General features: G+C 39.7%; 1 protein-coding gene across 11 annotated transcripts; it reads right to left on the bottom strand.

Annotated features, from left to right (window-relative positions):
- Positions 1 to 41,667: 41,667 nt before the first annotated feature.
- TMEM260 (transmembrane protein 260) lies at positions 41,668 to 105,358 on the bottom strand. Of its 11 annotated transcripts, none has more exons than XM_073011015.1 (18): positions 105,057 to 105,358; positions 100,159 to 100,190; positions 99,277 to 99,428; positions 81,941 to 82,118; positions 80,263 to 80,376; positions 76,345 to 76,524; positions 73,382 to 73,422; positions 69,655 to 69,738; positions 68,372 to 68,486; positions 66,897 to 67,066; positions 65,457 to 65,645; positions 63,920 to 64,091; positions 60,104 to 60,252; positions 52,214 to 52,390; positions 49,858 to 49,911; positions 48,317 to 48,407; positions 45,347 to 45,434; positions 43,834 to 43,945 (listed from the first exon to the last, which is right to left on the bottom strand). In XM_073011015.1, the coding sequence occupies exons 1-18, from the start codon at positions 105,214 to 105,216 to the stop codon at positions 43,938 to 43,940; spliced, it is 2,154 nt and encodes a 717-aa protein (XP_072867116.1). In that variant the 5' UTR covers positions 105,217 to 105,358; the 3' UTR covers positions 43,834 to 43,937. The 11 variants fall into 11 exon arrangements, with proteins under 11 accessions (XP_072867113.1, XP_072867122.1, XP_072867114.1 ...); XM_073011017.1 differs by having other exon boundaries at positions 43,838 to 43,945; positions 45,347 to 45,396; XM_073011014.1 differs by having other exon boundaries at positions 43,846 to 43,945; positions 45,308 to 45,434.
- Positions 105,359 to 144,179: the final 38,821 nt, after the last annotated feature.

Below are 144,179 nucleotides of genomic sequence, written 5' to 3'. Positions count from 1 at the left end.
CTCCCAAAAACGGCAGTCTGAGACCAGGGCCTGTGTGTCAGTGGTTTATTTTAATAAGCCATCCTAGGGGTCTGGTGTGAGGGAATCAAGAAGAATCAAACAAAGGCTGGGCTTGGTGACTTACGCCTGTAATCCCAGCACTTTGGGAGGCTGAGGTGGGCGGATTACCTGAGGTCAGGAGTTCAAGACCAGCCTGGCCAACATGGTGAAACTCCATCTCTACTATTAATAAAAATATAAAAACTATCAGGGCATGGTGGTGCCCACCTGTCACCCCAGCTACTTGGGGGGCTGAGGCATGAGAACCACTTGAACTCAGGAGGCAGGGGTTGCAGTGAGCTGAGACTGCTCCACTGCACTCCAGCCTGGGCAACAGAGCAAGAGTCCATCTCAAAAAAAAAAAAAAAAAAAAAGGAAGGAAAAGCCAACTTAGGGGTGCACTACAGAGCTACAGAGCTGGTTACTCCCATGGACAAGTGGGACAAGTGTCCCAGGGAGGCTTTCTGGGGAACCACTGAAAGGCATGGGAGAGGGGAGGTTTTCTCCATTGGCTCTTCCATCCTTTGGTCAAAGTTTGCTCTGGAGTGTTGGCGCCCCGTTTCCGGGGTTTTGTGTGCATGCACCAGAGCTGTGGAGAGACAGAAGCCTGGGCGTGGGAGCAGGAGAAAGGAAGGACAGCCGAGGAAGGGCTGTCAAGCTCCAACTGCACAGGAGGCTGCTGCCGCAACAGCAGGAGCTCACGGTGGCCTGAGTCAAGGGAAGAAAGGGCATCAAAGGTACCTGGCTTAAAGGAAATGTTATCGGAGGAGAAGTTACCATTCCACTAGGCTAGTGCCAGCTACTGAGTATGTGTATTCAATTCTGATCAAGCATTTATTGGGCTTTCCACTCCAGGGCCAGGTTTGCTCCCTCAGGGTCCTCCCGAGGAAAGGGACCAGAGGACAGGCAAATTCCAATAAGTCAGTGGGAGAAGAACCCTTTGGGGGCAGTGAGAGTTGGTGGAAGGGGGAAAACAGGGCAAGCCCGTGAGACTGACTCAGATCACCAACTGCTCGAGGAGAGTGTGAAGGAAGCTTGAGAGGTCCTCTGTGGAAAGGAGGAGAGAAGCGCCTGTGGCAAAGTTCTCCAGCCATACTCAGGAGGAGTCCCTCTAGGAGAAACTCAAATGAAGATGCTTAAAGACAGCAGGGCACTCAAGGTTTCACAGAGAGGGAGACTGACACATTTTTGAGAAGTCTGAAAAGCCTTCATCCTTAGCATATTTTCTGAACTAAGGCCACATTGCAAACCCACGCCATTACACATGCTTGAAACATAAGACACATTTCCCCAGAAGGCGAGGCCAGTTTCTATAAAGATTGGTCACAATGAATAGCCTTCTCATTGCTCCACCAAACTTGGGTTTCACTGGAATTGGATTACGCTGTTGCTGCTTTGAACATACAATCCTACTCAGCTGGGAGCTGAGACACTGCCTCTGTGGCGGTAACTCTGCACTCTAATAGAATAACTGTCAGAACCACTAGCCATCAATTCTGGCTCCTCTTTCCTTATTGGTATTGGAAAACACCTTCGATATGTTTAAAACTAAATGCCCAAGTGCTTTATTCCAGAAGACCAAACACAGCCTGGAATTCCTCAAGTGACCCAGGCCACCACATATCCCACTTGGTTTATTTTTTGCATGTGCAAACCTAGAGTTCCAAAGACCCACATGCATGGGCTGTAATTCCCAAATAAGGAGAGGAAAAAACAGAGAAAATTATCCAGAAAGAAACAGGGTTTCAAATCTCTAAGTCAGAAATTTATTAATTAGAGCTACCATTTCTTGAGTGCTTACTTTGCCAGGTCCTGCCCAAGATAGAGTTATCTCATTTGATCCTCACAACAGTGTGAAGTAGGTGCTAGTTTCCCCATTTTATAAGCAAGGAAACTTGATCAAATAACATGCCCATGGCTGGACGCAGTGGCTCAGGCCTATAATCCCAGCACTTTGGGAGGCTGAAGCGGAAGAATCATGAGGTCAGGAGTTCTAGACCAGCCTGACCAACATGGTGAAATCCTATCTCTACTAAAAATACAAAATTAGCCAAGCATGGTGGTGCATGCCTATAATCCCAGCAACTTGGGAGGGTGAGGCAGGAGAATCGCTTGAACCCAGGAGGCAGAGGTGGCAGTGAGCCAAGATTGCACCACTGCACTCCAGCCTGGGCAACAAGAGCGAAACTTCGTCTCAAAAAAACAAACAAAAAGAAACAAAAAAAAACATGCCCATGATCACACAGTTTGAAGGGCAAGAGCCAGAACTCAAAGCAGTTCTGATTCTGAAGGCCTGGCTTTAGGTATTGAGTAGGGGGAAAAAATTATAAACAAGAATAAAAATATCCCCTATGAAAACATCTTCTCCCCAAAAGGATGAGTTGAGATATTTCTAACGATCTGTTATCACTGCTTTGGTTCTTGGCTTTAGGAGCAGAAATATTACCTTTTCTCCTCATTGACTTCTCTTTTGCAAAACCAGGCCGCCCAATCACCCCATCCCCAAAACCACAACCAATTATTCTTACACACTCCTGCTAATTACTATGAGTTATGCAGGTCCTTTCAGAGACAGAGGGAGTGATGAGGCCAGTTAGCCATAAAACATCCTCCTTCCACAAATATTCCTCACTGGGGCTAAAGGCTTTAGCTACCCAGATCTTGCAACATAGTAATATTTCTAAGCAAAAAGACTTTTTTTCCTCCTTTTTGACTCTGGATTGCATCCCATCGTGCTAAAAGAAAATGGACTGGGTAGATTAGGCATTAATTTTGACTCTCCTCTATAGGTAGGGCATGGAATGATTGATTCGCCTCTCTTTATTATGGAGACTTCCTCCTTCACACACATGGATGCCCACTGAAACCTTCTGAGGCCACTTGCCAAGTAAAATGAGGCACTTGAAAACAAGTGAATGAACAACCTCCTCTTTTAAAAATTTTAATCGATTGTTTCATCTTGCCGTTGCTCTTGGTGGGTGACTTTTGCACTTGAAACACTCACCTTTTCTCCATTATGCCCTCTTACCTGCCCAGGGTGGTTTTCCCCCTCCTTGTGGAGTGCAATCGATATTCTGTTATTCTCTGTCATTTGGATGTTACTCTGTGCAAACAGTAGTTTAAAAAAAAAAAAAAATCAGGAGCTCTGCTGTCTACACAAATCAACAACAATGAGAAACAAGAAGTGGATTACTACGGAACGAAATCCTTTTTGTTCTAAACTGTAATCAACTATATTGGATGCGAGGTTTGTCCATTTTAAAAATTTAATAATGGGTTTTGGTCCTCTTGTTTCTATAAAAAGGGCATTTATAAATATTAATATGGAATACCAGGGAAAGAACAATACATAACAATAATGAGAATCACAAAATCCCATCACATTTGACACTGTCATATCACCAGCTTAAGGATTAGCAGGTTAACCTTAGAGTTAAAAATATTGCTTTATGATTAAAAAAAAATCTCAAAATAAAAAAAGCTCCTTGTTGCATTATATATTCGTTGTGGCTTCCTCATTTTTCTTCAGGTGATGGGATCACTGCTTCAATTAACATTTTTGGGGAGAGGAGGCTTATAAGAAGGTGGTAGGTTGACTTAGCTGCGTTCTTTCTTGTTCAAGTCATGCTGAGCTTGTCTTTTGTCTAATTCTAACCCCTGACACTGCTTGAGTCAAAGGCCTGGCAACTAATACCCCCATTTTAGCTGGGGGGTTTTATCCACTTGGAGCTCCGTTTTAAATGATAAAGTTACCCAAGGTGTCAGTTTTCACCAGTATTTCTAAATACATCTAGTAAAAATGCAGCAATTTCATAGAAATCCAAGCTATTGAGATCTAATCACTGCTTAAGCTGTGGCTTTATTCAAATCTGGATCACCAATATGGCTTAAGATGTAAATGAAGTGCAGAGAGAAATAAAGCAAGAAAATCTCTGATGGCCTTTCTCTCTGCTATTTGATGCCTGGGCCCTTATCAGTCAATTAATGCAGCTAAACTTCAGTGGCAGCATCAGTGTAACGGTACCAATGGCTGCTGTCCTCCTCCAGCCTCAGCCAAACAAAACACACTTTCGGTAGCCTTAATATGAAATGGGAAAAGGTCAAAATAAACAGCTTTGCCAAATAAATCCTGAAGATCCATTCTAATTTCCACCCAAGGATCTTTTAAGTCGTCCTGGATGCTCTTTATGATACGTTGATCCACACTTAGTTTCATTAAAACTGTGTGACTTGGTATTTTTCAACCTGATAGCTTCACTAAACTAGTTCTCAAAGTGTTCACTAAGCCGCTATGCATAAAACTACTTTGCTGTCATGGTGGCTTCTAATATCACCTCAATGCAGGCAGCAGCAGTTCTGGAAATGAACCTGATCTACGTGCATTCCATCTGAGCTTGGGAATTACTTTCCTTTGGCTTTCACTGGATGTCTTCTGAGGAAGAGGTGCCGTCCTTTGCAGCCCCCACCCTAAACCCTCCTGAAACTGAATGCTGAATTATCTACCACCCTGTATTTGTTCTGGAAGCAATCTACACAGAACACGACTTTTATCTGCTGAGGTTTCCAGCTGGGATTAACAGATGCTGAAACATTTGGGGAAGAGGGAGGGGCCCACAGAAAAGAAAAGAATTAAAATTAAGGTCTCTTCCAACAATAGCACGGCAAATACAGAGATTCAGACCAAGCTTAAAAAAGCAAGAGGTTTCTCAGAGAGGCACATGGAGAACCTAGCTTTACTAAGGTGAATTTTAAAATGGCAAAAGAAAAAAAACAAAACAAAACACTCCACTGGCCTCTTGGCTACTCTGGAATTACTTCCCAGCTGGCTGGGTCTCTCTCAGTGATTAGTAGCCCCTCAGCTTTCTTCCACCCTGAGATCTGACGGAAACCTTTATTTCTTTATCAATTGCTGTGGTCAGTATACATTACTACAGTCAACGGAACTCTTGGCAAAGGGTTTCAAAAGAGGTGGAGATCATTTTTCTAGGGGAAAAGGGGATTGAACATAAAATAAATAAATCAGCCAGGCTGAATAACGAGCTCCTAAACTCAGCTGAATCTGCACTTGTCATGTTTTCAGGGACTATGGTATCCCCACAAGGTCTACCCAACATAGCAGCCGTAGACAGCCCTGTTCAGCCTCCACTTGCTGGGGTGCAGAGTGGAAAACCAGTCCTCACCTTAGCTGTCTTTACCTTCCTCGACAAGCTGCGTCTCAGAATGCAGTGAATATAGACCAAGATTTGACACCAGGCCCGCATTTATATGTATAAACTCTCAAACTTTGCAATCACGTCAACCTGGATTGGAAATCTGCCTCTATTGGCAACTGGCTGTGTGGCCTTGGATAACTTCTCTGAGTCTAAATTTCTTTTCTGTTTTTTTTTCTTCTTTTGAGACAGGTCTTGCTCTGTCACCCAGGTTGGAGTGCAGTAGTGGTGCAAACACGGCTCACTGCAGCCTCGACCTCCTGGGCTCAAGCAGTCGTCCCACCCCAAAAGTGTCTGGGCTTACAAAGTCTCAAAATGTTGGGATTACAGGTGTGAGCCACCATGCCTGGCCTCCATCTCTTCATCTAAAACGGAGATGATAATAACACCTTCTGCTAGCGTAGACTGGATACGGTAATTTATGTGGAGCACCAATCCTGGTGCCTGGCACATGTTGGATGCTTAATGCAGATAACATACTGATGCTTATTGTTGTATCTCTGCACGTACTGTGAACGGGCTAAGCGAGACTCTACACAGCCTCCATCTTTCTTGTTAAACCTCTAAGTTTGCTGTGGGTGCTGTTGTTAGTGTTGCGTCTATAACCAAACTGCTGCGGGATTCTCCCCCATTACTTGGAAATTGAGGATATTTAACTCTACAACTCTACTCACTCCCCATCCCATCATTAGAAAGATACGACAACCACGGGTAGGCTTGAGTCTCCAGGAATATTAGGGAAAAGTGAAACGGCCCTTAGGAGAACTCTCAGAATAGTCCAGTGGGCTCTCCTAGGGCCATAACCCTACATGCTTCACCCTCTTGACTCTTCCCAAGGCATTTTCCAAGATGGCTGCAGTTGCTCCGCCCACCGACTGCAACCGGTCAACAGTTATGAAGGCTGCACAATTCTGCTTTCCTCATTGAGAACCGATGCAGAAAAGTGAAATCTTGTGGTGATGAATGGATGGCTATAAAGACCAGGGAGGCGGAGGAGGAATCAGCCATAGGACGTGTTCCCTGTAATCTGGAAGAATCAGGGGTTGAGGTGTGGCTTCAGGTTTTGGGAACATGAGGAATGGGTTAGTCACCTCCCTGTTGATGGCATCAAAAAGCTCCTAATGGCCTGAGGTGCTTGGGAGAGGCCTCTTACACAGAGGAGGGGGTGGAAAGAGCACTGGGCGATGGGGTCGGGGATCCCTGCCCTTGCTCTGCCACAGAATGACTGCTTGACTTCACCTCTCTGAAGCCTAGTATCTACATCTTTAAATGAGGTAGCTGAATCCTTTACCAGGGATTATCTCTGAAGGATGAGATTATAAGAAGAACTTTCACTCTTCACTTTAAACACCTCTACTTGTTTAAAAACATTTTTTAAAACACCACATTGTATTACTTGTACAATATAAACTTTTCATTGAAATGGAAGCTCAGGGGCTAGAGCCAGATCTCCTATAAAATCTAGAGAAAATGGTGGGTAAGGATTGCATAGGTGGCCAAGTAAGGATCAACTGGGAACAACTGAGGAAAATGAGCACTTATCATGACTAAGACAAGATAGGATCCAGAATATTCTCACATAGATCATCAGATCACATTGGGCCTGTTAAACCCAGATTCCACTGAGACTGACTTCTCACACATTGGATAATCATAGGATCAACTAGAGCTCCTTCCTCTAAATCTGTGGTTCCTTTGGAACATTTCCTGGTATCATGAAATGGGATCCTGAGGGGAACATGGGCAATGGAGCTGGAGCTGTCCTGCAGGCTCTCTCAGCTTGGAGACTGGCCCTTGTTGCTCAGTCAAGATGCACAGGATAGTCCTTCGAGTCTTTTGTTGGACTTGGCCAGCTGGCCTTGCTGCCCAGCAGCTTTAGTCTCTATTCGGAGGCCATGGGTCTAATGCGTTGTGACCGACCTTTTCTGGCCTGAGATCATCTCCTGGGCACCCTTGCCTTTCTCCTCTCTTCATGTTCATGTTACCAAATAATTTAGATCAGTAGTTCCCAAACCTGGCTGCATATCAGAAGGACCTGGGTAGTGAGTTAATAACAGATTCCTGAGCCCTATCCCAGGAGGTCCTAGACTAGGTGGGACCCAAAAATTGCATTTATTGTGAAGCAGTGCAGGCATTTCTGAATTTCTGATGCCACTAGGCTGGGACAGTGACATCCACTGTGACATGTTACCGGATGTTTAGGGATTCCCAGGTGCATGGTTCAGACCTGAAAACATAGTCACTCATGAACAAGCCATCCAGACAGGTGAATGTAAACATTAATCCCAACCCACTGCTGCACCACGCACAGGTGGGTGATCAGTGATGGGAACAAGGCTGGGGGTGTTCTGACAATACTGAGTGTGGCCCTCCCCTATTTCATCCGCGAGGCACTGCATCCCACTCTGTCCTATTCCATCCGCGAGGCACTGCATCCCACTCTGTCCCCGACACCCAACGGCAAGTTACCTGCAGATGGAACTAACCTCGAACCACAAGAAAAGCACTGCAGGAGGCCTTCTTGGCTTCGGGAGAATTCAGTCCAATTTGCCACCAATATCAAGGCTTGCTTTTGATTATGTTGATGATAAAGACTGTAAACAAAACAGCCTTTCTCTACTAATTAATTCCCTTCGAAGAACTCTAAAGATCTTTAATTACACAGTTTGAAAAGCAGCAGTTACCCGATCGGCCTGATTGGGCTCTGCGCTCCTCTCTCTGTCCACCTGAATGAAATATTTTCTTGTTTTCCCTGCTTCACACACCTAGGACGGGCTTGCAGTAAATCCTGTCAACTAAACGCCTGACAAAAGTGCTCTGATGTCAGGTATAAAGAATGCCACCTACAGCTTAATGTCTGGAAAAAAAATTCTGAGGGCTGCAAACAATGAAGGTTTTTGTCTTCTTAATGCCCAGTATGCAATCGAGTGGAAATGCTACTTCCATCCATAATCTACAAATGAAATTAAAGTTGTTGAAAGACACAGAGTAAACCAGAAGCCTTTGTTTCTTTGCAGAACAGGAAAAATTTAAACCACTAAATGTTTTAGCAGATTTACTAAATTTCCAATTAAATCATGAAATCTATTATTGCAGAGCTCTAAGAAGGCAGTATCTTTCCCATTCTTTTCTCTGTCTCTCTCTGCCTCCTCCTATCCACTTGTGAACACATATGTATGATATGCTATAAGCAAGCCGAATTCCCAAGTCCCCCAACGTGTATATAGCCTCTGTGACATCTGGGGAAAATTGGGGTACAGAGAGGGGCACACGAGCCTCAAGGTAAATGAGGCCAGCTCAGCGGTGATTTTAGGGAGAGGCAGGACCAGGTTTTGGGGAAAAACAAGAATTTTCCTTCTCTCTATGCCGGCTGGGTTCCTGGGCCCCCAGCAGGTCGAGGCAGCAGGCTGGAGCAGAAAGGCATCAGGAGCTCAGGCATGGGGAGGGAGTCAGATCTGCTATACAAGAGCACCCTCTGCCAGTTGGCACAGGGGGCTGGCTGGAGAGGCCTGTGGCCCAGAGTCAGGGGAAAGGGCGCAGCACCCTGCATTCAAAGCTTGTAGGGCTGGGAGCCAGGCAGGAGAGAGATTCTATCTTCAAAATAGACAGCACACTCACCTCTGGAACAATAGCTGGTGCAGGCAGGAGCAATGCTGATTTTCCAAGGGCTCTCCACATTAATCCTCCCCACCAAATCCAGCCACTAGGAGCCTGAATGGTCCTCCAGACACCCATTCAGTAGAAAATGACGGGTGATTTTTGCCCTTGTCTCCTGAGATCTCCGGTGAGCACCGCTGCTCTGGCTGACATGTGTTTATAAAGATAAAGCACCAGGCTACTTTGGGGGCCCTCCCAGGCTATTACAAAGAGCAAGTGGTGCCAACCATGGCTTTTTAGAATTGAGCTGTTAAAATTTTTTTTTATATGCACCTCTTTCTGAAAAGGATTTGAAGCAACTTACAAAAAGGCAAACACAATAAAGTCATTCAACTAAAATTAGAGAAGCAAAGCCATGGAAAGGAGGAAGAACCAAGCATTGACTAGGAAGTATAATAGAATTACTGTGATTTAGCATCGGATTAGGCCTTGAGCTTCCTGGCAGCCAGGGCAAGAAAGGATACCCAAGGAGACAGTCCATACAACCTTTTAGAAGGAAGCAGGACAATTCTCTAAGAGAGGTTTTTTGTTTTTTCTTCCGGCATTAACTTTCTTTCTTTTCTTTCTGTGTGTGTGTGTGTGTGGTTTTTTTTTTTGTTTGTTTGTTTGTTTTTTCCTGAGACAGAGTTCCACTCTTGTTGTCCAGGCTGGAGTGCAGTGGTGTGATCTCAGCTCACTGCAACCTCTGCCTCCCAGGTTAAAGCGATTCTCCAGCCTCAGCCTCCCAAGTAGCTGGGATTACAGGTGCCCACCATCACGCCCAGCTGATTTTTGTAATTTTAGTAGAGACAGGGTTTCACCATGTTGGCCAGGCTGGTCTCAAACTCCTGACCTCAGGTAATCTGCCCGCCTCGGCCTCCCAAAGTGCTGGGATTACAGGGGTGAGCCACCATGCCCAGCACATTAACTTTCTTTTAGGAGACTTTGTGTAAGAAACTTTGAGAACATTATATAGTGTGTCTATCAATCTTGTTATATAGTAAATGCAGAGGCTATTCTGATATTGCTCTTTCTTGCTATAATCTTTGGCATTTGCAAAGGGCATATATCAGTCGCAACTCAATAATGGTAAATCTTAATGGGATAAAAAAAGTGTGGGGTGAAGGGTGGCTACACAAATGTGAATCAAATTTTAGTTCTTGTCCACCATGGTGGTATGTGCCTGTAGGCCCACCAGGGAGGCTGAGTTGGGAGAATCACGAGAATCACTTGAGCCTAGGAGTTTGAGGCAACAGTGCACTATGATCATGCCGGTGAATAGCCACTGTATTTCAGAACATAGCAAAACTCATCTCTAAAAAATAAAAATAAAATTTAGTTTTGCGGTACTTCATTCAGTCACCGGTGCATTTGATATTTATCAAGTGCCTACTAAGTGTCAGGCTCTAGTAAGGGAAATAGAGCAGTGAAGCAGTGGACAAAGTCCTGCTCTCAGGGTATGATTTAATTTGATGCTAAGAAAGAACTTACCACCCCTAGAGGAGTGGGTGGATAGCAGGCAAGATTCCTGGAGTTCAGTTGCTAAGTAAGAGCGGATGTAACAAATAGAGTGCTTTCAGATACAGATCTCAGAAATCTCACCTTGAACTGCCTTAAATAATAAAGAAATGTGTTTTTGTTTTTTTTTTTTTTTTTAATTCAGTGGCTCAGCAACGCCTTCTCTGGGTTATACCATCTTCACTGTTGGCCCCATCCTTGGACTCCTAGCAATACGACTGTAACAGTTCTGGGAGTCACAAAAGGAACAAGCTGCAGAGCAACACAGAAGACTATTTCTTCCTGTTGCTTTCTCTTAGGATGGAGGAAAAATGGTCTAGCCCATGTCAGACTACTTTTGTCTCACTGGCCAGATGGCCCACATGTTCATTTCTGATCCCATCCTGTCATGGAGGCTGGGGTCACTCTTAGACCAACCAAGCCACTCCTGGAGTTGGCTTCCCCTCTAATTCTTGGCCAGGTGTGAAAGGAAGACACTCGAGCAAAACTGGGGTTGTGTTGGGAAGGAAGAAGAGGCAGGGGAGAAATGGATGCTGGGCAGATAGCTAACACTATCAATTTGGGTTTTAAATCCCAACCCCTTGGGGAATGTGAAGATTAGTGTAGAGTCATCAAGGCTGTTGGAATGTCTGTCTACCTAGGCATCTCAGGAAAAGCACCTTACTAAACAGCAAATCCTTACTATTTGCCTGATTTCTTGACTGGGACTTACTATTCTCCATATCTGCCAATTCCTCGGTTAAAGACTTTACTTCTGTTTGTACACATTAAAAAAAAATTCTTTTAACTGGTCTTCCTACCCCCAATCTTACCCAAATCTAGTCCAACTTCCACATTGTTAGTAGAAACATCTCAAAGATAAATGTATAGGCCGGGTGCGGTGGCTCAAGCCTGTAATCCCAGCACTTTGGGAGGCTGACACGGGCAGATCACGAGGTCAGGAGATCGAGACCATCCTGGCTAACACGGTGAAACCCTGTCTTTACTAAAAAATACAAAAAGCTAGCCGGGCACGGTGGCGGGCGCCTGTAGTTCCAGCTACTCGGGAGGCTGAGGCAGGAGAATGGCACGAACCCGGAAGGCGGAGCTTGCAGTGAGCTGAGATCCGGCCACTGCACTCCAGCCTGGGCGACAGAGCAAGACTCCGTCTCAAAAAAAAAAAAAAGATAAATGTATAATATTATTCTCTTGTGTAGCAACCTCTTTGACTTGCTATTGCCTGTAATATAAAGTTAAACATCTTTGCATTAACATACCAAAAAAAAATATTTAGATGTACATCTAACAAAATTTGTATGACATTTATGTTAGGAAAACTAAAAAACCTATGAAAGAAATCAAAGTAGAGCTAAATAAATCAAAAGATATTCCATGCTCATGGATAGGAAGGCTAAATATTATTAATATGTCAGTTCTTCCCAACATGATCCATAGATTTAATGCAATGCTAATCAGAATTCCAGCAAGTTATTTTGTGAGTATCAACAAATTGATTGGAAAGTTTATATGTTTATTTTTTTCCTTACCGATAGCACTCCCGCAAACATGGTGAATGTTCCTAAAACCCACTGCACTTTCTGTAAGAAGTGAGGCAAGCACCAACCCCACAAAGTGATACAGCACAAGAAGGGCAAGGATTCTCTGTATGCCCAGGGAAAGTGGTATTATGACAGGAAGAAGAGCGGCTGTGGTGGGAAGACTAAGCCGATTTTCTGGAAAAGGTTAAAATTACAAAGAAGATTGTGCTAAGGCTTGAGTGCATTGAGCCCAACTGCAGATCTGAAAGAATGCTGGTTATGAAGAGATGCAAGCATTTTGAATGGGGAGGAGTTAAGAGAGAGGGCCAAGTCATCCAGTTCTAAGTGTCATCTTTTGTTTGATTAGGAAGACAATAAAATCTTGAGTTAAAAAAAAGAAAGTTTATATTGAAAGGCAAATAAAACCAAGAAGAGTAAACACAATATTGAAGAAAAAGTCAGAGGTCTGAAGCTAGCCAACTTCAAGACTTATGATAAAACTACAGTAATCAAGGCAGTATGGTATTGGTGAAAGAATAGACAAATAGATCAATGAAACAGAATAGACTCACAGAAACAGACAAGTATAGCCAACTGATTTTTGACAAAGGAGTAATGGCAATTCAATGGAGAAAGGATATTCTTTGCAACAAATGGTGCTGAAACGACTGGACCATGCAAAGAAAGGAAAAAGAAAAAGAATCTAGATGTAAATCTTACACCTTTTGCAAAATTAATTCAAAATGGATCATCAGCCTAAAGTAAAATGCAAAACTATTAAACTTTTTGAGATAGTATATGAGAAAATCTAGATAACATTGGATTGGGTGATGACTTTTTAGATACAACACACACACAAAAATGATTCATGAAAGAAAGAAAAAAATCAAAAAGTTGAACTTTATTAGAATTAAAAACTTCTGCTCTGCAAAAGACACTGTTAAGAGAATGAAGAGACAAGCTACAGACTGGGAGATAATATTTGCAAAACACCTACCTGATAAAGCACTTGTATCCAAAATACACAAAGAACTCTTCAAATTTAACAATAAGGAAACAGACAACCCCATTTAAAACTGGGTGAAAGATCTGAATTGATATCTCAACAAAAAAGATATAGAGATGGCAATTAAGCACATGAAAAGATGCTCAACATTAGGGAATTGCAAATTAAAACAAGAGTGAGGTACCATTACATATCCATTAGAATGGATAAAAACCAAAACACTGACAACATCAAATCCTCGTGAGGATATAGAGCAACAGGAAATCTCGTTTATTGCTGGTGGGAATACAAAATGGTATAGCCACTATTGAAGACAGTTTGGCAGTTTCCTACAAAGCTAAACATAGTCTTACCCTATGACCCAGCAATCACACTCATTGGTGTTTTACAAAAATGAGTTGAAAATGTATGCCCACACAAAAACCTGACATTTACAATTGTCGAAAATTTGAAAACAACCAAGATATCCTTCAATAAGCAAATGGATAAACAAACTCAAGTATATCCATATAATGGAATATTAGTCTGTAATAAGAAGTGAGCTATCAAGCACAAAAAGACTCAGAGGGGCCTTACATGCTCATTGCTAAGTAAAATAAGCCAGTCTGGACCAAGCACAGTATGACTCACACCTGTGATCCCAGTACTTTGGGAGGATGAGATGGGAAGATGACTTGAGGCCAGGAGTTTGAGACCATCCTGGGCAATGTAGCAAGGTCCTGTTTCTACAAAATAAAAATATTAGCCGGGCCTATATTAGCCAGGTAACTAGCATCTATAGTCCAAACTACTCAGGAGGCAGAGGTAGGGGGATCCCTTGATCCCAGGAGTTCAAGGCTGCAGTGAGCTATGATCATCCCACTGTACCCCAGCCTGGGTGACAAAGTGAGATTCTGCCTCTAAAAATTCTTTTTTTTAAAAAAAAAAAAGAAAAAGTAATTCTGAAACGGCTACATACTATATGATTCCAACTATATGACATTCTGTAAAAAGCAAAAATATAGACAGTAGAAAGATCCATGGTTGCCAAGGGCTTCAGGGAAGATGGAGGAGGATTAATGGGTAGAAAATAGGAGACTTTTAGGGCAATGAGGTTGTTTTTGTGTGACTCACACTTGTGGGTATATGACGGTGTGCATTTGTCGAAACCCGTAAAACTGAACAACACAAAGAGTGAATCCTAATGTAAGCTATAGATATTAGTTAATAATAGTGTATCAATATTGGCTCATCAGTTGTAACTAATGTATCACACTAATGCAAGATATTAATGAGGGAAACTGACAGGGAAGAGAAGAGGGGATAAGAGAGGGTGGAAACTGTATTTTCCAACCAATTTTTCTATAAATCTAAAATTGTTCAAAAAAAAGTCTATTAATTTAAAAAAATATTTACTATGACATAAAAGACTCTTCACTGTCAAGATGGTATCATTTGCCCTAAACTTAGCCCCACAAATTCTTGCCTATATCCTTTTCATTTTTGAACTTCTCATTTTTCCTAACCACGCAGTGCTATTTTTTGGGGTCCAGAACATTGCAATGAAATTTGCTTAGAATATTGCTTTCTTTATTCACTGACTGACTGACATGACAAACTTCTATGCATCAAGGTAAGCACTGCTTGCATGCCTACTATGTGCTCACCAAGCCTGTCAAAGTCCCTACCCTAGAGAAGCCCACAATCTATTGGAAAGAAAACCACCCAAACAACCATCATTTTTTTTTTTTTTTTTTTTTGAGACAGTCTCGTACTGTCGCCCGGGCTGGAGTGCAGTGGAGTGATCTCAGCTTACTGCAACCTCTGCCTCCCGAGCAGCTGTAATTACAGGCACCTGCCACCACGCCCAGCTAATTTTTGTATTTTTAGTAGAGACGGGGTTTCACCGTGTTGGCCAAGCTGGTCTCAAACTCCTAACCTTATGATTCGCCCACCTTGGCCTCCCAAAGTGCTGGGATTACAGGCATGAGCCACCGCGCCCGGCCTATCATGAATTTTTTACTGCAGTAATTAGTTTCATCCAGTTTTGTTGTTTATAGTCCACAGTATCAAAATTACCCACCTATTTTTAAATAGCTTCTGGAAGCATCTTTGTTTCTTCAGATGGTAATTCTGCCACTATACAATGGTGAAGGAATGAAATAGATGGAGTGTCAACTGTCATGTTTATTACCAAAGTATATTCCCATATAGGGAATGTGCCCATTCTACAGGGTAGCAATAAGGCTCAGGGAAGATCAGGGATCTGGGTAAGGTTGCTGAACTAGAAGGTTGCACAGTTGGATTCAAACTCAGTGCTCTGCAAGAACAGAATTACCATCTGCTGGTGGCTTCACCCCACACAGCCCAGAAAGTAGCCCCAGCAGGTAACTTATTTCATATTAGAGGTTGGTTGGCCTGAAAAGCCAAGCTGAAATCTAGCTGGGCCTATCCATGAAAAGAAGACTTGAAAACGTCCTCCAACCCCATGAATAAATGGAGACACTAGTCCTAGCCTCCTTAAAGTCACGATGTGGTACAGGATAGGTTGTGGTTAGTTTTTACACTACTGTATCCACTCTGCCTAGCACAGTGCCTGACCCATAGTAAATGCACTTGGAATATCAGCTAAGTAAAAATAAAATAAAGGTCCCTATGTTTATCTCACCCCTTTGTAAGGCACTTCTACCTGCACTATCTCTTTGATATCATATTAGCCCTAAAGACCATGTAGAACAAAAATCATAGTCCTCATGCTATGTGAAGAAAGAAAATTGGGACCAGCATCCAAGTTTCTTCATGACCAGTCCAGAGCACTTTCTCTGTGTCTCAAAGCCACCCTTCAGGAAGCAGAGGCTCAGTGAGTAGGATGGTCAATGCCAACACTTATTGAGCACTCACTGTTATATTATCTAATTTAATGCTAACAGTAGTCTTGTGGGGTAGATTTCAATATTTCTATTTTAAAGGAGAGAAAACAGGCTCATTGAAATTGTCACTTGCCTAAGGTAACAAAGTTTTATTTTTTAGTTATTCATGCAAACGTATGAGGCACATGAGAAATTTTGTTCCATGCATATAATGCATAATGATCAAGTCAGGGTTTTCAGGGCATCTGAGTACAATGCATTTTTGTTAAGTATAGTCACCCTACTCTGCTATCAAACATTGAATTTATTCCGTTTTACTACTGTATGTTTGTACCCTTTGACCCAGTTCTCTTCTTCCTCCTCCGTCACCCCACTCATCCTTCCTAGTCTCTGTTAGCTATATTTCCACTTCCTTCCTTCATATGATCAAATTTTCTAGTTCCCTTATATAAGTGAGAACATGTGCTATTTGTCTTTTTGTGCTTGGCTTATTTCACTTAACATAACGACCTCCAGCTCCATCCAAGTTGCTTCAAATGATAAGATTTCATTCTTTTTATGGCAGAATAGTCTTCCATTGTGTATATATACCACATTTTCTTTACTCATTCATCTGCTGATTCCATATCTTTGCTATTGCTATTGCTTTGCTATTGTGAATAGTGCTGCAATAAATATGTGAGTGCAGGTATCCCTTTGATATATTAATTTCATTTTCTTTGGGTAGATGCCCAGTAGTGGGATTGCTGAATCAAATGGTCATTCTATTTTTCATTTTGTGAGAAATCTCCATACAATCTTCCATAGTGGCTTTAGTAGTTTACATTCCCACCAACCACGTGTAAGAGTTCCCTTTTCTCTGCATCTTCACCAATATCTGTTAATTTTTGTCTTTTTAGTAATAGCTATTCTGATGGGGCTAAGATGATATCTCATTGTGGTTTTGATTTGCATTTCTTTGAGGATTAGTCATACTGAGCATTCAAAAAATATACTTCACATGCCTGTTGGCCATTTGTATGTCTTCTATTGAGAACTATCTATTCATTTCCTTTGCTCACTTTTTAGTAGGACCTTTTTGTCCTGTTGAGTTCCTCATATATTCTGGAATTAGTTTCTTTCAGATGAACAGTTTGCAAATATTTCCTCCCATTCAACATGTTTTCTCTTCACTCTGTTGATTGCTTCCTTTGCTGTATAGAAGCTTTTTAGTTTAGTCCAATTTATCTATTTTTGTTTCTGTTGCCTGTGTTATTGAGGACTTAGTCACAAATTATTTGCCTAGACCAATGTCTGGGAGAGTTTTCTTTTAGGTTTTCTTCTAGTATTTCTATAGTTTTGGGTCTTACGTTTAAGTCTTTAATCCACTTTGAGTTGGTTTTGTATATGGGGAGAAATGGGGCTCAGTTTCATTCTTCTGCATTTGGCTATCCAATTTTCCCAGTGAGAGCTAGATTCAAATCCAATTTCACTGGACTCCAAAACTCATGAATTGTCTTTCTATGATGTCAATGTACTGCCCAGTTTTCTGGATTAGGAAACTTTGAAAAGGCGTTATGTAATAAATATTGTTGTTATTTTTTTTGAAAACTGGCTTCCCTCTGCTATTTAATAAGAATGAGGTGATGACTATGCTTCAGATGCAGTGGATCAGGTGAGAGTTGATGGTTAATCTAATGCAGTTGTCAGCAAAGGGAGGGGCCAAAGCATAGCACACGCAGCCTCTGTCCTGCTCAGTTTACACCTGCAACATTGGACCTTATTATGGAAGCTGCCTTTCAAGAGGAACATTGATTTTGGACACCATGGCCCTGGAAGGTGACAACAATGGGAAGTGTGAGTCTAGAAACCATTTTTTAATGAATGAAGAGATTAGCTGTGTCTAACTTGGAGAAGACTGAGGAAGGCCATTGTTGTGGATAAAAAATGAAAAGTACTATTAGTAGAGGAGTAGTGGACTCACACCATGTGTTCCAGGAAGAAAGACTAAAACCAACATACATGAACGCAAACCAACTCACAGAGAAAAGAGTGCTCGAAGCCATAGTGGAAAGACTGGCCATGATATGGTGAGCTCCTTATGCTCTGCTCATCATTGTCCTCCCATGTCTTTGTCTCACATTTATGACCACCTGCCAGGTATGCTAGGAAAAAAATATCTGTGCATCTTGGCCCAAGTCCTCTAAAAGGCAGTGTCCAAGGCAATAGTTTACATGGTTACCCTTTATTGGGGTGCAGGTTACAATCCTAGGGAAGCAGAAGTGAGAGGAAAGTCGATTGAAGCAAAGAAGCAGTGAGATAAATATGGGAGGATGTTATTGAGCTGGTCTCAGCTTCGAAACAGGTGCCACTGATTGCTCAATCCTGTGGGGTCCATCAGAAAGACCATGTGAACTGCATCACAGTCTGTCCAGGAGGAGAAAGGGAGATAAGTGATCCCAAGACTTGCCTTCCATCCCTGTCTCCCATTGGCTAGGGTCTGGCCCATAGGTAGTTTACCTTTTTGCACTGTGGATTGCATTACCTGTCTTTGTGCAGCCACTGGGGAGGCCAGCACCCCTGCCTGAGAGAACAATCCAGCCAGTGGACTCCTCTGTCTGCTGGGGTGACAGCAGCAGCAGCAGTGACCTTGATCCATGACCCGGGGAGTGGTCAAGCTGTCACTGGAGCCACTCTGGCTGGAAATGGAGGGCAGCACACAGTGGCCCACAGGCTGAGTCTAACAGAGTTTGAGCCAGAAGGGAAATAAATTGTCCAGGAATGAGGGAAGGAAGGTGCTATGACTGAATGCTTGTGTTTCCCCCAAATTCCTATGTTGAAATCCTAATCCCCAAGGTGATGGTATTTGGAGATTGGGCCTCTGGGAGGTAATTAGGTTATGATGGGGAAGCCCTTATGAATGGGATTAGTGCCCTTACAAAAAGGACCCCCGGCCGGGCACGGTGGCTCACACCTGTAATCCCAGCACTTTGGGAGGCCAGGGTGGGTGGATCACGAGGTTAGGAGATCAAGACCATCCTGGCTAACACAGTGAAACCCCGTCTTTACTAAAAATACAAAAAAGTTAGCCAGGCATGTTGACGGGCGCTTGTAGTCCAGCTTCTCGGGAAGCTGAGGCAGAAGAATGGCATAAACCTGGGAGGCGGAGCTTGCAGTGAGCCGAGATTGCGCCTCTGTACTCCAGCCTGAGGAACAGAGCCAGACTCCATCTCAAAAAAAAAAAAAAAAAAAAAAAAAAAGGACCCCCAAATCTCTCTTATGCCATGTGAAGACACAGCAAGATGACGCCCCTCAAGGAACCAGGAAACAGGCCCTCACTAGACACTGAGTCTGCCAGCACCTTGATCTTGGACTTCCCAGACTCCGGAGAAATTCATGTCTATTGTTTATATGTCATTCAATGTTATTCTGTTCTAGCATCCCAAATGGAATAAGACAGAAGGGACTAACAGTCGGGGGAAATCCACTGCCTAGTCCTGGCTTGTGGTATAATAACAGCAATAGATTCTGAATGAGCACTTAGCATGGGCCAGTTTGCATTTATTATATCATCGAATCCTCTCAGCATCCTATAGAGGAAATATTATTGCCTACATTTTCTAGATGAAACTGATGCTCAGAGAAGTCAGGTCCAAGACCCTGCAGGGGTCTCCCAAATGAGAAGGAAAGATGGGATCATGAACTCCTAAACACATGCCACACCCTAGTTCCTCACCCAAGGCTACTGCTCCTGGAAGAGGATGCATTAAGACACAGAAAGCAGGTGCTCTGCACATTCAGAAGGCTGGAGTGGGCTGGCCAAGCTCCACCTTAATAACCTGGGAAACACGCAGTCATCTCAAGAAAGCAAATAGGTTATGTCAGTGCAATGCAACGGCGTTTTGGACAACAGACTTAGTGAGTAATGTCTGAAAGCTCAGTGTGGATCACTGACTTGCCCTAGAAACATCGCAATTTACCAAAAAATTACACACTTCATTCTGAATGTGTAGGTAGAGAACTATGTGGGAAGCTTTATGCCACTCTCCAAAGGCAAAGAAATAAGATTGTAGCCGAAAAGTAGTAGCAAATGGAGTGTTCCTCATGTGGACCTATGGAACTTTGGGATGCTGGGGTGTCCTGCTTCTGGCCAGCATATGAGATGGGGGAAAGCAATGTTGCATCTTTCAAGCACAGTGCCAGGACACAAAGGATCTGGGAACAGAGGCAATGTCTGAACCACAGGCACCCACCCCCCCTGCACTAGCTCTGAGTTATGGAAGGAAAGGCAAGAGCATATAAACAATCGAGGGAGAAACAGCTTCATGATGCTGAGGGCTCCTTCTCTTTCTTGGTGCTTATCAAATACCATCCAGAACACACAGTGATGTTGAGAGATGACCCTGGGCTGGGGACTGCCATTATCACCAGCCTCCAAGGGCATCAAACATTCCAAAGAGATCATGTGTATTTCTCTGCCAGACTAACTCAGGCTCCTATGGATGGTATCTGCCAACACTTTGGAAATATGGAGAAATGCAAAAATCCTCTCTACTCCAAATCAGGGATAAAATGAAGGTCATGTTCAAGACCAAGCCTCATTTAGCAGGGGGGCCTACAGGGACATTCCACTCCTTGGCTGTCACAGGCAGGAGTGAAGAGGGCCTTGCAGATGTTAATGTAGCCCTATCTCAGCATAGAGAGGTCACCATTCAATACCCTGGGAGCTGGTTAGGAGAGAAGAGCCAGCGATCATCTGGGAAAGGGCAACTGCAAAGTCATCTCAAAGATCGCTCTTTCAGGTTTGGGCGAGGTATCCTGAAACAGGAAGCAGGCTGTCGATGGAACAGGTTCTCATTATTTGTTTGGCATCTGGCTGCTATTTGAAGGGCTAAATATACCTTGGGTAACCCTGAATACCCCAAACCCATCTGTTCCTCTGGACTCATGTTGCTTCAACTCTCTTATAAAGTTCAAAGCCCTGAGCATGGCATACAACGCCCTTCTGTAGATGGCCCCACCAGCCATTCCATACTCTTTCCCCATCACTGTAGCCTTCACTCCTATTTATGAGGCACTCAGACCTACTTGCTACTTCCCAAACACGCTGCATAGAGATGTGCTTGCATAGCTGGGTTTTCCCTCTTGGCTCCTGTCATGGCAATGAGAAAGACATCCTGCTCTGCCAGTCCCAGGAAATGAGACATTCTAAATAGCCTGAAGCCAAGTCCAGCTGTGCCTAACCTGGATCAGCCAAACTCTAGTCTTATCACAGGTGTGTAAGCAAGAAATAAGTGCTCCTTGTCATACGCTACTGCCCCATCTTTCTGTATCTCTCCTTCACAGAAGGGGTCCCCCCAGGCTTTACCTGTTTTATAGCCTGTTCTCTGCACTCTGCCAGGCATCTCCGTCCCTCACTTGTGTCTGAAAGCTTTTTCTTCACTTGTTCCTCATCCGCATTTAAGCTGGCTCTGCTGGCTCCAATCATTAAACTAAAACATCCATATCGATCCCCAAGTTCTCCTTCAGTAATCATCCTCACTCTCCTTCTCAGTCTGAATTCTTGGTGAGTTGTCCATGTCAGTTGCTCAGCTCCTGTCTTCATATCCTAATTTCCCACTCATTCCTCCAGACTGAAATCGGACTCTCCACTGTCATCCTAGGAAACCACCCACACATCTCTGTTCTCAGACTGCTTCTTCTCAGTGGCTTTGACCTTGGATCACCCCCTCTCCGAAATGCCCTTTCCTCTTGGTCTTTTGGTATTACACAGGCTTCTTCCTTTTTTCTTTTGGGGACATCACTTTCTCTGACCTTCTTTTTTTGTTGTTTGAGATGGAGTCTCACTCTGTCACCTAGGCTGGAGTGCAGTGGCATGATCTCGGCTCACTGCAAACTCTGCCTCCCGGGTTCAAGTGATTCTCCTGCATCAGCCTCCTGAGTATCTGGGATTATCACCGTGTGCCACTATGCCCAGCTAATTTTTGCATTTTAGTAGAGATGGGGTTTCACCATGTTGGCCAAGCTAGTCTCGAACTCCTGACCTCAAGTGATCTGCCCCCCTTGGCCTCCAAAAGTACTGGGATTACAGGCATGAGCCACCGCACCTGGCCTCATCTCTGCCCTTCTCTTAAAGATGGATGTTTCTCAGGGCCCTTTCCTTGCCCCTCATTTATTCCTACTCTGTGTCCTTCCTATGGGAGGTCACATCCACTGCAAGGGTTTCATGTACTGTCTATATGTTGGTGGCCTCCAGTCCTCATCTCTAGACCAGAACTCACTACTGAGTGCCAGACCCATAATCCAGATTCCTACTGGAGTATCATCTCTCTATTTCGCAAATATTTTGCTGACTACTCCTGTCTTCCAGACACTTGTTGTAGGTGCTGGATATACAAGTAGTGAACAAAACAGACAAAAATCCCATCCTCATGAAGCATAGAGGTCACTAGAATTGGGGAGGTCGGACAATAAATAAATAAGATGTTAGCACTATCAGAGGATGGTGAGCAGAGGGCGATGTCACCTGCTTGTATTTCTAAAGGCTCCTTCTGGCTATTGTGTTGCAAATAGACTGGGAAGGGGGATAGGAGTGAGAGCAGAGAAAGGTGGGAACAGGGATACCAGCTACTGGACATCTATTTTTAAATGCCCCATGGGCACCTGAGACTCAAAACTCTAACACTGAGCTCACTATCCTCCTTCTAAACTTGCTCTTCCTCTTGTGCTCAGGACACCCAGATCCACCAAGGACTCAAGCCAGAACCTGGAATTTCTGCCCACTGCAGCCCCTTTTCCTCACATCAAACCAGTCACAAGTGCTGTCCACTCTAGCTTCTGAATATCCCATTCATTCATTCATTCATTCATTCATTCATTCATTCACTATTTCACTAGTTTGTCAAACATTTACTGGATACTGACCATGTTTCAGGCCAGTACTAGAAAGGTAGATAATGGTCTCTGCCCTCTGGGAGCTTACAGTTTAGTGTGTGAAACAGATAACAAAACCCAAAATGAAACATTACATATATGACTTCCTCTCATGTTAAGGGCTATAAAGAAAATAAACTAGTTTCAACAAAGGAGAAAAATAGCAATACTCTTAGGTAAGGTGGCCAGGGAAGGACCTCCTTAGGAAGAGATGCCTGAGAAGGGATGAGTCACAGGTGAAGAATGATGTATTAATTTCCTAGGGCTGCAGTAACAAATTCCCTCAAACTGTTACGGTCTCACCAATGTACCACAATGTAGCAGTTTCTCATTATAAGGTATCACCCAGAGTTCTTTGTCTCAGGACCCTGAACATAATGGGTGAGGTTGGAGCGAAAGTTTAATAAGCCAAAGAAGAAATTCTCTGCTGCAGAGAGGGGACCTGGAGGAGGGCTGTCGTTTTACAGTTGCATGCAAAGGCTTTTACAGGAAATTGCTGAGAGCTGGGTGTCTCATTTGCCTAAGGCACAAATTTCTGGTAGCTCCACCCCGTCTTCCTAGTGGACGTGTGGGCCCGTAGCTTGAGTTACTCCATATTGCTTGGTTCCCCTTACTGCACGTGTGTCAGGGGATGGAATTTTCCATTGCGGGCATGTCTGGGCAAGTCACCTGTGTAGCTTTTCTTATCTGTATGGCTGTAGCATGTCTCAGGCAAGCCCTCCTCTGCAAGTTCCCTTATCTGTCCCTGCAGGCTGTTTTTTTGTTTGAAAGGATTCAACCAAAGAGCCACCCTGTCTGCCTAATCATTTTTTTTTTCCTTTCTCCTCAATCAAAACTGACACTTCTTGTCATTCCTTGGCTTATGGACACATCACTCCAGTTTCCACCTCCACATGGTCACATTCCCTCCATGTCTCTGTCTCTGTGTGTCCTCTCCTCCTATAAGGATACTAATCGTTAGATACAGGGTTCACCCTAAAGTGAACTGTGACTTCACCTTAATAAATTGGCCTCTACAGAGATCCTATTTTCAAATAAGGCCAGAATTTTGTGGAGACACCATTCAACCTAGTACAAAGGAACACTCTTTTACAGGCATACGGGGCAGTTTTTACAGAGGCCCTCAGGTGAAAGGGCTTAGAGTGTTTGGAGCCAGGATGGCTGAAGTGTAGGTGCAAGGAGTAGAACGAACCCAGGTGAGCTCGGAAAGAGGCAGACCCAGGGTATAAAGGATTGTAACAGGAAAGGGCTGAAGTGTAAGGAAAAGCGTCTCTCCAGATGAAGAACATCAGAGTGTGTGATACGAAGAGAGAGAGAGAGAGAGCACGCGAGCGCGCAATGAAAGGATACAGAAGAGGAGAGGAATAAAGGAACAGAGTCCTTGAGAAGGCGGCAGTTCAGGAGTGGAGGAGGGGAAGATAGACACAGAAGTAGATGGTAAGGGAAAAGGGAAATCATGTCTAAAGGCTTCTATTTTCTTGATTACATTGGATAGCTAAGAGGTGGAGGAATGGGAGCTGAAGTGTGCAGAAGAAAGCTTGGGATGTTTGTCTTGGAGAGTGAGAAGTCATGCTTGCTAGGATGGCTGGGCAGTGTTAAGAGTCTGTTCAGGGTTTGGTTTCTAGAATATGTTCATTTTTCTTTCTCCCCACTGTTATCGACCTAGTTCAGACCACACAATTACCCTGTATAATTGCAACCACCTCTGATAGGGTTCTCTTCTTCCCATCGTGCCCCACCCCAACACCAACCCAGTCTATTCCCCACATTGCTGTCACCACGGTCATTCGAAGTTTACGTGGCATCACTCTCCACCTTAAAGTCCTTCCCCTGGTTTCCCACTGCCCTCCAGATAAAACCCAACTCTTCACTGTGGCTCTCAAGATTGTTATCAGCTGGTTTATGCTTCACTAGACTCATTTCTTGCCACTTCCACTCAAATTCTGCACTTGTTTTTGAGACGGGTTTTGCTCCGTCACCCAGGCTGGAGTGCAGTAGTGCGATCATAGCTCACTGTGGCCTGAAACTCCTGGGCTTAAGCCCACCTCAGCCTCTGGAGTAGCTGGGACTACAGGCTTGCACCACCACACCCAGCTAGTTTTTTTCTTTTTCTTTTTTCAGAGACAGGGTGTGGCGGCTGGGGTGGGGTAGTGGTGGGGGGTGTCTCACCAAGTTGCTCAGGCTGGTCTCAAACTCCTATCCTCAAGCGATCCTCCCACCTCATCTTCCCCAAGAGCTGGGATTACAGGTGTGACCTGGCCTAAATTCCGCATTTCACTCACTCAGAATTACTTTATAAATTCCTTGAATGTGCTGTACTCTCCCCTTCAAGGCTTTGCACTTGCTCATCCCTGTTTCTGAACCCTCTTTCCCCTCTTCTCTAGCACTCTCTAGTCATCCGCCCTCTCCTGCTAACTCTCCTCCTCCTTCCAGCTCAGGTAGTCCCCTCTGCCAGCCAGCTTTCTTTGACACCCTCCACTCTGAGTATAGATAGGTTTCCCGTACAACCCTCTGTTTCCCTTATTAGAGCAAGTACACCTTATAATGCAATTGCTCCTTTGCCTATCTTAGGTCCTCATAAAAGTATAAACCCCTTAAAGTGTCCTGTTTTTCATATTACTTGACACATGCCAGATACTTTTTAAAATGTGAAATAAATAAATAAATGAAAGTATTAAAACAGTTAATGTCTATGCTGAAAGTCATAAGTAATTCAAAGCTTTCAAACAATTGATTCTGCTTCCCCTCAAGGCACAATGGGATTGACCTTGATGCGGGGACGTCAGGGAACCGCACTCTGCATGGCCATCAGGACTCAGACCCCTGTTTCATGCTCTGCTTCTCAGTTGGACTTCTGACTTCCATCGTGAACTGCATGAGGCTTTGGGAGGGTTCTCTGCAGGATAATTTCTGCTGCGTCTTTCTGCTTCTTTGCACCTCCTGTCTCTTTTGTAATTAGTGGTCTCTGTTATTTGGTCATAGGGAATGCTTTTCTTTGTAAGTGCTCACCCAGCTTCTGAGAGCCTGGGAAGAGTGTGTCTTGGAGTCTCCTGGGTCATTTGATTTTGAATTCCCAGAAATTGTTATTGTAAGCTGCTCTTTTCTTGTAGCATAAATAACTGTCCCAGTTCTCATACTTCCTACTCTGCCTTCAGGCAGTGTCCCAAGGATGTGCTTCCACTCACACCCACGTAGTCCTAGAACGACTTCTCAAATGACAAAAAAGCAGCAGAAGATGCTCTGGTTTCCATTTTGCATTACTTTCCTACATGGAGGCCTTCTGATCTTTTTGGAAGCATGCTGATTCCAACTGCTCATGCATGCAGATCCAGTTCCTGCAGACTGGCAAGATCACTCTGCATCTTTAACCCGTTCCATTGATGAAATAATAGTTTCCCTTCTCAGTTTAAAAACGTGAAATAAGTAAATACATGAAAATATTAAAACAGTTAATGTCTATGCTGAAAGTAATAAGTAACTCAAAGCTTTTTTTTTTTTTAAACTAAAAACAAAGTTTTTAATCTTCAGAGAAGTCCTCACCTAGCTTTCATGTCATTAGTGGGTAAAACTGGCTATCTTTTGCTCTTCCTCATGTTCTTTTTTTTTTTTTTTTTAATTATTGTGATTATACTTTAAGTTCTAGGGTACATGTGCATAACGTGCAGGTTTGTTACATATGTATACTTGTGCCATGTTGGTGTGCTGCACCCATCAACTCGTCAGCACCCATCAACTTGTCATTTACATCAGGTATAACTCCCAATGCAACCCCTCCCCCCTCCCCTCTCCCCATGATAGGCCCCGGTGTGTGATGTTCCCCTTCCCGAGTCCAAGCGATCTCATTGTTCAGTTCCCACCTATGAGTGAGAACATGCAGTGTTTGGTTTTCTGTTCTTGCGATAGTTTGCTGAGAATGATGGTTTCCAGCTGCATCCATGTCCCTACAAAGGACACAAACTCATCCTTTTTTATGGCGGCATAGTATTCCATGGTGTATATGTGCCACATTTTCTTAATCCAGTCTGTCACTGATAGACATTTGGGTTGATTCCAAGTCTTTGCTATTGTGAATAGTGCCACAATAAACTATTCACTATCCACTATTCACTCTTCCTCATGTTCTAATCAAGGTACTGATTAGTGTGCTTTGGATGTCACATAAATAGATACATGTTGGCCAGGCTGGTCTCGAACTTCTGATCTCAGATGATCTTCTCGCTGCCTCAGCCTCCCAAAGTGCTGGGATTACAGGCTTGAGCCACCATGCCTGGCCAGAAATATACAATTCTTAACCCCCATTATTTTGGATTGATCTCAGTACCCATAAGCCCTTGTTGAAAAATCCTGCATTACTAATTTACCCACTTCTGAATGTGCATTTGTTTTTGGTTTAAAAAAAAATTGCTCTTGTGTAGTTTCTAAATATGCTTTTTCAAAATAAAAAAAAACCCATGTTTTGATTTCTGTAATTGTTGAAGAGTAGAGGATACAGTGTATCAATGCTCAACATTTAATGCAACTGCCTTTTTTTTTTTTTCTCCTTCTTTTTGAGACGGAGTTTTGCTCTTGTTGCCCAGGCTGGAGTGCAATAGCACGATCTCGGCTCACCCCAACCTCTGCCTCCAGGGTTCAAGTGATTCTCCTGCCTCAGTAGCTGGGATTACAGGTATGCGCCACCACACCTGGCTAATTTTGTATTTTTAGTAGAGATGGGGTTTCTCCATGTTGGTCAGGCTGGTCTCGAACTCCCGACCTCAGCTGATCCACCCGCCTTGGCCTCCCAAAGTGCTGGGATTACAGGCATAGCCACCGTGCCTGGCCAATGCAGCTGCCTTTTAGAATGTCTTGTGTGCTGCAGAGGCGGGACAATTAAAACTGTGCTTCCCAAATGCCCTTGCAGTGAGGGTTCTGTATGTGAGCATAGTTCGGCCATTCAGATATACTCATGTGGGATTCAGAAGGTGGCAGTGAGACACAGCCTACGTTTTCTATTGTTTTTGCGGGCAAGCCTAGTCAGGTTTCTTGGTTTCCCTGTGTCTAATCACTAGTGTTGTGTGTGTTGAAAGGCAGTGTTGGGGAGGCCATTTAATTTGTGTGGATTCTAGTAGGCACAGGCATGGTTCTGGTTATAGCAGTTGCAGTAACTTCCTGACCACGGTGGCTTCTGAGAGTGGCAGGGGTGTCATGGTTCTGGAGTTGGGGACAAAAGCAGTAGCTTCCCATCTTGTTAGGGAGCTTCCTGGTTGCGGAAGGCCGCAGTTCTATTGGTGGCCAGGCTCTGCAGAGAAGTTTTGAGAGTCATCTTTGGGAAGGTTAAACCTAGAGTCTGTCTCTTCACCCTCCTCACAATTCTGTCAGCCATTTCATGCTTAAACTAGGTGGAATGGAGTCTGTTCTTGGCAATAAATCCATGACCTATATACCATGGGAGTAGTTGTTTGCAATATTAAATATAGCTTCTGGTTGGAAAGATGTTTAGACAGGAAAAGTAGCTGTCTGAGAAGACAAGATTTAGACTTTTTCTTGATAGCTGCAGCTATGTAGAAGCCAAATCATGGCTCTTGCCACTTGGGGTGCATGTACAACTTTCTGTGACAGTAACAGCAATCGGATTTTGAGGGGTGAATGAAAGGCAGAACTCTGGGGGCCCTAACTTTCACATTAAACTTGAACTCACACTGAGACCTAAATTTATAATCCCGAGGGTCTAATTCTTCTGCCAAACCTTTCTAATGACGAATAGCCTCTCTCCATTCTCCACCTCTTTTTTCCCCCTTCCCATAGGAGTAAGGACTCCCACTCCACCCCTACATACACACATGTGGGCAGGAGAAGGCCATTTGTAAAGAAACAGTATCATGTGAACAACAAACTCAAGTTTCAAAGGAGAAAAGATAACAAAATCTGCAATAGAACATATGCTGGGGGAAAGGACAATTACTCCTCTATCACAAGCACAAGAGGGAAAGTCACTCACATGGCAGGGAAAGGCTGACCATGAGAACAAGTCTAAGAATTAGCTAGTCACTCCTTTAGGCAAGGTCCTGTTTCTCTACAATGTTCCCTTTTTTAATTCCCTCCCTCCCTCCCTCCCTCCCTCCCTCCCTCCTCTCTCCCTCCCTCCCTCCCTCCCTCTCTCCTTTCCTTCCTTCCCTCCCTCCCTCCCTTTCTCCCTTCCTTCCTTCCTTCCTGCTTTCTTTTTCTTTCTTTCACCAACTACCTGTCTGTCTATCCATGTTAAGATTGGGTAACACTTGCTCATGGTACAAAATTCAAAGCTAAAAAGGGCACAGAGTGAAAGCAAGTCTCCTGCTCCACCCCGAGGGCATTCCTGTTTCCCTACCCAGAAGCAGGCTCTGTGGTTTCTACCCTTGTTCATTTTCCCACTGGGGCTCCTCTCACCTCAGATCCTATGGAAGCATCCAAAATTGTGGGGAAGAATTCCAGATGAGAGGTGGAGTCTAGGAGGAGGAGGAGTGGTGACCACCAAGATTCCAGATCCACTAGGCTGGTGCCCGGCCCATGGTTGGATCCTCCAGCGTGGACAGGACAGTCTGTGGTTGCTCCCTGCAGCCACCTGACAACTGGGCAGTAGTGGGAGGGAGGCTGGTGCCTTTTTCTTTAGCACGGTTGTCTGTTTGGTTTTATTATGTTGTGTCCGCACTCCCGCCGCCAACTTTTCCTTCAGCTGCAAATCAGAGTGCCTATGGATGAATGTTTGTTTACATATGTCATGCCGCTGTCCCTTCAGAACAAATGTGTGTATTTGAGGCAGGAGACTGTTTGGTTTTTAAACTAAGTGGAACTGCCAAACGCCCTCCACCCAGCTTGTGGACAGGTGCACTATTAGGAGTTTACATAAGAAAAATCTGTGCCAATTGTAACAGGGAGAGAGAGCAAGAGAGAGAGAGAGAGAGCGAGAGAGAGAGAGAGAGAGAGAAAACCTGAATAATCCTTTGGCAATTCTTAGTGTGACACAAGATTCACTTCCTTCTTAGCAATTCTGTGCCTCATGCCTCATTCCTGATAATTTTAGGGTCTGCTATGTCTTTTGCTATGAGAATTAGCATCAGCAGCTTTCAAAATGACTTACCAGTTAGCCCCTCCAGAAATCTTAGGACATTATTCTTTTCTTCTCCAAATTTCCCATCTCTAAGCCTTCTAATTCTCCTTCAAATTTCCATCTGTAAAGTTAATACAATCCAATAAGAAAATAATGTGCTCTTGAGACGTTGACATGCTCAGAGCCATTTTATCCTGCCCTTAAGCCTGGAAAGTTTGAATTTTCCTTGGGATAAAAAAGTAAGAAATAATAGAATAATTCACTGTACTGTAACAATTAAATCCAGCAATTTAACATTGCGCATTGGTAAATATAATGCTCGCAACAACCAAAAGTCTCCCACGTATTGACAGAAAAAACCAAAGTTATAAATCTAAACCTCCTATTCCGAACCACATTCCTAAATGTAAATAAGCATCCAAGCATGCTGCTACATATCTTTACAGAAGCAATTACAAACAAGCCTTATCAGTTGCTGCTAAGTCACCAACGCACACAATGCTTATCTGCTATGCCCTCTACTGGATAGAGTACACAAGGCAAGTCGCATTATTTCCAATTAATTTTTGGCATCATCACTCTGCATCTGCTTTAGGAATGCAAGGCGTGAAATTTATAGTAGCAGGTTTAATATTCCATCCAGCCAAAATCATTTCGCTACAAGGACTTACCTTTGGTAAAATATTTTGTTTTTTTTTTTTTTTTTAAGTATATAGATTGCTTCTCCTCCTCTTGCAACCCACTGTCCAAACTCTCAAGCTGTCACAAAACTAAATACGTGGCAGGAATAATTTCATGCTGAGTAAAATGTGTTTAATTTCACATCTTGTAAGAATAATTACTTAGCATAATGCCACTTAAAATGTATTTTTATCTGCAAATGCTAATGAAGCTACAAAAACCTGACTCATCTTTGGAAAGAATAAGGGTATTAAGGGGGCTTCGCCTCTACTCCCTCTTCTCCGTAGTGGCTGCCTGAAGAGAGAAACCCGGACTGGAGACATAATCCCCAACTAGATCCTGCTGTCTTCAAGCTGGGTGTGAGCCCAGTGACTTTGAGGGGAATTTAATCCCACCGGCCTCTCAGGAGCCTCCCAAGGTGCTGAAAACAGCTTCAGGCTCCCTGGGGCTGCCCAGTTCTCACCCAAGTCCACCTAGACAGCCACTAGGAGAAGGCTCAGACCCAGGGCCGAGAGCTACCTACCCTAACGACTGGGCTGGTGGCAGGCCTGTGGCCTTTGGCCTTAGGGCTTGTGTCTCTTTGATCATTGGTGCACCCAAGTCAGAAAGACCACTGTCCTATCTATTGTTTGTCTTGAGGCCTAAAGCAGTAGTTAACAAAGAATGACAAGGAGTAAGGGGGAAAAGGAGTGCCTTGCTTTAAAAACTAAAAAAAAAAAAAAGAAAAAAAACCAAAAACAAAAAACAAAAACCCTCTTTTATTCCTTTTTATTCCTAGTTTTAGAATTACAGAAAAGTTGCAAATAGTTCAGAAAGTTCTTATCTACCCTTCATCCAAATTTACTCACCTTAACATCTTACATAATGATCAAAACCAAGAAACTGGCACATTAGTGCAATACTATTAACCACACTATAGATTTAAATTCAGATTTCACCACTATTTCTAATAGTATTTTTCATTGGGTATGGTGGTTCACACCTGTAATCCCAGCACTTTGGGAGGCTGAGGCAGGCGGATCAACTGAGGTCGGGAGTTCAAGACCAGCCTGGCCAACATGGAGAAACCCTGTCTCTACTAAAAATACAAAATCAGCTGGGCGTGTTGGCACATGCCTGTAATCCCAGCTACTCAGGAGGCTGAGGCAGGAGAATCGCTTGAACCCGGGAGGCGGAGGTTGTAGTGAGCTGAGATCACACCATTACACTCTAGCCTGGGCAACCGAGTGAGACTTTGTTTAAAAATAATAATAATAATGATAATAATAATGTCTTTTTCTGTCCTAGGATTGAATCCAGGATCCCACATTGCACATAGCTGTCATGTTTCTTTAGTTTCCTTAAATTCAGGACACTCTCTTGTCTTTCCTTGTTTTTCATAACCTTAACCTTAACATGTTTGAAGAGTACTGGTCAGGTATTTTGTAGATGGTCTCTCAATTTGAATTTGTGAGATGTTTTCTCATAATTAAATTAAGGCCAGGTGTGGTGGCTCATGCCTGTAATCCTAGCACTTTGGGAAGCTGAGGCGAGTGGTCAGGAGTTCGAGACCAGCCTGGCTAGCATGGTGAACCCCATCTCTACAAAAAATACAAAAATATCTGGGCATGGTGGTGGGCACCTGTACTCCCAGTTACTCCGGAGGCTGAGGTACAAGAATCACTTGAACCTGGGAGGTGGAGTTTGCAGTGAGACGAGATTGCCCCATTGCACTCCGGTATGGGGGACAGAGTAAGACTCCGTCTCAAAAACAAACAAACAAAAAAACTAAATTGAGATTATATATTTTTGGCAAGAACACTACAGAAGCAATGATTCCCTTCATTGTTTTGTGGAAGCAGGGCCTGCTTTCTTAGCAGTGAAGCTAAGCAGGGGCATGGGATAAGAGCCTGAATGAGATCAATATCCCTGTAGAAATTTGAGTGGTGGCTTTAAGGAGAGTTAGGCGCCAAGCTTAAGAGCAGGTGACACATTTTTATTACCTCTCGCCTCCTTTCTCTGTTACTATGAGTGGCAGTGGGAGAGGTGGGAATATTTCTTTGCCACAGATAGACAGCATGAATGTTTTTTTAGTCCAGTGTTGCTGTGACCAGCAGAAGGATAAAGGTAGCCAAGGAAAGCCGAGAATTACTCATGTTGGTGTGAGAAAGAAGGTGGGGAGAGATGTGCCAAAATAAAAGTGTGGTCTAACGACCATTTTGGGGCCCGGTGAAGCCCTTTGTGGATTCAGCAGGGCCCCAGATAGCCCAAGAATGAGATACAGACTTCTCAACAGGTGGGAAACTTGTTAACCTGGGTTGAGGGGGTAGTGGTAAACAATTCGTAAGCAACACTTTTAACAGTGAGAAAGCAAGTTTGATTCCTTGGTTGGGTAGAATGTAGTAGTGGTGAACAAAGATCCTTGGGCAGATTTTTAGACTTGCATTTTGACTTTCTCCCCTTCTGGAATGGAAGCTCTGTGGGGGACAGGGCCTTTGGCTGGTTCCCCTCTGGAAACCTCGTATTCAGGCCGGGTACATTGTAGAAGCTCAAAAAATGTTTATTGATTAAATGTATTTATTTTTTTTTTTTTTTGAGATGGAGTCTCGCTCTGTCGCCCAGACTGGAGTGCAGTGGCCGGATCTCAGCTCGCTGCAAGCTTCCGTCTCCCGGGTTTACGCCATTCTCCTGCCTCAGCCTCCCAAGTAGCTGGGACTACAGGCGCCTGCCACCACGCCCAGCTAGTTTTTTGTATTTTTTAGTAGAGATGGGGTTTCACCGTGTTAGCCAGGATGGTCTCGATCTCCTGACCTCGTGATCCGCCCGTCTTGGCCTCCCAAAGTGCTGGGATTACAGGCTTGAGCCACCGTACCCGGCCTGATTAAATGTATTAAACATAAGTGAATGGGCTGGGCATGGTGGCTCCTGCTTGTAATCCCAGCACTTTTAGGAGGCTGAGGTGACAGGATTGCTTGAGTCCAGGAGTTCATGACCAGCCTGGGCAACATAGCAATACCTCACCTCTATTTTTAAAAAAGTAATAAAAAAAGAAGTGAATAAATGGGGTGCTCATTTACAAAACATACTCTTGGACGCTCCACTCATCCCAGCTCAGCGATCTATGACCCTATCCCCTAGGATGGTTTTGAAGGTCCAGCAGGGCCCCTGCGCTCCGGACTGCAAGCTTTCTGCCCTGTGCCAGTCCTCGAAGCGCCTGCAGAAGCTGTGTTGGTAGGAGACTGTTCTTTGAGAAGTCCCTGGGGGTAGAATGCAGGGGAAGATAGACTAAGATCAAATATATAAATGGTAAAATCTAAGTTTGGGAAGAAGAGGAGATAATGTAGATGCCTGCTTCCAGATGGGCCATGGTTTGGGCAAACCAGTAGAAAGAGGGAAGAATGGTCATGGTAATGGGGCCTTATGAAAATGAATTGTGAACACATGATTTTTACTTGTGTGTGTGCATGTGTGTGTGCATGCGTGTGCACAGATTGAGATGTGTTTTCCTTATTAATGGGACTGATTTCATGTCTTCAACTGCTTAGTGCTTTTTGGTTACTCTCTTCTGATTCCCAGATACTCATATAATGTAAATAATATATTTAAATTTATAATTATCATTGTAATTTAAATTATTTAAATTTTCCAGATGCATATTTAGTAAAGACGTTTTTAAACATACTAGAGAGACAAGCAAAGTACCAGGAGGCTTCGAACATTTATTTTACTGAGTAGAAAGTAGAGAAGAACTGTTTTTACTGACGTACTAATGAAAACAGCCAACATTACTTGCAGTTGGTCTATACCAGGCACTGTTCAATGCACTTTATAAATATTAACCTTTTTCATTCTTATAGCTGCATCATGAGGTAGTCTATTATATTTCTATTGTACAGAAAAGGAAATTAAGGCACCCAGAGCTTTATTACTATTTTTTATTTTTTTTGAGATAAGGTCTCACTATATTGCCCAGGCTGGAGTGCAGTGGCACAAACACAGCTCACTGCAGCCTCAACCTCCCAGGCTCAAGCAAGCCTCTCACCTCAGCCTTCTGAGTAGCTGGGACCACAGGCACACACCACCATGCTTGGCAATTTTTTAAAATTTTTTGTAGAGATGAAGTCTCAACTGTGTTGCCCAGGCTGGTCTCAAACTCCTGGTCTCAAGAGATCCTCCCATCTCGGCCTCCCAAAGTGGTGGGATTACAGGCATCAATCACTGTGCTTGTCTCACATAGAACTTTAAAAAGTTACTCCAAGTCACACAGCTAGGAAGTGGCAGAGCTGGGAGTGTAATCACTCTATACTATAGTGCTTCTGGTGCAATCCAGAAAAAGCCTATGTTCCGGAGAGAACTTGGTTTCTGCTCTTTCCTCTTTTAGGGGCAAAATGAACACTCCAGATCCATATCCTTCCAAGTGCTTCTTTGAGCAAGCAATATGAACTAGAGTTGTCCCCTTTCTGGGAGGGAAATCACAGTGACTTCCCACAGGAGGTACACATGGCTACGGGAGCTTTAAGAGATGAGATGAAGGTGTTAAGGTGTTGACTTCATCCAGGTGCATTATAATAAAAAAGGAAAATGGAATCTCTATTGTTTCCAAATTATAAGCAGGTCACATATTTCACATGACAATATAAGCACAATTATTAAGGGATTTCATGGGATACCATAAAATAAAGTTCTAGTCTTGTACAGGTTCACATATTTTTCTTGGTACAAATGAGCTCATGTACTTACCAGGTTTAGGCTCTTTAAATCAACTATTTATTTGTTCAGCAAGGGACAAGTGAAAGAGGAAAAGTTTTGTCCTAGTAAAAGCAAACCCTGTGAAATAGGTAATCTATATATTTTTATCAAATGCACAAAGTGCATGCAGCATGGTTTATGTAGTCACATCAGAAGGGGATTTTGGTTTCTTGAGGAGTACCAAACTTATTTGCCTCCGAACATGAAGGGTCAAATTACTTCTTTTTTTTTATGTTGTTGTGAGACAGAGTCTTGCTCTGTCGCCCAGGATAGAGTGCAGTGGCGCCATCTCAGCTCACTGCAGCCTCCGCCTCCCGGGTTTAAGCAATTCTTCTGCCTCAGCCTTCCTAGTAGCTGGGATTACAGGCATCCACCATCTTGCCTGGCTAATTTTTGTATTTTTAGTTGAGATGAGGTTTCATCTTGGCCAGGCTGGTCTCTAACTCCTGATCTCGTGATCCACCCGCCTCAGCCTCCCAAAGTGCTGGGATTACAGGAGTAAGCTACCACGCCCAGCAGGGTCAAATTACTTCTAATTCTGAGAGTAAATGAAGGAAATTTAGGTGAAGCAATTCAGTGGATAACAAATGTCACCAAGATCGTTATAATAACAGCTATTATTACTATTTTTACTACAGTATATATTTTCACAAATCATACGTATAAACCAATAGTCAAATTTGGGAGAAATCATTGCCACTTACACACTGAATACGTAAGGTTCATATATAGGATATCAGACACTTAGGTCTTCAAAGAGGTTTCTGCCTTGTGGACATTTAACTTTTTTTTTTTTTTTTGAGATGGAGTTTTGCTCTTGTTGCCCAGGCTGGAGTGAAATGGTGCGATCTCGGCTCACTGCAACCTCTGCCTCCTGGGTTCAAGCGATTCTCCTGCCTCAGTCTCCCAAGTAGCTGAGATTACAGGTGTGTGCCACAACACCTGGCTAATTTTGTATTTTTAGTAGAGATGGGGTTTCACCACATTAGCCAGGCTGGTCTTGAACTCCTGACCTCAGGTGATCCGCCTGCCTCGGCCTACCAAAGTGCTGGGATTACAGGTGTGAGCCACGACACCCGGCCTGACATTTAACATTTTTTAAAAGGTGACTGAACCAAATAGAAGAATCATGAATACCAGTGGTAGGTGGGGTCCGCTTCTGGGAGGTAAAGTCTAATTTCAGTGGCACTGGGACATATTTCTTTCTCCAAAATATAGAAATATGATTGTGTTTTGATGTCTACTTAAGAGGGGTAAAAAATATATAAACTAGTGCAACATTTTTCAAATTGAGCTTCTGGCTGCTGATTCAGCTGGAATATAATTTATGCTAATAAGTTCCTGGATTTCAAAGTGACATTTTTCTTGTCACACTAAAACCTTTTAATTTGGGTATATATTCCTAAGTCCAGAAAGGGCAGGGAAATTTTCAGTCAAAAGCCAGGGATATAACTATCCCTGTCTAAAAGGAAAGGGGAAAAAAATTTACATTCTGGAGAGTTGAAGGAGAGAGGGAAAGTTCAATGTATAGCTTTTCATTTCCTGCAACATAGTTGATTTCATACACCATTTATCCCTAGACAAATTTATGCTAATTTTAAAATGGCTGCATTGAGGACTTTAATGTGCCAGAGAGTTGATGGTGGAATATAGCTGGTTTCATGTAACTGGGACTGGAATAGAGAAACTACCAGGTTGAGCCAAGAAGCTTGTGTCCTAGTCTCGGTGCTGTTACTACCTAGCCGTGTGACATTAATCAAGTCATTTGTTTAGTATAGATGTCAGTTTCTTCATTTATTAAACTAGATTAGTTGTGATAGTTAACACTGGATGATCCTTTACTAACCCTTTTGATGTTCTCTGTTTTGTTTTGTTTTTTTTTGGAGACAGAGTCTTGCTCTGCCTAGGCTGTAGTGCACTGGATGCGATCTTGGCTCATTTGCAACCTCTGCTTACCAGGTTCAAGCAAAACTTCAGCCTCAGCCTCCTGAGTGTGCCTCAGGCTCAGATTAAAGGTGTGCACCACTATGCCCAGCTAATTTTTGGTTTTAGTAGAGATGGAGTTTTGCCATGTTGCCCAGGCTGGTCTCAAACTCCTGACCTCAAGCGATCCACCTGCCGCAGCCTCTCAAAGTGCTGGGATTACAGGTGTGAGCCACCGTGCCTGGTCTGGTGTTAAGTTCTTCTAAGCCAGTGACTTTCAAATTTATTTTTTAGTATGACCTACAATGAGTATATTTTATATTGACTCAGTACGCACATTTATCGATTTCTTTACATACACACATACATAAGTATGACATATATGTTATATACACATGCATATGTGCATACACATATGAAATGAAACTGAAGGTTCCATGAAACAATACTTACCTTTGTTACCTCAAATGCATTGTGGCATTATTTTTATTTATTTTTTTGAGATAGAGTCTTGCTCTGTTGCCCAGGCTGGAGTACAGTGGCACAATCTTGGCTCACTGCAACCTCCGCCTCTGGGTTCAAGCAATTCTCCCTGCCTCAGCCTCCTGAGTAGCTGGGATTACAGGCTTCCGCCACCATGCCTGGCTAAATTTTGTATTTTTTAGTAGAGATGGGGTTTTGCCCATGTTGGCCAGGCTGGTCTTGAACTCCTGATCTCAGGTGATCCACCTGCCTTGGCCTCCCAAAGTGCTGGGATTACAGGCATGAGCCACCGCACCCAGCCCATTGTGGTAGTTTTAATTCTATTTCATTAAGAAAAAGCTGGTCAATTCCCATTCAACTGACTTCATGACCCACAGTTTGACAATCAGTTTAAATAAGCACAATCCTGCAACTGGAGGAACTGCCTCCAGGTGACTGCATAGGTTAAGGGCTAAAATTCTAATCACTGAAAGAGAAACTTAATTGTGTAGACACAATCCACATATTGAGTGAATATGCTATAATTTTAGTGGAAAATTATGGCACTCTAAGTAAAAACAAACACTAAGTACGAATATTCACTATCGGTGAAGTTGCTTGTTTTAAGCTCTGCATGATTGAACTCTAGCTTTTTATGCTTCTAAGAATGAACTTTTTTGAAAACTTTCTTTCACCTGTTACACTAAGGAACCCTAGTTTTTTGATAAAGAGATAATTTTCCATTTATAAACAATCCTCTTTAAAGTTTTTGTAGCTTTTGCAAGAGTAATTTTTAAAAGCGCTTGAATTTTTACAACTTTTTTTTTTTTTTTGAGACAGTGTCACCGAGGCTGGAGGGCAGTGGTGCAATCACAGCCCACTTCAACCTCCACCTCCCAGGCTCAAGGGACCCTCCTGCCCTCAGCCTCTCGAGTAGCTGGAACTACAGGTGCATGCCACCTTGCCCTGCTAATTTTTGTATTTCTTTTGTAGAGACATGGTTTCACCATGTTGCCCAGGATGGTCTCAAACTCTTGAACTCAAGTGATCCACCTGCCTCAGCCTCTGAGAATTCTGGGATTACAGGCATAAGCCACCATTCCTGGCCCTGAATTCTTGTGTCTTAGCTGATACTCAAGCATCCAGGGTAATGGGTGATTCATTTAGGTCCATAATCCAAGGATGAGAAAACTGGGTATGATTTTCCAAGCAGTGTTCCCCTTTCAGTTTTAATCACACACGCTTTTATATGTGAACAACCACCACTGGTATTAAAGATACCTTCAACAGTTCAACTATCTAATGGAATATTTCATTTAGCTGAGAGAAATATCAAGTACCTTCTTCAAAAGGTTACATTTCAAAAAATGCCCTTTCAGATAACACTTCTAAATAGAAGATGATCATGGTTTGTTATTTTGAAAACAGGACATGGTTGGGCACGGGGGCTCACGCCTGTAATCCCAGCACTCTGGGAGGCCGAGGCGGGTGGATCACGAGGTCAGGAGATCGAGACCATCCTGGCTAACACGGTGAAACCCTCTCTCTACTAAAAATACAAAAAATTAGCCGGGTGTGGTGGCAGGCACCTGGAGTCCTAGCTACCCAGGAGGCTGAGGCAGGAGAATGGCGTGACCCTGGGAGGCGGAGCTTACAGTGAGCCAAGATTGCACCACTGCTCTCCAGCCTGGGCGATACAGCGAGACTCTATCTCAAAAAAAATTTTTAAAAAGGACATAATCTCCATTTATTAGCTTGCAATGTTTATTATACAATGAACTTAATGACAAAAAGATTTTATGCCATTTCCATATATTGTACTTCACCCCATACTTCTTATACAAGAATTACAACAAATCCTAAAGTTAAAGTTTTGAAATGGTTAAACCTTAGATTTGGCTTATTTCTATTTATCTTTTATTATACTTATCCTCATCTAATGGCAACTATGTACCAGAAGACTTGCAACTCTGCAGCTGCTCTGTGAGGCTGGATCACTGGGATAGGAGTAGGGTCTAATAATTGTGTCTTTGTGTCTTGACCTTTATCTTGTAACTTTCTCAATCTTGTCAACTCAACTTTTTAATATCATAGCAATGTCTGTATTGAAAATTAACCCTCACCCCTAACTTTGGATCTGCAGCAAAGAGCCAGAGAACTCCACTTTCAGGCTAATAATTGTTGGCTTCACATGTACAGTGTTGGAACTGCTACTTGTCCTTCCCATGTGGCATCACCACCCCCTTTTTTTTTTTCCAATATGGCATGAGCTAATCTTTCTAGTACATATAATTTCCATCAAATGTATGTTACATTGTTGAAGAGCAATCAGAATTTTTTTTCCTGAAAAACCCCCTTTTCAGGATATATTCCTGTTTAATTTTCTATAGCTGGGTAAGCACACTGTACTATTCCTGGGGCTATTTTAAAAATACTGTCTGTGCTGATCCAAATCAAACAGACCTTTAGAGGGTACTGACAATGATGTCTTCATTGAATATGATCACTGCTAAAGCTTTAGCTCCTTGTTTGCTCTGTAATGCTGTGCCAAGATCCTGGCCTTTAGATGTTCCCAGAATCCCTGGAAACATTAGTTATTTGTTTGTGAGTATCAGCATTAGAATGGTTTTGCATTCACAACAAAATGTGAATCTCTTATGGGGTTGAAGTTGTTTTCTTTACCTAACCATAAGACTTGAAGCCAGTCAGAACAGAATTTTAAGTAATATCCTGTGTTGATGCATTTATAAAACATACCAGAAGTCAGAGTAACAGGATTCTTTTTTCTTTTTTTTCAACCTTTGGTATAAAATTTTTCCCTAAATATTAAAGCATTAACATTTAAACATTCTGAGGGATATTGATGAGAACTATGATTAAAGATTCATAATATTTCACTTTTAAAACAAACTTTAAAAACTACTCTTCAGATCCTAGCCTGATGACTTAAAATTACCAGCAGGGTATCATAAAAACAACCCTAACACTCAAAATGGGTTTTAAATATCATAAAGGCTAAACATTATGGTTCTACCAAGAGAAAACACTAAGAATATGAGCAGAAATAACATTTCACAATTTCTGTTACAATACACTAGTAATTGATTCTCTTCTATTTTGGCTACATTTTGAGTAATAGAACAGAAGCATTTAACAAAATGGGTCCTTTTAAAAAAACAGAAAAAGGCAAGTCAATACCAAGAACCAAGCATACTCCCATCAGTGGGAACAGGGGGCATAGGGAGTGCAGCCCACCCAGTGGTTAGGTAACTTGAGAGCCACCATCCACTTCTCCACTTGCCCTCTGGTGCGTGCCAGCCTTGGTGCCAGGGCAGCAGGGCCCTGATGCATGTGGAGAGGCAGACAGTTTCATTGGCACCTCAGGCCGAAGTCCAGGCAGAATTTGGCCTTGTGGAGTTCCTGTTGTCTTGCCAACCCATGGCACTCCCAGGACACTGCTAGGAGAACGCTGGCCAAATCCTGCATGAGAAGTCACCTCCATCACAGTCCCCTCAATGTTGGGGGTCAGACTACAGGAAACCGCTTTTATCAGACTTTGTGGTGTCTGTACACTAGCCAAGGAAAGTAAGAGAAAGAAAAAGAAAGCAACTTGTTTAATCTCGTCTAACAGAAAGGAAAGGATTCTCCAAAGTAGTTGATCTGGGAATGAAGCCCAACATCCCTAAATCTCAGCTCAGTTTACTAGTTTTTCATTTACCAGTGGTTTTTAGAAACTTATTATGATCCTATCTATTCTGGGCAACTATATCATTGGTTTCTCAAAGACAGAGTGGCCCAAAGCCGTTGTTGCACACATACAAAATAATCTATGTACCGTTTGACAATAATCTATACATAAAGCACATTCAGCCATACACATATCTCCATAGTACAGACACATATTTTAAAAATATTTAAAAGCAGAGATTCTCAAAAAGAGGTCTTCATTTGCCATTCTTAAGGCGACTACTAGGAAATATCACTTTCAATAAGGTTCCTCAAACACCACATGTGTATGCAGATGCAGCGATGGATATTCACATACCTGTGTATAGATGTTCAGAAACAAACATGACCATCACACATGTGTGCAATCTCTTTTCCGAACCAATAAAGACAATGCTTTCCTAAGAAATGTTTGAATTTTATTGTACTTTCTTTTTTAAAAGAAAAGAGAATATCATAATCTTACACAATTTCTTTCGAATGGATAAACTTAGACAATTTATCAACGCTTCCTTACATTTTTACACCACACTGAACTCCAACAGGTTTTTGTTTTAAGGTAAACCAGGTTTTTGGTACTTCCCTGTGGAGAAGTTACTTTCAAGTCAGTGAAAGTTCTTGGCCCATGATTAAAAGTCTTTGCCAATTAGTACTCAACAACTTCAATTCATTTTTTTCTGGTTCAAGATGAGTAGGAGCCTAATAAGGCTGTGATAAAAGGGCAAAAGGCACTGAGAGCCAAAAGCGGATTAATGAGCTCCTCCATTTATTTGTCTTCCTAACAGCTGAACTGTTACAACTATTGACACTCTTCAAAAGGTTCCGCTCTGAACCCTGTCCAGGCACTGCAGGCTCCAATGGACATCTTCAAATCCAGAGAATGGAGGGGCAAGAGCTTCCCCTGTGTGATGCCAAAACCAACAAAGCCCCATGGATCAGGTAATGAAACTTCAGCTTTTCCCCCTTTGAGATTTATTTACTGGCAGCTGACAAGGGGCAAATTCAGCTCGAATTGTGCAGTCAAGGCCCTGTCAAGCTTTTAGAGGCACCCTTGTCTTGAAGCACCTTCATGACTGGCATTTCACTCAAAAGCCCTCGGCACTGGTCCTTAACAGCTTATGACATCACAAAGGACACTCCAGACAGATGCCTACATGGCATCCTGCAGCATTTTAAAAGAGAATTAGTGGTTTTAATTATGGTCGTAGTATGAAAGGGAACCATGCAAGCTCCACAGGAGACCTTTGATCAGACCCTTTTGCTAGTACAATGCCACGGAACTGTGACTATTCCTGGTAAGGGGCCTTTTCTTGCTGAATGACTCACCAGTGATCTTTGAATGCAGACAAGCTTCTAGCCCTCCCTCTTCATTAGTGAGCATTTCTATACAGGGGCCTATATAGTGCTTGGAGTCTAGGAGCTATACAATTGGGGGGAAAAGAAGCCCTACACATTCTGGCCTCTACTTAGGAAGTGCTGAAGGACTCTGAGTGACTTTATTCATTAAAACAGGTTGCTATTAATTAACTGTCATAATAAAATAAAGAACTATTATTTGCATTTCTTACTATGTTCTCTTTAGTAATATGTATAAAAGATGCTTGTAACAGAAATGAATTTATTGAGCCACTTCCCCCATCCCCCCCAATCCCTGCCATTTTTTTCCCCTTTGCATTTTGGCAGCAAGAGCCTACTAATTATTGGGCCTAGATCTCTGAGTCCAGATAGAAATAAAACATAAATATAAAATTAATTAAGAAAATGCAAAATCCTTTTTACTCACCAGTTTCTGCAACTGAAATAAGCAAACATCAAATTAGCTTTTTTTTTTTTTCAGTGATTTCCGAGAACGATCTAAGACAGTAAAACACAAACTTTTTTCAAAATATCACCCACTTGGTGCTTAGCTTGAAGTGTAAGACTATGTAACAACTATAGCTACTTTGTAAAAAATGTACTCTCACCTAAAGCCTAACATGATTCATTCTTTTTGTTCAGGAAACAGAAAATGTCTTTGGTCTGGTATTAATATCAAAAGAATTTAACTTTAAAACTGATTCCAATAAGCATGGCCCTTAAACAGTTCATGGTCAGTATTTAGTTATATGAAAATGGTTCATTCTCTTCTAGAATCTAATCCAGCGCAGTCATCTGGTAAAAGACTGGAAGTCAGAAGACTTTTCATAAAGCTTCTCACTGAAATGGTAATTTGGTAACATGGGATAAACAGAATTTTGCATAAATAGTAGATCTTAGTCACTGAACACCCCATTAAACAGTACTGCTGGACCATGTTACTTATATCTGGGAGATGACTTAGTTTTAAATTTTTTATGCAGCTTCTTTTCTTGAAGAAAAAACTTCCGGACTTCAGAATTTTGGAAGCTGAATGATGAGCAGGTTTTTCATATTTTGCTGTGTCAGACATTTTTCCTGTTTCTCAGACTTTGCAGTTCTTTTCTCAGGTGCTTTAGAGCACCTAAAATATCAGCTTGCTGTGGATCATTCCGTGCTTTCTGAGAGTACAGACGGAAATGTCTGATGGTTTCAGATAACAGCACTTCAGGGTCTGCATCTCTTGCCTGAAGACGCAGCATCCGCTCACAGGCAATGGCATAGTTCTTGTGCCAATTCACTGGGTGCTCCTTTTGCAAATAGACAATCTCCTTATAAAGCTAGAAAACAGCAGAAATGTTGGTATTCCATTGTTATTCTTTGACTTTTTTTTTCAAAAACAAACAAAAAAACCACAGAGGAATTAATAACAAGAAACAAAAAATTCAAGCAGTCTCCAGTAAAAATCTAATCATTGCTAGGCCATGCAGAAAATGCAAGAATGTTACTGTAATTATTACAGTAGCAGGAGGCAAATATGCTGCATCTAAAACTGCTTCTGAGGTTTTCGGATGTTGCAGGGGAAACCTAAGACACACTGTGTTAGGACAAAATACTCTTCCTCCAGAAAGATGTCCTTCTGGGGAAGGGATTTAGTTTTAATTCATGGAAAGCTATTTACTCAACAGGCAGAAGAGTTGAAACTCTAAATTTAGCTGTTGGAGGAAAAAGAAACAGCTTTCTTTAGAAGACTGCCTGGAAAAAGAACTTGAAGGAATTTAAATTTTTGTACCACATTTTTGACAGAAATTTCTCTCTACATTAAAAATAACACTAATAACAATAGCAACGATAAAACAATCCAGACAAATTCATCATCACAGAGGCTGAGTGTGACAGAATTTAAGAGATATCCTTAAAGTGAGATACTGAAAAGCTTCACAGTATCCTGTAATTTACAATTTTGATAGTTAAAACTTTGCCCATAGGAATTTAGAATTTCGCTTTTCAACATGAGAGAGAGTATTAATTGTATAGAGTTAGATTTTTTGATATTGAGTTTTCTAGAGGAAACACATCAAAAATTTAACAAATAAAACATATAAATCTGCAAAATGGAATATTACAGTTGCTTATTTGGGAATCTCACAGCTTTCTTGGAGATTGTCAAGTTAGAGCTGTATTCACAGGCGTTTAACCTGTAGACTTTCTGAGACCACAGGAAAGCAATAGTGCTTTCTCCGAGGGACAAGTGCTTTTTGAATTAGACATGACATCGTTTAGTTAAAAGAAACCCAATCATATTATCTATTTTTCCAATTCCTACTCCAGGGCAGACAAATGCATACCTATTTTAAAATACCACCCTCACGAAAAATTCCATAATCCATGTTTGATATATTGTTTCAATAGTCAACAACCCTCAGTCATCCAGCTGCCTTTTAAAGCAAATTTCCCCTTAGTTCCCTTGATTTTACACAATAGGGAAGAGGCTGGGTATGGTGGCCCATACCTGCAATCCCTGCACTTTGGGAGGCCGAGGCCAGAGGATTGCTGGAGACCAGGAGTGGGAGACCAGCCTGGCCCACAAAGCAAGACCCCCATCTCTAGTTATAAAAAATAAATAAATAGAAAAGAAAGAAAAAATGGGAAAGAATCACCACGCGCTTTCATATACATCAAGATTACTGTGAGCCTCCTACCCTTTTATCCTCTTGGTAAAATATTCAAAGTTGCTTTACCCTTTTCCTCATCGTTTTTTCTCCAGTGGTTTCTCTTCCTGAGGCCTCCTCTGATAAGACACAGATATAAAGGCTGTAGCATGCTGCCCTACACAAAGTAGGCATTCAGGAGCTGTCCAGTTTTCAAAATCCTACTAAGTTTTTTTGTTGTTGTTGTTGCTTTACACATACCAATTTTATTTTGTAAATTAAGTATAATACATATTTCTATAGAAATATATACCTGTTAGATTCATGTTTGCTACTTTTTTATTTTTAATTTTTGCAGGTACACAGTTGGTGTATATATTTATGAGGTACATGAGATACTTTGATACAGGCCTGCCATGCATAATAATCACATCAGAGTAAATGGGGTATCCATCACCTCAAGCATTTATCCCTTCTTTGTGTTACAATCCAATTATACTCTTCCAGTTATTTTTAAATGTATCATAATGTTGTTGGCTGTAGTTACCCTGTTGTGCTATCAAATACTAGATTGTATTCATTCTGTCTAACTATATTTTTGTACCCATTAACCATCCCCACCCCACCAACCCACACTAAGGTGCTGAAGTCCAAAGTAGATGCCAATACTTCCAGGAGCATTTCCCCAACTGCTCCAGAGAATGGAGGCTCATTCATGACCCACCTACTAGTCTTCAGGCAGCAGGACACCTTCAAATTATGCAATTTATTCCTATAGGAATAAATTGGCTATTCCCTGCCCTGCTCCCCCACCATGCCTAAATTATTAAGTCACCTGAACTTAATATTCTGTATGAGCTATTGAGTAGGATAATGTAAACAGCAACAAAAATATATTCTTTACACCTAACAAGAACATTCTTGAAAAACTAGCACTAGGGGTGGTAATTAAGTAATTACCATGAAGTAATTGGCCTCATTTGTCTTGTAAACATTGTCACACATCTGGAGACTATGCAAAGGAGATACCAATAATCTGTATTCACTGAAAAAAAATAGAGCTTGCTGACCCAAAGGGACAACAAATCCACAAGCGAGCTTTAGTAGTAGCCTAACAACGCACCATGGAAGCGGTCACTGATGAGAATATAAAATATCAGTAAGTCTCAGCTTTCTCGCAACTAAATATTACTTGTTTTTCAAAGAATTACAAGGTATTAGAGATAAACAGGATTATTATATGAACAGGATATGAAAGACGATCTTTTCAAGTTTAAAGCCCATTTTCTTTTTTAGAAAAAAAAAAAAAATAAAGGCCTGGAGAGGTTCATTGACTCACAGTTGACAATTAACGGCAGAGTGGGCCTAGTAGCTGGGCCTCCCTACTGCCAGACAGAACTCCAGCATGCTGCCTTCTATAATCGGGTATCTTGCTGTCCTCAAGTGGGGTGCCTCAGAGGGTTCTGCCTTTGCCCCCATGGCTTGCTCCTTATGGACTGCTCTCCCCTCCCTCTCTCGCCTCCTTGCCCTACCATCTGTCTGGTTAGCTCCTTCTGATCTTTCAAGATGACACTCCAATGACATTCCCTCTGGAAGCCTTCCCTTCCTTCCTCCCTCACCAGCCTACTCCCCAGCTTGCTCCGGTCCAGTGCTCTGGGTTTCCGTAGCACCTCTGCGTGCCTCTCACAGCACTCTCAAGTCTGAACTGTGACTGAAGACTTGATCTTCTGTCTCTCTCTCTAGCCTGCCACCTTTTTGATAGCAGGGATAAGACTTAACTGTCTGCAGCACACTATTTGCTATGGAGTGGGTGCTCAAGAAATGCCTTGTGAGTGAATATAAGTGAATAAACAAGGAACCAGAGATCACAATTGAGGAGTAAAAGTAGTCGTACTGATTGGACACCATGCTATTTTGTCTTAGCACCAAACACTTGTCCTGGCTGAGTAGAACCACAGCAGTCTAGAGATGGCAGAAATATCTCAGCTGCTCATATATACAGGTCCTACCCTCTGTTTTCATTGGCCCGTGTCAGGATATTAGTTTCCTACAGAGCAGACTCTGCAAGTGTCTGAAGTGCCCAGCGCCATAAGTCACAGCAAAGCAGAGACTTGGTTACAAGAGTGCCACAGCAAGCCTCCTGTATCTGCTCCCACTTCCCATCAGAGAGGACCGATGTGTGCAAGATCTTCAGTGTGTCTGTGTCTTCCGAAGGTTCATTTGGCTTCCTGGGGCCACAGTTAGAAGACAGAGCCACCCTCCATGACTCTCTCTCTTCTCATGAAATCTCAACAAGCTACGGCCCTATCATTTCAAGTGGAGCCAGGGTCATGACTTCTGCAGAGAGAGTAACCAGCTAGAACTTGTTTTATATTAAGCTGTTATATTCGTTTCCTATTGCCATTGTAACAAATTACCACAAACACAGTGGCTTAAAACAACATACAATTATCACCTCGCACTTCTGGAGGTGAGAAGTCATAAAACCAGCATGACTGCGCTCCTTCAGGAGGCTCTAGAGGAGAATCTGTTTCCTTACCCTTTCTTACTTCCTCCAGAGGTGGCCTGAACTCTTTTACTCCTGGCCCCTTCCTCCATCTGCAAAGTCAGCATGTAGAATCTTCAGGTCTCTCTCTGCCCTCTGCGTCTGCATCAGGTCTACTACTCTGACTCTCACCTGCCTGCTTCCCTTTCATGAGGACCTTTATGATTATGTTGGGCCCACCTGGATAATCTGGGATAACCCCTGTCTCAAGACCCCTAACTTAATCCCCCCCACCCCTGCTTCGTTACATAGGTAACATATTCATAGGTTGTGGAGATTAGGACATAGACATCTTTTTTTGGGTGGGAGGTATTATTCTGCTTACCAGAGCCATTTACTTTGGATATTATGATACAATTGAGGATTTGTTCATATGTGCTGCTTTATAACGCCCAAATTAAGAGGGAAATAAAAGAATAAAAATTCTAATGTGATATACCCTCTATCCATCCCGAACAATCACCATCACCTTCCCACCAAATATATCTATATCTATATATAAAAGTATAACATACGTCATATGCATGAGCGTAGAGTTGAGCTTTCACTTTAGAAGGCATGTGAGCAGTTTCTGCCAGGTTAAAGATGAAGAATGGTGTTTTCATCCTGGGGGTGGGGATAGGAACCTTCATTAAAATCATACAGTCAATTGCACATTCAGGGCTAAATCTTCCAGGCTTCTCCACTGATAAGGGATGTACAAAATTCTTTATTGTATTATTTTCAATTCTCTCATATTCATGGACATTTGCTCTGAACCAACAACAATCCCTCCACCAACCCGCCAAGATGCTGCATTCACACTAATGACTAAATCTTTTAGGAAAAAAGCCTACACTCGTCATCACTATTATACACTGTTCATCCTCCAAATGTACTTTATTGTTATGCAAGAGAAGCCAGGAAAAGGGAAACCTGCTGAGTTAGCCAACACATCCCTTAAGGTACCCATCATGAAGCTCATGCCATGTGTGCCCAGTTCTTCCAAGGTGACTAGACCCTTAGACCCCATGAACTCATCCAGGTTGTATTCAGAACACCAATTAAATCAATACCTGTGTAAATAATGACCTGCTTTCTTCTTTTATGTGATTTCTTCCCAGCTTTCCCACATTCAATCACAGTAAATTGTGCAAACATACGGTATATCTTTGATCTATATTTACAATCATTATTTTGCAGCTGTATTTCTTGACCACTATTTAAAAACCTCTTCGAACTTATGTAAGCTCTTTGTATCATAACTGTTCTCCGTGTACAGTCCCTGGCTCAGACTGGACATCAATACATTTTTGCTGAAGGAAACACTCCCTATGTACAAGATACTCCGTCTGCATTACTTAGGACTTTTACATTAAAACTTAGGCCAAAGTTTGTTAGTGTTATTATGATTTAAAAAAAAAAAAAACAATGACAGGAACCAAAAGAAGTTGCATCACTATGAAATGTTCCATACAGGACAGGATGACATCTCTCTTCTCTGAACTACAGGAAAGTATAGGCTCCATCAGATTAATATTCTAATCTCCTTTAACATGTCTGTCTGCTCATTAGACTATGCACTTCATGAGGGTAGGAACTGTGTCGTATTCATATGTGTAGCTTCAATGCCTAGCACGGTGCCTGGCCTCCAGTGAGTATTAAATAAGTGCTTAACTAATTAACAGGCACATTACAAATGGAGGCAAGATTGTAATGATGAATTTCTACTCAATCAATTACACTCACTTTAAGGCAAGAAAGCATAGGAGAGATGAGTGTTCCAGAGGCAGACAGATGTGAACTTTGGACTCCATCAATAGCAGCAGTGTGCCCTTGGACAAGTAGCCTTTCCACATCCAGTTTGTTCTTTTATTAAACAATAACCTCAGAGGTTATTGTGTGGATGAACTGAAATATTCACGTATGATTAGCACAGTGCCTCAAAAACGTAATTGCTCATAAATGTTATTTTCATTATCACTACTCACCCCTACTCTTGAAATTAAAACTGCCATAGGCTACTTCCCTGTCATATTAAAAATAGACTGCACACACAAAAATGTAGATTAGTCACCTCGCTTGCCACATTTCTTCATTGGCCACAGATTCCCAAGAAGATGGATCAAACCTGTAGTTACAAGAAAACAGTAATATTTTTCTGTCATCCACATTTTTTTTTTTTTTTTTTTTGAGAAAGAATTTTGCTCTTGTTGCCCAGGCTGGAATGCAATGGTGCGATCTCGGCTCACTGCAACCTCCACCTCCTGGGTTCAAGTGATTCTCCTGCCCTGGCCTCCCAAGTAGCTGGGATTACAGGCACCCGCCACCACATCCAGCTAATTTTTGTATTTTTAGTAGAAATGGAGTTTCACCATGTTGACTAGGCTGGTTTCGAACTCCTGACCTTAAGTGATCACCTGCTTTGGCCTCCCAAAGTACTGGGATTACAGGCGTGAGCCACTATGCCCAGCCATCATCCACATCTTTGCAAAGGATACATCATGACTGTTTTATCATCTGACAAGGCCAATAAGATGAATCTTGAAATACTGATAGTGATCAAATTAATAAACTTGTTCTCCTAAAAAAGTTGAATTATAAGGAAGTTTGGGTTTTGGTAAATATCTTTTTTAAAATTTTTAAAAATTATACTTTAAGTTCTAGGGTACATGTGCACAACGTGCAGGTTTGCTACATATGTATACATGTGCCATGTTGGTGTCCTGCACCCATTAACTCATCATTTACATTAAGTATATCTCCTAATGGTATCCCTCCCCCCTCCCCTCACCCCACCACAGGACCCAGTGTGTGATATTCCCCTTCCTGTGTCGAAGTGTTCTCATTGTTCAGTTCCCATCTATGAGTGAAAACGTGGTGTTTGGTTTTCTGTCCTTGTGATAGCTTGCTAAGAATGATGGTTTCCAGCTTCATCCACGTCCCTACAAAGGACATGAACTTATCCTTTTTTATGGGTGCATAGTATTCCATGGTGTATATGTGCCACATTTTCTTAATCCAGTCTATCACTGATGGACATCTGGGTTGGTTCCAAGTCTCTGCTATTGTGAATAGTGCTGCAATAAACATACGTGTGTATGTCTTTATAGCAGCATGATTTAGAATCCTTTGGGTATATACCCAGTAATGGGATGGCTGGGTTAAATGGTAGTTCTAGTTCTATCTTCTTAATCTGCATAATGAGCTCCCATGCCTCAAGAGAGCAAACAGAAGATCAATGGGAAGACACTGGAAGTATCTAGGGAGCCAGCCGTTCATAAGAACTATACGTTAGATGGCAACAGGGCAGAGGTGAAGTGTAGGTCACTCTATGGACAGAGGTAAGAGCTAAAGAGCTGTGACACAAGGGGATCAGCCTGAAGAGAAGGGACTCCTGGCTTGGAAAATCACTGCTGGAGCTTTGATGCTGCTCAAAGAACAATGGCCAAGCCATTTGATTTTTCTTTCTCTTAATTAAAAATTTTCTTACTATGTATATATTTGATGGAATGGGGATAGTGAGCAATGTTATGTACCGGTACTAGTTGTTCAGCTGTTCTTTTTCTTATGATGGCCGTAGAGTGCTTTGATCATCCATCTCTGGCTGTTATACAACAATGTGGTCTGTATTTGTGCATACTGACTTTTCAAAAAACCTTTACAGTATTTTAAAATATAATCTTGTCTGTTGCTCTTAACTTATAAGCAATAGGTTATATAATCTTTAAATAATTCATAATTTCAAAAGTAGGTATTGGAGGCACATTTCTTTAGATAGTGACTCTGTGTGAATGTGTGAAAGCAAGTAAAAGAATCGCTACTCCATAGGTAGAGCAGCCTAGATAGTGACTCATTTTCTGTATAGGAAACAGTAAACTCTATGTACAAATGCTTAAAGGAAGGCTAGTAATGCCTCTAAAACATAACCAGGTTGATGCCAAGAAACTCTGAAAACAAAGTTACTTAAAGCTGAGTCTTCCCTCACAGAGAAGTTATCTGCCATTCTTAAAGAAAAAAAAAGTGACAAGTTTGTGCAAATGGAAACTATCATAAGCAACAGAATGCCTTTTAAAGTTCAACTGCAGTTAATGAACCTCTTCCGCTTTTAGGGCAATGAGCTATAGGATGGTGGACGATGTAGCATTCAAAGACTTGGAGGTAGAAGGTGCCATCATCTATCCCCCATCATGGTATCCACACAACCAGCACCCTCTTCCCTCCACTCTCCCCACTGTTTTGTAAATAGGAGAACGAGAAAGACACGTTCTCTTTCTGTTGTATTATGGTATTCTGTGGGTAGCGAGTAACAATATTAACAATTAATAAAAAGTAAAACAAAAAAATTAAAAGGCATCTCAAAATGTAGTAGTTTTTTTGGGTACTCAAAACTGCTATGTTTATATGCATCAAAATGCAACTGCTCTTCATACCTTCCATATTCTTCAGTCCAGTTATAGATATTTTTTGTAAGTTTAATCCATTCCTCAGGGTTGAATACAATCTCCAAAGGAACTAATTTGTCACAAGACCCCCATGGCCAAAGTGAGTAGTTCTTTTTCCAGGTTGGGTCGCCTTCATGAATTCCTATGCAAACAAATGTTTCTTTTCTGTTGGAAGCAGAAAAATACATGATGTACTTAAAATTTAAAGTTCTAAATGTTAAGTAAATATAATTCATGAAAGATCATTTTTAGATTTTTTTTCCCAATATCTATTACCTATATGATTTTGGAAAAATTACTGAACTATCTGGGTCTAGTCTTCTCATTTGTGAAACAGGTACAACAAATATCTTTCAGAGCTGTTTAAGATTAATGAGATATCTGATAAAATTAAGTGTCAAAATATAATAGAGGCTGGACGTGGTGGTTCACACCTGTAATCCCAACACTTTGGGGCTGAGGTGGGAGGATCGCTTGAGGCCAGGGGTTTGAGACCGGGCTGGGCAACACAGTGAGATCCCCATCTCTATTTATTTAAAAAAAATAATAAAGTTCTAGTTCTGGAGAAGAAGGAATAACTACAGTCTACCTTGTCTCTCCCACTGTACACAACTTTAATTCCTGGACACAAAATATGTGGAGCAGCTATCTGAGGAGTCTGAAAAGTAAATGGTAGAAAGAAGATTGAGAAAAATGACCAGAATTAGACGTTCTACCACATTAGTGATAAGTTTACCATTTTTCTCCCACCATGTGGGAAAAAAGGAAGCTCAAAACTCAGAAGTATGTTTCAAATAAGGACAAAAAAAGCTCCAAGAAAAGTCCCCACATTTTTCTGTAGCCCAAGAAGTAGAAAAGGGGACTAAGGTTTGGAGACAGTGGAGGAAATCCCCCAGGTCTTTTTCCTTCTCTCCTTTCCCAGGTGCCAGGCAACACTGTGGCATTAGTGGAGGCAGCAGCATAGTGAGAGTAGCGGTGGGTTGGCAGGCACCCAAAACTTCTCTCTAGGCAGAGGCATTGTGGTTCCAAGAGTGTGGGGCAAATCTCCATTGCTTTTTGTCTCTCTCTGTCCTTCAGCCTGGCTCCAGATGCAGACACAGTCACAGGAAGGGCATAGCAGAAGAAAGAAATTAAAGCCCCAGCTTTCTGGCCAGAGAACCAAAAAGGAAGGCCCCAGCAAGGTGGAAAGTAATGGGATGACCACAGAAAGGAGAGAGATGAAGAGAGTAATTCCATAAAGTTGTATATAAGCTCCTTGCTTATCTCTGAGCTGAGCATGCACAGGTCTGACCCTAAACAGAGTTTGTAAAATTAACCACAGGGCAGACCACGACCCAGGTTCCAGACTGGGTACCCGGTAGTGTTACCATAGGTAGCTAGTCAGGATGAGCAGGGCAGGAGACAGCTCCCCTCCGTCCCACCCCAACCCCACCAGGAATTTCAGAAAACCATCAGGTGATGGTCAGACAGTTGTCACACTGCTTCTCTAAAATAGTAACTGGTCACAGCCAGCACCAGGAAAAGGCAGTTTCCCAATAGATAGAAACACCTGACACTGGTGATCAGCAACTTCCTGAAAAGATCTCAGGAACTGAACAAGTGGGCTCAAGCATGTGCACTAAGAGGCAAAATAGCAGAGTTTAACGGGTATATGATCTTCTAGGGCCATTCCACCAGTGAGGGAAGAACGCAAGTGAGCATGCATACAACTCCAGTAAACATACTGCAGAGTCTCTCTCTCTCTCTCTTTTTTTTTTTGAGACAGAGTCTTGCTTTGTAGCTCAGGATGGAGTGCAGTGGCACGATCTTGGCTCACTGCAACTTCCACCTCCCAGGCTCAAGCAATCATCCTGCCTCAGCCTCCAGAGTAGCTGGGATTACAGGCATGCACCACCATGCCTGGCTAATTTTTGTATTTTTAGTAAAGCCAGGGTTTTTCCATGTTGGCCAGGCTGGTCTTGAACTCCTGACCTCAGGTGATCCACTGGCCTCAGCTTCCCAAAGTGCTGGGATTATGGGCGTGAGTCACTGTGCCTGGCCCACAGTGCACATTCTCACCTCCCAAGTGCTAGCAGGCTATTGCACATCCAGGCAGCCCAACCCCAGGGAAGAATCAGGGGAGAAGGGACGCAAGACCTTAGAAGTATGCCAACATAGGAAACCCTGAGTCAAAGGTCAAATGCGGCAACTTGTCTTTCAAGTCGCCTGCTTGGCCTTCTTCCAAGTGTAGTTTCCTTCCTTTCACTTCTGCTTTAGAGCTTTTAATAAACTTACTCCTGCTCTAAAACTTGCCCTGATCTCTCCTTCTGTCTTATGCCCCTCAGTTGAATTATTTCTTCTGAGGAGGCAAGAATTGAAGTTGTTGCAGACCTCTATGGGTTTGCTGCCAGTAACTCAGACACTCGCCACCGGTAACAGTAGCAGACACATAGGATTGATCCAAATAGCACTGCAAATGCTTTGGAAACAGAACTGGTATTGGAACCACAGTTCACAGAAGGCAGGCCAGAATTTGAAAGCTGAGATTAACCTGGCCAAGGGCTTGCTAAACAAACAAACCAAAAAGTCATCATTCTCCTTGGGATTTAAATAAGACCCAAATACGCAAAATGTCCAGATACAATCCAAAATTACTCAGCATATGAAGAACTAGAAAAACCTCAACTGATAAGGGAAAAGAAAATCAATAGATGTCAATTCTAAGATGACACAAATGCTAGAATTGTCAGTCAAAGACTTTAAAACAATGATTATAACCATTGCCTAGAGAAGGGCAAATACTCTAGAAACAAAAGGAAAGATGGAGAAGCTCAATAAAAAGGTAAAATATATAAAAAGGAACCAAATGGCTTAATATAAGTTTGGCGAGACAGTATGTCAGGGAATTTGAAGACAGAGAGAGACAGAAAGATACAATTTAAACAAAAAAAGAAAAACATTGAAAAAAAGTACAGAGTTCAGGCATCTGTGGGACAATACCAAAAGGTCTAAATTCATTTCATCAGAGTCTCAGAAGGAGAAAAGAAACACTGTGAAACAGGAAAAATTATTTAAAGACATAATATATGGAAAGTTCCCAAATGTTTTGAAAGATACAATCTTACAGGTTGAAGAAACTTGGTGAACTCCAAACAAGTTAACTCAAAGAAATCCATGCTAAAATATATTATAATCAAACTACTGAAAACTAAAGACAAATAAAAAGTCTTGAAAATGGACAGAGAAAAACAATACATTTCACCTAGGGGAACAATTATTTGAATTACCATAGATTTCTACTTAGAAGCTACTACACAGGCCAAAGAAATGTAACTTACATTTTTTTTTTTTTTTTTTTTTTTTGAGATAGGGTTTTGTTCTGTTGCCTAGGCTGGAGTACAGTGGCACAATCATAGCTCACTGCAGCCTCAAACTCCTGGATTCAAACAATCTTCCCACCTCAGCTGCCCAAGTAGTTGGGATCACGGGTGTGCACCACCACAGCCAGCTAATTTTTTTTTTTTTTTGTAGCAACAGGGTTTCCCTATGTAGTAAAGGTTGGTCTTGAACTCCTGGGCTCAAGCAATCCTCCTGCCTCAGCCTCCCAAAGTGCTGGAATTACAGGCATGAGCCATTGTGCCCAGCCTAAAGTATTATTTTTAAATGCTGAAGAAAATAGTATTATCAACCCAGAATTCTATTTCCACAAATATTCTTCAAAAAAGAAGGTGAAATAAAGACATTTTTAGATAAAGGAAAACTAAGAGAATTCACTGTTAATAGTCTTGGTTTAAAAGAAATGCTTAAGGAATATCCTCAGAATGAAGGGAAATCATACAAGAGGAAAATGTGGAATATCAGGACCGAAGAAAGAACAACAGATCTGGTAAGTATCTGAATAAATATTGTAGACTATTTTTTTCTCTTAAGTTCTTTAACATCTGTATGACTACTGAAATAAAAATGACCCTATCTGACATAACATATAACACAAAAAGTAAAAGACTTATATGGTAGTAAGGTTTCCACATTCTGCTTGAAGTGGTAAATTATTACTCCTACGTAGACCATGAAAAGTTAAGTGTGGATGCTGCAATCTCAACAGCAACCAACTTCAAAAAAAACTAAACAACAAAAACTTTACCAAGCGATACAGTAAAAAATCTCAATAGACATTTTAAAAAGAAATACAAAAAGTCAGCCAGGCACAGTGGCTCACACCTGTAATCCTAGCACTTTGGGAGGCCAAGGCAGGTGGATCACTTGAGGTCAGGAGTTTGAGACCAGCCTGGCCAAAATGGTGAAACCTCCGTCTCTACTAAAAATACAAAAATTAGCTGGGCATGGTGGCACATGCCTGTAATCCCAGCTACTTAAGAGGCTGAGGCAGGAGAATCGCTAGAACCTGGGAGGCAGAGGTTGCAGTGAGCCAAGATTGTGCCACTGTACTCCTGCCTGGGTGACAGAGTGAGACTTCGTCTCAAAAGAAAAAAAAAAAAAAAGAAATACAAAAAGTCAATTAATCTAAAAAAACACAATAAAATAGTAGACATACATGTAAGCATATCAATATTTATATTAAATGCAAATGGTCTAAACACAGCAATTAAAGATAGAGATATCTGAGATAGTAAAACAAGACTCAAATATATACTGTCTATAAAACACCCATTTTAAATATGATACAGGTTGGTTAGAAACAAAAGGATGAAAAAGATAAACCACAAAAACATGAATTAAGTTAAATCCAATAAAAAACCCCAGAAGATTTTTTCCTTTGGTATAGACAGAGAAAAGTGCAAATATAATGCAATGAAGAAAGGATAATCTTTGTAGCAAAGAGTATGAGGACAATTTGATATCCAAACACAAAAACAAAACTACAGAACTCATAGAACAAAACATGAGAAAATCTTTGTGACCTGGCATTAGGCAAAGAGTTCTTAGATATGATACCAAAAATATAATTCATAGAAGAAAAAAATTGGATTTGAATTTCAAAGAAATAAAAAAGTTTTGCTCTGCAAAAGACACTTGTAAAAGACAAGCAACTAACTGCGAGACAATATTTACAAACTGCATATTTGACAGAGGTTGTGTACCTAGAACATATACAGAACTTTCAAAACTCAACAATAAGAAAACAAACAACTCAATCCCAACCCTATGCAGAAAAACATACTCACACACAAACGTAGATGAACGTTTATAGCAGCTCTACGTATAAATGCCCCAAACTGGAAACAACCCAACTGTCCTTCAATGAGTAAATGGATAAACAAACCACAGTACATCCATACAATGAAACATTACTTAGAAACAAAAAGAATGAACTATCGATACACACAGCAACTAGGATGGTTCTCAAAGGCATTACACTAAGTGAAATATACCAATATCAACAGGTTACATACATACTTTGATTCTATTTATATGACATTCAGGAAAAGGTAAAGCTATAATGATGAAGAACAGATCAGTGGTTGCCAAGGTTAGGCCTGAGGGGACAGTATGGCTATACGGGAGCAGCACAAGAAAGTTCACGGAATCATGGACTGCTCTGTGTCCTGACTGCTGTGGTGGTTACACAAATGTACACATGTGTTAAAATTCATAGAACTGTATACCACACCCCCTAAAAAGAAAAGTAAGTATTACTGCTTGTTAAAAATAAAATAATAGGTGCTCACTAAACATTAGCTAGCTTCCTTTCAGAGGTACACATTTAGATAACTTTCATGTGATGATGGTCCATCCCTTTGAGGGGAAAAAAAATCTCTATCACATGCCTTTAAATAATGCATGTCCTTTGACTTAGTAATTTTACTTCTGATAATCGATGCTAATAATTTAAAATTCTGCCCCTCCACAAAAAAAACCTACATATACAAAGCAGTTGTTGTAGGTATACATTTATTATAGTTAAAATTAGATACCATGTTAAATATCTCCTAATGGTTTTATTCACTTATTATTTTTAAATTACAGTACATGTATTTACAAACAGTTTGTAAAAACGTAAGGAAATTGTTTTATGATAGTAAGTATAAAAAACAGGACACTTATGCTTTCACCTTTGTAAAACATATGCATTTTTTATATGTGTGTTGTTTCTGAGTGACTAGGACAATGTTTTCTTCTAGTTTTAAAAAAAATTTCTCATTCTGTAACAAACACATGCAACTTTTACAATTAAAAACTATTTAAAGAACTGATATTAATAAGTCATATTTATGCAGTGATCTTTGTTAGTCAAAAATATTAACAATAAAACTTTATGGGGCAGAATGTTCATCATCATTGTATATTATAATAGCAAAAGTCTAGAAACAGAGAGAATATCCCAAAAAATCGAATATTTGTTACATTATTATGCATCTTATGAGAATATTAGCCAAAAATGACAATAATATACATGGGGAAATGCTTATGATATAATGGTAGGTTAAAAAAAATTGGACAGATAATGATATCTCAGCTATCTATAATACAGTATGTATTGAGTATGTGTATTTTAAAAATAAGTCATTCATGTTAAAGATGAGTGGAATCCAACAATATTTATCAAAATACTAACAGCATCTGTCCTTGGGAGACAGACGATACTGATCATCTTTACACTTTTCTGTGTTGTTTAAGTTTCCTCAAAGAACATATGACATTTCCATCATATTGTTCTTGGAACATTTTGGACATGCAGTTTTTATTTTAAAAATGCTGAATGAATGTCCCCAAACAGAATTAACGGCTTCCCATCCATGCTGCCAGAATACTTGGCATATGTTGTCAGTTAAATTATCTATCTGTTCAGTAAACACCTACTGAGCATTTACTATGTCTGACACTTTACAAGGCATTGATAGTATAGAACTTATCCCACCAAATTATGGCTAGTCGTATTCACATCTATGTATGTACACAACTAGATTGTGTTCTACTTGGATTTGTAACTGAACCTCATTCATCTTTCTACTGCCGGAGCCTAATACAAGTTGTAACGCAGTAGACATTCAGTAAACGCTTGTGGGATTGAATTCTTGAAAATTCACAAAAATGCCAATCTGGGGATGTTAATGGTTCCTAATATTTTATCTAGAATAGAATAAATGTTACTCTCACAGCACATTTATACCCATTACTTTCGTTTACTCCATGAGCCACATAAACTTCAGGCTCTAAACACCCAAAATACCACATTATTATGTTCTTAGCAAGGGATAATTTAACTTCGGGATTTACAAAGACATTCTGAAGTCTTCTTTATAAGAAAAAAGAAATCATGAAATAAGTGTTTCTTCTTCAAGCTCTGGACAATCTTAAGCACTTCATAGCAGAAGAAATGTTCAACACTATACCACTGGGGGAATTATTTATTCTTGACCTAACTACAAATAATTTTATGTTCTCAAGTATAGAATTCACAATTCTCATATTTTATCTCAGCTAGCATAAACTACATGTTTTTCTTATTTATAAAAATGTCTTATCCTTTATAAAAATCTTTAAGCTATTTTTATACACTGATTATTCCTGAAAACATTTGCTTTACACTTAAAAGGGGGACCATAGTGTTGATCGGGGGAACTATAATTGCTTGCCATCCACCTGCAATGATTTCAAGTAGGCAGGCACATCTCCAATTTCTGTGAATTGTACTAAGATCTTATTTGCTGTTCTTGCTAATCTGTCTTTATTTTTCCTTTACCCAAAACAATAACATTTATTTCTGCCTGGCCTTATTTATGCACAGATATTCAATTTAATTACAAAGATAATCTCACCAGTGACAGGGAAATAGGTATAGAAAATTGGTCTTTTGGATGAGGCACAGCTGCTACAGAAACAATTTCAGAAAAGCTTAAGATTTTAGAAAAGCTATTACACAAAAAGAATGCTTACTGTTTATTTACTTCAAGAAAATGATAAAGATTAAATGTGACCATTCCACTAGGTAATATTCCTTCCACAGGATTCCACCGGTTCCCAGGAAAGTTGACACCTGGCAAGTGCTTTGCCATCTTGGGTAAATACCACTCATAAGTCATCATCTGCCAGAAAAGTCACACAGGATGTCAGACTTTTAATATATTTCTTAAAAAGAATCAAGTTTATCGAGTAATGGCAAAAACCTAAATTACTTTTGCACCAATCTAATACATATATAATTGAAAAATATAAGCACAACTGAGAATGTGGTAATGATTACTTTTTTAGTGATGTAAACCTTGGATTTTATTATGACTATCATCAGTCACATCAGTACCTTCTTCCAATTAACCTCCCACATTTGATTCCCCAGAAGGATCTTCCCCCATTCTAATACCTAGAGCAGGAGCCCCCAAACTGGGCTGCACAGCAGGGGCCAGCATTACTGCTGTGCTCTGCCTCCTGTCAGATCAGTGGCAGCATTAGATTTTTCACAGGAGCGTCAACCATTGTGAACTGCACATGTGAGGGATCTAAGCTACATGCTCCTTATGAGAATCTAATGCCTGATGATCTGAGGTGGAACAGTTTCATCCCAAGACCATTCCCCACCCCCACCCCCAACCCCCAGTCTGTGGAAATACTGTCCTTCATGAAACCGGTCCCTGGTGTAAAAAAGGTTGGGGACCACTGACCTAGAGAACGTGCATTCAACTTTAAGAACCAGTGTAAATATCACTTCCTTTGATGCCCTCCTCTGTCTCCACAGCCAGAATGGCATGCTCCTCTAGTACTTTGTACTCACCTCTATTAGAGCCTGTTCCTCATCAGACTGTGAGCTCCTAGAGAAAAGGCACTGTATTTTTTCATCTCTGTGTCTCTGCACCTAGCACATCGGCTGGCATAGAATAGTTCTCACATTTATTATTATTTTGAGATAGTCTTACTCTGTCACCAAGGCTGGAGTACAGTGATATGACCTCGGCTCACTGTAAGCTCCGCCTCCTGGGTTCAAGCGATTCTCCTACCTCAGTCTCCCGTGTAGCTGAGATTACAGGCACGTGCCACTATGCCCAACTAATTTTTGTGTTTTTGGTAGACACGGGGTTTCACCATGTTGGCCAGGCTGGTATCGAACTCCTGGCCTCAAGTGATACACCCGCGTTGGCCTCCCAAAGTTCTGGGATTACAGGCATGAGGCACCACGCCTGGCCAGTTCTCAAATTATGTTTGCTGAAGTTGAAATGCCTTTGATGGCCAGACTAGACAACCTAGACAAAATAGCCATTATTTTATTCATTAAAAAAAACAAGTATGCTCATCTATAATGAATAAGATATAACCCCTGCCCTGGAGAAGCTCAATCATGTAATAATCTGGGCCTCAAAGTTAAAAACTCTTTTGGCATTTCAAATTATCTAAATTTATTAGCAGCCCTGTATTAATTACATATCCTTACACGTTTACACATTCTTTTGATTTAAATAATTTACTTATATTAGAAAAAATCATTTTACTTAATTCTATACTTAATACATACCTAACTCTATACTTTGATATGTATCCATTCCCTCTTTTTAAAGAAGAGACTCCCATTTATACCACCAAAGCTTTGTTATGTTTGGATATCATCATTTGAGAAATTGTGCTTATGTTTTACTTGTCTTATATATTTAACTAGCAAATGACAAAGTAATTTTAATCTAAGTCCAAACTGTAAATACCCAGAAAAATACTTACTGAATTAGGCTTTATTGCCCAATAGTTCCAGTTCTGGAGGATATTAACATTAATTACATACCCACTGTGTGCTATGGACTTTATTGTTCCTCCTTTAATTCTCATAATAACCTTGCTATGTGAGAATAACTGTATCAGACACTGTTGATTGCCCACTCCACAGTGAATACCTTCTTCTTTTTCACTAATGCAATCTTGATTTTGATCAGGTAGCTCAGGCTGCAATGTTTTCAGTCTAGTCGTTCTCCTTTGCTAATGAGCAGTTTAGGTGTGAGTATATGACTCAGTATGGGTCAGTGGGGCCTGAGTGGAGGTCTGCTGAGGGACTTCTGGGGCACATGTTATTCCCAGTAAATAGAGAGGGAGACACCCAGAAGAAGCACCGTGCTTTGTTTTAGGTTGTGATGTTTGGAACTGGGCATCCATCCTGTGACTGGGAGGGAAAAGTCAAGAGAATGGCAGAAAAGCTGCCTCAGAAACTGACGTCCCTGAACTGCTCATATTATGTTAGATAGGTGATCCTAACATCACCTATCTCCAGACTGCTTGTCATGTGAGGCTAAAAACTCAGTAATTTCAGTCAGATATTCTGTTTCTTGCATTCAAATGCATCCTAACTTATATAATGATGACTTACATTTCATAAATAAGGAAACAGAAGCTCTGAGAGGAAAAATCATTAGCCCCAAGTCACACATCCAGGAAGTGACAGAATGAGGACTTGAGTTTAGGTCTAATTCACTTCCTAATCCATGCTTCTCAACTACAGTAGCTGACATCCTAAACAGTGTTTAAAATCATAGTGTGGAACCACGTTATTAACGAATAACCTAGCTTTTGTCAGAAACTAGACTGAAGATCAAATTAATCAATCGGCATCCATGATATAAATGCAACTGCTTCTTAAAATGTAAAACTGTATATTTACGAACCTGTTCAAAGTTTTCTCCAAAAATTATAATTATTCATTAATTCAATAAAATGCATTCAGTACTATGCCTAATAATTTATTCAACTGAATTCATCATATTATTCTTTTAAGATTAAGAATTTCTCTTTTCCTAATGACTGCTCTAAAAACACCAGAGACAGGCTTCTTCCCTTTTACGAATCTATGGCTCAAATAATAAATCTTACAGTTTAAATAGTTCTTCAATGAAAAATAAAATGTTTTCATAGCCCTCAAAATTTTCACAAGTCCTCTTTTAATATATTTTTGTCATAGCATTAACAAAGTTTATATAACAATTCTATAGCGTAATTATGGTTAAAAATTTCTATTTTGAGTAAAATGTTTACTTACCTACAGTATGATTTATTTCATATTCAATATAATTTATTTTAATCCCTGGACCAATGGGCAAGGTAAATTCGAATGGTTGAGTTAGCTGAACATAAAATAACAATTTTTTTTTGAGACTGAGTCTCGCTGTGTCACCTAGGCTGGAGTACAGTGGTGCAATCTTGGCTCACTGCAAGCTCCGCCTCCCAGGTTCACACCATTCTCCTGCCTCAGCCTCCCGAGTAGCTGGGACTACAGGCATGTGCCACCATGCCCGGCTAATTTTTTGTATTTTTAGTAGAGATGGGGTTTCACCGTGTTAGCCAGCATGGTCTTGATCTCCTGACCTCATGATCTGTCTGCCTCGGCCTCCCAAAGCGCTGGGATTACAGGCGTGAGCCACTGCGCCCGGCCTGAATGTAAAATAACAATTTAAAAATAGATTTACAACACAACGAACACTTTTATGGTTTGTCACATGAACGAGAGACCTAAAATATTATGACTCTAACATGAAACACATGAATTCTTAAAACATTCAGTTTAAATGTTTTTAAACGGGAAGCAACTAGTGTGACTTACGCTATTAATTAAAATAAAAAAACAAATATGCTCATATATATTCTACCTAACATGTAAAATGTCATATATATTCTACCTAACAGTGATCATGAAAATGGTACCCACCATTTTAAAAAAGATGTTTTTTCCAAAACATATGTTTTTAAATCATTGCTATATTCTAAGTATATGTTTCATATACTTACTTCCTGATCCACTAATGAAATGTCAGGCCTCAACCCCTCACAGTAATGCATGTAACGGAGAGAATTTCCTGGCAAATCTCCTCTCAGTAAGATAATTGCATCATGAGGCATAGAGGTGAGAAGGTTCTTTGCGAATTTATCAATCACATAGTTGGTCCTTTGGTCACAAATGCTAAATAAAAGGGTCCAAAAAAATTAAAATAGCAACACTTTGCTACAGTTTTAACAAGACTAAGCTTATTTTCTATGCCATTCTTTTCCCATCATAAATAAACATTTAGTGTTTCAATATATTCTAAAATAATACATATATCTGAAGAAAGAATATTATCGTCTGATAAGCAGCAGCTAATTGTGCAACTGAAAAAAAAAAACAGTCTACTGCTTACTTCTGGAGTTTATAATCACCCCCACAAAGAGGGAATCAGTACACAAGAACAGGTCCTTTTTCCCCCTAAGTGCAATCCAATTTTATTTTTAGAAATTAAGATTTCTGATTCCACTTGGAATTTAAGGCAATTTTATGTTAACTCCATTTACTCAAAGGAACTTTCAGAAATGCAAAAGGAAATCTGCCCATTTCTGACTTGAATTTGTATGACATTTGTATGATTTTCTTGCATGTAGTTGATCCTTTCCACTTCTCCCCTCCTGTGTTCCTCTCTGCCTTTGGAGATCAAGAAATTGCTAGGGGATGAGACCAATGAGAAGCAAGGGGAGGAAGAGTTTCCTGAGTTGTTTACTTCTCTCCAGGCATTATTTGCTATTGCCAATAACTTCATCCTTTTCAAGAATGAAGTGAACTTTCTAACTTCAAAGAAAAACTGCCATGAGTTCTAAGAGCATTCTATGAAAAAAGAAAAAGACGACAAAACAGTAATTAGTAATAAAAAATGAGACAAGCAATGTCCTTTCTGTTGTTATCAGGTCCATTACATTTGACGGAGCTGAGAAACACAGCCTAAAGTTGAATACCTGGGTTAGTATCACAAAGCAAAGGAACACCTCTAGGAACAGAATACTATCCCTGCCTTTGTAATCGATGTAAAAATTACTGTTTCCTACCTGCTTCCCTATGTTGCAGAGTGATGAGGCACATTTTGCCATCTAGCAAAGGTGCTACATATTCCATTCCCCTGGGGCAAATGAAAAAAATCAAAACAAGATAAAAACACCTAGCCTGTGCAAACACGTCTGGGGTCGAACCTGGACTGCCCAAATGGCCTGAGCCAGGAGATGACTGGGATAAGAAAAGGCTGGGAAACACACTGTGAGCTTGGTGCACCTGCTTGAGCTAGCGATGATGTTGTGTCCAGGACATGCAGCCCCTTCTCTCAAGGCCTCCTGCTGGCCTTCCTAACACCAGCTCTACCCCAGTATTATAAAGAACAATGTTGTGTGTTTTTCTTTAACTTTTATTTTAGGTTCAGAGGTACATGTGTGGGTTTGTTATTTGTTATACAGGTAAATTCGTGTCACAGGGTTTGTTACAGATTATTTCGTCACCCAGGTACTAAGCCTGGTACACAATAGTTACTTTTTTCTGATCCTCTTCCTCCTCCAAGCCTCCACTCTCAAGTAGGCCCCAGTGTCTGTTGTTCCCCATCTTTGTATCCATGAGTTCTCATCGTTTAGCTCCCACTTGTAAGTGAGAAGATGCAGTATTAGGTTTTCTGTTCCTGTGTTAATTTGCCAAGGATAACGGCCTCCAGCTCCATCCATGTTCCTAAAAAGGACATGATCTCATTCTTTTTATGGCTGCATAGTATTCCATGGTATACATGGACCACTTTTTCTTTTTCCAATCTGCCACTGATGGGCATTTAGGTTGACTCCATGTCTTTGTTACTGTGAATACCACTGCAATAAACATTTGCATGCATGTGTCTTTATGGTAGAAGGATTTCTATTCCTTTGGGTATATACCCAGTAATAAGATTGCAGGGTTGAATGGTAAGAACATTGGTTTTTAAAGTTAAGTTAAAAGAGAAAATTTAATCCTTTAAAATAATACCAGTTAAATCTCACTATAGCAAAATTCTAAGGGACTCTCTCTTCCAGTTCCATAATGTGTACTTGATATTGCTGGAAATAAACAAACTATAGTCTAAGACTTAGACATCTTTATGTTAGACTGAGATTCTTATTATAATGGTTATTAAACAGATTTGGAAAAATACATGTAATAGTAATAATATATGAGTTAAGAAACTTTGGAACTTAATTTAAAAATAATTAAAGCTGGTGTAGTGGCTCACACCTGTAATTCCAGCACTTTGGGAGGCTGAAGAGGGAGGCTTGCTTGAGACCAGGAGTTCAGGACCAGTCTAGGCAACATAGTGAGACCTTGTCTCTACAAAAAAAAAAAAAAAGAAGAAGAAAGAAAAAAGGCATGCCAACGGTGGCATGTGTCCATAGTCCCAGCTACTGAGGAGGCTGAGGCAGAGGACTGCTTGAGCCCAGGAGTTCAAGGCTGTAGTAAGCTACAATCATGCCACTGTACTCCAGCCTAGGGGACAGAATAAGACCTTGTCTCAAAAAAAAAAAAGTAATATTTAGTACTACAGAGTAAACTGGACATAAAGGGAAGCATAAAGTGAATTATTTTAGGGTATACAAAAAACCCTAAATCATTTTACTCTCCATCTAAGTGGTATTTTAGGTCATGGAATTTTACCTATACTAGGGATTCTAAAAGTATTTCTTGGGTTCTTTAGAGAAAAAGATACAAATAGTCTACACGCACCACCTAAACCCTTGTTTGCAATGGCCTGAAACCATACATCGCCCATACTAAGATTCTGGTTCAGAAGGTTTAACAACCCTAAAAGCTAAAGAACTACTGCATTCAACCAAGCTGTCTCACTTTGAGTCCTGAAAACCAGTAGAAGTTAAAAATGAAATAAAGTGTTAGAATCTAAATATTCAGGTATCTCTGGCTTGACAGCTACTTTTCATAAAAATAACCATGTGTTACCTGTAATTAGAATATATTTGGTAAACTACAAAAAGAGTTGCAGAAAGCCATGCCAGACACTGAAGCCCATTGCTATTCAGCACTCTGTTAGTCTCAGACACAACTGCAGCCAAACCAATGCCAGCGAGGACGGCCACTACCGCATTGCTCTGCATCCAGAATCGTTCCACCTGTGAAAGAGACAAGCAATCAGTAGGTCCAGTTGACTAGTTTATGCTATCAGTCAGCTACTTATATATTTTTAAAATACACTGCCTGCATTTAGTTGTGTGTGCCTATTGTCATTCAGGTTTTGTTAACTGATTTCCCCAATCCAAACCCAGGTCATTTCATTTTTCTATTTTCAAACATTCTTCCTTCCCAATTTGACAAGTGCATCTCCCTTTTTAGATCCACACATTCATTTCAATACTGTGGGTTCGTCTTGAACTCCAGTAATACACAGGCTGAAGGAGTTAGAGAATGCTTTTGCTTTCCTCCTGATATTTCCTTCCACAGGGAGAAGTTCCACTGTCCTGGCCTCTCTCTGACCCTTCATGTATTTCCTCCTGTAGGATGTAAGGACTTATCCAACTGGGGAGTTTGGGAGCTAGGACTGGACCTGCAGCACCCTTTCTTTTCCTCTCACTTTCTCCTGGAAGTGAGCTACCCACAGCAAGCACCTGTCCAGGTCCAGAGTCTATCTCTGTGGCACGAGTTGGGTGGGGAAGACATGGGAAGAGGCTTGACCTCCACAGTACTGCCTATGACTAGTGGGTAAATCTGTCTATTCTGGGATGCTGGAAGAGGAAGCCCCCTTGGCTACAGATATAAGCCACATTTTCCAATCTCAGTATTACCAGATTAAAAGTGATTCTCCCACCCGTTGTACTGTGTTACCTTGTTTCTCAATTGATTCAGAACTCAGGTGATCAAGTAGGGTATTATTTATTAGGCTTCCTAAACACACACACACACAGACCACTCAGTTTCAGCTGTCAAAAAAGAGCTATTGACATTTATAGAGATTCTATTATAAGTAGAAGAAATACTCTAATCTCAGAGACTGCTGCCAAAGAAAACAGAAACATGGTTGCTCTTTTGCCTAGGCCTCAGACTGGGTAGGTAAGAAATAAGGATATATGTTGTTAAGTGCCCTCAATTATAATTCATATTTCTTTTGCTATTAAAAAAATTCCAGGAGAAATGCAGTTGTACCTATATTTGCAAGCACACACACACACAATGACTGACTTAAATCTACTTTACATTCATTTTTCTATTTAACAACTGTGTTAATGAAACAATGCATTCTTTTTATCCTAAAAAGAGGCCTTAGCTGTATTGGCTCAATAATTTAACTTTGATTTATAAAACTGTATATAAAATTTTAACTATTCCTTAAGTAATTTGCTCTTCTACAAGATTTATGAAATGCAAATTGGTACATTCTTCACAAACTTTCTGGTGAAAGGATATATCTAAGTAAAACTTACCACACCCATGAAAAGTGGTTTTGAAATATCTAAATTTGCTCTCCAAGCAAAGAACAATGAATAAATGCAAAACATCCCAGTAAAAAGCCATACTAATGATGGATTCTGTCGGTCCCTACAAAAAATAATAAAAATATGTCTAAAATATTTATATACATGAATGTCAAATATAATATCACAGAACTTTAAACTATTAAATCTATAAAAACTTTCCATTTTTAACTAGAAGCAAAGAGAGATCTTGGTTTTTAAAATCTGAGTTGAAACAACCAAAATATAGTAATAAACTCGAACTACAACCTGGGACTACACAGTAAAGGATATAAAGCTAACATTCACAGAAGAAATGCAAACTACTAATTTTGTTAAATTTCAGAAGTGATCAAATATAGGCAAAATACAAATATTTTCATGCTTGAAATAATAAAGATTTAAGAACAATAAATCTCAATGTTGGTGTGAATGCAGTGGTATGACAATATATGTTAGTATAATCCTTCAGAAAAGTTAATTTGATAATATTTTTATTAGAAGCCTTAAAATATTAATAATCATTGACTCAGTTATTTGTCATGCAGGCATAAATCTTTAAGCAATAACCAGAAATGTAAATAAAGATTAATCCATAAAAAATGTTTTGGTATTACTTATAATAGTGGAAAAAGTGGAAGCAATCTAAAGAGTTCTCAATAGAAGAACAGTTAAATTAATTCTCCTATGGTCATAGGATGTTCTATTACACAGACATTTAAATGATTTTAAGTATTTTTATAGTATGAAAAAATGTTCACAATAAAATGTTGAAGTGTCAAGTAAACAAAACTATAGATACTTGTACAAATATATATTTACATACAAATACATACATTCAACAGACTAGATCATAAATGAATAAATTAATGGAGATTTACAGTGCTACATTTTCCAGGGTTTCTTTTGTCATCAGGGATTACTTTTATCATCAGAGGAATTTAAATAATAGCTTCTTTTTAAAATCAGCAATAATAATCGGTTATGGCAGAGTAAGGAAGCAAATCTGAAGTTTAGGACATCAAATGACTGCCTACTTAGACAGTAATATAATGCTCAATTTCTTGAAATCATTGATTTAGAATCAGAGTAAAAGTAAGAAAGCAATACATATTTATTTTAATAGATAGCTAGGAGAGTCATTTATTTGGAGTATAAAATAATACTGGCAATGTCCTACAGTGACATACTGAAAACATTAATTCAATTCATGAACATAGAAAAATAACAGGAAAAGGAATTGTATTACTTACTTTCTTACTAAACATATATTTGCACAAACTGCAAGGGCTTGGATGTTGAATGAGAGTTCGGTCCTCATATTTGTTACTTGAGAACTGCAAAAAACAACCTAACTTATTGTTGGCAGGAAACAAATTTCATTAATTCCAAGTAAAATATTCCTTGTAGGATACATTTGATTATACACTGGGCTTGGGTCAGATTTTCAAATTGTATCTTTTAAAGTTGGAAGAAAAAGTGCAATAGAAAGAGTTAAATAGTTCCAAGATGTTTTCCAATGGTAACATTTGGTTACCAACTTACGTAATTTGGAATAGAATCAGAACACATAATTTTTCTGTATTTTTGATATTGGTATACTGCATAGAATATCCACGACTGGTTTGATAGGAAGCTGTTTGAAATGAATTTCTGAACTTTTTTCTGTTGGCAGTGTAGACATGGCCTCTAGTGATTTAGCAACTAATAACACAATTAATTCAAATAGCTTTCTGGAGATCTAATATGGAGAAAATAAAGGCCATGAGAGAGAATTCTCAGCCATTCTTTTGTGGGTTATCTTTTTCCTTAAATGGTTTCCTTGTTTTCTATATCATTTGTTTTGGTTCAAAAAACATTTAAGCAATCTCAGAGAAATGTATTATTCTTTTTCCTACAAATAAACTACATTTTTCCATTAACTCATATGCATTTTCAGTTATTATGTGAGTTCTAAAATAGCTTCTGCTCTAGCTGTCTCCAATTTTTAAAAAAGAAATGACTCTATACATCATCTCAAATAACTTTCTTCTCCCTACCGGCAATTTTACTGGAGAAAATGTGATACCATAATTATGGAAACCATACAATGTGTATTTTACTAATGAAGACTCATCTACTATGAGAAGACGTCCTTACTCATTTTCAAATACACTTGAAAAATTGATTCCAGCATGAGGCCCATTTCAAACCATTCTTCAAAAGGAATGAAGTCAGTCTCAAAATTAATTCTTGGAGATCTATTGCTTAAGTGTAAGCGCTAAAAGATGGTCACTGCCTAAGGTTAGATTCAATAATTTCCTTGTACAGGATTGCAGTTTAGAGATATGCATGGGGAAAAAATTTAATTTGCTTGACTGGAAAATGGTAGATGATTAGCTTCTATCATTTTGAAGGATTTTCTCATAAGTTAATTATCAGTTGCCTTTTTCAACATTCCTGCCCACCTGAAACAATTAAAGACTAGAAATTCTCATTCAGGGAGTGCTAAGATTATGCCTTCATTCTACATGACGACTTGGTCCACACAAAAGTGTGGGTGTGAGTGGTCATCACTTTTGTCAAGTCTTTTTTCTGGGTATACAGCCTGCTATTATTTTAATGTGAAGGAGGCTGTTAAGGGTCTCAATAGATGACTTTTATGTGCAACTAATAACAGTTAGACATATGGTCTAGGATTACTCTCTAGCGTTCTTTGGAGTTCATGTAGGATTTGCTAAGGCAAAATATAACAGCTATCCTTAATGCTATAACAATCTCTGGAAGGTTGATAGAAAAGGGCAGGCAGTGAGTCCTGCATGGAGCAAAGCAGAATAAAATGAAAGCTCAGAGACATTGATATGACATATGACTGTCTTTATCTTTATTTTATTTATTTATTTATCGAGACAGGGTCTCACTCTGTTGCCCAGGCTGGAGTACAGTGGCATGATACGATGAGGACTCACTGCAGCCTCGACCTCCTGGGCTCAACTGATCCTCTCACCTCAGCCTCCTGAGTAGCTGTGACTACAGGTGCATGCCACCATGCCTGTCTAATTTTTTTTTTTTTCAATTTTTTTTTTTTTTCCAACCAGGCTGGTTGTGTTAGCTCACTCCTGTAATCCCAGCACTTTGGGAGGCCAAGGCAGGTGGATCACTTGAGGCCAGGAGTTTGAGACCAGTCTGGCCAACATAGCGAGACCCTGTCTCTACTAAAAATACAAAAATTAGCTGGGTGTGGTAGCACGTACCTGTAATCCCAGCTACTCAGGAGGCTGAGGTGGGAGGATCGCTTGAACCCGGGAGGCGGAGGTTGCAGTGAGCAGAGATCTCACCACTGCACTCCAGCCTGGGTGACAGGGCAAGACTCCATCTCAAAAAACATTTTTTTTTTTTTTTGCAGAGACAACGTCTCACTATGTTGCCCAGGCTGGTCTCAAACTCCTGTGCTCAAGCGATCCTCCCACTTTGGCTTCCCAAAGTGCTGGGATTACAGGCATGAGCCACTGCACCTAGTGCCATCTTTATCTTTGAAAAGAAAACTGAGCTTCTTGTTACATTCTCCCAGCGAAAATGAGAAAGCCACAAAAGTCTCACACATAAAAAGAAATATTTAAAATCAATGGTGAGAACCATCAAAAGGTTATGTGAAAGTAACTGATGGCAGGGAGGTATTTCCAAGATAAAATGTAAAGTAGAAAACAGCAGGCTAATGAAAAAGTATGATTATACTTTTAAAAAGAAACAAAAATCCTAAAAATATTAGAAAAATGTAGTCCAAAATATTAACAGATTAATAATAGTGGTTATCTCTGCATGTTGGATTTATAGGTAGTTTTAATTTTCTTATATTTGCTTACCTGTATTTTCTAAGTTTTCTGTAAAGATTATATACCTTTTTTGAAGTAGAAAAAAGAAGTCGTTTAAACAGAAAGGAAGGAAGGATGGCTGGAAGAAAGCAAGCTAGTAAGTACATTACACCGAAATTGTGAGAACTCATAAACTGCCTCACGTATAAAGTTGAAATATTCTCCTCACAGTTTTTTTTCAAACAGCCCCAAGAGTTCCAAATTAGTAATTGGTTAGGACATCACTTCAGTGTTGTAGAAACCTATTTTCTTCCAAAATTTTGTATCAAGTTGGTATGGATATCTTTCTACTTGTCTTAATCTGTAGGTTTTAAAGCAAATATTAACCCAGTTTTCAAAGAACACTATTAAATAATATAGATGAAAATATATTTGCTTAAGCCAGCTCTAATAAGGTTGGATGTTAAAAATACGGAAGCCAAAGATACAGCTTATGGCAAGGATAGCCTAAGGAAGTCATAGGAGACATTACATAAATTAAGCTCTGAAATACTAAAAACCAAAATAACAAGAAAACAGTTGTTCAATTGAAGGTTTAAACATTTTCGTTCTATAAATACTCTATATAGTATTCTAATATTCACCGTTGTGTTTATTACTTATTTTAAGCTCTATCTTATTGAAGGAGGTGCTAAAAATATTTGAGAGTACAGTCGGCCCTCTGCCTCCATTGGTTCTGCCTCTGTGGATTCAACTAACCTTAAATCAAAAAAATTTGCAGAAAAAAACTGTCTGTACAAACATATACAGATGTTTTTTCTTGTCATAATTCCCTAGACAATACAGCATAACCACTATTTACACAGCATTGACATTGTACTAGGTATAAGTAATCTAGAGATGATTTACAGTATACAAGAGGATATACACAGGTTATATACAAATATTATGCCATTTTATATCAGGACTTGAGCACCCATGGATTTTTACATCCTCAGGAGTTCCTGTAACCAATATCCCATGGATACCGAGGCACAACTGTAAATACAAACAACTGCCAACTGTAGAGGTAAAAACTACTTCTCAGACATACTTTGTTACAAAGAGATGAACTCAGAAATCCCTAAAATCACTTAAAGGAACTAATAGAGAATTCATTTTTAAATAGTTTCAAATATTTCATACTCACAGCAATATTTCAGACATACTGGATCCTATTTCAGATTTGGCCTAAACACAAAAGACCAACGTTTATTTGCATAAGCATTAAACTGAAGCTTTATTAGGCTACTGTATTTTAACAATTGACTTAAAAGATATGGGTTTTCTTAAAAAAATTTTTTTTAATTTTAGGTTCCGGGGTACATGTGCAGGTTTGTAACATAGGGAAGTTGCATGTCAAGGGGGTTTGGTGTACAGATGATTTCATCACCCAGGTAATAAGCATAGTACCCAACAGGTAGTTTTTTTGATCCATTCCCTCCTCCTACCCTCTGCCCTCAAGTACACATGTGTCCATGTGTATTCAATGTTTAGCTCCCACTTATAAATGAGAATATGTGGTATTTGGTGTTCCGTTCCTGCATTAGTTCGCTTAGGACATTAACTCATTCCTTTTTTATGGCTGTGTAGTATTCCATGGTGTATATGTACCACATTTTTAAAAATCCAGTCTGCTGTTGATGGGCATTTAGGTTGATTCTATGTCTTTTCTATTGTGAATAGTGTTGTGATGAACATATGTGTGTATGTATCTTTATAGTAGAATAATTTATATTCCTTTGGATATATGGCCAATAATGGGATTGCTGGGTTGAATGGTAATTCTGTTTCAAGTTCTTTCAGAAATCACCACATTGCTTTCCACAATGGCTGAACTAATTTACACTCCCACCAGCAGTGTATAAGCATTCTCTTTTCTCCAAAACCTCACCAGTATGTTTTTTGACTTTTTCATATAATAACCATTCTGACTTGTGTAAGATGGTATTTCATTGTGGTTCCAACTTTCATTTCTCTAATGATTAGTGATATTGAGCACTTTTTCATATGCTTTTTGGCTGTGTGTATGTCTAAAAGATACAGGTTTTAAATGTACAATGTATCATTTCTCTTCACTCAAAGTCTTTAGTTCAGAGTCTTATTGAATTTTTAAAGAGAAGTCAGTGAAAACCAATTTGGACATCCTTTAGGAAGAATTTTAGAAGTAATAATTGGCAGGCTGGGCACGGTGGCTCACACCCGTAATCCCAGCACTTTGGGAGGCTGAGGTGGGCAGATCACGAGGTCAGGAGCTCGAGACTAGCCTGGTCAACATGGTGAAACCCCGTCTCTACTAAAAATACAAAAACTTAGCCGGGCATGGTGGTGCACATCTATAATCCCAGCTACTCAGGAAGCTAAGGCAGGAGAATCACTTGAACCCAGGAGGTGGAGGTTGCAGTGAGCCGAGATCGCACCACTGCATTTCAGCCTGAGCGACAGAGTGAGACTCTGTCTCAAAAAACAAACAAGAAAAGCGGTGGGCGCGGTGGCTCAAGCCTGTAATCCCAGTACTTTGGGAGGCTGAGACGGGCGGATCACGAGGTCAGGAGATCGAAATCATCCTGGCTAACACGGTGAAACCCCGTCTCTACTAAAAACTACGAAAAACTAGCCGGGTGAGGTGGCGGGTGCCTGTAGTCCCAGCTACTTGGGAGGCTGAGGCAGGAGAATGGCGTAAACCCGGGAGGCGGAGCTTGCAGTGAGCAGAGATCGCGCCACTGCACTCCAGGCTGGGTGACAGAGCGAGACTCCGTCTCAAAAAAAAAAAAAAAAAAAAGGAAACAATTGGTTAGAAATCAGTTGAACTATTCCAGCAAAAATGATTTACATGTTATTAAATTAACAACCTTTTTATACTTCCATGATAGATTTTCCTTAAGCTCTTTATGAGCACTTTGATTAAAATTCATTACAACCTGTTCATCTATAATTTCACAATTATGTATGAATTATATAAATTTCAAATCTAAAATGGTCTTCAGACAATATTTTTATGGAATAACCAAAATAAGTAAAGCAGAATATAAATGTAAAGTATCAAACTCTCTAAGTCAAAATAATTAATATTTTTCCTTTTTATTATTCTATTTTATTATGAAACATCTCCTACATACAAAAAACATATATAATACATCTTTAAGGGTCAAAGAGCTTTTTAAAAATCTACAGATCCATCATTCAAGAAACAAAACCTCACCAAGATCATAAGGTATCTCACAAAGCCCTCAAAGACTTTTTCTCACTTATCCCACAGCAGTAACTACTACCTTGAATTTGGTGTTAATTATTTCCCTATTTTTTATAAATATATAGTTCTACTACTTTTGTATGTACCCTTTGAACAACAGATTGTTTAGTTTTTGCATGATTTAGAGTTCTGTATAAGTGGTATTATATATTACATACTCTTCTGAGACTTGCCTTCTTAAGTAGGACACAAAAGGACAAACCAAGAAAGAAAAACCTGATATAACTGTCTATATGAAAATAAAAAATCTTCTGCTTATCTTTTCATTTTCCAGATTATCTTTACTGTGACTATATTTAGTGTGTTCCCTTAATATGTCTTAGGAAAAGCAAGGCCTTTTGAACTTCTTTGGAGCACACTGTTTACATTTAGTGAACTCATATCTTATGCAGCATTTACAGGTATGTCTTGAGTTTTAAAAACTAGATGCTAACATAAACACTGTTCATGAAATATGTAAAAAAATAAATAATAAGAAGTAGTTTGGTCAAACAAAATGTTTTAAATTGAGGATGTTTTTTCCTTCGATCTTTTCCAAATAGTTTTATTCACAGATCAAGTGCCCATAGTGATTCACTGCTAACAAGACTGAAATTCTTCAACTGTAGGTGGAAGACTTTTTAATGATTGCTATCCTAAAAAGTATATTCAGGATATACAACTACATGATGTTAAGTGATTCCAACTTTTCTCTAACATATATCAAAGGCCCTATTCCAAGGGGCAAGTTTGTTACATAAATAACCAAAATAAAAATTTGATCCACTGTCATTGATAAATAGTTTTTTTAATCAAGGCCCAGGCAGAACACTGAAGTTTTGCCACTTGTTTCCTTAGAAGGGCTTTAAATCTGAATTTACCAGGCTGAAGGTTCCATATTCTTCCCTGAGAAAATGTGTCAAAAATCCTTGCAGCGTTGTCTGGTCTCCCCAGGTCCACCGGGCGTGATTAAGGTAAGATGAGATGGGAAGGTGGATATAGGGCAGCAAACCAGCAGAGAAGTACAGGCTCAACTTCAACAAAGAGCCCAGGGAGAGTTCCTGCATCAGAACACATGGGGTGGTAAAACAATGTTTATTTTAGTAGATTCATCCTGGAACTTCAAGAACATATCAAGGAAAACACCAAATATGTTTACTCAGAGCTGATCTCCCAATTTATATTAAGTCACCACAGAATACTATGTTAAACCTTCTGATTACTATGGATTACTAGAAAATTGCATCAGCCTGAACTCCTTTGCATGGCAGGTGAAAGCTGAGTGAAGCAAATAATATTAGCAAAGGCTCATGAGTATCATGTTTACTGCATCACTTACATTTAAAACCATGTCATGACAAGCAGCATTGCACAGCTAAGATAACCTGCTTGGAAGTGATTATGTGTTGTTTGGCTGATTTTGAATATGCCCAAAATACAATTCTAAGACCAATTCACTTTATCATCATCATTAGGAGTAGACTTCAACTATATATATTATTATGATTATACGTTGACAATTCTTTCAACAAGGGTTTTGAACATTTCAATGTTGGCATAAATGAAACTAGCTTTTATATAAACTCCAAGCTCATTCAAATGTTTTTTTTGCCCCCTCAATTTACAATTAATTTCCCCTAACTAAAGAAAATTAGTTGTTATAAAAATGCTGCTTCATATAACTTATTTGGGAAAACATATTTCTCATTTGTAAAATACTTTTCTTAAAGGACAATATTGGCAAAGTTTTACAAATATTAAATCCAAAAGAATATGAATTCTGGTATATTCAATCAATTCCTGTGTATCTGAACCAAGATTCAAATACTGCTTACTTTAGTAACTGGGAGAGGTGGTCTCTCACAGATATCGTATTTGGAAATTGCCAATTTTTCCTTTAAAAAAAGAGAAATTCATATGTGAGAATGAATATAAGAATCAAGGTTCACATTCACCAGAGGCAGAACAAGCAGTTGATTTATATTAGCATTTTCAAATAAACATTCTTAATTGAAAATGAAGTGTTTTATTACAGTACTGATTTCATTTGAGATTTCTATAGCAGTAATGAGATGCAAAAAAATGATGGCATGAAAGGAGTGTAAGAAATAACTAATCTGCTGGGCGCGGTGGCTCACGCTTGTAATCCCAGAGCTTTGGGAGGCCGAGGCAGGTGGATCATCTGAGGTCGGGAGTTCAAGACCAGTCTGACCAACATGGAGAAACCCCGTCTCTACTAAAAATACAAAATTAGCCGGGGTGGTGGCACATGCCTGTAATCCCAGCTACTTGGGAGGCTGAGGCAGAAGAATCGCTTGAACCCGGGAGGCGGAGGTTGCGGTGAGCCGAGATCGTGCCATTGCACTCCAGCCTGGGCAAAAAGAGCGAAACTCTGTCTCAAAAAAAAAAAAAAAAAAGAAAGAAAGAAATAACTAATCTAACGACATGCCTTTGTTATTCTTAAAATTAGTTTTAAAGAAAGTAAATGCTTATTTTTGCAGTTTCTGCATATTATAAAGTTGAATTTAGAATGGTAAGATGAGTTGCTGCAGAATTTTCCTTTTGTGTGAAAAACAAACAGGGAGACAATTGCATGAGAGTTATTGCAGAGTTGGGGAATAAGTGGTTCCTAATCCCAACTGCACATTAAAATCACCTGGGGAACTTTCTTAAAAATACTGATGTCTGGGCCTCACCCCAGACCATTTATATCAGAATTATTTTGGGGTAGAATCAAGTTTTAGCATAAATAAATAAATAAATATATATACACACACACCCCTATGTATATATGTACATATAGATACACATACACATATGTACCTACATTACTACATACATAGGTACATCTGTGTATATATAGACACAAACAAACACGAACTTTTTATTAAAAAGTTTCTCAGATAAGTAAGCAGCCAGGGTTGAAACCAACTGACTCAGGACTTTCTGCTCTGTCTTAAATCACCTAACAGTGAGATCCAACTACCCTGTTACTTCATTGGTAGGCCTTATTTTCTAGCCTCTGCTTTTTAACTAATGGGAAATAAAGAGTCACAGTTCTCACAATTTCATCACACTCTGTAGCTTACCTCAGTACAGGGAAAACAGGCCCTTAGTCCGGCTCCAAAATTATCAACTCTGAATCCTCCATGTTTTACAGAAACTACATATCTCTCCTTTCAATCAACTAACATGAAATATGTGCTGAGAATGCACCCCTCTGACGTCTGTTCAGGTTAGAAGCCTGGCTAAGATGACTGAGACTAGAGGGAGATGTATCCATCCACCCCCACTGATTCACAAGGAAATATTTGGGCCTCTTTCTTGTATTCCACAGAAAAGATTCACTGAGTTATATTTCATATCTCCATTTTTAATCAAGCGTTTATATAATAAAAGGCCATATAAAGAACTTACTATATACACTATAAAACCACTGTTAAAGACACTGCTTGTTATGCCGTTTAATAGGCTTTACATAAAGACCTACATGATTGACTTCACAAAATTCAGTGCCAACAAAAAGTTCTTTCCTGTCAACTGCTATGTTTCCCTTTTACTCATTTTATTTTATTTTTTTATTTTTATTTTTTGGAGACAGAGTCTTGCTCTGTCACCTAGGCTGGAGTGCAGCGGTGCAATACCAGCTCACTGCAACCTCCGCCTCTTGGGTTCAAGCGATTCTCCTGCCTCAGCCTCCCAAGTAACTGGGACTACAGGCGCACACTGCTACGCCTGGCTACTTTTTTTTGTATTTTTAGTAGAGATAGAGTTTCACTGTGTTGCCCAGACTGGTCTCGAACTCTTGAGCTCAGGCAATCCGCCTGCCTTGGCCTCCCAAAGTGCTAAGATTACAGGCGTGAGCCACCGCACCCAGCCCCTTTGACTTACTTTTAATCACATCATAAAAATTTTATAACCTCCATGTTACCCTTTTTGCTTTACTGTTAAGAAGCTAAAGTGTTCAAGTACAGTAAATAAAGCTATCTAAAGCTTTGGTATAATTATTTCCCTATCTCTAGATAATAATTTTGTTTTATATGTTTTCTATTGTAATTCTGATTATAGCTGGGTATAATGAACAAATAATAAAAGGATAAGTAAAGCTGAGTTTGTACACAAACAAACAATAAGGTAAAAAGACTCTAGCGCTGGCTTTGTATATAGACTACTTTAACCTCTGGGTACCTAAATCTCTCATTGCCTAATGAAGTAATTTTCCTATGTTGCTTTATATTGCCATTTTAATTAACAATCATTTTTTTTTCTTTCAGAGAAGAAATAACAATAAATCCTTTTTAATTCTAGGGAATCTATTTTGAGAAAACAACACTGTTACCAGAGATTTTATTATTTAGTTCACAATAGCAGTGATGTCTGTTTTGTTGAGAGCTGACTCTTCAGCACCTGGAGCATGCATATGGCACAGGGCAAGGACTCGGCACACAGTTAAATAAATGAAGTATGATGGCACACCACTCTGTGTCTTAGAATGTATAAAACGATAATTAAGAAAATTTTATATTGTTGCTTTAAGTCCTTTCAGCCTACTTTCATTGAGATGCTATTCAGAATCAGTCACAAAATTATGGAACAGGCCAGATGCCACTGCAATCAATACCGCATAATTTTTGTAAATCCTATTTTTTTCAGTCAATATTGTTAGGCCCTAGGGTTATTTATGCTTTACATGAAACCCAAGAAAAATTAAAGTCTGAAATTTTCTCATGATAAAAATGTTACATAAAATCTAAGTAAAATATTGTACATTTTTATTTTTACAAAACTCAAAAACCTACCTTCTTTTTTAAAAGTTGAAAGAGAATCCAAGGTACTATGCACAAAACATAGAGTATTATTGTGTGCTGGTTACATAAGCTAAGGCCACAGCAGAAAGCACCAATTTTAGCTGTCTGAAAATAAATTTTAAAAAATTAAGTAAAAAATTCACCTAACACTCTAAGAACAATAATAAAAAGCCATTTTTATATTAAAACCAAGCATTTGTATCCTGTCAGGTTAAAATCAACCTCTAAGATGCAAGCAGTTATACTTTTAAAAAATAATCACTAATATTTGTTACTATTATTTTTGTTAATATTTTCCATGTTCATCAAATAATTGCAGTTTGATCTTAAATAACTGTTTTCAAACCAACTTTTAGAAAATCCTGTATGATAAACAGGTAAGTTGTAATAGTAATAGGGTATTGTGTAATGCTTATTCAATTAAATCTATAACTGAAATTCAGCAATTGTTTTTTCTCCTATTAAGCAAATGAAATATAGCCTGTTTTGTTTAGAAACCTGGTTATCTCTGGGTAGTGTTTTTCAGTTTTTTCAACATGTGTTAGTTTCATAATTGGCAAAGATTCTCTCCTTTGACCAAACTCAAGTCAGGCTCCTCTAAACTCTTCCCAATTAGGTCCTGACTTTTGAGTTTCCATGTTCATCTCTGCATTGTCCAGTTTTAGCATCAATCCTGTCTAGTCAGTTTAGCCAGAACCCTCATCCTCAATATCTGATCAAGTTCTTCATCCACTACCATTCCCTAGGTGATGTCTGATCACCCTGGCTTGCTTTTAGCAAGAATTCAGTCACTTTACCCTGATGTTTCCTCTCAGTAATTTTCCATCGACTGACTCCCATCCTGCTCCTTGGCTATAAATTCCCACTTTTCCTATTTGGAGTTGAGCCTGATTTCTTTCCCCTACTACAAAACCCCATTGCAGTTGTCCCTATACCTGAACCTGAACAGTGTGCCTTCTCATAAAAAGTCTATTGAATATTTTAACATAATCAGACATTTTTTAAGCCAAAAAAAACCCCTCTAATGGCATCACAGAAAACCACATATACACCATGATGTTCTTTTGTTTCTACACTCTTTAACAACACAAAGCTGCCTATACTAAGTGATTTGGCATTTCCCAGTGTAGAGACTCTAGGTTCTTAGAAGATAGGGTTCTTTTACATGTCAAGTGATTCTGATGATAGTGTTTACCTTAAAATTCATTGTAATTTCTTCTGAACTACTTCATGGTTTACATTTGATACTTTTCTCTTAGTTAAGTAAATTACAAATTCAACATTTTTTGGCAATTAAAGAGCGAGTCAATGTATCCTAATTTAAGGGGGCCAGTCTAGAACTTGGCACTTTCTGATAACATACACAAATAAATGATGGTGAATTAACCAACAAGCCTATCTTTCCCACGGGACACACAGGGGATTTCATAATCCTCTCACTCTCCAAAAAACTTTTAAACTCTGAGGGAAGAAAAGCGCCATGTTTTATAAGGGCTATTGTGGTTCCATCCATAATTAAAAAGACTGAGATCATTTTCTCTCTCAACATGCCAGATTATCCTGACAGTAATCAGAATAGATAAATGGTATTTAAGCCAAGATTAAAAAGAAATACATCTGTCTAAAAATTAAAACAAAAACTGATTTCACTTTGATCAAAATAGGTTACCTTTGATCTCTCCTTAGCAGTTGCTGCTTCCTCAAAATGTACAGTAAGAGCCATAAGCAGCCCCACAAACAGATTGTTTAAGCTAAAAACCTCTGCTGCAATGGACCACTGCCATGTTAGACGAGAAAATGAAAACACCCCCGCAGCAAGGATTCCTCCAGCAGATGAGCCAGAAAGCCTGCAAACACAGATAACATGAAATCTTCTTTCCCAACAAAAAGAACTAACTTTATTTTCCTTTTTGTAAACTGTACCAGCAGAAATTATGACAGTCACCCAGCACTACTCCAACACATTATATGGTTAATACATTACCTCATATAATAATTTCTTTCAACAAATTTTAATTAGGAAGTTCATATGCTAACTTATTAATGAACAAATAAACAAACCTATGGCTAGAATGAGGTTCAGTCTTCAGATGTAACTGCTGGAATTCACGCCAGTTCAGAAAACCTGAAGACATAGTAGCTAGAGAGAGAACAAACCTGTGTCATTTTCTTGCTCTATCCATGAAGAAGGATGGTCTAGTGAAGACCTAAATGTTTGATTGTAAAAATTAATGAAATGAAAAAATATTTATTCAGGAAAATGCATTCTCACTTCAGGTACAATGTTTGGACCCAGGTACCTTTTATTTTCATCTCTCAGCATATGCCAAAGAATGTCTTGATCACAATATTTGATGATTTCAATATCTTATATTGTGCAGTTCTTAGTTTGCGAGGGTTTTTTCTTTAGACAAAGTTGAAGTTAAAACTAATTTTTTTCTCTAAAGATGGGAATGTAAATTTCAATAACACCAGAAGAATCAGATGCTACACTTAAAAACAAATTTCTCACCCACAAATGCCAACAAAACCCATACCATTCAAAACAATCAGGAATCTGGATCTCAGTTCAGAGATTTGATTTGAGACTGGTAGTGTGGTTGAATTTACTAATGCATATCAAACCAAAACAAGTTTCTATTTCCTTATAAATCTAAAGCTATGAAAATGAAAGTGATTATGAAATGCCTATTTCTAATAGTGTTAGAAAATTCAGCAAGCATTACTGCGTCTAACAATTACCATATTCTATAGCTCCAAATCATCAATTTTCAACTATATTCTTTTGTATAAAAAGTTACAGAGTAGTTCTATGGCTTTTAGTCAATCATTATTTTTAAATGATTACATAAAAATCTCAATATCAGTAAACCTCTTTTTTCTTTGAGTTTCTGTTTGCAATTTATTTCTGTTTTCTTTCTCTTATAAAAATCAGCAGTTTCCCATTTCTTTCAGCTTCCCAGTCTTCCAGTGATCCTGATTCAACATATTATTTCTTTCTTCCAAATTACTTTCCTGTGTACTCATTCCTTTCTATTTGTATTTTTACTGCCTTAAACTTAATTATTTTAAGAATTCCCTAATTTGTCTTCTGGTTTTCAATCTATTCTGCAATAATAACATCATATCAAGTTTCCTAAAACATATTCTTTATGACTACCCAGCCCAAAAACTTAAGGACTCTCCACTGCTTGAGGGATAAGTTTTAAATCAGACTGCCTGGAATCCAGGTTTCCAATAAACTAGCTCCCACTCACTCACTAATGATCAACATTATTCTCTCCACCCATTAGTCAGGCTCATCAAAACTTCCTAAGGCATGCCTATGCCTAGTACTATACTTTTGCTCATTCTGTACCCCTGAATCTAATGTCCTCCCTCCTCCTTTCTATTTATTTAAATCCTACTTCTTTCTCAAATGTTTCTTCAATTCCTAGGTTTCAGCCCATTCTGTACATCTATAGTATTTGTCTGTAACAATTACTTTAACACTGTTTTTGAAATGTGAATTGGAGTTAAATTTCATTTATATTGGAAGTATCTAGCCCCAAACACACAAAGGAAACTTAGTGAATGAGAGAACAAGTTAAAGTATTTCTAACATTTTTAAAGGAACTTCTATGTTTCATATGTCAATATTATTTGGGAAAGTCAGCATAAGATACAAGATTCCTTCCTCTACTTAAAACCGAAATTAGCATCCTTGGAGAAATGGCTGATACTAGAGCTGGAGTAGCTCTAGCACAAAATTAGTCTGAAACATCTTGTGCCGGAAAGTCAAGAAGTGCTCAAAGAATGATGGGGGCATGACACAAGGACACAGGAGCCAGCTTAAAGAGAAGGACATCATTGGCCTTTCCATAGGCAGCCAACTAATAATTGTAGAACAAATGATGGAATTAGAAACCACCATTTGGCAGCCATCTGAATAATAATCAATAAATACCAAAACTAGTGGGTAAAAATTTTGGAGTAGCAGAATATGTATAGTCTCAAGGTACTGCCCTATAAATAGATGAATTACCAAGGGAAAAATGGTAACTTTACAGTGGTGAAAACTGTCAGACACAATCTTAACCACGTGACTAAAATTAACAGCATTAGTAATAGGACAAACATCATATGCTTCCCAATCTATTCCAGTGAAAAGAATACAGCATCATTTCTAAGCATTCCTGTAGAAATGTGTTACCTGAAGCAAAGCGGAATAAAATCCTGATATAAATGAATCCTCAGGAAGAAAACTCAACATTCACTAATCTACAATGACTTTTAACACATATTCTTACACTCAGAAAGGCATCCTAGGCCTGGCGCAGTGGCTCACACCTGTAATCCCAGCACTTTGGGAGGCCGAGGCAGGCGGATCACGAGGTCAGGAGATCGAGACATCGAGACCATCCTGGCTAACATGGTGAAACCCCGTCTCTACTAAAAATACAAAAAAATTAGCCAGGTGTGGTGGTGGGCACCTGTAGTCCCACCTACTTGGGAGGCTGAGGCAGGATTAGAATTATGAACTACATTAACTGTCTTTTCAAATATTTCATAAGGTTTTAAAAATTGAAGAATATAAGGTAAAAATTTTGACTTCAATGATGACATTTATCTAGTTACCTTAGATTGTTACACAAAGTTAGGTACATGAGTGTTTTACTGAAGACTAATCCCATATCAGCAAGGTCTATAATCTGAATTCTCTCTCTCCGTCTCTCCACTAAGGTCAAGATGGTTTTGCAATAAATAATCCATGTACTCTTTCACCTGATTTCCTTGGCATTAGAGAAATAATTTGTGAGACCGCTGAGTCGAATAGTAGAAGACAAGGTAACTGATTATGAAATCAGTAATGGGACTCAAATCTAAAATATCAACCTTTTTAGCATCGGATAAACTTGCTCGGAAATCAAACTAAATCTACAGGAATTTGCCTTGTAGTCCTAATGTATGGCACACAAAAGCGTAGTGGATCTTTCAATTTGTTTGTTTCCCAACAGCAGCATATGAGGGTCTGATGTTTCCACATCCTAGTGGGCACTTACTATCTAGTTTAAATCTAGCCACCCTAGTTGGTGTGAAGTGGCATCTCACTGAAGTTTGGATTTGCATTTTCCTAATGGCTAATGCTGCTGAGCATCTTTTTCTGTGTTTATTGGCCATTTGTGTATCTCCCTTAAAGAAATGTCTATTCAGATCCTTTGCTCATTGCTTAAATTGGATTATCTTTTTATTATTGAATTGTAGAGTCCTTCCCAACTTCCTTTTACTATGTTTCTTTTCAGCTAACCACAGCCAGAGTCACCTGCTTGCAACCAAGAACCCTGACTGAAACACACTATCTTCTCTCTTTAGTATACTTCCCATTATTTTTTCAAGGAAAAGTGTGAAGAAATTCTGAAAACAAAATGCTCCTGTTCTCCTAGTCTTGTGCAAAACAGAAGAGAGGAAGCATGCCTCTAAGAGCAGAAAGTCATGTGTACATCCATATATAAGATATACAGACAGTGAAATGTTTTGGAGGACCCAGTATTCATGTTTTCGTACAATAATCTATATGGGGTAAGCCTGTATGAATTTCTTTGATTTCAATAGGATTTTATAAGTCAAACTCTGAATGCTCCTTAAAGTGCACATATTTCAACACACTGCCTTTAAAAGTTTACTTTATGACAGTTAATATGTAGGCTATTTACTGCTTATTTAAATGTTGACCAAATTATCTACTGCATCTGACTAATCATCATCTCTTTTCATTTTGGAAGAAAAATTATCCAAATAATTTGTAAGACCCAGTGACTCTGGATTTTTCTGAAGAGGACGATAGACAATTTAGACAATAGATTCTAACATTCTCTAAAAAACTTGAGATGCTTGAACTACCATTTTGTATGGGTTTATGTGGTATTTAGTCCAAGTAACACATACATGTTTAATTGATTCTGTTTCCAAAGATAGGTTCAGCTAAGTCTTCCAAATCAGGAGGTTGTTTGTTTGTTTTTGTTTTTCCTTCACACCTTATCCAGTTATGCAGCAACAAAAACAGACTGAAGATCATGAGCCAGTTTACCAGAGCTATATATATAATAAGACTCCTCTGCTAATACAAAAAGATGTTTAAGTTTACTTCATGCTAAGACTCAGAATCAATCAACTGTTACTTGCCATGTAACATATACAAACTAGTAGATTAAGAGGTTGAAATAACTTGAAACATCTGTTATGGAAAAATTCCACAGTTCAAGAGGGATACACACAAGGCTTTATAGGTAGAAATTAATGCTCAGCTGAGTTTGAAGACTACAGCGACTGTGGAGATGGAGCAGCAGCGTCAGTACACATGGCTATGGATAGGTCTGCAGGAGCCTGAGCCAGGCTTTATTATGATAATAAAATAAAATACTATTTTATCCTGGAGAAGCTGGATGGAGCCATCCTTTGGGGCTTTACTAGGTCAGAGGGACAGAAGGGCAAAAGGACAGAAGGACAAGAAGGAGAGTTAAAGTAATGAATCATGGGGCCTAGACTGAATAGAAAAGGAAGTAAAGAGACAGTGTGAGCCATCAATGAAATGAGTGAAATGAAAGCTAAAGTCATACCAGGGAGTAAAAAGTAGGTTGAAGAAGGGAACATCAAATTGTTAGTGGATGGAACAGGCCAGTTAAATAAGATTAGACTCTACTGTTGAAAGCAGCCAACGATGGAACAGAGTTTTAGAAAGCTATTCTCAAAATACTAAGATTTTCAATAAACTAAGTATTTGCCCTGAAAGTCTGCCAGTGGTTGGTACATGTGCACTAGTAAGTCTGCAGGCTGAGAGCAACGTAGAAATAAGGTCTGTGGCCCACTGCCATGGCTTCACAGGCATGCTACTAAGGAGCTGTGACCCCCACGTCAGGACACAGCAAGTCATGTCTGTGATTTGTGCTGACACATCAAAGGATGATGCCAGTAGTGATAAGGATGATGATTTTCTGAAGACTTCACAAGTCTTCAGTTAATTCACTGATTCTGTAAGAAGATAGTCTCATTATATTGCTCAAGTCATATTTCCTATGCATTATCTGAGCATGTTTCATTTCACCTTAGTGAGACAAAGATAAATGATGACAAAGCAGGTTGGCATCAGGGATGATTTCATGAAGACACATTTCAGGGTAAGAGCTAGGCTCAGTATCAGCCTCACATGTCCACATCTGCAGCCTCTACCTCTCTTCTCACTGTAGCCCTCTATTGAAATTGCTCTTGCTGAGGTCCCCAGTGACAACAGGCTTTCTGGACCTCTCTGCTGTGTTGATCCCTGTTGATGACCACTCCCCTCGACACACTTTACTGAGTTGATGTCTAGGACTGCATATCCCCCTGGTTTTCCTTTTATGGCTCTGGATCTTCCTTCTGTGTGTGTGTGTGTGTTTTTGTTTTGTTTTGTTTTGTTTTTTCTGAATGTCTTCTCTTTTTCCATTAATTTCTTTAAAGCTGGTTATTTCCCCAGATTTCATTCTCAGACAACTGCTTTTCTCACTCTACACACTCTAGGTGGCTAGAGTAACTTTATCTACTATCTTGACTTCAACTGCTAACCACAAACTGAAAAAAACAGATCTGTTCCCAGCACTGCACTCTCCTGTACTGTCGGACTTAAATATCTCCAATCAACTATGGTACACCCCAATGCCAGTCCAACTCTGGATGCCCCATAGAACCTCAGTGTCAACATGTACCAAATTAATTTCTCATTCTCTTTTCTAAAAACGATTTCCTACTCCTGTATTCTCTATCTTAGTGACCTTCATTATCTACCTAGTTATTTAAGATACCTGGTAGTGATCATCAAAGCTTCTTTTCCCTCTCTCTCTCTCTCTGTCAAAAATAACACATCCTGCCAATTTCATTTCATAACAATTTTTAAAGCTCATCTTCCCTCCATCCATACCACCACCATCCCATGTTAGCTATTATCATCACCTCAGACTCAAACCAATCCAACAACGTGGTAAGCCACCTCCAGGCCTATGCCCGCCATTGCCAACAGAGTAAGAGATTCAAAACATGTCTGACCTCACACCTTTCTGACTCCAACACTTTAATGACCTCTCCTTTAATGAGAAAACATAATATAAGCCCCTCATCATGACATTAAAAAACCTTTCATGATCTGGTCTTTTAACGTAACACATCAAACTTTATGTTTCAGCAACACTAAATGACTTGCAAGTCCCTATACTTAAAAGCTGTTTCTCCACTTCGGGGTTTCTTTGCAAATGAGGTTCTCTATACGGGTTGAGGATCCCTATCTGAAATGCCTGGGACCAGAAGTCTTTCAAATTTTGGATTTTTTCAGATTTTGGAGTATCTGAAGAACACGTATCAGTGCAACATTTCTAATCAGAAAATCTGAAATCCAATATGCTCCAATGAGCACTTCCTTTGGGCATCATGTCAGTATTCAAAAAGTTTCAGATTTTGGAACATTCTGGATTTCGGATTTTTTTATTAGGGATGCTTAACCTGTATGTGGAACACTGTTTTGCCTTCACTTCGCTAACTCCCATGTAACTATTTACAACTCAGTATATGCATTGTCTTTGGCAAGTATTCCCTGAAATATTTTCTCTAAGACTAGGATACTTGCCCCTTCTCTAGGTTCTTATCCAATTAAATGCAATAAATAGGTATGAAATAGATTTTTCTGTATTTATTTAAAAAATGACTCTGAGGAATATAAATAATTTTAACTGTAACCTAATCAAAACACTATAAAGAAACCAGATTTGAATAACTTAAAATCCTCTATATAATGTATTACAAAGTCAAAAAATTATTTTTGGACTATTGATAATATTGGATAATCTGTCAGCATATTGATATACTTTTTAATTAAAAATATATCTCAATATATATGTGTGTATATATATATACACACACACACTCACATATATGTGTGTGTCCCTAGAAAAACTATTTGATTTTTTGAAAAACTGTTTCCCATATATATATTATTTTAGACATACTTTATTTGTAGTTTTTAATGCTCTCCAAGTAGCAATGGTTTCTAATGACCTCAGTGTAACTCCAAACATTTTCAAATAATGTTGGATAAAATTACTTACGCCATTATTTGGAAAGAAATATTTTAAGACAAAAGATGTTTCGGTCTTGGGGTAAATTTTAAGAGTCATGTCCTTTATTATTATATAAACGATGTCTTGGTAACAAATGCTATTAAGGGAAAAGTTAAAGAATTCATTTTAAACTTGTTACATTGATTCTTGTTTTCTTAAATAAAATGATGTTTGTATGGACAGACTTTCCAGAAACTAAGGAATACTATTTTATCATGCTGTACTTTAATTCAAGTGTTTAAATATTCGTTTGGCAAGGGTATAGAAGTAATAATTTATTTTTAAAAACTTTCTATTTTCATATTACTTTCTTCCTTGTCTATAAAATAAATATTTCAAAGAGAATAATAAAATATAGACTGGACATGGTGGCTCATCCCTGTAATCCCAGCACTTTGCAAGGCCAAGGCAGAGAATCGCTTGTGCTTGGGGGTTCATAACCAGCCTGGGCAACATACTGAGATTTCATCTCTACTAAAAAATTTAAAAAAATAAAAATTAGCTGGGCATGGTGGCACATGCCTGTAGTCCCAGCTATGTGGGAGGCTGAAGCGGGAGGACTGCTTGAGCCCAGGAGGTTGAGGCTGCAGTGAGCTATCACAGCACCACTGTACTCCGGCCTGGGTGACAGGCCTGACTCCAAAAAATAAAATAAGATAAAATATAGGTTCACAGTTACTCATATTGCCTTTCACACACTGATTTGTAGAGACAGTTCCTTAATTTTCTCAAACTTTTGTGAAATTTCAAACAAAACACATCAAATTTCCCATTTTATATTTTATTGAGCCAAACAACAATGAACCATCCATATCAATAAGGCACTACATATTGGAGCTAGAAAAAAAAAGTTAAATGTGCAGAAGGCTTTCTTACCTGCACAGAAATTCAAATGAGGTTGTGATGCTACAAAAATCATAACAAATATATCTGAAGGCATATCTAGTCTCACACTTGCTAAGAGAGATTACTGAGAAGCACTTTTATCATCTGTTTATTATGAGTTTAAAAGAAAGCCATTTTCCTATGAGTTTACAGAATTCCTAGAGCTTCCAATTAATCCACTATCCTTTTGGATCGCTGGGGCCTTTATTATCTTATGATCGTGGCCAATGATCATCCCTGTCAATGAAGGGAAACTGTGAGTGAGTGATCAGACAAGTTAGCTGCAATCTCTTTTTGGGAATAACTCTAATCAGGACACATACTCTATAAAAAAATTTTCCCCTGGAAAGGCTACAACACATATTTAAAATTTTTTTGGCAGAGGTAAATTATATAAGTAGGGCAAAACATTATTCATAAATCTTTTGCATACAATACCATTAAATGAATTGGTAGTCCAAATTTCTAACTTAAGTAATCTATTAAAAATAAATGGAAGGAATGTCCAATCTGACATGATTTAAACAGGAGATTTAAATGAAATTGTTAATCTGAGCTCACAAAACAAGCTATCTTGTGTAATCCATAAAGTCTAAAGTGTAGATGAACTATAAATAAAACTACACCCAAAATAAGACAGACAAACAATTGTCATCTACCCGTAGAGTAAATCTGATGATTTTTTTCAAATAAAAATGACATAATCAAAAACATGATTGTGTTTTCACTTGGCAATCCAGGATACCTATTTTCAACTTCCATTTTATTCTTTTGAACAAACAGGCTTATTATTTTTAAAGAGCAACTAAGGAGTTAATAACATGCTAAAGTAGAATCTTAAAATTAGCCCATTAAAGTGAAAAGACATTTTTTTCCACAGAAATTGATTATTAATTCAACCAAACTAAAAGCAAAAGAGAAATTCAAATGAGGTTGTGAATAAATGAGAACTCTTTTCACCAGAACTCACAGATACATGGCTAATAGTTTAAACTATTTTCTATTTTAACTTAAGAACACTTTATGATGAATTAGATATGAGAAAAAATGTTCTCCATTCTCAATCTAATTCTCACAGAGCGCCAATAGAGCAAGGTCAAATGAGGTATGCCTTCAAATGAAATACATATTTTTATCATCTAACCTGACTTATAGAAAGATAAAAATCATATTAGGTCATATGAGGAAAAGATCACAATCTTCAAACACTACCACTATGATAATTTTAATAACACAACCCTTGTATTATAACAGATACTCACCTGTCAATATCAATAATCAAAATCAAGTTTTTACACTGTTAGAGAGGTAAACTTAATTCTAAGATCTCATAATAATGGGGGAAAGCACTGACATAGATTATTCAAAATACCAAATCCAAAAGTCACTGAAGTACATTTTGTTTTATATAATTTTATACTTCATATAAAAAATATGCTTTACAGTATATTTGAAATAGATAAATCTTCCTGATTGCTTTTTACTTAGGTTAACAATAAAACCACGTAGTTTACATTCCAGGAGAGCACAGTGTTTAGTCAACAAAAAAAGACACACCAAGAGTATGATAGATAGTATGGGTAGGGCAGTCAAGTGTTTAAAATCTCACCCAGATCATGCAAATGACAGAAATTCTCCACTGGAGTAATGATGTGATGCTATTAAGCATCAAATGTGAGCATCAGAATTCTCTGCTTAAAACACAACTGTCTTCTTTTTTTGGTCCACAAAATTCATGAGACCTCGATAAGATTCCTAAGAAATGTTCTGATTGTGTAGCAGTTTTCTCACTGACAGAATACTATTCATCTGTTGACACAATGGATAAATCACGAGGTTACAATTTACACCATTGACACAGGTTTGCTATTGATAAGGTATATTTTTCTTTCCGCTACACAGTATTTGATTTTCATGTGTAGTCACATGTTTGTATAACCCTTAATCAAAAGGCAAATAACAGAAACCTGAAATTCTTTCTGAACACACATTTGACATGCCTCATAAAATTCATGAATGTATTTGTCTTCAGTGTTACTTGTATGCAAAGAACCCAACACGGAAGGTACACTGCACTACATCTATACTGAGTGTACTGAGAATTCCTACTTGAAATGGAATTTGACTGGGCAGGCCACAGTGCAGCATCTGAACGTTATTGTTTAATAAATTACTATTAGTATCAATTCACAGTGACAACTAAAATAGTGCAGCTGACTACAGGGAAGAAGTATGGTAAAGGAGGATAAAATGAATGGCAAATCTACCACCCTTATCCTTCCACGTTCTTATCTTTCTGAGTCCGGTTCACGAAAATGATATAGAAGTTCCCTTTAGGCTCACTCACATAATCAACACCATGTATTTCTCTCTCCAGTCTACCTGGAGAATGGTCAAACTAGGGAGCTAAGTTACTGAAAATCTAAGTCCTGCTAAGCCTCCTTCTTTTGGTGGCAGCTCACTCAACAGTCTTTCGACAAATATGTTCTCGGTATCTAATATGAGCCAGGTGCTCTGTGGGAAAATTATAATGAGGCCACTGAGAGAGCAGAATATAAATCTTCTCATTGTCAAGTTTACACCTAAGAACATAAATCAATAATTTAGGACATGATATAAAAGGTACATCTGAGAAGTCATCACCACTGAACCTAAAAAAATTTAAAATATTTCCATCTTTAATGAATTTGCAAATAAGTCCTTTCTTCCACATTTTAGAAAAATTTACCGTCATTCCAGATAAAATCTTACCAAGGTTAGTTCTACCTCATGAGGTTTGATCAAAAGGAGAACTGTTTTACTCAGAATTTTCAGCTATATAAATATTCACTACCAGTACTCTAAAAGGAAAAGTATAAAGTATTATTCCTGATTCAAAATCACTACATAAAATTAGAGTAAAAAATTTAAAGTCTTCAAAAAGGAAAAAAGCACAACTAAAATGCAGGGAGTAAGGTTAGGAATAGCTCCCATAAATCAAATGTAATCACACAATTTCCATTAGAATTAAGAGTTGTGCATTAGCTATTAAATGATAAAGCTATTCAAAGTTTAAAACAACTCATTTTATTATACTCCATCAACGTATTCCTGAATATGTGGAAGAAAACACTGAACTAGGCTTTATAGGAACAACCGCAATTTACTTCACGTTTTACTAAGTTTTCACAGCATGCCAGGTAACTTGCACAACAGTACAGCCTGGTTTAAAATAACTCCCCAATTACAGACTTTAGTCCATTTTGTTTAAAATGTATAAAAACATATAAAACCTCAAGATTAGTTTGTTACTCAATCTTCAAAATGTATTTTGCATTCAATAACAAGAATGAAATTGGTTAAAAGGATATTGCATCAGAGTATTCTCAAAGACACCGGCCAAGGCATATCATCACGCTAAGTCCTTTTTAACTGAAAACTTAGAAGATGCTGTGTAATTCTTACAATGTTAAGATACAAAAAGTATAGGAAGTCAATGTAAAACATCCAAATAACTAAAGTCAACAGAATGAGGGTATTAAACTACTTTCATCAGCAATACTAACCAACTTAATAAACAATAGAGATTTAATATTAAGTAGTCTTATGCAAAGTTATGAAGTGTATCTTAATATCTCAATTCATTGACTATTTTCTATTTTTATGGCTTTGAAAAGCACCAAATCTATATGAGTTACGAGCTATGATGTTATTTGTAATTTAAAGAAATATGTGCGTTTATTATTACAACCATAATAACTGATGACTAGTTCCAGTGGCAAAATCTCGGCAGGAAACAGATTTAGCAATTTAAATGTTTTATAAGTTTTTGTAATTGAGGAAACTTTTCATAATCTGACATTTGTTAAAACCACTTATTAGAAATTATGCAGCACAGTAGCTGTGGAAATATGAGCTAGCTTCACAATTATAAAGTCAGCCTATGTAGCCCTTTCCTATTGTATATAGTGGCATAAACCCCACGGCGGCCTATCAGCTAACTGGCAGGCAGGGGGCTGCTCTATTCAAAGTGAGAGATACAAGCTGCAGGGCAAAAACCTGGCAGCTCCCATCTGACCCCACAATCCCCTACTGGTGACAGCTCCAAGCTCCATGGCAAATTAGGCCTTCTCATATTACAATTGGAGAAGACAGATTCCATTAGCAGTATCTGAAATTGAGTGGAGAGCTGCACTGTTATCAGACTTGACTCATAAGCACTGCTATTAATCAGAGCTATGATAGCATTTATATATTTCAAGCTATCTGCTGCCGCTGTGATATTCTGCTACAAAGGGTTGATGGGACTTAGGAAAGTGAACAATAGAGCTTTCTGGGAAAAGCAGAGTAAATCAAGAAAGTCTATGACTTCCGTACATTCTGAAGGGATTGTGGTTTACATAAATTTTCTCCCAATTGGAGATTGAGCTCTTCCTCATCTTACACATGGGATTTAGTTGTCACTCAATGGTAACAGCTGTGAAAAGGTGAAGCGGCCCACCGCTCAGAATATTGCCTTCGCTTTTAAAGCAATTAACCCATGAACAGGAGGATACCTGGTGATATCAAAGGGATTAGGCCAGGCAGTGCATTATTAACATTTCCTTGAACTAATTCTAACTCTGACTAGCTGTCAGAAAAGACTCTACAGTCTTAAAAAAGAGTTTTTGCCCTGCTTTTTTTCCCTTCAAAATGAAGCGCTGCTATTTGAGCCTAATATGTCCCTCTACTTATAAGAAAATGCAAATGAACCAAGCTCTTAATATTCTTAAGCAGTCTAAGTCAATGCAATTTTAATACAAGTACGAGAGAAATATATGATCAATTAACCAGGGATCAAGACAGATATTCTCCTGAATGGAAATTAACTCTCCAGTACTTTCCATTCTTCTTCAACTACAAAAACTTGGTGACTATTTGTTACTTATGCATAGTTACTTGTGAAATTAGGAAGAGCTTCACATTATTCTCTATGGCAATAATCTAAAATACTCTTTGAGCTGGAAAGTCCAAATGTCCCTTAAGCAGGAGATTCTGCATTCTCTAAGGTATGGCATTTTAATTTTCTATTCTTTATTGAATGGAATCTTAGCTGAAGCTAAAAGAATAGCAGACCCAGTGCTCAGAATCAAGTCTTTGCCTTCTAAAATTTAATCGAATTTTTAGAAGCAACATAATGTTTAAAAATATATAAGGTATACAATTACAAAATCCATGAGTTAAATACTGCCACAAAACAATCTGCCAGAAGATATTTAAGGATTACTGAAAATGATTGTACATTCTTTGTAGTAAGCAAAGTTTCAATATACCTTTAATATTATTAATATTCCTATATTCTAGGTAATCTACTTGACATTAAGATATCTGATGTCTTACTGTGCAATATTAATGATGTTAGAAAGTATTTTTATGTAAGTTTCCTGAAACTACACCTTTTAGAAAAAATATTTGAAAAACTGCCTATTTAATGGTGACTTTGTATTACTTTCTTTAAAATAAGCACTGAATTTTGATTATAAAAACTAAGAGCTTTACTTTTAATTCACATGAGTGTTCAACAAATATCGTGGAATGAATTCTTCTATAGTTCCATTTGGCTGGTAATAGTTTGAAAAGGATAGGCTGACTCTTAGGCCTGTTGAGAACATATCCCCTGCACTGTAACTACCAAAATAAATGACACAACATATACCCTCCTCTGATATCATAAGCAATTTAAATCTTCCCTGAGGTAAAGAATTTTTATACAATGCTATCAACATGTTCCCTTCTCTTTTAGTGATACCGGAACATATGAAGGGTTAGAATATAGATGTTTAATGATAGTGACTTCAGTACTCCTTCTTTATTCAGTAAATAAGACCTAGTTTGATATTTCCTAGCAGATAATTTTGAAATTCAAGCATTAAATAATGTTAAATGGTGTTCATGTTAATGATTTATATTACGTATAACTTTAACATTTTATATTAATAGGATTTGGAAATTTCAAATAGAATAGGGCATTTTAAATATTATGCTATTAAATTTAAAAATCATTTACTTTAATAGCCTTAAAAAAGAAAACCCCAGTTCCCAGAAATCACTAACTATATTACAGTCTCAGAAACACAGATGTACACATTAATAAAATGAATACTATTTCATATAAATGAAATGTACTAGATTAAACTCCCCTAACATAATACATGCTTAAAAATACTCTTTAAGGGGACAATACATAAATAAATACATACGGAAACAACTGCCACAAGCTCACTATTTTTAATTCAATAAACTACAGTGACACATAGGGCTTTCAATGTGCTGTTTTACTCACATGCTTTCTACATTAAAGCAAAGCAAATATAAATGAGTTCTTGCCAACCATTAGGAAAGATTGACAAAAAATGCAGTGTTAATGACATCTTACAGCTTTTAAAAGCAAGAGAAAGATGCAAGAAAAGCAAAAATTACATAGTAATTGGAAACAACGAATAAATTGGTCTTTCAATCTAAGTCATGTTTACTGAAAAAAATGGAGCTTTTTACATCAACACATTTAAACAGAAATTTGCTTTTGAAATAAAATCTTTGTTTAAAAGGTACAGAAAGTCTTTATGTTCGCCCCAAGAGCTAAATATAGTGAATGCTATGTGAACAATTACCTGAAAAAAACCTAAACCTGTTAAAAGAATTAATTTACGGCACACCAGTCAGCACTAATCCTACACGTACAGTAATGGTCTCTTAAGTGATGGGGGAAAGAAAGAATAAAACTGTTTCCTGGATCAAAACCCTTCAATATTCAACAACAAAATGGAATGATGATTTGGTTTGTAAATGAATAAAGTAGTGAAATGTCTCCTAAACAAATTCTGATAAGGGAGTCAACCTGCAAAGCAGCACATTTACTGTACGCTGGGACAGGAAAAAAGCCATCACTGTAATGGTTGTACAAAAACTGTGTCCTGCTGTTGGGTTTATATTCACAGAAGAAAGGTTTTAAAGGTTAAGTTCAGGTCATACAACAAATGAAATTGTAACAAGCCAGCTGACATTGTATAATGTCTTCTTCCACTCAATCAATAGGCTACTGTTAGTCCTATTACCATAGAGATGGCTTCTCCTTTTTGAAGGGTGTCTATTGTTTGACAAAACAGATTTGCCACTTGAACTAGGTTATTCCCAAAGGACGTGTACCTTGTCAATTATTTGTATTCAAAATAATAAAGTATTTTCATATTAAAATTATGTAAGAGATAATATTGTTAGATCCCTTTTCTGAAGGAAAGCAACTTTTCCAGAGCACATACCATATTATTAAAACCACTCAAATACCTAATTTAGTCATATAAGAGATTGAATTTAAAGCACATGTCAGCAAGTATAAAATATATCATTAGCCATGTATATTAAAAGAAAAGCGTTATAGGCTAGCGTGCTAATCTAAACCCATTATAATCAATCATAATAATTAATAAAAGATATTTTTAAAGAAAAGTACTGTCCAGAGCTATCCGGATTCTGCAAATTTGTTTTTAAGATTTTTATTTATGATTTTTACAGTGGTTCTCATGTGGAATGGCATCCCCAATTAATAATGTTGAAAAACATGGAAGTTTTAGAAAATGAATCCCTTTACTTGCACAGAGCTATTTATAGCTACATAACATTTAAATAGATGTATATGTTACATAAATGATCTAAAATACAGACTATCAAAATGAACATATTAGTTTTCTTTAAATGTTTTTGTTCTAAAGTATCTTGTGAAAATTAACAATGTACTCATTCAATACAGAACAAGGAAGTTCCTGTTCAACCTAGATATTTAAAAACAAAAACTACTTTTTCTCTCAGTGGAAATACTGACAGATTCTTAATCACAAAACACTCAGAAGGAACAATTCTAATAAAAATTATCCTAACCATTGAGAAAAAGAAAAATATTAATAGTACGAATGAATCTAAGCAGAGACATTATTTTAAATATTTCATAAAGACTAAAATAACAACAAATGTAATAATACAAAAATTTTGGAAAAGATCAAGTTATAATACTTGAATCTGAAAGTTTTTTCACATGCAGATTAAAAGTAAACTTTTGAGTTATAGTTATACTAACTCTTATCTTTCTATAAATAATTAAAAGAGATTTAGAATTTAGCTAAAGGGTAGTATTATGACTTTAACACAAATAAAAATATTGGTCTCCAAAAATGACATTTGAAATTGTACCTATTCAAATTATATTTACATACAGAAATCATTTGTTTTATAATAAGACAAGCAAAAGTTTTTAGAAGAAGTGTCTTAATTTGGTTTTTCCTTTTGCAGAAAGTGTAATTTGTATTTTTCACTATAATCCTCTTAGGTATAGGATACACGGAGTTAAGAATGAAGGAGACAGAAACATCAAAGACAAATGAGTCACCGGCATTCTAAACTAAGGACCAATGTTTTAAAAGCAGGGTAGCCTTCCCAACTAGGAAAGTCTTCTATCAGTGAAGTACTTGGGATCTAATTTGCCTACCTTTCCTACAGCCATAATGGAGCAGAGTGAAACCTTACTAAAACCACATCCCAAATTTATTTCCTTAGTTAATAACCTTATTTCAAAAAGTATACATGCTCATATTTAGAATATAATACAATTAGCCCTGGACCTGACAGGCAGCTGCCCATCAGCAATACTGTGAGTAATTAAATGATATTTACCACTTACCAAAAGATGAACCTCATATTGTTGAATTAAACTGGCCCATCTGCATCTTCATAAAATGACAAACCTCATTAGTTCTGCCTAATCAGAGAATTGTGATAATGAACTGTCGACACCTTCACTCCATTGTATGAAACAAAACCAACTGCATTTGAGGGGTCAAATGCATATGAAATTATTATAAATTAAGAAAGTGAAATCACATGTGTTAGGGAAACCAAGCAACAAAAGATGTTTTTAATGCATGTACTTGAGCCATAAGAAATCTGTATCTCCAACTGCTCAAAATTAATTTTAACTAATCAACTACTTTACCTGAAAACGGTGAAAAAAAGTAACGATGCAGCTACTGCTCCAAATAAGCCACAGAGAAGATTGACGCGGTAGGCAATTGAACCAAAAGGAAACAGTGTAATTGCCAGTTTAGCCACCAGCGTGAACAAAGGATAGCCAGGAGGATGGGCAACCTACAGAAAAATTAGCAACAGTTAGAAGAAGGGTTTCATCTAGGAAAGGAAGAGTCACACAGGCCTTAATTGAAAAGCAGCCCTTTTCTCAGGCAACTATAAAGATTAGGCACCAATGATTAAATGTTTGAATAGTGGTTTTCTATTGTAATCCTCTTGTGGCAATACAAATAAATATTTTCTTTAGTGGATTTGGCAGCGTCTATCACATGGAGCGTCACCCAGAGAAAGGGTGACATATTTCATTGTCAGTTCTTAAGCAGTTTGTTCTCTGGGTTCACAGTACATTAGGGTCATTTAAAAGGCTATTGAAAAAAAGCAGGTTCTGAAATATCGTATTGGTTAGAAAGTTGAAAGACCACACTGCTATCGGATTACCACCATGCTGACAGTCGTAAGGTCTTGCCTAAAGGGATCATGCACCATAATAAAGTTTATTAAATAATAAACTTATTAAAACTGTTAACCCGATTTATTTTATTCTCCACAGCTTATACAAAATTTGGGGTGATAATAAGGCAGCTACTGTATATATAGTAAAGGCTTTGCTTTATAATTTAGTTTAATTGGATTTAAAACTTAAAGTAAATTGTCACATACTGTACTTATAAGTTACTAAAAACTGGGTTTGAAAATAAATTAATCTACTTTACTCCATGCTTAATTAAACTTTCTTAATTCCTAAAACTGTTAATGAGAGCATTGATTAAACAATAAAACTAATACTTACTCCAAGCTCATGTGCGGCTGTGATCAGTTCCCCTGTGAAAAAATAATGTAAAACCAATAATTACTATTAGAGAATGACACTCCTCCAAAGTTTTCAAAATCCAAATGCTTGCATTGGGGTTTTGCATTAATTTGACTGGATAAAACTGTAAATCTGTAGAGATTTAACAGCATGAAATAGTCTGAGAACATTTTCTCCCTTAGGTCTTATTGAACAAACTATCTTTGGTAGTCTTTAAGAAGTGGTCAGTGGAAATACAGGTAAATTCCGGTTTTTTAAAAATGCTTTTTTTCTCTCTTGAAAGTTGTATCCACTTGCAAATATACAAATACTGTTGGGGCACTAGTGTAACATGCTTTGTTATCCCTCAATAAATTAGCACAAAAGTCTATAAAGATGTAATCTTATGATAACATAAAATGTGCAGACATCTGAGGTTTGGACACTCCCGAAAATGTCCCATACTACCCTAAAACTGGCATTTGGATATCTTTTCCACATTAATTGCATTGGATATCTTTAAACAATTTCCAAGTGTTTATTAACTGCAGGTTATTTCGGTAAGGTCTACTGTAAGACATTTTTTCAAACCATTAAATAATATTCTTTACATAGTCCTTTATAGTTCCTCACCATTAGTGACTATTTCTAAAATTATAATGCAGTAATTAATGCTTATTTGTTAATCTTTTACATATTCAGAGCACAAGGACTATTTCTGACTCAACCCTGAATGAATCAATATTGATGAATGACTCATGAAAGTTACTAGTATCTATTAGGAAATATACTAATGTCCATTTCCTATTCTTTCATAGCTAGCAATACTCTGCTTCTAATTTCTGTCCCAGCTACAATTTAGACCTTTACTCTCTCTGGCCTGGACTATGGCAACAGACTTGACCCATCTTCTACTTCAATTCATGTTCATACTGAAATCACTTATAATCAACACCTGGCTTTCCCCCTGCCTACACACACACACACACACACATACCCACCCACCCACCCACATGGCTGGATTGCATCCCTAGTCTAACATTTCTCAATGGCTGCTCTCTGCTTACTGAATGAAGTTCACATTCCTCAGCATGATGTTCAAGCTTTCCATGGTTTCAAGGTCCCTTTTCTAGGCTTATATCCATGAAACGTACGTTCCCTCCAGTCAAATCTGATTACCCACTGTTTCTCTGGAGTGGTCCTCTTTTGTACCTCTTCTCACTCATTTTCTCACCCTGGAGTATTTTCCCTAGCATTCTCTCCCTAAATCCTTCAAAGCCTAGTTCAATTGCCACCTTCTTGGTAACACCTTTCCTTAGACACCTGCTTCCCCAGCCTCCCCATCAGAATTAATCACTTCTTCCTCCTCCATAGAACCTGCTTGAGTCTATTTAGCACTTTAGATTGCCTTATATTCTGGTTGGTTTTCATTTCTCTCTCCCACTAAGTTTAAAAACATTAACCTATCCATTTCACGATCCTGCCAAGATACCAACACTTCTCCCCTCTGGCCACACACAATCAATTCAAGCCATGCACACAGAGGTCCACAAAAAGACACATCACATTGTCATCCTTGCTACTAAGACACCCCTGTCTTAGGTGAGTGACTGCATCATGGAAGTGTTATAAGGGCACCTGAAGACAGATTAAGTCAATTACTTACAGACATTTGTTAGATATTCAAGAGCACCTTAGAAACCAGCACATTTTATATCCTAAATGCTTCTTTTTAATTAGTTTATGGTCTCACAATGTCTCAAAGAACTGTTCCCTTTGTTAACTACCGTAAAGGATATGATTTTACAGTTTACTCCATAACGGATTAGCTCTGAAGTCCTTAGCGCCAAACTATTTTCATCAATTTTTTTGGTTCTTGTATGTTTTTGTGACGAAGTCACCATAAGTTCAAAATTTCAAGGTCACTATTCATTCTCCTCCATTTAAAATGTATTCAGAATTATATTTAACATTAAGAAAAACAGCCTATTTTTCTCTAACTTCTTTTTACCAAGGAAAAGTCAGTGTGCTGTTATTATTTCCCGGAGTTCTGTTGCTATAAAGATAAATCTGGAAAGTGACAAACTTCCATCAGTTCTTATCAAATGTTAAAGTAAAACAGAAATACAAAAGATGCCCCCATTCTAAATGTATCTTTGATAAAGATCTAAGGGGAAGTACTACTCTTAAATTCATTGTGATAAAGAGGAAGTGAATAGCAAAAAAAAACCTCAGTTTCCCAAGTCTTGGCTTTCTCCCAATCCTTTACACGAAGGGTTCCTCTGAGTTATGTCTACCTGCACCAGAATTAATCTGCTTTTTAAAAATGAAGATTCCCTGCCCATACCACTAAATTCCCTAATCTACTAAGACCTACTGGCACTGGGGGCTCAAGTGTCCCAGGTAATTCTGAAGTACGTTCCAGTTTGAGAACCACAGCTTTGTTGTCTGCAATACAAACTAATGGCAAGCCCAGAGTTGTCAGCGGATCCTTAACCTTTACAAAAACCAGCTTTATATCATACTTCTCAATATTAATTAGACTAGATTGTCACACATCACGTCTGTTAAAGACAGTCTCATGTACAAACTAATTTAGTGAAGGCCAGCTTCCTACCCCCTCCCCGAAAAGCACCACGAGCACCCCTGCCCATAAATGAACTATGTGTGTCAAGTGGTACAAAGAATAATTTTGGCAAGACCACACAATGTGATAAATCTATGGAGTAAAATTTAAGACTTATCAGGAAGAAGAATACATGCTTTGTACTGGTTTTGAGATGTGTTCTGTTTATTGATGAAAATATAATTCATAAACAAATATTCAAGAATAGTACATTCAACATGTAAACACAATTATCAAATATACGATTAAGCAAATTTTCCATATTGGCATATACTTGGAAAACAGTTTATTTATCATTCCCAAAAATGAACATAAAAATATTAGAAGCAACCACTATTTAACATGAAACCAAACAAATTAGAAGCACCTAAAGTTTGGTAACTCAAGGTGAATACACAACTTTATTCTTCTGGGAAAAAATAAAATACAGTATTAATAAAGGCAAGGCAATAAACATTTTAAGTAGATTTTAAATATCACTACATATGTGATGATGGATTTAGAAAAGAATTTCTTGAAATGTTTTGACGAAAAGTAGAGGTTAAGGGGGCATATTCTAAAGTCAATATACTTGGGTTCTTTTCCTGACTACTCTGTGTGACTTTGGTCATAGCTTAGCCTTAGTTTTCTCATTTATAAAAGGAAAATAATGATCGCACCTACTTTTAAGGGTAGCTGAGGGGGTTAAAACAACAACCCATATAAAGCACTTGGAACAGTGTCTGGCGCATAGTAAGTGCTCAAGAAACTTCAGTTATTATAAATCTCACTCCCATCTTTCACACTCAACCAATCATAAGTAGCTGTCAATCTTTGTATTTTTTTACAGGTAACAGAACTACCTAACCTCTGAATAATGCCCTCCAGCATCAAAACTCTCACAACTATAAAGTTACTTCCATTATGAAATACAAATCTTGGAAACATGGTACAGAAACTCCCTACTACACGAATGAAACACTATCCGTATTTGTGCAATAGGACCCGAAAGAAGGTAACAATCTGAAGATGGAACATCAAGGATCTTCAATGTGGTAGGCAGCCCTAAATATGATCCCCACTAATCACCAACTCCTGGTATTCTCACCTGTGTAATCCTCTCCCCCTTGAATATGGGTTGGGTTTACTGATGAACTTCCAGGAATAAAATGGAGAAGTGGTATATCACTTACAGTATTCGGCTACAAAATGACACAGAGCTGTCAGACAGAGAGGTATCCTTCATCTTTTTCTTGACAGAAGTCAGTTAACTTATGGAGACCCACACAGCAAAGAACTAGATGGCGTTTCTCCCCAAATTGAGCCTTGAAAAGACCGCAGCCCCCAACCCACACGATGACAGCAAACTTGTTCTGAGTACGAGCAACTAGCTTAAACTGGACCCAGATTCCTAATTTACAGAAACGGGAGACGATAAACGTTTGCTGTTTAAGCTGCTCAATTTAAGGATAACTGGTCATGCAGCAAAAACTGCTGCTTCAGTCCACAGGTTCACCACCTGAAATTACAGCTCCATTCTGACAAAATCCTGGCCACGACATGGCATTATTGAATCCAAAAACAAAACATAGATCTTGTTTCTTGCCTCAAATATAAAACAATGTGATTTAACTGGCCGATGAGTCATGCTTTTCTTTTTCATAAAAACAGCCGCACCTGGCTTCCACCTTTTTAAGAGTTCTGCAAATATTCTGCATGGCTAGTTCCTTCTCAATATTCAGGTTTCGACTAAAATATCACCTCTTCACAGGTCTTTCCTGAATAGCCATTCGGAAGGACCCACTACTTACCCCCACTCTCAATCACATTTCCCTCCTACCGTCTCCATAACTTATCACCAGTTTAATATGCTGTTTATTCATTAATTTGGGTATTGTCTAACCGCACTGGAACACTCGCAATTATCTGTTCGCCACTACTGTTCTCCTGTCTGAAACATAATAAGGACTCGGTAATATCTGTGGATTAAAAAAGGATGCAAATACTCAGGACCAGGAAAAAAGATCTGGGGAAGTGGAGAGGTCATTAAGCCCCACCAGGCGAAACCAACAATAAGCCCCATCTCGAAAGCCTGAGAACTAAAGAAACGAGAACGACAGGGATGGAAACAGAAGTGGGCTCTGGAACACACAATAGTGTCCTGTGCACAGGTGGGTGGATGGAGGCCCAGATCTGACCAAACCCAATGCCAAGAGCGGGGGCCAGACGCAGCCCCCGCCCGTTCTAGGATCAGGGGAGAGGGACAGGAGGGGCAACCCTGCGAGTACTTTACCCGAGTCTCCCCCAGGCACCGAGGGGGGCAGCGTGAGGGTGAACACTGCGGCCACGGCGGCGAACACCGCGATGCCGCCGCGGATGCCCCCGGAGCGCCGCGTCCCCACTCGGACTGCCCTCCCCCGGGCCTGGCCCCTGCCGTCGCCATGGGGACTCATGGGCCAGTGGCGACCGAGGAGGACACGCCTGGCCCAAGGACTCGGTGCGACACAGAGTTCCCCACTCGAGAGGCGAGCGCAGCCTGTGCGGCGGCCACAGCGACTTCCGGGTCGAGCCTCCGCGGATTGGACCGCACCTTTCTCCGACTGAGCGCAGGGAGGAGAAAATGCCAGGCGTCGCTTGAGCCAGGCCCTGGGAGTTTTCCCGCAGTGCACCACGCATTGGCTTTCACCTACTTATAATGTGATTTAAGGTTCCTAATCACCGGGAGAGCCTTCCCTTTAAAAAGCAAGCCTGGCCACAGCCCTACCGTCTCCATGCTGTTGCCCCCTTTTATACTGACTTGGTTGGGTCTGACAGAGACCAAAGCAGCATCGAAAACCGTGAGCGCGGAAGGGCTGCTCCTGCCCCCTACGGTGCGGGGTGGAACTGCACAAAAGGGCCATGATCAGCCAGGATCCCATACCTGTGCTAAAACAAAGGGTGGTGTATTTACTTTACTGTATGTGTGAAGTCAGTCAATAAATACATTAATCGCAATTATGTATTTATTACGATTTATTACGTTGCTATGATTAATTACAATAAGTCTTTGTGCTACTTATTAAATCACTGAGTAATTTTTAGAGAGATTAGAATATGCTAGTCTTTTTTTTTTTTTTTTTTTTCCATTTCATAGCATGATGAAAACTCTGTAGATGAGTCGGGAAATTTGAGTTCCTGTATTCATGCTAATAACTCATACCATGATAAAGGTGTCTCCTAGTTTAATGAAGAGGAGTGTTTTGCTGGAGCTTTCGACACAACAAAGTGGGAAATGAAATTGAAACAGTATTTTACAATGAGCTGTAACGCAAAAAAAGAATCGGGTTTATTGATAGGACAACCACATAACAGTGCAATTAAGCTTTTTAAGCTTATATTTTATGTTATTAAAGCAATTATCCTGGAGTGGGAGGGGAGGAGGGCAACCCCCATAGAATGTATCTTGCAGACACACTGAAAACCAGTGACAATCTCAAATGTGTTACATGCAGTTTGATAGGGACACAGTGACTAAACTATAGAGTAACATATACGTACCTTGACGGTCATGGGACCAGCACACCTTAGTCTTTTCCAGGCACTTATACAATTTCCAACCTTTTCCAGGTACTTTCTCAGCTGTACTGTGAGTTCCTGGAGGAGAGGGGCTGTGTGATAGAGTGCTTCTAAAATGGCTTCCCAGATAGTCCTGCCTCCTCACTCACTTCCTGTATAATCTGCTCCCTTTATGTGTGAGCTTAACCTAAGGATTGGTTTCTATCAATACAATAAGGCAAAGTGATGGATGTCAGTTTCAAGATTAGGTTATAAGAGACTAACTTTCATCTTGCTGGCCCTCCCTCTTATCCTCTCACTTTTTCTCTCTGATGAAACCACCTACCCCATATGGTGTAAGCTGCCCTGTGGAAAGTTCCGCATGGGAAGAAACTGAGAGTCACCTCTAGTCAACAGCTGGCAAGAAACTGAGACCCTCAGTCCAACAACCTTAGAGGAACTGAATCTAGGAAACACCATGTGAGGGAGTTAGAAGGTGGGTCCTTCCCCCACATAAGCCTTGAGATAACTATACATCCTGTCAAGACTGGATTGCAGCCTGTGGATGACCCTGAAGCAGAGGACTTAACTAAGCCTCATCCAGACTGCTGTCCCACAGAAACTGCGAGATAATAAATGTTGTTTTAAGTCGATAAATACAGGGTAATGTCAGTTATCAACAATAGATAACTAAGATAGGCTGTCTTCTATTTCTTTGCTGAAAGAACATACCAATGAGTAACATTGACTGAGTCAAGCATATACTTCTTTCCCTTTTTACGGATTTCACTTTTGCTTATGAGTTTTATTTTACAATTTTTTATTTTGAAGGGGAATAATTCTTTGTCCATGTCTGGGAGGTAGAGATCAGAGCTGGAAGTACAAATTTAGGAGTTTCTCGTGTAAGGATGATATAAATGACTAACTCGATAAGGAGATAGTGTAGAAAGAACAAGGCTGAGGTCTAATGTCAGCCCATATTCTCATTTAGGGAATGGTTGGAGAAGGGAAGAGAACAGTGGAAGGGAATGAGGCATCATCAGAGGTTAAAGAAGGAAAGTCAATGAAGTACATGTGGTCAGGATGTTACAGAGAAGTAAAGGACAATGAAGAAAGGCATGTCTAGATTTTGTGAAGCGCAAGTGTATAAACCTTGGAGACCTAACATCATCAAGGTATTTAATTAGTAGACTAAAGGACCTTCCATGTAACAGGATTTATGTCCTCCGGATCACAGACGTAGTTAATGATCCAGTACATGGCTCCTGCTCTAATACATGTTCTTCTATCTCATGTTTCCTGCATTGATGTTGTCAAGATTTGAAGAAAAATAACCAAGGGATAGACAGGTGTATAACATCTCGATGAGTTTAAAGTAGTTGATAAAATGAATAGTTTCATGCATATGCATACAAATGGCAATTCCACATATAATTAAAGTTTCCCTGCTATGGGCTAGCAGTGAGTGGTCTCTGTGCGTATAGCAATGGAGTTCCTGGATGGTGCACTTTGAACATCAATAATCCAAGACCCCAGTGGCCAATGTTGCTGTATGCTAATGCTCTCTCCTTCTCCCTGACGTGAAATTCTTATGATTCGAGTCATTCAGCCACACTAAACACTAAAGTTGGAAATGTCTCCAGAAGTGTCAGTTTGCTTGTGATTATCTAATCTTGGAAAGAAAAAAAAAAAAGCATAATAGGTGTCAGACTGTATTTTAAGGATTTTCTGAGACTAATACTTTCCTACCCCTTTAGAAAAGAGCCACACTAATTGTTGGGATTTAGAAGAAGGCAAATATTGGCTTAAAAATGTTTCAGGAGTCAAAAGACAAGTTAGTGTTTTCACAACCAATTGGAAGAGTGTCAAAGTTAAATTTACCTTCCTAAGGTAAGACAGATCATTTTTCATTTGCCTGGGTCTTAGGAGTGAATAAGTGAGGGAGAAGCCCTTTACTTCTCACAGACCCCAGTGGGAAACTGCCTTTTCTCTGAAAAGTGGGAGTGCCAATAAGAATGGGAATCCAAATGGAGTAGGGAGAGGAAAACACTTCAGTAGGTCGGGGATCCACATACGCCATGACATCTGGGACTGGCACCATGTATATTAGATGATGCCATAGATCCATTCCTACTGTTTGCATCTCCCCATGTGGGAAAAGTGAGATGCCGACAGTTGAGTCCTCATCTTGGGAGGATATCATGGGCAAGTCCACAGTAAACCATATGCTGAAATGAAGACTGTCTGAACATGCAAGACTTCTATCAGGCATTGGAAGGGGAATGGCAAACTGGGCAGGTAATGCCATTCCTAGTGTTTTATTTTTCCACAAACCCAATCAAAGGGCTTTGTTTCTCCGTGGTAATGCCTCATGTTGAGTATGTTATTCTGTTGAACCATGTGGTTGGGCTCAGCACATCTGGAATAAGCAGATTATAAATCAGTGGAGGTAGTCCAGGGGACCATTTTGCAAATGTTACTAAGATTCAAATACACTACCCAAGGGACACATGAGAGTTTTCTTCCCTGTGTACATGAATAAAGACAGGTTTAATAGGTTTTAGAGACTTTATCTTGAAAAGCAATGTCTTAGACACAAGAGAAGTACATAGAGCACACGTGTTTATAGAAGGGGGGGAAGGTCGCAAGAGCAGCAGGAGTGGGAACAGGGAAGGAGCAGGCAGCACGCGTGGGCTGCAGGAAACTGTCATGAGCGAGAAGATGGTTCTCTCATCAGAAAGCCACTCTTGCTAGAGCCCGCCAGCATGGAGTGCCTGGCCTACCAGGAGCTATGCTCCTTTCACGACTGTAAGGTAATAGTTATGTTTATGGTCTTTGGAGTTAGACTTCGAGTTCAAATCCCATCTCCATCACTCACTGGTTGGGCAAGTTACTTCACTTACCTTATTTTTCCCCATCTATTAAATGGAGATATCATGAGAATTAAATAAAAATAATCTAGAGTCAGAGTTTAGCACCCAGCCTGACACAGAGTAAGCACTCAACAAATGTGGGTTATTGTTATTATTCACTTTAGAAGTATCTATTGAGTATACTGTGTTCCAGGCTCTGTGTACTGGTAAACAATTACAAGTATGGCATGCATTGTTTCTCTCCTCCCAGAGCTCACAGACCAGCGGGAGATACAATACGCAATCTGGCAATGACAACATTGTATTAAAAAGGGGTATGACTGGGAAAATGCAGGGTGTTATGGGATCACGGTGGCTTCAAAGAAGCTGAGACTTGAAGTAGAACAGGAGTTCACCAGGTGAGGGCTGCTGGGGGAAGAAAGAAAGGGTAGCGCACAGGAAGACCTAGAGTTAAAGAGGAATGGTGCACTGAAGCCAGTAGGTCTGTGGGCCTTATGTGCCGAGGACAGAGTAGGCAGTCAAGGGTGATGCTGAGGGCATGGGTTGTGAGAGGACACGTTATGCAGAGATGGTAACTCAGGTGGAGGAGACAGGAATTTTAATTCACACCACAAGGGCACATTGGCTTTACTTTAATAAGTTTTGAATCCGTGTCCCACTTGGTTGTCAGAATATTCACTCAGTCATTACTGGGGCTCCTTTTTTCTCCAGCCCCACCCCACCAGGTTCATATGTGAGTCTTGGGAGCTTACACAGCCACAGCATTTGGGGCTTAATCTGCACAGTGGCCTATGCTGATGTGCTCATTGTCCACATCCACATGGTCTCTTGAAAGCAGGTGCAAGCAACACCAGTGTCACGTTTGAGCCTGCAGAGGTTTTCCCCCTCTGGATACCAAAGACACGGCTCTCTGTGAATAGCACCGTCCTAGTTCCCGTTAATCCACTTCACCATCTTCCATTGGTCCTTAGTCTGAAGTGTTACTAACAAGTGACTCAGGGCCTCTATCTGATGAACACCTTTCAGAAACTCATCTCTTAACTCTGGAAATCTCTCTCAGCCCTCTAGTTTGTCTACTTCTGTCACTCTTAAACACCCAACTCTTGACCCCTTCCTCTCCTTCTCTGGGACAAGCTAACATTCATGAGCCCAAAGGTCACAAATAAAATCTGGGACAGGAGTTATCTTCTTCCTGGTAACCTCTCCTTTCAGTTCTCTAACACAGACTCCAAGAAAACACAAAAATCTGACTACTTTCTTGAGATGGGGGAAGGAAAAATATCTAGAGCAGCAAAAATGACACTCAAAACAAAACTCATCTTGTCACATGTTATTCTAGAACCTTTATCCAGAAACACATTAGGGAACATTTAAAGGGTTCTATGATTTGCATTTCAGAAAGGTCACAGTGGCTACAGAGTGGAGAGGAAGAGGTAGGTAACAGTAGAGGCAGGGAAAGTGATTAGAAATAACCATCCCAGCAATTTAGGTAAGAGTTGACTTTGGTCCTATCCAGGGTAACGTTAATCGAAATGAAGAAAAACAAAATTAAACACAGTATAATATTCATATTTAAATACAGATCCTTGCTTTTCCAGGCAATTTTCTGATTTACTAACTTTTTTTAATCTGCCACTTCCTTCTGGGCTCATTTTTCTTTTTTTCTGAAATACATCTTTTAGTAGTTTCTGAATCTCTGTATATCTGAACTTGTTTCTTCTTTATATTGATTTTGATTTTGAATGATTTAGCTGGGCATAGAATTTTAGATTCATTATTTTCCCCCTCAGTACTTTTCTCTTTTCTTCTTCTTCTTTTTTTTTTTTTTTTTTTTTTTAAGACAGAATCTTGTTCTGTCACCCAGACTGGAGTATAGTGGTACCATCTTGGCTCACTGCAACTTCTGCCTTCTGGGTTCAAGTGATTCTCCGGCCTTAGCCTCCCGAGTAGCTGAGATTACAGGTGCCCACTACCACACCCAGCTAATTTTTGTGTTTTTAGTAGGGGCAGGGTTTCACCATGTTGGCCAGGGTGGTCTTGAACTCCTGACCTCAGGTGATCCACCCGCCTCAGCCTCCCAAAATGTTGGGATTACAGGCGTAAGCCACTGTGCCCAGACCCTTAGTGCTTTTTCTTCACTCCATTTTCTTTTCCCCATGGAATCTATTGATGAGAAATCTGTTATCAATCAAATTGTCATTCCCTTAGCTATTTTGCCTTTTCACTGTGTCAGCTTTTAGGATTTTTTTCCACTTTGTCTTTATTGTTTTAAAATTTTTCTGTAATGTATCTGAGCATAGATCTTTTTAAATTTATTCTGTTTGGTACTCATTTGTTCTTTTCAACTTGAAGATTCGAATCTTCTTTTAGTTTTAGAAAATTGTCAGCCATTATCTTTTCAAAGATTGTTTCTCTATCATACCATCTTTCCTTCTTTTCTGGAACTCTGGGCATTTCCTTGTTTCTACATCTGTTGTGTATTCCCTATTTCTTATCTTTCTGAGCTACATTTTGAGAGACTTAGTTCTTTCTTTCAGTGTGCTTATATTCTCTTCAGTTATAAACCAGCTAGCCTATCTAATGAATCTTTAGTGGTATAATAATCAACTGTATTTTTCACTTTCATGATTTCCAGTTTCTTCTTATTCTTCACTTTTCTAATTCTTACTTCATAATTGAATTATATGTTGTGCATATGAAATTGCACATTCTTTCTTATAACTTCCAATTTTTGTTGTATTATTGCTATTTTCTTCTTAATGTCTTAAGGATTGCTCTATTGTATTTATTTCCTCAGGTGTGAATTTTCCCATTTGTTAGATCTGTTGATTCTATTTTATGCCATTAGACCTTCTTTGGCCTTAAAATTATTGCTTGCATGCATATTTTCTACTGTATTTTTTCCTACATTTACTCTGAGGCTATATAATGGTTGCTCCTACTTCAACACTAAAGGATGCACAAGTAGGTCTTAACAGCTTAGCCTGGGGTTCTCATCATAAGTAATATTGCATGGCAGATCCCAAGCCCTGACCTCATTTTGTGACTCATCCTCTGTCCCTGGAAGTTTCATTTCCTCCCTCCATCCTTCCCTTCCTTCTCTCCTTCCTTTTTGTCCTTTCTTACTTTTTATTATAAAAATGTTCAAACACACATAGAACTAGTGTGAATAGTATAATAAGCCTCTGGTACCTATTACCCAGCTTTAACACTTATCAGTATATGCCTAATCTTGTTTCATTTATACCTCTTTCCTACTTTCTACCTCACTGGATTATTTTAAAGAAAATCCCAGACATCGTATTTTTTTATCCATGAATGTTTCAGTATTTATGTCTCAGAAGTATTGTCTTCTTTAAAAACACAAAACCATAATGCTGTTATGACATGCAAAAATTAGTAATTTTTTTTTTTTTTTTTTTTTTTGAGACGGAGTTTCACTCTTGTCACCCAGGCTGGAGTGCAGTGGTGTGATCTCGGCCCACTGCAACCTCTGCCTCCCAGGTTCAAGCAATTCCCCTGCCTCAGCCTCCCGAGTAGCTGGGATTACAGGCGCCCACCACAATGCCCGGTTAATTTTTTGTATTTTTAGTGGAGATGGGGTTTTACTATGTTGGGCAGGCTGGTCTTGAACTCCTGACCTCGTGATCTGCCTGCCTCAGCCTCCCAAAGTGCTGGGATTACAGGCATGAGCCACCACGCCTAGCCAAATTAGTAATTTTGTAATATTACTAAACTGTTGGTGTTAAATGTCCCTGATTATTTCATAAATATTTTTGTAGCAGTTTTGCTTGCATTAAAGTTCACATAAGCTGCCATTGGCAGGGTGTGGTGCCTCACACCTGTAATCCCAGAACTTCAAGAGGTCAAGGTAGGAGGATCACTTGAGTCCAGGAGTTCAAGACCAACCTGGACACCATAAGGAGACCCTGTCTCTACAAAAAAGTTTTTAAAAATTAGCCAGGCATGGTGGCACAAGCCCATGGTCCCAGCTACATGGGAAGCTGAGATGGGAGGATTGCTTGAGTCCGGTAGGTTGAGGCTGCAGTGAGTCATGATCACACCACTGTACTCCAGCCTTCATGACAAAGCAAGATCCTGCTGAAAAAAAAAAAAGATGCAGACATTGCCTTTGGCTCATATGTCTCGTAAGTCTTTAATCTATAACATTTCTTCCTCCAGAATACAAGGATGAGAGAATATACAGGACAAGAGAAGAAACTACACTGTTTATCCTGGATAATTTCCCACATTCTGGTTTTCGTTGATTGTGTCCATGTGCTATCACTTAACATTTATGGATCTATTGCTTCAATAATGTTCTGTAAGAAAACACCACAAAACCTCAACGGCATACAACAATAAGGGTTTATTGCTGCTCGTGCATCTGGGGAAATTGGCAAGGTGACTTTGCTGATCTTGACTAAACTTGCTTGCCTGTCTGAGGGTCAGTTGGCTAGCTCCCAGCTGGGATAGGATGACCCTGGCTAGGAGGACTCGGGTGACTGAATTCTCTTCTATGTATCTCTCATCTTCCATTAAATTAGCACAACCGTGTCCCTCTCATGGTGATGACAGAAGCCAGAACACAAAGATTACTAGGGTTAAAGATACAGGGGTCAGCAAGGCCTCACATGAGGGACATGAGGGATCTCTGGTTTTTTTGTGTGTTTTTTTTTTTTGCTGTTTTTTTTTTTTTTTTTTTTTTTTTCTTTGAGACAGAGTCTTGCTCTGTCACCCAGGCTGGAGTCCAGTGGTGCCATCTTGGCTCACTGCAACCTCCGCCTCCCCAGTTCAAGCGATTTTCAAGCGTTATTCCTGCCTCTGCCTCCCAAGTAGCTGGGACTACAGGCGCGTGCCACCACGGCCGCCTAGTTTTTGCATTTTTAGTAGAGACGGGGTTTCACCATATTGGCCAGGCTGGTCTGAAACTCCTGAACTTGTGATCTGCCGCCTCAGTCTCCCAAAGTGCTAGGATTACAGGCATGAGCTAGTGAGCCCATCCCCTAGGATCTCTTAGAAGATGGCTGAAAGAGAAAGAACCCAAGTCCTGAGGGAAGTGGGTGACTGGAGAAGGTAGTAAGCTGGAGTCTCAGAGAACACTGCAGAATCCACCAATAATTGGACCGTAGGATAAAAGAATAGTCACAGCATATAAAGCAATAATCCAGATTCTGTCCTAAATAAAAAATGGATCAGAATCAGGATGAATGCATGGCAGACTTTCTGTCGATTAATATTTATTGCATTCCTACTAATGCTAAGTACTTTATCAAACACATTATATAAATTATAGTATAGTGGATGAGACCATGAATTCTGAGCCTGCCTGGGTCTGAGACCTATCTCCACCAGTGAAATGAGTTAATAGACCCACAATGCTTAGAAAAATGCCTGCCGCAAAGTTAGCACTCAAAAATCTTAGCTGTTACACATGATCTCATTTTACATTCCCAGTAACCCTGTAAGATAGAAAAATATTGACTGGGTACAGTGGTTCATGCCTGTAATCCCAGAACTTTGGGAGGCCGAGGCAGGTGGATCACCTGAGGTCAGGAGTTTGAGACCAGCCTGGCCAACATGATGAAACTCCATCTCTACTAAAAATACAAAAACTATCCAGGTGTGGTGGCGAGTACCTGTAATCCCAGCTACTTGAGAGGCTGAGGCAGGAGAATCACTTGAACCTGGGAGGCAGAGGTTGTGGTGAGCCGAGATCACGCCACTGCACTCCAGCCTGGGCAACAAGAGCAAACTCCATCTCAAAAAAAAAAAAAAAAAAGAAAAGAAAAGAAAAAAGAAAAATACTGTATTCCCATTTACAGATGAGAAAAGGGAACCATAGACAGGTTAGCTGACATAGCCAAGTCACATAGCCAATGAGCAGCAAAGCAGGAATCCAAACCCAGCAATTTCATCTCAGGGCCCACGTACCAATTATGATAGGATGCTATCTCATCTATACCACTTGATTTGATATGAGTCCTGGAGTTAGTTTTTTAAGTGTCCTTGTCTCAGGCTAGGATTGGCTCCAGAGCCTGAGTGTGTGCATAAGAGGGGTGGTGGGGGTGGGATTGGGGTAGGAGGAACTGGATTTATCCCCATAACTGGCTTCAGATATAGGAATTAGTGAGCTACCTGGGCAGAACCCAAGCAGTCAGACAGCACAGGACTCCCAGTGGAGGAGGGCCCAAGGACACAGGAGGAGCAGAGGTGTGTGGTCAAGGCTGCAGGTGCAAAGCAGCGTGTCCTGAAATCAGTCAGGATGGAGCAAGGAGGGTGATGGTAGAGATGAGTTAAATTTGAGAGACTCTTCTTCAGGTATTTCTTTAAATAGAGTGAGAAGAGAGCCATGCCAATGAAAGACCAACTGTAGCCAGTTTTCTAACGTAGTATTTCTTTTCTTTCTTTCCTTTTTTTTTTCTTTTTTCTTTTTTTTTTTTTTTTTTTTTTTTGAGATAGAGTCTCACTCTGTCTTTCAGGCTGGAATGCAGTGGTGTGATCTCAGCTCACTGCAACCTCCACCTCCTGGGCTCAAGTGATTCTCCTGCCTCAGCCTCCCAAGTAGTTCACATTACAGGTGTGCGCCACCAGGCCCAGCTAATTTTTGTATTTTTAGTAGAGATAAGGTTTCACTATGTTGGCCAGACTGGTCTTGAACTCCTCACCTCAAGTGATATGCCCGCCTTGGCCTCCCAAAATGCTGGGATTACATGCATGAGTCACCACACCCGGCCTTCTAATGAGTATTAATATTTCTGAAACATGGCTTATTAGCAGAAACATCCAGTGGAGCTTTTCAAAAATGCCCATTCCTGGTCTTACCCCTGTCAATGCTAATTAGTAGTTCCAGATGGAACCTGAATAGCTGAACATTTTCAGAGCTTCCCAGGTGTTGATTAGCTTGGACTGGGGCCCAGTGATCTAAAGGTACAGCCCTTCAGATTTTTTTAAATTTCAACTTTTATTTTAGATACAGGGGGTACGTATGCAGATTTGTTACAGGGGAATATTGTGTGATGCTGAGGTTTGCAGTACTGATTCTGTCACCCAGGCAGTGAGCGGAGTACCCAGTACGTAGTTTTTTAACCCACCCCACCCTCCACTCTCTAGTAATCCACAGTGTTTGTTGTTCCACATTTATGTGTTCAATGTTCAGCTCCCACTTGTGAGAACATGCAACAACTCTTCATTTAACAGGTAAGGAAGCTGACAGCAGGGAGGTTAAGCATCTCACCTGAGCCACACAGCTGGTTGATGGCAGAACTGACACTGGGTTTTAGTCCAAAGTTCTTTCTATAATATACATTCCTGTCACTATATTCAATGCGTAAAGTGCCTTGGGGGAAAATACTCCCAAATATAAATGCATTTGTATTTTGATATAAGAGTATCAAATAGCATTCATCGTCATAAACTTTGAGCAACCATAATTATGCACGAATTCTATTTGACAAACTGTCTTTACAGCCCCTAGGTGTGTGCCTGTATCCCCAGGTGGGATATGAGCAGCTTAGAAATTGAAACTTTTTTTTTCATTTTTATGCCTCCAACTTTTCCCATAGTACATTTAATAAATGTCAGTTAAATAATCGTAATGACCAAAAATGTCAACATATTATGATATGTTTGGTGGGGAAAATTCAATAGCATGGTGTGAAGACATATTTATGCTTTTGCAAACCTCAGATTTTTTTTTCAAGTCTGTCAAACATTTGCCATTTGAATTACAGCTTGTTGGATAAGTGAGATAAATCCATGAAGGAATAATACAATACTTCCTTCTTAAAGGAGGTTTTGACAAATATGATTGAGTAAACCAACTTCAGATGAATGGATCAGTTAATGCACTTAGCTTGACAAATTCTCTGCCTCAGTTACTAGCACTAATTTTCACTTTGGGGATGGCAGTATGCCACACTAAGCCTGGTGTCACATGTTACCTTTCTTTTACAAAAAAGAAAACTTAGGCACAGAAAGTTTGCATAGTCCTCCCAGATTACACCACTAACAAGTGGAGGAATTTGGAGCCTGTGCTTTTTCTATGCATAGTTTTATGCTGCTGCCCAGGCAAGAAGAAGAAGATTGCTGGGTTTGCTTTTGCTTTTGATGCCCAAAGATGTCTGCAAGTCACACAAGCACAGAGGCAGAAGAGACTGCAAGAGAGTAAGAGGAGACTTAGGGTCAGTGACAGCCAGTGTGGGAGCTTTGTTAACCACATAAGCCATCTTCGTGGGTATTCTCACAGATTTCTGTGGTCCACAGAACCTGGCATTCTGGGGGCTCCTGGTCCTGACAGAACCCCAGGATAAGGAATAGGGCGGACTGTGCTCATTTGTCCCCAGAGGCTTAGAGCCCAGTAGGGGCTAGCTCTCCTAAGTCTCTGGAACAGGAATCTTAAGGGTTTGTTCAGGAGTCAGGGTGGGGTCTTCACACCAGAAGAATGATGACTTGATGTCCATAGGGATGGGGCTGTGGTTAGAACTTTGAAGGGCCTCTCGTTACATGACTTGGCTTCAAGTTGTACCTGCATAGCAGGTGCACTGCTTTTGTTTAGATTCTACTTTTATTTGGGATGGCTTTGAAAGTGGCTGCGTGGAGATTACTGGAGGGTGTTTCTAAATCTCCCAAGATACCTCTTTGTGTCCCCGTTGTGCAAGAGACAACTTCAACTGAAGAGCATTGCCCACCACCTGAAAAGGAAGCTGGAACACTGTCAACTCTGAATCTAACTTGACGTTCACAGGAATAGAGGATCATCAAATACCACACAGGTGGTACTTGACATCTATGGGGGTCCCTATAACCCATCTAGAGGCAAAGGAAGCTTGGCATCCTGGGCCATCTCAGGTGGCTCTCTGGGCTGTGGTCCCTCCGGAGCCAATCTGTTCAAGTTGGCCCACAAAGCTTCCCCCTGAGCTGGGCCTCTGTCTGTCCAGGCAGACCCAGTCACATACTTTTGGGAAAGCAGTCTTGGGCAACCTTCCCTGGTCAGAAGGAGAATGTGAGACCTAGAGGTGGTAGTCACTGAACCCTGAGCAGGAGTCTTAGACATCCAGGGAGACAAATAGTCCCAGCTCTAAGGACCTTGTTGTAGCCTTTTCGGAGAAATTCTGATTAATGTACTGGAGGAGGAAGTTATTTGGGATTTGAAGCTGTTTAAAGGTTGAGGAGCAAAAGGACGTTAGGTCACCAGAGGCATAAAAGGAACTGAAGGCCCACAGTGCCAAGAGAAAATCTCCATGACCTGCCCGCTCCTAGGGAAGAAGGAAGATGGAAGATAGGAATGAGGATGTTCTAATAGAGGGATGAAGGAGGAGGTGCTGCTCAAATGTGCTAGAACCACAGTGATGAACACAGAGCAGTTCTCCAGCATAGGCAGCCACCACGGGGATCCTGCACTGTGCTCTTACCACCACCCAGGGCACTCAAGATCAAATGCGGGCGCTTCTGCCAGGGGTTTGAGACGAGGGCAGCAGACCCTCAAGCTAAGCCTTCTAATTCTAGAGAATGTATTGATATTGATGAAGGTCTGCCACTCAGATAGCGATTAGGTTTTTTTGTTTGTTTTGTTTTTGTTTTTTAAAGATGGTGGGGATGAACAAAAATGGGAGACACATCCATCCTGGCTTGCAGACGCCTTTCTGTCTTCGAAGGAGTTAATTCTGCCCAAGTAACCTCACCACACACTCATGTGCTGGGCCCACAGTGATGCTTATAAGTAAAGTGAAAGAGTTATTGCCTGAAAATGTAGCTTGTGGGTGGAAGGGACATAGTATTTCTCACCACTGCACTGGAACTGAGTAGAACAACTTCAAATACAAAATATAAACTCACTCAAAATATTGTCATGTGTGAATGTTGAAGTTGTCTTCAGTTCCACCTTAATCAAATTGGTGAACATAATCCAGTCTTACTAAGATAATTAAAGGGACACTTCTGTAATTAGATAGAGAGGCGTTTTTTGTTTGTTTGTTTTGTTTTGTTTTTTTCTAGGCATTTCATCATCCACCTTGCCAACGATCTAAAGAAAAAAACATGCAAATCTCATGGCACTAGAGCATACTCTAGTGGTGGTGAAGAAAAGCAAACACTTCCAAACTGCTAACTGTATCCACTGCTGGGGAGTCCTAGGTAAACACTTCTTGTTTGGGCAAAAGGTTAGGAAGGCTTGCCTCATAAAACAGCAAAGAAAATGGATGGAGCATTGTGTGACAGCTCCACGCCACATAATTCTCCCTTAAGAATAAGGCAAGTTCTGTTTTATCCAATGCTCAAAGCCAAGGGCAAGCAAACAAGAATTATTAAAAATCTTAAAACAATCTAAAATAACATCCTACACCGTGAGGTTTTAGGGAAGCTTTTGGGGTTGTTTTTTTTCCCCTTCTTCTTCTTAAATCCGAGCCACATTTAGACTTTCCCCTTAGAGATTCTGTTTAAAGAAAGGAGAGGGAGCAGATAATAGATATAATACCTAAAGCAAACTCCCTTCAGCCATGACAGTGTTATTACAAACTTGAGTGAATGTCATTATTTCAGATAAATAAAAACAATGGACCAGAACCAATTTTACATAAGAAAATATTGTTCAATTTGTTGCAAGCCATGGTGAAGACTCCCCTGGTCTATCAAGTGATGGTTAATATAAATAAGAACATCTGTCCTTGTTAAAGATAGCACTCATAAAAGCAAACTTACACATTTAACCAAGTAACCTCATTGCCATATGCTGTGTGTGTCTCCAAACCAAGGGAAATATATTCCCACGGTTTTAAATGTAAATTATACTCTTACATTCAAACTAATATGAACTAAAAGGAAGAAAAATCCACCACCACCACACACATAAAAAATTTTAAAAAACTTTTTTTAAAGCCAGAAGCTTTGTGTTCTATTGTGTTTAGACTTAAAATATGGAACTATTTAGAAAGAATTAAAAAGATTATGTTTATTTGATTTCAAGTTATCTCAGCAAGAAACATATTTTTCATACCTCTTTGGAAGAACAGCAGGTCAAATGACGCATTTGTGAGTGACTGTTTGAAATATTTCAGCCACGCCGCAAGGTCCACCTGACCTGGGCACCATAGATTGAGGGAACAAAGGCTTATGTTTTAAAAGTTCCTTTAAGAGTCTTTCTGGGGGAGGGTAAGGGGACGCGGGAAGCTGTCACAGCCTCGTGTTTTATTTTTATCCTATGACACTAATCAGTTTAATTATATTTCTAACCCATGACTCGGGATCGTAATTAATTTTCCTAAATGCAAACATTATATTGCATAATTCTGCAACTTCGCAAGAATCAACACAGTTTGTTTTAAAGTCACCCACATCCTTTGAACTCCAGAGTTTCGCAGTCTGTGCACATTCTTTCCTCCCTTTGAGCAGGTTTTGTTTCTGGTTATGTTCAATAGCAAAGGTGGGTCTTTATTCTTAATGATAAAACAAGTTGCAGAACAGTTTCGTTAAAGAGATCCAGGATCTGAAGAACCTATTCCCTTCATTACTTGACTAAATGAAAATCATACACTGACGTAAGGTTAAATGGGGCTGCGATTTCCTTATTAAACGGAACAATTAGTATTACAAGTGTTTGAAGATCATGATCGAGAAGACTTCACTGAACGTTTCCGAGAGTAATTATTGCAAACAGAGAGAACACAAACCCTATTTAGGGTGTAACTCAATATGAGGACTTGTGAGTCAAATGTTGAGCCCTTTAGAACTACAAATCTTTCTTTGTGGCCTTATTAAAGAAATTCTCCCATCTCCATTTAAAGGGATAGATTGCCAAGGCCTAAATAAAACGCCAGAACCTAAAATGAAAATGCTTCTGACCTCGCTGCCACACCTGATACTTCCAATACAGATTTCCTCCGAGTGCCGCTTTCTTCACCTCCTTTGCCCCAGGCCTTCATAATCCAGAGAGAGAAAAATGAATTTCATTCCCAAATGCTAGAATTGCTGGTGCAGAACGTAACTAAATATCAGCAGCTGTGCCAGGGCACCTGGGGCCATATAAGGAAGCCTTACAAAAGACTTAGTTATGAACAAGATCCCAGTTCTCTGCTCATCTTGGTTTTCTGTACTTTAAGAAGGGCAGGGAGAATTGTAACTATGCCCTTAAAAAAACTGTGTGTATTGGGGGAAGGGCGGTGAGTTCTAGTTCTCAAAAAAAAAAAAAAAAAAAGGGATAAAACAGATGTTCCTACGGCAACAAAATGGGACCAAAGTAATGCTGCTACGGCTCATGACCATGACTTCTCAAACGCTAATGTACAAATGCATCACGCGGGGATCCCTGAAGATGAAGATTCTGAATCAGTACGTCTGGGCGGGGCCTGAGAGTCCGCATTTCTAATAAGTTCTAACGTGATGTTGGTGCAGCTGGTCTAAGGGCCATATTTTAAATAAGGGGTTAGAGCAATTCACTGCCTTTCGTGTAATTAGCCCCCTGCCCTATATTACTATTCCAAAGTAGTTTCATTTAATACTTGTCACTTCAGTCAATCACTGAAGTCAGGATTTTCCTGAAGACCAGCACTGTGTACTCTATTTCTGCTATATCCCTTAGCACCTAGCATAGCACCATTATAAGGATGAGAAAAAGGAAGTACCAAGTAACAGAGACAGACCCTTTTTGGAGGTATGGGCAGCCAAACTGTGAGGAAGGAGGCAGGTTCAACGGCAATTATGCAATCTTGGTGGAAAAGGTGTCATAGAGCCTCTCTTTACAATTCTTCACAAGTATCTTTAACCAAAAGCGTTTGAGAAGATAGTCTGTGGTCTCTTTTTATCTCTCTTTCAGTGTTTGGAATGATGGTGTTGTCCTTCCAGAAGAGGAAACAGATTAGCAGAAAAAGATTGGTTTTGGGGACTGGCAAATGGAATGGACTGTCTGTGACCTTGACTCAGTCTTAAGATGATCATAGCCACTTGCAAGTTGATGTTAAGGATTATAAAGGATCTGTATAAAGCACCCAACACAATGGCTGGGGATAATAGTTGCTCAATAAATGTAGGTGCAATCAACTCCTTTGTCAGGGCTTGCTGTAACCCAGGTGTTTTCAACCTTGGCAACTGCACATCAGAAACAGCTGGGGGACCCTTAAAAATTCCTGATGCCCCCAGGCCATACCCTAGACCAATTAATTATAAATCTCTCAGACGGTGAATGGGGACACTCTTAAAGCCCCCAGGTGGTTCTAACACCCAGTAGCTGAAGTTGAGATCACTGACATAAGTGTAGTTAAGGAGCAGTCACTTCTTTGGGGCCTGGGAACAGGCACCAGCTAATTAGCCTCCCCTAGGGGTGGCAGGGGGAGAGGGAGGATGGTGAGAAGCTTCCCACCCTCATGCACACTCCCAAGGCATGTCTTCGCTCTTCTCGCCCTGCAGGGGACAGCAATCTGCTAGCAATCAGTGCTAATCAGTTTGCTCCTAGTTACAGAGCTATCCTGGGGTTGTCAGGACAGTGCCATCCCTCCGGATATTTGAGCATAGATTATTTTGCGTTATTCATGATTTGTTTATCTACCTTCTCATTAACCCAGAATTATTTCTTTATTATTACCACCCACATTTTCCAGGGGTTCACCAACCTGTGAAGTAGAATGGGGTCACATGAATAAAACAGCCACTGGAAACATTCATCCGATATTCAGCTCCTGGAGAGCTCACCCCACAAGTGTGTCTGTTTCCTGGGGTGTGCCTTGTGTGTTCTTGAACAAATCCAGTCAGCTGCCATGCTGATTCTATAACACTGTATCCATGAGATCAAACTACCTCATAAGATAGTGAACAATTAATAAAATAACATGCATAAAGTACCTAGCTTAGTGCTGGGAGCAAGGTTATGTTTTTAATAAATATTAGGGTTTTACAATTAATAGGTGGCACCTGCTGGGCTTGACCATGGCTGACAGGCACTGCCTTTGTCAGACACTACGGCCCCTTCCTGATGCTATTTCTTCTCATCATATTGCTTCTGCACAGGGCTCCTGTCATTGTCTGGAGACCATGCTGTGGAATCTGCACAAGAATTTGTGGCAAAGGCGGGCAGAGTCCCAACCTTTTGTAAGACTTGTTACAGAGGCCCCCAGCAGTACGACTGGGGCCCTGAAGTTTCGAGGAGCTTTTACATTCTTCCTTTTTACCCTCTCACCCTAGGCTAAGTGCCTGCCCTGTACTCAGAATCATTCTGCCCATTATTCCTGAAATGTTGCTGCCAGATTACGCTCACTGGCCTGACTCCCCACTCCCTCCTAGGAGATACTTGGTGGGCTACTGCACTAGGTCATTAGACATTGCTAGATGTAGCTGAGTCTCTGCAAGGAGCACAACTTGGGCCCAGGCTGGGGCACTGATACGCTTTCCTACAGCGTGGGAGCAGGGCCTTTGAGAGGTACTGGTTTGCACGTGGCAAATGCACACCTTCATCCACTACCAATTGATGAACAATTTCTGTCATTTGGAAGGTGATGGATGCCAGATCCAGTTACGCCCTCATTAAATTCTGTTTGAGGAGAAACATGATTTACAGGAAGAAATAGTTAAACACATTTAGCATTGCATTTAAATAAGGGCTATAAAAAGATAGAGTATAACAGCTACAGAAATCGCAGAAGAAACAGATATTGGGAGTCAGCTTGGCATGGATCGGTCAGAAGAGACTTTCTAGATGAGATAGATCTAAGAAAACATTTGAAATAAGAGCTGTCGTGTCCCAAGGGAGGAGAAAGGGTGGGAATGTCAGATCAGGGTGCAGGCAATATAGAGTACATTGTCTGGAGAGAATTTAAAAACAAAACCAACTAAAAGTCAGTTCACTTTTTATTATCACCATACACCAGAAATTCTAGACAACAGAAGACCATTCTGGTAGTAATCGTTTATTGTTTTAGTAATTCTTAGCAAACACAATGAGTTGGGTGATTTAGATATACAATTAGAGAAATCAGTAAGCTATTTGACCTCCCCATTGCTCCTATCAAGTAAATTAAGAATGTATTTTTAATTTCCTACCTCACACCATTGCTAAGAATCTGGTACTTTCTGGAAAGTCCTTTTGGAAGTCCTTTCTGAAACATGCAGTGTTTGGTAAAGATCAGGTCATTTATTCCAATTTAGAATGAAAATAGGAAGTCAGAGAGAGGATTATGGTCATAAACAATATTTGGGGAATGGGCAGTGGGTCTGGAATCTTAGAATTCTACTTCAGTCATTACTTTTATGGCCCCCCTATATAAAACCGCTGTCCCAACCAAAAGCAGCCCATGGTTTTGTGGATGGCCAGGCTGTAGACTCCCATGAGAGCAGGAAGTCTTTTCTTTACTCTGTTCGCTGATAGAACTGTGGGGGCCAAAAGAGAGCTTTCCCTTTGGCCCTCTGAAAGTTTGCGGAAAAATCAACTCACAAAAGGCAGATTAATTAGAGAAAAGCCATGCAAATTTCTTTAATGTGTATACACAGGAGCCTTCAGAATGAAGAATCAAGGATAACAGAGGAACTGTCCATTTTTATGTTTAGGTTCAACAAAGTCTGGACAATTGTGTAGAAATATGATTGAGTAGAAAGGGTAACATCTAATGCTAGCTATAGACTGAGCTGGGAAGCCCAGCAAAGCCTATTTAGATTCTTCTTGGCCTCTCTGAGCATGCATTTCCTCCTTCTCTGGAATGGCGGTCTAATGACCTAAACAAGGTAAGTCAGATCATTTCTTTATGGCCAGTTTTTACATAGAAAGGCAGCGGGAAAGTTAGAGTAAGGCTTTTTTAGGTTTTATGCCTGGCGTTGGGGAAAGGTGGTTCTGGTTTCTATGACCTGCCTTGAGGGAGAATGGAACTACGGAATAAGAGAGCAGGAGAAGGTCAGAGAAAAATGTTTGCTTCTGAGGCTGCTTCTAAGTTTTTTACTTTGGCATATTGTTTTCTGAGCCTCAACATACCCAAAGCACCTGAATGAGTACTTGGCAAGAGGAGATGGTCAATATACATTTGTTGTGTCAGGGAAAAATCAATAGTTCAAGTGATTCAAATACAGGTTAAAGGCTTTATTCAACTGATGGGAATCTAGATCTGAAGACCCAGAAACTCCCCAAGATGAAGCAGTATTGGGGGTCTCAAAGATTGAGAAGAGTGGGGGCCTGTCCTTGTGTTCTGGTGGAGGTTGCAATTTTCTGTATCTCTAACTGCTGTTCAATCTGCCTTTGGAACAGCTGGAGATTGCTCTGGGTTTTTTATGCCTCCTGCTTGGGAGCACTGGAGCAGTCTCATCCCAGTAACTGTCAGAACTGTTCTTTCAAGAGCTGTTTTTATAAGCATGTGGGTTGTCTGTTAGTCAGGGTTCACGGAAGGGGAGGTAGCAAAAAAAAAGTAGGGGGTGGGGCAGGGGTGAGAAAAGAAAAAGGAAAAAGGAGACAAGGGTTGAAGCCAGAAAAAACGAGATCTATTTTAATCCTTTTGCAGTGAATGAATGAATGAATGAGCCCCTTGCCTTTCCCCTGTTGAGCCATGAACTGGGAACCTGGAAGGTTGCTAGAAATATTTTAGAGACACTAATTTTTTTGGATTCATACATGTAAAATCTGCTGCTGCTAAATGCCCCCTCAAGAGCTCTGGCCTCACACAGGAGACTTGCTACTGCTTTAGTTTCCAAAGCCTCTGTGTTAGCAGTCGTGGCAAATTAAAGTCAGATTCACCACAGGCATTTTAACATCTCTTGAATGATGAGATCAGGACTTGGGGTCCTCACTGCACACTTCAAATGGATAGCTAAGAGGGAGCAAATCAGCCAAGTTCTACCAAGTGTTAAATGTGGTCTAATGCTGTGCTTGTATGCAACTTTGATGTGTTCTGGGGGCCCAGCCTGCACTTCTGCTCTGGACCCATTGTCTTGGAAATGTGTGTCCTGTTCATAAGAGATGCTGAGAAAGATGAAGTAAATGGATTAGGGTGAGGCCAGTACTCCAGAGAAAAGCACCTTAAAGGCAGTGATGGTGCTATGTCAGCATTGTCACCTTTAATAGGAAAGGTGCTTCATGCAGTTTTCGAAGGTATTCAGTTTATAATTAGGACTGTGCAGAGGGAATTGGGGAGGAGAAGGAAGTAAGGTAAAATGCTGTTGTCCTTACTGAGAGAACTTAAAACCATACCATTCTTTCCTTTTTCAAAATACTTGTTGAACTGAATGAATCTTGATCGCTTGTCAATCTTCCATTCAGTGGTGCGGGAGTTGGCTTGCACCAGTGTGGCTTGTGTGTGCCAAGTGTGGGCATCCCACTTCTAATTCATTAATATTTGATGGGCAGTTCTAAGTCAGCCATGGTGGGAGTATTTGTGGACATTGACAAATGCTACAAATCAGGCTCCCCATCCCAGGAGCTGATTTTTACCAGCATACCTCTTCCCCAATTCATCTTTCATGAATCAGCTTGCTACCTATTTTCTCATGAAGCTTCAACTGACAACTCCAACCCAACAGTGATTTCCTGCTTGACATGAGCTGAGAGCACTTATGCCAGCTACTCCACTTATTTGACACTTAAGTGATTTACTGTGGCTTTGGTTAATGACTCAGTGTTATTTTCTTAACAGACCACCATTTAATGTTTAATGAGTCTTCATGTAAAGTGTAAGCTCCATGAGGGCAGGGGCCATGTATTATGCATCTATGTATAGACTCCCATGGGGTTTGACAGAATGAAAACAAATGGCAGGTGCTCAAAATGATATGTGCTAAAGAAATGAGTTATTGCCGGGGTTCTCAACTCCCTGGCCATGGACCTGTACTGGTCCTCAGCCTGTTAGGAACTGGGCCGCACAGAGGGACGTGAGCAGCGGGTGAGGGAGCATTACTGCCTGAGCCCCACCTTGGGGTCAGATCAACAGTGGCATTAGTTTCTCATAAGAGCATGAATCCTGTTGTGAACTGCTCATGCGAGGGATCTAGGCTATGTGATCCTTAGGAGAATCTAACTAATGCCTATGATCTGATGCTGACCAGTTTCATCCCAAAACCATCGCCCCGACCCCTCAGTCTATGAAAATATTGTCTTCCACTAAACTGGTCCATGGTGCCGAAAAGGCTGGAGACTGCTGAGTTATTGGGTAATTAATATATTAGGTGCTGGAAAACCTGGGCAATTGAATGGAAAGTGAGATATATTTTGAAATAAGTAAAATTGTATTTTTGGAAAACAATTAAAATTAACCATATAGCCATAGGTAATGCCACTTCCACCTTGTTGATCACTGAACTGGCTTATGGTTTTTGGAGGCTTTGGCATGCCTTTTGTGCTAGTGCCAGCATTGCTTACTTGTGAAATCTGAAAATCGGTGCACGGTTTGCTCATGGCAAATGTCCTTCAACACTGCAGCCGGTCACAGGCAAAGACAATAAAGCAAAGAATGCCACAAGGTACCGTCTTTTTAATCTGCTGTCTTGCTAATCAATTTGTAAATGGCCATCAAATCTTTTCTCAGCTACTAATTGAAAAACTGATATAAATCATAATCTGTATTCCCTACCTAACTTCACATATAGTGATGGTTTCTACTGAACGTTTTTGGGGTCAAGATGTATCTTAATACCAAGAACTAAACTCCATACATAATGTACCAGTAATGGATACATGTGTTTTTAAATATTTGTTTTAATACTAATGTCAGATTATTTAGGCCCAATCCATTCTGTTGATTGGACCTAGTATAAGTGGAAGGATAAAGATTTCTATCCCTACATTAACACATTTTATGGGTTCCAAAGCCACTTTTTTGCCACTAAAACATAAGGTCATTAACTAATGGAATCCTCACTTTCTGAGGGTTTCATTTGGCTTTAAAAAAAAAAAAACAGTTTTAGAAAAATTAATCTGCAGAATAGGCTTGCAAAAGTACTGGGTAAATAAGTCATCTGAATTTTATAAAATGTTGCTCTCAAACCAATATCTGCTCCTCAAAACATTTATGTTAAATGGGATAGAAGTAAATGTTGAGAAGCACTCTGCTCAAAGCTATTTACATAAATGTGCTGTCACAGATTATAGTTAAGCGACTTGAGGCAATTTCCCCCCTACCCAAAAAGACTAAAAGAAAAGACTTTTGGATCTCTTCCTATCCTTCCCTCCCCCCCGCCCCCAAATAACTAAAATTCCTTATGGTCATTAGTAGTTATAATACTATGTGATTTGCTGTTACTGATTTCATCGTTCAGTTAATCTTTCCTTCTATCATGTGAGTCTTCTCTGTCTGTTTTTACATCAGTAAATGACAATCTTGTGGATTAAAAAAATCAGGAAAACAATATAATTAGGACCCGGTTTTTAAAAGTAAGACCGTTCCCTCTCCTCTCTGCCCAGATCCTGCCAACCTCCTGCCTGACACCAAAGTTTTCTCCCTTTTTTTCTCCTCATTTCCAGTATTTTGTTGTATTCTACTAATTTCTTGTTTCTCCAGAATGGCCCATTTACTCTTCCTTTGGGGCAAAATCAGATGAAGCGAGAGCTGGAGAACCAGGCCTGAGCAGAGTGACCTCACCTATTTCCTCACCTGTCCCTCTCTCTGCTGCTCAGACTCTTGGCAGGTGATTCAGGACTCACAGTCCTGGACAGACAGACAAGAGTTTATCTCCCAAAGAAAATCCGGAACCAGCTGTCTCTTTGCTTTGGTGTATTTCCTCTGAACTGTGCCAGGAGGAACATATTGCAAACTCTTTCCATCCTAAGTGGGAAAGGCTACTGTAGGGGCATTACCAGAGCTGAAGCCAAAAGGCTACAAGTTTTAGGTGACCCCAGAATCTATTTGTCCAGGCAGGAACTTAGTAAACACTGGATTTTACTTTTCAAGAAAAAGGAAACTCCCCCTCTCCCTCCTAGAGACGGAGTCTCGCTCTTTCACCCCGGCTGGAGTGCAGTGGCGCGATCTCGGCTCAATACAAGCTCCGCCTCCCGGGTTCCCGCCATTCTCCTGCCTCAGCCTCCCGAGGAGCTGGGACTACAGGCGCCCGCCACCGCGCCCGGCTAATTTTTTGTATTTTTAGTACAGAGGGTTTTCACCGTGTTAGCCAAGATGGTCTCCATCTGCTGACCTCGTGATCCGCCCACCTCGGACTCCCAAGGTACTGGGATTACAGGCGTGAGACACTGCGCCCAGCGAAAAAGGAAACTTTTTAAAACGCTATTTTCCCCCATTAAATCATGAAGATAAAGAGGCTTCCTATGATTTGTCCAAGGAACTTGTTATTGTTGCTTCTCTTTGAATTGTTAAGCAGCACAAGTTTTCTCTTTTCTGCCCCGAAAGCATCTTTTCTCAGTCCTTTGCTCTCCGGCCTCACTGCCCGGAGCATTTTCTTTCTTCTGTTCCTATGGGGCCATCTGTATCTCCTCTTGTATTAAAAGCCACCCTGCATACAGCCACCTGAGGGGTCTTTCCAAGACAGAAATTTTGTTTTTTCACTTCTCAAAACTTTTCAACATTTAAGTCCTAGCTCCTTAAAATGGCAATCAAGGGCTTGGTCCCTTGACAAAGTGAGAAGCAACTGCATTGATGCCCCAGCTGAACATAAACTAGGCTCACAGCACAAGGATCAGACAAGTTCCCTCCATGACCGTGTCTGAAGCAAACAGAGACAAGGATACTCCGCAACCACGGAAATGACTACAACGCTCCCCGTCTCCCAGCTAACACGAAAGACTTTACTATTGATGATGCTAGCCCCACTTTAATTATTCTGTCTCCTCAATCAAATTATTCAATACCCAATTACTGAAGTGCCTCTGTTCTTGATGGCACTCAATCCAGAATGGGCCTGCACTTTTTTAAACCTTAGAACCACTCAGCAAAAGCACAAGTCCTATAATAAACCCTTCCCAACTCCCTATTACTGGGCTGCTCCACAAACTTTCTGCCGTTCATTCTCTCTTGCTACAACAAGCTAAATACTTTTACCTTTTCAGCCATAAAGTGGATGATTGGCAGTTTTGGTCTATTGGCTTTAATAAAGTATCTTCCCTCCACAGTGCATCCTCTCTCTAGTCATACCAAGACCATGTAAGTTTTCCAGACATACATGTTTTGGACCTGCAGAAGTACCTTTGGTTTGTAGGACATTTTCTTCCTTTTTCTGCATAGAAAAATTTTATTTTCCAAAACCCAATTCACGTTTTAACTCACATGTGAATACATCTAAGAATCTACTCATAGAATTGGATCAAGTTTCCATTGTCTCGTGTTAACTCTGAGCTGGAGCCTATAGCATAGAGGCTCAATGCGTATGGACATGGAAATCAGAGAAGACCTAATTCCTCCTGCCTTTGACAACGCACAACCTTGAAAAGCTCACTTATTACACGTATCTGGCAGAACCGGCAAATGCTACTTCCCCTCATCGATTCTACTCAATCATTACTACCCATTGACACTTAATGAAGCAACTGCACACATATCACGATCCTGGGACAGAGAGAAACATATCTTTTTCTTATTGGAAGCTCAATAGGACAATGCCTAAGACTGCTAAATAAACCATGTTTATTTCTTTTGCTTCTTTGCTTCTCTAGTTTATAAACTAGGACTTACCAACTTGATTTATTCTGGAGCATGGTGGTGAAATATTTAGATAAAGTGGCTCTGAAGAGAGAGAGGCAGTGGAGGATTGTCTGAGGATTAGGTCCAGCTCTCAAGCCTCAGACTCTGTCCTGACCACAGAGAGCTCTCCATCTGGAAATCTGTGATAATACCATCTTCCTCTAAGGGTTAATGGGATGAGACAGATGAAATTTCTCAATCAGTGGTTATCAGCTGGCGATGTATACTAGAATCACCTGAAGAGTTTTAAAAATATACCCATGCCTGGGTCTCACCCTTCTAAATTCTGGAGTGAGGCCTAGGCACTGGCAATTTTTTAAGTATTCCATAAATGATTCTAAAGCAACATCAAGAGTGAACACTGCTGATCTAGATAAAGGCAGAAAAGTTGCCATAAGCATTAAAGCATTTCCCAGTGCTAGGGAATGGGTAATAGAAGAAGCATGGAAATCTGTTTCCAATAAACAATGATTGACAAATAATCAAATTTTATGAAGACCCTAAAGCACACCTTCAAAACGGTTGGACTTTCTCAAACAAAAAGGAAGTAAATGATGGATAGATTCACCGTGAAATTCAGGCTGTAGAAATTTAAAACATTAACAAATTTGGAAATGTATACTGTTGCACAGATCAGGGAATATTGAAATGAAATGGGGCCAGAAGCTAATTATATGGAAATATTTCTATTTGCACATTTCTCCAGAAGGCAAAGTAGAGATTGCAACCAATATATCTATACAAGTGACAAGAATATTAAGTTTTCTGTCATTCCCTTAGTACACTACCTTTCTCAGCATGTATTCTGTCCTAGTTCTTGCAAAGGTGAGAATAATATCAAACTCATTAATTGTCTACATTTTAGATATGATGTGACTTTAGTGGATGGTGTTAATTAAACTACAAAACAGCTCCTCTTGCTGTGGTGTGCATTCCAAGTTAGAGCAATTAATTCACTCACTTAAACTGATCAAGATTTAATTACCATCACTCTGTGCAATTACTCCATAATTAAAGTAATTTGGTTCATTCCACTTGCTGACAGTGTCATTGAACAGCCATTCACAGAAGCAAAAGAAGTGATAATTAACTTAAAGAATAGCTCAGGGCAGTTTTACCCAGACAAGTTCACTGTTAGTTATTCCTAAAATACCTAGAATGAGGTAAAGCGTGGAGAGAAAATCCTGGGAGAATTTTAAAACAAAAATAATAATAAACAACACTTTAGTGGGGGTTTGCCTCCCCAAAATAAGGTCCCTAAAAGCTTATGAATTTCTTAGCAGTTTAAGTGGTCATGGTTGCCATCATTATAACCTAACCATAAATTAGTGTCATGGGCAAAACAAACAGAACTTGAAAAAAATTAAGCACTTAAATATTGGTTAGGGCTAATTACTGTAGGGGATTAGTGCCTATTTGGGGGTTGGTAGGTGTGGTACAAATATACTGGTACAAAAGGAACACTCAGAATCTTTGGAGAAGAACCGAATAGGTGTTTAAGAATTGCAAAACCCAAGTTTGGAAAAAGCGTTGGGGAAACTGCGTGCACGCACACACACAAACACACACACGCACATGGGCCACACTCATGATGGCCATGGAAATGAGCAGTTGCCTGTGTTTACCTGTAGAATTATAGAATTTACCTGTACAGTAGTTAACTGACTAGTTGCCCAACCAGCAAAATATAGAAAGATTAGCTTAGGAATTATGGAATTCTTTTTTTAAATTTTCCTTTTTTTTTTTTTTTTTTTTTTTTTTTTTTTTTTTGAGATGGGGCTGTTACCCAGGCTGGAGTACAGTGGCACAATCATGGTTCATTGCAGCCTCGAACTCCTGGGCTCAAATGAGTCTCCCACCTCAGCCTCCAGAGTGGCTGGAACTATAATCCCACACCACCACACCAGGCTAATTTTAAAAAATCTTTTTGTAGAGATGAGGTCTCTTCACAGTGCCCCGGGTGGTCTTGAACTCCTGGGTTCAAGCCATCCTCCTTTCCTGGCCTCCCGAAGTGCTGGAATTATAGGAGTGAGCCACCGTGCCTGGCAGAGTTCTGGAATTCTGATAGAGCACTAATGAGGAAATGCTAGAGCAGAATAGGCTATGGATAGGAGTAGGTGGAGAAGATTTGTCTAGGATCACAGGTCTAGAGAGTGAGACAGTCGAGGCTGAACCTCTCATCTCCCCAAATGGTGCACTCAGAGGCAAACTGTATTGAACTGAAGAGACTGAATTACACGGGGTTTTGGGGGACAGGACCAGATAGAACCTAAAGTGGCCTTCATACTAAAGGGCCAAGCACAGCTTATGGCAGCTCTGCTGGGACTTGGGAATAGTTCTGACAGTCCTGTTTCTAAGGGAGCTACTCACAGAGGCAACAACCTTCCATTACACTCAGAGGAAAACAATAGCTTTTGAAGGGTGGTCCTGTAGCATCTACCTGCTGAGCATGCATGATACCTGGGGCAACTTCTCCTGGTGAACCCTATGCATGGAGTTGGGGAGATGGTAAGAGACGTCATATCCTCTGCCATTTTCTGAACATTATTTAGATGTAACTTGGAAATTTCTACCTTTAGCAATGTATCTTATGGAGCCTGTCAAAGATGCCAAGATTGAGGCCTCCTTTCAGGTGCAATTGACTTGGGTCCACACTGGCAGAATTGCCTTGGGAACAGAGCTCTTCCAGGGAAGCCCTGCCCACATCTGCATCATCATATTCATAAGAAAACCAGATGGCCCAAACATCTTCCTTCAAATACTGACAACAAGGAGGCACGGGGATTTGCTCAAGATCACAGGTCTAGCTTATGCCAGAGCTGGATCTGAAATTCCCATCTCAAGTCGGCCTAGATAAACCATAGAGATTTTACTGGGCAATTACTTATATGAACCATGGTATGAATGGCTCTCTATTAATCAAAGCATTGTGTATTTCCCCATTCATGATATTTCCATGTATACTTAGAAATTAACAATGCATTGCTCAGCCCTTACTCTTTTTTCTTTCCAGATCTCATTTGAAAATATTAGAAGGGGCATGATGATAACATATTGTTCAAGGGATAAGACATTTTCCCTCAGAAGATTTATTACTCACAAATTAGTAAGTCATCTATATATCATTAAAAGTATTTCCCAAATATAATGAAAAAGATTGTAATAATAATAATATATATGATAAAAAACATTTGTGAATAGTATAATCTCATAATGATCAGGATGATAGGATTTCATAGCTAGATGTGATTGTAGGAATCAGCCTAACAACACAATTCATATATAAGGAAGGACGTGGATGCCTAAGGAGGTTATGTGACTTGCCAAAGGCCAGGTGGCTAATGAATGGCAGAGCTAGACCCAAGTCTCCTCATTCTCATCCAGGAAGCAGTGTAGAAGGTCGCAACCTTTCTTAGCATGGATATTTCAATAGAACATAAGACTTTCTGAGTTTTCCAAGGAAATCCACCTAGGCTTCTGCAGGTAAGGGGTGTTATGGTGTTAAGGGCAGAGGCTCTGGAGCCAGACCACCTGCTCTAGATCCCAGGCCCACCATTTACTGATCTCTCTGTACTTTAATTTTGCCACATGTAAAAAGGGGATAATGACAGTACCTCCTTGTAGAGTTATTGTTGGCTTAAATGAGTCAATTCAAGGAGAGGACTCAGAAGAGTGCCTTGCCCATCTAACTCAATGGCTATTACTATTCTTACCACACCTTAGCCATGAGAGGCTCTCTCAGCAGTTGTGTCCATCCTCTGTTGTGTTCAGCCTGTTGTTGGACCTCCAGCTCAATCCAATGTGGCTGTTTTCTAGCCCAGACACCTGAGCTTCTGAAGGGTCTGATACTTCTGGGTTGGAATGCACTATAGTAGGAAGACGGGACAGACAGAATCCTGCCATCTTGAATTGGCTTACTCATAAAATCACTAACCCAGATCTGCAGACCTAGTCAAAACCTCAGTCAGTTTTTTCCATTCTTACTGGAAAACTATTGTTGCTGTCTCTCCAGTCTTCTCTCCACCAATCTTATTTGCATCCTCTAGCTAATGAATTCTCTCCATGGAATCCTGGTGGACTTTCCACCACAATTTACTCGAGTTTCAAATATCCTTTTCTGTTTGGTACAAACGCAAAATTCTCATTTAAATAAGTTGTTTTCATGTTTTGAAAGTACATGCATGTCTGTGTGAGTGTGTATGTGCACACCAATGTAATACAGTGCACAAGTGGCACCGTGTGCAAGAACGCTGAAGTAAGAATTTGAGAACTTATTTCTGATCCTGATTTATTCCCAAGTGGCTGTGTAACCTCGAGCAAGTCACTGGCCTCTCTGGTCCTTAGTTGAGTCAATTCTAAAATGAGGAGTTTGGATGAAAGCTTTCTATATCAGGGTTCTCCGGAGGAACAGAACCTTGTTCTATATTCAGACCCTATTCTGAACCTTATTCACAGCCTATTCAAACCCTGTGTGTGTGAATGTGTGTGTATACATAGCTTATATATGGAGTTAGTTCATGCCATTATGGAGGCAGGGTGAGTCAGCAAGTTGGGGACCCAGGAGAGCTGATGTTGTTGTTCCAGTTCAAAGGTCAGGAGGCTCAAAACTCAGGAAGAGCCAATATTTTTAGTCCAAAGGCGGAAAAAAGCCAATTTCTCAGTTCAAAGGTGTTCAGGCAGGAAAAATTATCTCTTACTCAGGGGAAGGTCAGCCTTTTTGTCTATTCTGGCCTGTTTGGGTGAGGCCCACCCACATTGGAGAAGGCAACCTGCTTTACTCAGTCTACTGATTTAAATGTTAATCTCATCCAAAAACACCCTCATAGAAACACCCTGAATAATGTCTGACCAAATATCTGGGTATCCTGTGATTCTGTGGTCTAGTCAAGTTGGCACATAAAATTAACCATCACACCTTCTAGGATCCCTTCGAATTTAAACCCTTATGATATAAAATCCTACTTAACACTAGTGTACAGACAAAAATCTCTTCTGTAAGTGGAAGCAGTCCTGTCTCCATAGCTATTCCCTACGTGCAGGAAGCCTAACAAGTGCTGTAAAAGAGGTGCATGTAAAGTGTAGTAGAACAGAAAAGAAGAAGCCCACTGTTCCGACTGTGGCTCTCTTCACCAAATGTGTACTCAGTTTAGAGGTAGGAAATATTTTCTTTGTCTTATAGTAGGCACTAAATATTAACTGCTTGTTAAGCTGAAAGATATAAAAGGAGGGAGAATTTGATAGGCTAGGAAAAACAAACATTTCAAAATAGTGAGTGTGATATGAAATTAATCAGGTCAGCAGGTTGAGAAGTTATACTGGGGAAAAAGTTAGAAAGTCTGGCTAGTAATGACCAGTCCAAATTGAGATACAGGCACACCTCAGAAATAACTGTGAGTTTGGATCCAAACTACCACAGTAAAGCAAATATTGCAATAAAGCAAGTCGCACAAATTTTTCGTTTCCTAATGCATATAAAAGTTATTTTTATACTATACTGCAGTATGTTAAGTATGCAATAGCATTATGTCTAAAAATGTACATGATTTTAAAATATTGTTACAAGAAACTAACAATCATCTGAACCTTCAGCAAGTCGTAGTCTTTTTGCCGTTTGTGGGTCTTGCTTTGATATTGATGGCTGATGGCTGATTCCTGATTGGGGTGGTGGTTGCTGAAGGTAGGGTGGCTATGGCAATTTCTCAAAATAAGACAACAATGAAGTTAGATACATCGATTGACTCTTCCTTTCATGAAAAATTTCTCTGTGGCATGTAATACTGTTTGATAGCATTTTACCCACAGCAGAACTTCTTTCAAAATTGGAGTCAATCCTCTCAAACCCTGCTGCGGCTTTATGTTGATACAATTAAGTTGATGTAATACTCTAAATCCTTTGTTGTCATTCCGAAAATGCTCACAGCACCTTCACCAGGAGTAGATTTCATGTAAAGAAACCACTTTCTTTGTTCATCCATAACAAGAAACTTCTCATTCATTCAAGTTTGATCATGAGATTGCAGCAATTCAGTCACATCTTCAGGCTCTACTTCTAATTCTCTGGCTATTTCTACCATATCTGCAGTTACTTCCCTCGCTGAGGTCTGGAATCCCTCAAAGTCTCCATGAGGGTTGGAATAAAATTCTTCCAAATGCCTGTTAATGTTGGTATTTTGACCTTCTGCCATGAATCATGAATGTTCTTAATCGCATCTAGAATGGTGAATTCTTCCCAGAAGGCTTTCAATTTACTTTGCCCAGATCTATCAGTGGAATCAGTATAATGGCAACTATAGCCTTACAAAAATTTCTTTCTTTTTTTTTTTTTTTTTTTAGATGGAGTGTTGCTCTGTCACCTGGGCTGGAGTGCAGTGGCACGATCTCGGCTCACGGCAAGCTCCACCTCCAGGGTTCATGCCATTCCCCTGCCTCAGCCTCCCAAGTAGCTGGGACTACAGGCACCCGCCACCACGCCTGGCTAATAAACATTCATCCCCTTGTACATCTCCATTAGAGCTCTTGGGTGACCAAGTGCAATGTCATCAATAAGCAGTAATATTCTGAAAGGAATTTTTTTTCTTTGCAGCAGGTCTTAACAATGGGCCTAAAATGTTCAATAAACCATGCTGTAAACAGATGTGCTGCCATCCAGGCTGTTGCCCCATTTATAGAGTACAAAAAGAATAGAGTTAGCATAGTTCTTAAGGACCCTAGGATTTTCAGAATGGTAAATAAGCATTGGTTTTGGCTTAAAGTCACCAGGTACATTAGCCCGTAACAAAAGAGTTAACTTTGAAGCCAGGCATTGACTTCTCTCTAGCCAGGAAAGTTCTCAAAGGTGTCTTCCTCCAATAGAAGGATGTTTCATTTACATTACAAATTAGTTCTTTAGTGTATCCATTTTCATTGATGATCTTAGCTAGATCTTCCTGGATAATGCTGCAGCTTCTATGTCAGCACTTGTTTCACCTTGCACTTTGGTATTATGTTTCTTTAAACCTCGTGAACCAACCTCTGCTAGCTTCCAACTTTTGTTCTGCAGCTTCCTCACTTTTTTTTTTTTTTTTTTTTTGAGATGTAGTCTTGCTCTGTTGCCCAGCCTGGAGTACCACGGCACCATCTCGGCTCTCTGCAACCTCTGCCTCTGAAGTTCAAGCTATTCTCCTGCCTCAGTGCCCCCAGTAGCTGGGATTACAGGCATGTGCCACCATGCCCGACTAATTTTTGTATTTTTAGTAGAGACAGGGTCTCACCATGTTGGCCAGGCTAGTCTTGAACTCCTGACCTCAGGTGATCCGCCCACCTCGGCCTACCAAAGTGCTGGGATTACAGGTGTGAGCCACCACGACTGGACTTCCTCACCTCTTGCAGCCTTCATAGAATTGAAGAGACTTAGGACCTTGCTCTGAATTAGGCTTTGGCTTAAGGGAATGTTGTGGCTGGTTTGATCGTCTTTCCAGATCACTAAAACTTTCTCCATACCAACAATAAGGCTGTTTCACTTTCCTATAATTCGAGTCACTGGAGTGGTACTTTATTTTATTTTATATCTTTTTTGAGACAGAATCTCATATACTCTGTCACCCAGGCTGGAGTGCAGTGGCTCAGTTCACTGTGGCTCACTGCAGCCTCCACCTCCTGGGTTCAAGTGATTCTCATGCCTCAACCTCCTGAGTAGCTGGGATTATAGGTGTGTGCCACCATGCCCAGCTAATTTTTTGTATTTTTAGTAGAGATGGGGGTTTCACCATGTTGGTCAAGCTGGTCTCGAAATCCTGACCTGAAGTGATCTGCCCACCTCAGCCTACCAAAATTCTGGGATTACAGGTGTGAGCCACTGTGCCTAGCCTGGAGTAGCACTTTTAATTGCCTTCAAGAACTTCTCCTTTGCATTTACCACTTGGCTAACAATTTGGTGCGAGAAGCCTAGCTTTCAGCTTATCTTGGCTTTTAACATGCCTTCCTCACTAAGCTTAATCATTTCTAACTTTTCATTTAAGAGATGTGTAACTCTTTCACTTAAACACTTACAGGCCTTTATAGGATTAATTGGCCTAATTTCAATATTCCTGTGTCCCCAGGATAGGGAGGCCTGAGGAGAGGGAGAGAGACAGGGGAATGGCCAGTGAGTGGAGGAGTCAGTACATACACAACACGTATTGGTTAAGCTTCCCACTTACATGGGCGCAGTTCCTGGTGCCCCCAGACAGTTACAACAGTAACATCAAAGATCACTGATCACAGATCATTTTTACAGATTTAATAACAATGAAAGAGTTTAAAGTATTACAAGAATTGCCAAAATGTGACACAGACATGAAGCGAGCACATGCTGTTGGAAAAATGGTGCTAATAGATTTGCTTGACACAGGGTTGCCACAAACCTTCCCTTTGGAAAAAAATCTAGTATCTATGAAGTGCAGTAAAGCAAAGCACAATGAAATGAAATCTCCCTGTATTCTGTAAGTATAAAATACACACTAGAACAGAGACTTAACATTTAAAAACAATGCAAAATACCTCAATAATGTAAAAACACTAATTATGTATCAAAACAAAATTATATTGGACATACTGGGTTAAATATAACCTTAAAATTAATTTTATCTGTTTCTTCTTACTTTTTAAATGTGGCTACTAGTAAATTTAAAACTATATACGTGGCTCAAATTGGATTTCTATTGAAAAGTGCTATTATAGAACTTTGACAGAAGTCTCTAATGAAGTGGAAGATGGTAAAACTTGTTAATGAGAAGATAGAGAAATCCTGAAAGGGAATGATGTGGTTACTTGAGTACATATATATACATTTTAGGAAAAAGTTTTTAAGAGTTACTAAAAGTACAGGTGTGCAGAATGTCTTTCTATTAAATACTCATTAAGAGTTCATGTCCACTCAAGGATGCCAAAAAAGAGCCTATGAAGAACATATAGAATGAATATATCTTGTTAATGGACTATGAGGCATTGTGCTTGGCACACTGAGGTTCAAACTTTATCCATCTCTTTACATCTCACTGGCTGGAATTAGGTCATTAATCACAGCAAAGGATAATAGGATTATCCCAAGGACCCAGGGTAAAGAGTTCACCTTTCTTGAAATCAAGTCATCTCACCCATATACCTGAATGCAATTTGAGTTTTTAAGCAGGCAATAAAGGTGACAATTGCTGTATGTAACAATCAGTGTGTCACGGTGTCCAGGTTAAAAGGTAAGTATACTTCATTTCACAGGATTCAACCTTATAGATCCCTTAAGTTAACAGAAATATCATTCAGAAAAAAGAGGCATTGGACTCATCCACATTTGATCATCATCTTCCCAAAAGCTTCAACCACAGACATGAATTTTAGCCTTGCTAGCATAGGATTCCAACAATAGGCATTTCTTGCTTTTATTTTAAATGATTTATTTTTTGTCTTTTTTTTTTTTTTTTTTTTTTTGAGACAGGATCTCACTCTGTCACCCAGCCTGGAGTGCAGTGGCACAATCACGACTCACTGTAGCCTCAGCCTCCCAGGTTCATGCAATCTTCCTACCTCAGTCCCCCTAAGGAGCTGGGACTATAGGCATGCACCAGCATGCCCAGCTAATTTATTGTTGGTAGAAATGGGGTTTTGCTATGGTGCCCAGGCTGACCTCAAACACCTGAACTCAAGCGATTCACCTCCTTGGCCTCCCAAAGTGCTGGGATTACAGGCATGAGCCACTGCTCCCAGTCCAATATGCATTTCATTTAGACTTGGGTAAGGACAAAAATTGGTTTCAGATTGAAAAAGATACACATAAACATGATCCTCTCTCTCTCTCTTTCTCTCTCTCTCTCTCTCAATGCTACAAATTGGGTATACCTTAGCACTTATTTTTTTATTGCAGGGGGAAATGAGAGTGAGGAAGCTCAAGGCTCTTCCAAAATATAGGATTTTCTTGGATGGTGTATACTTATGTCTACATTTGTAAGGGCCTATGATAAACCACCACAAAGTTATGTTTTCCTCTGGTAACTAACTCAATTATGTCATCCCCTTGAGCATGGACCAAAGTACAGATTTATATCATTAAGCACTTGTCCTAGGTATATATTAGTCTATCTTTCTAACTCTTTTAGGAGGGCATTTTAGAAAAATAGAAAAGAGAGGATTTCACTGAATTGCTTCTTGAAGCTTTCTTGCACAAGAATGAGACACATTTAGTAATAGGTGGATGTGGACATAATTTATATGAACCTTGCACATTTAATACCATTAATTCTTCAAAACTAATAATATTAATTCATTCAAAAATGAGATTAAACCTGGGCACCACTTGCAGCCATAATCCGTGACTGATGGCTCCGTGACGTCGGCAGCCCAGCACCGCCAGCAGAGCCCAGCAGAGCCATCAGTGCATGTGTGCCAAATTGCGATGGGAAGCCACCCGGGAGCTCCTGTCTTGAGTTAAAGCATCGTGGGGGAAGAAAAAAAGATTGCTTGTTTCTCTGCTCACCTTGAATGTTATATTTTAGCAGCCAAACCAATGATTTATATTTAATGCCAACAGGGCAGAGTTACACAATCATTTTTCTAAACAGCATTTAATGTAAATCAGCAGGTATAAAGAACCCAGCCAGGCTCACAAAATGATGGTCGCTGCAGATGAGTTTATTTCTGACCATATAAATCAGGTATGGGCATTGTTAAATGTAGCCGACCAAGAATAGTGTTATATGTTGCATGGTGTCACTCTGAGGGACACCCACTTGTCCCTTGTTTCCCTCTCTTGCTCAGTTTGCAATGTATTAACACTCCTACCTACCTTCCTCTTGTCTTTTCTCTACTTTTGTTTTGTTTTTTTGAGACAGAGTCTTGCTCTGTCCCCCAGGCTGGAGTGCAATGGTGTGATCTCAGCTCACTGCAACCTCCACCTTCTAGCTTCAAGCGATTATCCTGCCTCAGCCTCCCAAATATCTGGGATTACAGGCGCATGCCACCACATCTGGCTAATTTTTGTATATTTAGTAGAGATGGGTTTCACCATGTTGACCAGGTGGGTCTCAAACTCCTGACCTTAAGTTATCCACTTGCCTCAGCCTCCCAAAGTGCTGGGATTACAGGTGTAAGCCACTGTGCCCAGCCCTTTTCTCTACTTTTTTTTTTTTTTTTTTCCTGAGATGGAGTCTCGCTCTGTCGCCCAGGCTGGAGTGCAGTGGCGCGATCTCAGCTCACTGCAAGCTCTGCCTCCCGGGTTTATGCCATTCTCCTGCCTCAGCCTCCCGAGTAGCTGGGACTACAGGCGCCCGCCACCTCGTCCGGCTAGTTTTTTGTATTTTTTTAGTAGAGACGCGGTTTCACCGTGTTAATCAGGATGGTCTCGATCTCCTGACCTCGTGATCCGCCCGTCTCGGCCTCCCAAAGTGCTGGGATTACAGGCTTGAGCCACTGCGCCCGGCCTTTCTCTACTTTTATACGCTCTATAAACATTTACTGGGTGCCTACTATGAGTGAGGGATCTACTGGAATTGGGCCCAGGAAGACTACTAGAAAATGGCAGCGTTTCCCATGGAGGTGTTTTCCAGTGGAGAGGTCATGGTACATGGAAAACAGCGGGCAGACAAACCAGAGTCAGGTAGCTCCAGTGTCTAGCTCCAGCTGGAATTAGAACTAGCTGCATGACCTTGACACATGATTCAGCTTCTCTGAGCCTCACTTTTCTCCTCCATAAAATGAAGATATCTACCTAAATACTTATAACATTGTGGCAAGAATGAACTGAAAATACTCGTGTAATAATTAGTGCAATGCCTGGCAAATGGTTATTAGTTAATAAATAATAGCAAATGCTGTTTTTATTATTATATAAAATACTGAGCAAAGTACATGTTGTGAATTAGACACCCAATAAATATTTACTCCCTTCTTAGGAAGTGGAGAAAGTGGGAGAAATTTGTTTTGGCACATTCTCTCTTCTGTGCCCCTTTTCCTCCCTGGTGAGGCTTCTTCACCCTATGCTTCCATGTCTTCTGTATAAAGCACCTATTATCAGGGACATAAATCTAAACTTTCTCCAGGCTGAAAAAACGTGAGTAAATAACTGACACATGAAGTGAAATTCTAAAAGTAGATGTGTAGCCAGCAGTCTGTGGATGGAGAAGCCTTCTGCTTTTATTAGGTGCCAGGAACTAGAGATATCAAAAAACCTCTGTTCTCTGACTCTAATTACTGGCGGGGTTGTGATATAGAAAAATAAGCAACACCAAAACAGACTTTTGGGGTTCAATATTATGTAGCAGGCATTTACTAAAGCATTTTTGCAAATAGACAGTTTTCTAAGATACATTTCTGTGATAGTTGGAAAAATAAAAATAAATATATTTTAAAATATATAAGTATATTACATTTACAATAATGGTAATATTCGCATATGTTGTATATGTACATAACATGGATTTTCTCATTACATCCTTTAAAATTTCTACATAGTTAACTTGTTTGCATTTTACAATGTTCAGATGAGAAAACTGAGGCCTGAGAGGCTAAATAATGAATTGCTTATGCCGGGATTGATAGCTCCTTTGAAATGAATACAAAGATGGTATTCTTTAGCCTACAGTGTTATGGAATCCTTTCTCACAAAGTTGGGCTTCAATAAACTAAGTTTATTGAAGTTAAATGCAATTTTTATTTTATTATGGGTTTATAGATGGACTTTTTCTTTACACTTACTTTTATCAATAAAGCAAATCGCACAAATAAATCTGTTGGGCACAGCTGATGACTCTGGGCTACCTCTGGTGTACACAGACTTCACCACTAGCATAGCTGGGTGAATGGACGTGTGCACAACCAGCACACAAGAGCCTGGGCAGCTTACTCGTCTGTCCCACTGTTTGTTCTGCCCACAGGTGTCTGCTCAAGGCCTCAAATCTGAAATGCATGCAGAAAACAGCATAACTGAAGCAGGTTTTTGCTTTCATATTTTTAATTAAGTAAATAAGTTACTAAGCACTTAATTAACTAGTTAATTAACTAATTAAATTCTCTAGGATCTTGTATCTTTTTTGACATACTATTTATTATTGATTAGGGCCTAGACTGTAGGAAGTTACATGTAATTTGTCTTTTAGAAGACTAGATTCTTTTTAATTATGTTACCTATTTTGGTGTCTTGAATGAGAGAAATAAAAGACTCTACCTTATTTGGGTTGCTCATAGCTCAAGGGATTGTGGCTGGCAATGTCTTCTGAGCTGAAGGCCCCATTCTACAACAGCCTTCGGGATGCTTGGTAGGACTTAGTGAGGAACACAAGGGTCTACCTTTCAGGTGGTTACTAGCCTCCAATAATCTTTCCCTCATGGACAACATACCTCATTGCAATGTGTGGTTTTCCTTTAATACATTCATTCAATCTCTCGCTCTTTCCTTGAGGTAGCACCTAGGGGCAAGTGAAG

The sequence above is a fragment of the Chlorocebus sabaeus genome, chromosome 24 (assembly GCF_047675955.1).
Source record: "Chlorocebus sabaeus isolate Y175 chromosome 24, mChlSab1.0.hap1, whole genome shotgun sequence".
Taxonomy (NCBI): Eukaryota; Metazoa; Chordata; class Mammalia; order Primates; family Cercopithecidae; genus Chlorocebus; species Chlorocebus sabaeus.
Note: the sequence above shows the minus strand (reverse complement) of the source record. Positions and strands in the feature narration are given on the sequence as shown.

Excerpts from the sequence above, each read along its gene's own strand:
- TMEM260 (XM_073011012.1), bottom strand. The coding sequence starts at position 105,216 with ATGAGTCCCCATGGCGACGGCAGGGGCCAGGCCCGGGGGAGGGCAGTC. Across the intron at positions 76,525-80,262 it reads TTCAACTTTTAAAAAAGAAG|GAACTCTCCCTGGGCTCTTT; the intron begins GTAGGTTTTTGA and ends GTTCTGATGCAG. Across the intron at positions 60,253-63,919 it reads TTTCATTAGTGGATCAGGAA|ATGATGACTTATGAGTGGTA; the intron begins GTAAGTATATGA and ends CTTTTCTGGCAG.